Source organism: Brachycentrus maculatus, unplaced genomic scaffold, assembly GCF_059751285.1.
Source record: "Brachycentrus maculatus isolate JH-2025_06_01 unplaced genomic scaffold, ASM5975128v1 h1tg000303l, whole genome shotgun sequence".
Classification (NCBI taxonomy): Eukaryota; Metazoa; Arthropoda; class Insecta; order Trichoptera; family Brachycentridae; genus Brachycentrus; species Brachycentrus maculatus.
In genome coordinates this window covers 435343-579521 of record NW_028281053.1, presented here as the reverse complement: position 1 = coordinate 579521, position 144179 = coordinate 435343, and the positions used below count along the sequence as shown (strand labels likewise).

General features: G+C 34.0%; 5 protein-coding genes across 9 annotated transcripts in view; 4 read left to right on the top strand and 1 right to left on the bottom strand.

Annotated features, from left to right (window-relative positions):
• LOC148304798 (uncharacterized) overlaps window positions 1-54014 on the top strand; it is a gene marked incomplete at its 5' end in the record, with an annotated part of 152550 nt that extends 98536 nt beyond the window's left edge. The window contains 11 exons of the mRNA XM_088267691.1: window positions 26245-26460; window positions 31799-31935; window positions 34796-34973; window positions 36346-36488; window positions 36814-36914; window positions 38171-38342; window positions 39544-39670; window positions 40988-41161; window positions 42518-42600; window positions 49790-49817; window positions 53869-54014. Coding sequence (XP_088123817.1) covers window positions 26245-26460; window positions 31799-31935; window positions 34796-34973; window positions 36346-36488; window positions 36814-36914; window positions 38171-38342; window positions 39544-39670; window positions 40988-41161; window positions 42518-42600; window positions 49790-49817; window positions 53869-53880 — 1371 coding nt within the window. The remainder of the gene's footprint in view (window positions 1-26244; window positions 26461-31798; window positions 31936-34795; window positions 34974-36345; window positions 36489-36813; window positions 36915-38170; window positions 38343-39543; window positions 39671-40987; window positions 41162-42517; window positions 42601-49789; window positions 49818-53868) is intronic.
• Window positions 54015-65965: 11951 nt separating this feature from the next.
• On the top strand, window positions 65966-71034 carry rnh1 (ribonuclease H1). 2 transcript variants are annotated; one of them, XM_088267667.1, is made up of 3 exons: window positions 65966-66883; window positions 69393-69887; window positions 70641-71034. In XM_088267667.1, the coding sequence occupies exons 1-2, from the start codon at window positions 66007-66009 to the stop codon at window positions 69581-69583; spliced, it is 1068 nt and encodes a 355-aa protein (XP_088123793.1). In that variant the 5' UTR covers window positions 65966-66006; the 3' UTR covers window positions 69584-69887; window positions 70641-71034. The 2 variants fall into 2 exon arrangements, with proteins under 2 accessions (XP_088123793.1, XP_088123792.1); XM_088267666.1 differs by lacking the exon at window positions 70641-71034 and having other exon boundaries at window positions 65978-66902; window positions 69393-69528.
• A 7033-nt stretch (window positions 71035-78067) lies between these two features.
• LOC148304796 (MYND-type zinc finger-containing chromatin reader Zmynd8-like) lies at window positions 78068-116677 on the bottom strand. 4 transcript variants are annotated; one of them, XM_088267664.1, is made up of 19 exons: window positions 116429-116677; window positions 116018-116087; window positions 115321-115767; window positions 107713-107927; window positions 104404-104488; window positions 99444-99624; window positions 97547-97714; window positions 95546-95721; window positions 92711-92821; window positions 91997-92107; window positions 91178-91260; window positions 89454-91093; window positions 88440-88669; window positions 87480-87602; window positions 86102-86255; window positions 84793-84916; window positions 82644-82788; window positions 80061-80193; window positions 78068-79407 (listed from the first exon to the last, which is right to left on the bottom strand). In XM_088267664.1, exons 3-19 carry the CDS (start codon window positions 115759-115761, stop codon window positions 79238-79240), a joined length of 4290 nt encoding a protein of 1429 aa, XP_088123790.1. In that variant the 5' UTR covers window positions 115762-115767; window positions 116018-116087; window positions 116429-116677; the 3' UTR covers window positions 78068-79237. The 4 variants fall into 4 exon arrangements, with proteins under 4 accessions (XP_088123790.1, XP_088123789.1, XP_088123791.1 ...); XM_088267663.1 differs by lacking the exon at window positions 116429-116677 and having other exon boundaries at window positions 115321-115819; window positions 115952-116087; XM_088267665.1 differs by lacking the exon at window positions 116429-116677 and having other exon boundaries at window positions 115321-115819; window positions 116018-116076.
• Window positions 116678-116843: 166 nt separating this feature from the next.
• Window positions 116844-127930, top strand: LOC148304795 (uncharacterized). Its single transcript, XM_088267661.1, has 16 exons — window positions 116844-116892; window positions 118583-118765; window positions 119467-119630; window positions 120646-120848; window positions 121768-121913; window positions 122016-122122; window positions 122361-122535; window positions 123248-123313; window positions 123395-123532; window positions 123612-123775; window positions 125083-125308; window positions 125933-125992; window positions 126230-126460; window positions 126997-127113; window positions 127216-127296; window positions 127580-127930. The coding sequence occupies exons 1-16, from the start codon at window positions 116878-116880 to the stop codon at window positions 127670-127672; spliced, it is 2169 nt and encodes a 722-aa protein (XP_088123787.1). The 5' UTR covers window positions 116844-116877; the 3' UTR covers window positions 127673-127930.
• A 420-nt stretch (window positions 127931-128350) lies between these two features.
• Window positions 128351-143875, top strand: LOC148304794 (myotubularin-related protein 9). The gene is made up of 10 exons (XM_088267699.1): window positions 128351-128621; window positions 131241-131497; window positions 132291-132489; window positions 136206-136362; window positions 137486-137596; window positions 139866-139987; window positions 140402-140508; window positions 141158-141438; window positions 142752-142934; window positions 143390-143875. The coding sequence occupies exons 1-10, from the start codon at window positions 128475-128477 to the stop codon at window positions 143584-143586; spliced, it is 1761 nt and encodes a 586-aa protein (XP_088123825.1). The 5' UTR covers window positions 128351-128474; the 3' UTR covers window positions 143587-143875.
• Window positions 143876-144179: the final 304 nt, after the last annotated feature.

Genomic DNA, 144179 nt, shown 5'->3' with positions numbered 1-144179 from the left:
TAAAAACAGTATTTATGATTGTACTGAGTTTATTTATTTTTTAGGTAGTTGTTTCGCCTTTCGAGGGTATTATCAAACTAAAGAATCATACATTTTGTTTTGACACACATGCACATATCGCTCACTCCTTTCAAGAACGTCATAAATAAAAAATCGTAATTTTTCAGTTGTGCATGTTTTCGAAATGCCCAGAAAATGTACTTTATCCCAGCAAAAGAGGCAAATTTTTAACTTAATATTTACCCGCTACGTGAAAGTGTTGTTTTTGCATTTTGAAGAAAGGGTATTGTTTAATTATTTTTTTAAAAAAAACTAAATATTTTTCAAATGAAGAAAAATCCTTTAGGTTTTATCTAAAAAGGTATGTTGCACAGTAAAAAGTTCAATAAGTGGCTTGATATTTATTTTTAATACATTGTATTATATTTTTTAACTTAAAAAACGTTCTCCTGCAAAATCAAGTTTTTTTTATTATTTTGGATGTTCTTGAAAGAAGTGAGCGATATATACGCAATACAAGGATTAGTTTTATTCTTTAAGGAATGAATGTGAAACCAAATTTAGGAGTTTTGTTATTATTTATATTTAAGATAATAATAAACGTTCACATTTATGATTCTACTGGGCATAAAAATATCTTTTTGTAATTTTTTTGCCTTGTGAAGGTATTTTCAAACTAAAGAATCATGAATTGTATGTTGATATATAAATCAGCTTTTAAAAAGTCGAATTTGTTTGGTAAGTACCCATGAGAATTTTTTTTACTTTAAGTATTATTTCATTTTAGCGAGTGTGTAGGATTAATTTGGAAAATCCGCTAAAATCTGACAAGATGGAGATAGAACTAATCGATTTACAAAAAAATACCGTTCAGGGCATAAAAAAATTATAATATCGTCTTTTTTATAAAAATTTTAAAGTGTGCACCCGCCACTGGCGCAAGATATGATGGGCCCTTATTTGTCCCGCAGAGAGAATGGCCATTGTCCGACGTACTGCGTACTGCGTACTGCGTGCTATCCACACGAACACGTGAGATTCTTTGTATTCAACTGTGTCCTCTGTGGGTGCGACTGCATGCCACACAACGCTTCTCAAACTACTGTGTGCTCATTTTAAAATGATTTTCATTTGAAAAATGAAAAACCCTAAATAAAGTTCTTATATTCATCGTTAACAAAATTAATTAAGGCCCAAACAACTCGATTTTCTTTATCCCTGGTAATAGTTAACTTAATTGAATTTTTGCTTAAAATACTGTTTTTGTATTGAAAAAATAAGTTTTTGTTCGAATAAAATATAAGGTTTTGAAAAGAAAAGATTTATTGAAGGGTAAGGAGTTAAAAAAAAAATAAAAATAAAAAATTAAAACATTTTCTAAAAAAATATCTAATCCCAATACATATTCTTTAAAAAATGTGTGGTTGGAGACACGTCTGGCCCCTTTGAGTTTTTGAGCTTTGATCTTCCCCCTTTTCGCTTTTCATCCCTCCCGTCCCTCTTCCTGGTAATTTTACAAATTTACAAATGTGGAACTTTGTAATGGAACAGTACAAGTACTCATTTTGCTATACATATCGACGACTGTCGAAACTCAAAATACAGTAAGGGACATGTTTTTGTAGTACTTTTTTTTGCATTTTTGGACTAAGTAGATTTTACTAAAAAAACGTACTAAAAAAATGTCACTTACTGTGTTTTAAGTTTGGACAGCCGATATGTACTTGTTTATATAAATGAATTGATGTAACTATTCTGTAAAATACTAAAAAAATCCTTTCAATTAGTCGTAAATCGTTTAGTATTCTATAAATAGTGGCTTTGTGGATATGCATCCATTTAAAAATTGAACTTTTACATGGTAAATACCACTATCTCCTAAATCAAATAAAGCTTAGCGTGCGTCTAAGAGGTACTAGGCAAAAATCTGTATTCGCAGTATTTGTACATAATGCAAACTATGCCATGTTCTCTCCGATTCCGCCGCTTCACATGTTAGCCAATGATTTTGAAAGTATAGATTTATTCAATATATTGTTATCCTCCTTGAAATCTGTACTTTCTCAGCATTTCTTCTCCATGTTATAATGGATAAATTTAAACGTTGTGTTTCACTCTCTCTTGCTGCTCGCTGATAGTGTTTGAAGGAGACGTGTATTTACCAGTGCTTACTATTTGTTATTTTATTATGATTTTATGTTATAAGACTATTTGTTATAAGACTTTTTGATTCCCTATTAGTGTATTTTTATATTAGATACTGTATATATGTATTATGTTAAAGGCTTCAGCCGTTCAATAAATAAATAAACACATATTACTAGAATATTAGTATTTCCCAAGTAAAATTTAAATAGTACTCTTCCCAATAATCTTCCCCCTTTACTCTCCCTAACTGTCCCGGCTTATTTACAAAACTAAGGTAAAAATACTTATACTTTATATTTGAGGCACTAACTTTGCGATTTTCCATTTTATAATTAAAATGTAACTTTGTTTTAAAAACCACTATAAATATAGTGATTAATAGTGATTTTTAAAACAAAGTTACATTTTAATTCTAAAAATACTTAGAATTTGGTGGTTTCATGCAAAAATGCTGTAATTTATTTGAATCGGTTCAAGTTTGTGAACGTTTGAGATCTCGTAAAATGCAAATCACCGTCGCATTGTGCAGTGCGTCAAATGAAGCCAAGTACGCAGTTCGCATTCAGGCTAAAACAATGCTTATAGATCATTCCATCACGGTTCAACTTGCCATTATCATATCAACATCATAACTGTTCATTTTTTATTGTCTTTTTAGGCACCACGAGCTTTGTACTAATTATATTCAACAATACAAATATGATTGATAGTTGTTGTCAGTAATTATACTTTTTAATTCTCATATTTTCTGTTGTTTTTTTATGATTACATTTTATTACGTGTATTATTGTAAATATACAGCAAACCCCCCTATAACGCTGAGATAGGTATCGCGTTACTGGAGGGAACTTTATATGGGGTTAATGATTTAAATTGTATTTTTACATTTCAACCAGCGATAAAACTATAATGAGTCTTTTTAAATAAAAAAAAAAAATTCAAACACTAACCCCATACAATGATCCCTCCGATAACGCGGTACCTGTCTTAACGTTATAGAGGGGTTTACTGTACTGTGATTTGTATCACGTAATATTCCATAGAAATTAACGCAAAATTCCTTTTTAATAATCTAATTTAATTTCTTTCAAAATCTTCCTTCTTTGGATAATTTATATATCACCATTTTCATACAATATTATCTCAAAACCGCGACCGGCTGAGCGAGGGGCCACACGTGTGTGTCTCCGCGCATATTTTTTTTAGAATACATATTGAATTTTTTTTCTTTCTAGAATATATGTATATTTAAAAAAATATATCATTTTTAAACTCCTTGCCTTTCAATAATTGTTTACTTTTCAAAACCATAAAATAATAAACAAAACGAATAAAAACTTATTTTTCAATACAAAAACGGTGTTTTAAGAAAGAAAAAACAGTTTACTACCTGAGTTAAGTCGCAACTTAATTTTCTCGAAATTCGGGTTACATTTTACGTAATCGATTTTTTTTTTAAAATAAGTTTTATTCAGAAATAATTATATGGTTTTGAAAAGAAAAGAGTTTTTGAAGGAAAAAATGTATAAAAATATTTTTTCCATATATATTCTAAAAAACAAAAGGAAATCCAATATACGTTCTTTAAAAAAAATCGGGCGTGAGCAGCCAAGTGACCTCTCCGGTGGTCTCCGGTGGAATGAATGCGACTTTTTTTGAATTACCTAACGTCCAAGTGACTCTGAAATCTAGCTACGGCTTATGCAACACCGTTTATCATGTCCCTACTCAGGCTTCAACTTTATAAGTTTCATAGCCTATGCCTACTTGTGAGTGGATTTACTCTTTATGTTTAAAGTTACTATAATTTCATGTAATTCATGAGTGAAAATTCTAGGCAAAAACACTCGCTTGAATGCGACTTAACGAATGCTGTGCCTTAAATAAATAATAAAGTTGCGGGTTATCGAATATCCCGCCTTAAATTCTCATGAAGTTGGAATATAAATACATAATAACAATTTACGGAAAAGACAACTTAATATCCGATAGTCCCACGTTCAAATTGTCCCATTGTTGCGCTGGCGCTGCCTTGCTCCCAGGACCATTGTTATACAACACTTCCGGTCCGAGTCAAGGACGTGTCGAGAAAAGGACGAAATCATTATCTCCCGCGCGCCAGAAAGAGATCGGGAGATTTTTGACTGTCTCTTCTTCTACATATATGATTCGAACATAAAATTCGGCATTTATGACTTATTTTACGTGTTTTGTTCCCCTGAATCTAAATGTATGCGAGAGTGCGTCAGGATAATAGCGTTATACGTATCGCTCTTTTCACACAGTTTAACATACATTCGATCGGGAGTCTAAAGCCGCTTGTGCACTACACGGAATTTTACCGTCCGGTAGTCCGGTTTTGAAAAATAAAAGCGACTACGACAGTTTAGCGTGATCGAATTTACGCGCAACGTGTTTACGCACCGATCAAGGGCACCGATCCGAAGAAAGAAAGACAAAAGCACAAGCCAATCATCTGTTTAACATGCTAACTGAAGTGCCGGACGGTAAAATTCCGTGTAGTGCACAAACGCCCTAAGAGCGTTTGTGCACTACACGGAATTTTACCGTCCGGCAGTCCAGTTAGCATGAAAAAACGGATCGCCTTGTGCACTTGTCCGTCTTTCTACGGGTCGGTGCGCGATCACGGTGCGCGTAAACTCGATCTCGCTAAACTGTCGTAGTGGCTTTTATTTGATTAAACCGGACTGCCGGACAGTAAAATTCCGTGTAGTGCACAAGTGATCTAACTCGTTACAAGTGCATTTTCTTAATTTGTATTAACTCCGCGCGAAACAATGTCCTTATCGTAGAACGATTTGCACCAGGAAGTTCCACCGTAAACAGTTTGCCGTACCGGTTAATCTTGCTTCAGTCATTTCCAGTTACGCCGACAATCAGCTGATTGCGAAAACCGGTTCGAGTCCAGCCAGAGCGCAACAAACCGCTTATATTTAATAATAATAATAATAAACACAACTAACTTTGTAGTAAGGTCCTTACTGCAAAAAAATAATATCGATTTGTTCGGTAATATATCCAAAATTAAACAAGGTTTATTGGATTGAATTCTACATTTATATATGTATATGTTAATACGTGACACGTTTCGTCTTATTAAGACATTATCAAACACTGAGCAGTGTTTGATAATGTCTTAATAAGACGAAACGCGTCGCGTATTAACATATACATAAATAAATGTAGAATTCAATCCAATAAACCTTGTTTAAATTTGGATATATTACCCAACAATTCAATATGGAATTCTACCAACTGTCTGCAGATACAATAAATAATAATATCGATGTTGAGAAAGTGTCGGGTGTAGATAGTGTCGGGTTGTGGTCCTGTGGTTAGTGTCGCGGACTCTTGAGTCAGAGTTTCTGGGTTCGAATCCACTCTACCACAATTTGATGCCTATTTCTAATAATGTGTCTTCTAGGCTCACAGAAATAGTATGAAATTGAAGTATTTAAGTATGTAAATAATAAAAACACAAATAATTGTCTTTAAAAAACAAAAAGAAACGGCTCCTACCCCCTTACTCTAAAAATTTAGAATTAGTTTCACATACGGTGTTTGAAAATGATGCGGAATGCATCGAAACACGTGTCACAATAGATTTTAAGAAATAGTGGTAGATAATGAATACACAAATATTTCTCTTTTTATAAAATGGAAAAAGAGATATCAAAAATGTAAAAAATAGCTCCAAAGTGGAGAACTGTAACAGATTTGTGAACAAGTATTTGTGCACAAAATGTTGTGAATAACAAGAAGAAGTCAGAAAGAGCGAGATCAGGTGATTAGGTGGGTGGGAAGAACAGTGATCGAGTGTTTGGCCAAAAACTCACGAGTTCTGAATCCTAAATGGGCTGAAGCTGGTGATAACGTGACGTTTGTACGATATTAATATTACACATAGAATCTGCAAAGTAAATGCCGCTGAAATTAGCCGATTTCTTTCCATTTTTCTCCAATTTTACAAAGCAAACCTACGTTTTTACGATTCTTCATATTTTGTAATGGAATATTTAAATAAATTTATGATTCTATGCCGATTACCTTAATTTTTTCTCTAAATTTTCAATGCAAACTTACGTTTTTACGATTCTTCATACTTTGTTATGGAATATTCGAATACATTTATGATTCTATGCCGATTTCTTTCCATTTTTCTCAAAATTTCCAAATCAACTTACGCTTTTACCATTCTTTGATGGAATATTTCAATAAATTTATGATTCTATGCTGATTTCTATCCATTTTTCTAAAAATTTTCTAAGTAAATTTACGTTTTTACGATTCTTCATATTTTGTAATGGAATATTTAAATAAATTATGATTCTTTGCCGATTTCTTTCCATTTTTCTCAAAATTTCCAAATCAACTTACGCTTTTACCATTCTTTGATGGAATATTTCAATAAATTTATGATGCTATGCCGATTTCATTCCATTTTTCTCAAAATTGTCAAAGCAAACTTACGTTTTTACGATTCTTCATATGTTGTAACGGAATATTTAAATAAATTTATGATTGTAAGTAGGAAGCATAAATTTCGCAAATTCGCACACTTCCTCTATTTCGATAGTCAGTAATTACAAAAAGATCCATCATCTTTAATGCTGTCTATAAATCAATCTTGAGTAAATTATATCGCGAGCGTGGTACGTCACATATTGTAATACAGTAAAACCTCGATATAACGGACTAATTGGGATGAAGGGATTCCCGTTAAAGCCGAAAGTCCGTTATATAAAAATAGGTTTAAAATCAATCAAAAAACTTTTTTTTTAAAAGATATAAACACTTTATTTAGATATTTTGTCCGCCTCCGTAGTGGGTCAGCACGCACGGCTACCGTATCGGGTCTGGAGGTCCTGGATTCGATTCCCAGGGGGGGTAAAATAATATAAGTATTTTTTACTCTAATACTTATTCAATATTACACTGGACTGGTGTCACCTTTCACTATCACCTTTCATTCAACGATGTTAACGATCAAACACTCCGCTTATATGATGCAGTACCCTATGCACCATTTGGGTGCGGATAAGGGTTTGAAAAAGTATTTAGATAAAAATAAACAATACAAAACACAATCAAAATTCTATTCATTGTCTTCGGACACTCGTCGTAAAGTGACGTTGCTGTTTGATATCGACGCGCTTGCTTTCGGTGATCCTGCTTAGAAAAAGGAACCAAGTTTTGTTTGCACTTTTGAAATTTGCTTTTTTTTTATAATCAATTTTGTAAAATTACGAAAATGCGTATACATATAGTTGAACGTTGTTATCTGATGAATAGTCAAAAAATATTATTAAACCGTTTGATAACTTCATTTTTGGCAATGTTGTTGTTGCTACAGGCAGGACGGCATTATGTCCCAAATTCTGGTGTTAAACGTATGACATGATTATCATAGCCGCTAAAAATTTTTACATGCGGCGACACTAACTTGAATTTAAGCATGTAAAATATTATTTATTGATTTGACGTTTAATGTGTAGAACTCCATTTTAATTTATGTATTAATTTTAAATCAAACACAGATTTTTTGATTCTACTAAAGTTTTTAACTTAATAGACTTAAAAAATCTGTGTTTGATTTAAAATTAATACGTAAATGTAAAACATTAACCAGACGTTTTTATTTTATTTTTACTTTTGACCGGATTTTTTGTCCGTTTTATTATATATTATAATATTTTTTTGTACGTTTTTTAAGTCCGTTAAATAGAGATCCGTTATATCTAGGTTTCACTGTTTTACGATGGCTAACAACTCCGTGGCTTGTAGTCTTCCTTGCCTTGCCTTTTGCGTCGCTGTTTCCCAATAAATCTTATGATTATTAAATTATAATATTAAGCGCCATAACTTATCTTTATTGCACATTAAAATTATTTCAATTTGTTAAGGATGCATCTATTTTCCGTGTTCGTGATATATTGTATTACCCAAACATTTCATTTTTGACCTCGTTTTAATATATGATATGCTCTTGTAGACGTAATTATATCTGCAACTTCGTGAAATAATGATTTGAAATGTTTCATATTTTACATTATATTCGGTAAAATCAACCGAGAGATGCGAATTATTGTAATTTTTTTACAATTATTTACAGTTAACAATTATTACTAAGAGATGTAATTGTTACCTTCTATATAAAAATTTAAAAAAGATAAATATTTGCATTAAATTGACTGAATAAAAAGAAAAAGAAATTCTTGATTAGATATGTTATAAAAATGAACATTGTTCGTGAACAATGTGTGTTTTTTTATTATTTCTTTTCACACATATTTTTGTACTTAAATATATCTAAATTAATCATCAGTCTGTCAGCCTCCGTAGTGTAATGGTCAGCACGCTCGGCTACCGTTCTGGAGGTCCCTGTTCGATTCCCAGGGGGGGGTCAAATAAATATAAGTGATTTTTTCACTCTAATATTTATTTAATATTACCCTGGACTGGTACCTGAAGCGGAGGGCTGATCACCTTTCCTTCATATGTAAAACGATCAAGATAACACTGCGTTTATATGAAGCAGTGCCCTATGCACCATTGGGGTGCGGATAAGGGTTTATTATTATTATTATTATATTAATCATTGTTTCGGCATACACTTTGTGATAAGACGTGATTAAAATACACGTTTTTTTTACCCCGTCAGTATTATATGTACATATTGCTACGATTAGTTTCAGAAGCTACAGTTTTTTATTCAAGTATAGAAATTGAAACTCAAGTCTAAAAAACTACTCGTTTATAGTAAAACGGCATAGAAAATGAGAATTTTAAAATAAAAAATAAAAATGCGATTAAGCCCAGTTCAGTAGATAAAAATCATTCAAATAGGTTTAAAAATTCAAATGATGTAAACATGATGAAACCAATGATATGTTCAATGAAATGGTTTATAAATAGGATATATAAATAATAACAAATTATTTATTTATATAATCTATTTATAATATTTATTTAGACATTGGATTTAGGGTTCGTTAACACTGTTCGTTTCTAAAATTCGGCGCGTCATCATCCGGCGCAATCCGTCGCACGCTGAAGGTCGCGTGTCCGTACAAACTATGCAATTATCTGCACCCAAATAGGAGTTGATCTGTCGGATCGTGTCGCGTCAGCTGGATTGGCGAGTTTCCGCATTGCACTACATGACTTGATCTGACATTGTTGTAATGCGAGTGATTTACCGAGCATTTTCGCTTCCGTTGTTCAGAATATGTTGTATTTTTTATAAACTAGTGTAATGATATGTTATTGTTGTTTGTACTGTTATATATGTACGCGTATGTATTCAGAAATACCGTTAAAACTTGACCTTGTAACGAAATCTCCATATAATAAAGGGTTAGCCCGATCTTCATAGTCAATTGCCATTTGTCCTACAGTCTGTTCACAGTTATTTTATTATTAAACCATATCCGCTCCCTAGGTGTAGCATATGGAGTCCACAAACTGTCTCCAGGCTTTTCTGCCGGCTGCCAGCTCCCTTGCATCCTCCCAAGTCAGATCCGCGTCCCGAAGTTCTGACGAGAACTGCCGACGAATTGTCAGCAGTGGTCGTCCTGAGCGGCGCGAACCTGATGCCTTGTAAAAGAGGCAAGCTTGATTAAGGCTCTCAGAAGGCATGCGGAGTACATGGCCAAGCCAACTATTTTACCTCTAGTTTTTTTTTAATTATTAAAATTATTTATACTGCCAAATAAAAAAAATAAAAAACTAGAGGTAAAATAACTGTGAACAGACTTGTAATTACCACCATTTTGTATCCCGTGTGCTCAAAATCATGTAAACGCAACCCAGTTTCGTTACTTTTAACGAAATTTCCGACGCCAACAAGTAGTCAAACAATTAGTATTTTTTTTTCGATATCTGATGTTTTATGTGTTCGATGTGAAATTAGCTGTCAGTAAATCGGTCACGTTTTCACCTAAATTTAAAAGTGTGTAGGGTTTATAATTTATATTTGAAGTACTTACTTTATGATTTTTTAACGTAAAAAGTAATTTTGTTATAAAAACGTAAATTAGGCGTTTATTTTTCCAGTATAATTTTCCAGTATAAGCGAAGTTGACGACAGTCAACACAGACGGCCTCTCTTGAGGAGTTTTACGGGTTTCCTCAATGAGCAAATGCTGACAAGTTCCTGATTGGCGCACACTAGATTATCCCTCCTGTTCCCAACACAGATTAAAATAAAACACGTTTTTTTAGCTGGAAGAAACAAAAATCCACTAATTGATCTAACAACCTTGTACATAATAAACAACGTTAACAATAAATGCAACTTTTATAAAAAAAAAATTTAAAAACTATGGCAGATAAAAATCTGTTTTTTAACCAAAGCACTCCATTAATCACGATATTTCTTGAATGTTTTTCGCAGATACTTTGTAGCACATTTTATAAACTTTATAAAATTAAACAACTTTGTTTCAACCAATTTAAAAAAAATTATAATGTTTAATCATGATATTTTTTACTTATCTTTATAAATTCAACATAAACCAATGATTTCATAGAAAAGTCTTGTATTATCGCACAAACAAACTTGCTGTTATATTGGTGTTTCTACGACTAGTTAACCTCAGAACTTACGTCATATTGAACTACACAGATACATACGTACTATGTATGTTTTCAGTTTTCAGTTTTCAATCAACGTATGCTTCCAATCAAATTATTTCGGTTCAATTCCCAAGTATTCAATATCCAAACGAACCCCGCTAGAAGTAATTTCTATTATAAATTCCAATATTTATTTTGCGAACAGCTTCAGAACTTGTCCCGTATTTTGGATGTTTAAACCTTTCTATAGTAATCCTGTTTTACAATTAGATTTTGACGAATTATAAACAAAATTCAAATTAACTGTATATTTTTACTGCTTAATCGTAAACATGAGTTTGTGCACAAGTTTTAGAATCACAATAAATCAATAATCTATCTACAGATATAAAAAATTGAAGACATTGATATTCTAAAAAACAAATTAAATGCCTGATCACTCTCCTTATCATTCATCGTTCACTTTGTGTAACATCACTTTAAAATCACTAAATCGTGACTACCGGTTTCGGAATAATCATTCCATCACCTATTAAACATTTATCGAAATTACGGTCTTTAGACAAAGGTGATTAGCAAAATTTAAAAAAAATATTACTCAATGTAAAATCGTAATATGTAATTTTAATTAAATGACCTGATGATGGAATAATTTTCCGTAACCGGTAGTCACAAATAAGTGTATATAAAAGTGGTATTACACAATGTAAACAATGGATGATCGGGAGAGTGTTTTAATTTTAAGATTGTCCGTGTATGTCGGTGAGCTATTTTTAAACGCCAGTATTGATTTCGTCTACTACGTAAAGTACTTATTTATACAGTAGAATCGAGTAGAAAATGTGAAAATAAATAGTACCATTAAATTTCGGCTAAGGCGGCGTTACCAAAAAAAGTTAAATGTTCGCTTAGAGCTTAGAGCTTAGAGAATAATAACGGCCAACTTTAAACGCTAACACCCGACATTACCAGCTTTCGTTCAACTTCTTGTTCCAATATTCATAGAAAATTGGTTATTTAGTTGAAATTTAACATTTTTAACAAAATACACATTTTTCTATATAAAAATAGTTTTTATTATGATTGTCTTGGAATAAATTTGTCATACAACCAAATATAAAAGCTCGAAGCGTCAGTTATTTTAATTTTTAACCATTTTTCCTGCTGTAGTTGATGGAATTATCTAACGGCTTGTGCAACACCTCTTATTGTTCTATATTTTCCAAAAGAAAATGATGAATAGAAATATTATTTTTTGACATCTCATCAAAGATGAAGAAGAATATGGAAGTCTGGGCATTTACGGGGCTGACGACCGTCATAGGCTGGTTTAAGTGATCACTTTACACACGTGTAACATTCACCAATTCTACCCATTATTGACAACCACACCACTCAAATTCTTGCAAGTTCTGTATATATGAACTAATTTAGAAACCTTGTTCTTGAATCACTAGAACTTCACTAGAGACATCTATTGGTGAGATGTAAAGAAGCTTTTTAGTAAGCAGAAACTCTTATATTAGTATGTGAGGTCCGAATCCTGGATTATAATCACACACATGAGAAACGCCAGAAAATATCATTTTCATTTTTATTGTTTAAGCTTATAATTTGACCAGACAATTTATTTACAACATTTTAAAATGTTGTAAATAGAAATATTAATTATATCGGCTGTTATAAATACTGCACGAGTCTAATACAATCCTTTATAGGTTGAGTATGTTCAATTAGATATTCCTCCCGTCTGACAAAGATCCTCTACCTTATTATTATTATCAGTTACACTCAGGCTTCCACGAATGCAAAACAATCCGTTATACGGCTCAAAAAACATCAGTCCGCATTATGACGGATAAGTCTCATATGGCCATATGGGCATACACACGCTAAGGGAATATAAATGAAGACGTTCCTAACTGTGATGCCTCAAAAATCCAGCCATGTGAGTTGCTCAGGATACCGGCGGTATGTGGATAAAGCTATCTCGCTGTGGCAGTTTAGGTTCGATTTTGACGAATCTAGGTGCAACCACGCTATTGCATTCGCATTGAGAATGTGCATTCAACCGCATCTGAGATTAGAGACACTACCATGTTACAAATACAAGTATATTACATTTTGACATCTCAACGTAGATGAAGAAGAATATGGAGGTCTGGATATTTAAAGGGCCTACTTTAAACACGTGTAACATTCTCCATTTTGCCCATAATTGACAACCACGCTACTCAATTACTACCTACTACTTAATTTTTAAACTTTTACATATCGCTCACTCCTTTCAAGAACGTCATATATCAAAAATCGTCAATTTTTACTTGTGCATGTTTTTGGAATGCCCTGAAAGTGTACTATATCCCATAAAGTGGCATATTTTTAACGTAATATTTACCCGCTACAGGGCAGAAAGTGTTGTTTTTGCATTTTGAAAAAAAAATGTATTGTTTAATTATTTTTTTAAATGAACTAAATATTTTTCAAATGCAGAAAAAAACATTCAGGTTTTACCTAAAAAGATCGTTGCACAGTAAAAAGTTTAATAAGAGGCTTGGTATTTTTTTTACTGTAGATATCAACTTTAAATATGTCGCTCACTCCTTTCAACAACGTCACATATAAAAAATCGTCAATTTTCATTTGAGCATGTTTTCTGAATGCTCAGAAAATGTACTATATCCCAGCAAAAGCGGCATATTTTTAACTTAATATTTACCCGCTACAGGGCAGAGAGTGTTGTTTTTGAATTTTGAAGAAAAGGTATTGTTTAATTATTTTTTTTTAAATATACTTAATATTTTTCAAATGGAGAAAAAACATTCAGGTTTTACTTAAAAAGATCTGTTGCACAGTAAAAAGTTCAATATTTAAACATAAAAACGATCTCCTGAAAAATCAAGTTTGTTGATACATGACGTTGTTGAAAGGAGTGAGCGATATGTGATAAATCTCATGACGACATCAGTTCATTTTTAAAAAAATTACACGACAATATGATGGATTGTATATTTAAAACAAATTTTCAATTAATTTGCGAGCCGATCGATACCAACTAACAGAAACACTATATATTTTAACATTTTTTTGACATCTCAACATAGATGAAGAAGAATATGGAGATCTGGTAAAGTGATCACCTTACCAGCCTGTAACAGGTTATAAACCCTATCAATATCCAGACTTCCATAGTAATGTTTTGAATATTGAAAGCATTCACTTTGTGGATCATATTGATATATTATTTCGAGAAATAAAAATACTTTGTGTTTTGATTAACATTTTTATTAACCAACTAGTTTCGGCAACAAGCAGTTGCCCTCTTCAGGGTTTAATTTATGACTTAATTTTATTATGTCTTATTAGTAATTTTATTATGTCCAATTATCATATTTTTTTCTTTAAACCCTTATCCGCACCCCAATGGTGCATAGGGCACTGCGTTATATAAACGCAGTGTTATCATGATCTTTTACACATGAAGGAAAGGTGATCAGCCCTCCGCTTCAGGTACCAGTCCAGGGTAAAATTGAATAAATATTACAGTGAAAAAATTACTTCTTTTTATTTTACCCCCCTTGGGAATCGAACCCGGGACCTCCAGAACGGTAGCCGAGCGCGCTGACCATTACACTACGGAGGCGGACAGATTCCTATTATAGCATAGGATTCTTATTATAGCATATATTAAAGTCTTAATTTTATTATGTCTTATTATTAGTATAATTAATTTATGGTTTAATTTATGACTAGTCATAAATTAAACCCTGAAGAGGGCAACAGGTTGTTGCCGAAACTAGTTAGTTAATAAAAATGTGAGTGGATCAAAACACAAAGTATTTTTATTTCTCGAAATAATATTCCATAGTAATCTATATCTATATTGAGATGTCAAAATGTAAAAAAATATATATAAACAAAAAAATAACTCTCAAGTGGATTTGTGAACAAGGATTTGGACACACTCAAAATATTGTGAGCAAATATTTAAGTTTTTATCGAATTTCGTGTATTTTCATATTTGTTATTGTTGTTTTTAATATTTAGGACAAACTATGAGGAATTGAACGATTCTTGGAGCAGTTCCAGCTTTGCATTATTTCAATGGGTCGCTCTCCCTCTCTGTATTTAGATCAGCCTAGTTTACGCTTTACACATCCTGTCGTCGACATGTTAATGACACAGAATGTTACGCACGCTTGCCAAAAAAAAGCGCAATTAATTTTCCTTTTAATAAAGCTTTTATCAGAAAATATAAATTGTATAATAATTGGTTAAAATCTGGCTACGTCAATATTGATGCTCACCTCCATAGTGTAGTGGTTTGCACAATTAAGTCGCGGTTCGATTCTCGGAGGAGTCAAAATAAATATGAGTTTTTTTTCACTCTAATATTTCAGTATCATACAAGCCAACCTTTCGCCTTAATTTTGCTTTTCAAAATTAATAATATACAAGTTCTGAAAAAAAAATACATCTAGTAATTTTGTGAATTTCTGAGTCTACTTTTGTTAATACATACACGATTTATTATCCTAAAATACTATGACGCAACCATTTTTTTTACAATATTTGGTACAAATTCACTGCATAATTTTGTCACAGTTTCTATCCAAAATTTGGTACTATTCACTAGAAAAATTGGAACGAATTCCCTACAGAGTTTGATAGATACGAATTCAATAAGAAACTTGGTACAAATTCACTCAAAATTTGGTACGAATTAACTTCAAAATTTGATACAAATTGCAAACCACACTCGTACTCAAATTTTGCGTATAACGTATTACGTGTAATTTTTGTTTTTGTTTTGGGTGTAACGTTAACTCCCTTGTAAAAAAAATTATTGCGTTTACTGACACACATTTTTAATCGATATACGACACTGGGTCAGGCGGTAAGTAACTTTAATTTGATATAATATTTTAAATTAAATTAAAAAAAAACTCGATTTAAATTTGTCAAATTAAAAATGTTTGGCCTTTTTATCTTTGATTTATTATTTTTATTGTTTCAGCATTCATTTTGTGGTAAGACATGAATAAATCATAAATAAAACACTTGTTTTTTTTTATCACGCGAGTGGTTACTAAAGTAGTAAAAACACAAGTGTTTTATTTTAATTTGATGTAACATACTTGTGTTTTTATTACTATATCTTAGCCAGAATAACACTTCTTTACTTTTTGTATATTTAATAAAAAAAATGTTTTTTTTTTACCTAGCTAGTGTATTTTCCAAAAAAAAATATTTCTTAATGTAAATTAATAAAATAAAATGCTTCGAATTAAAATTTTGTATCTGTCACTAATGCTTTTACTCTAATTCTAAGAATCAAAAGTGACCATCTGGATTTTTTTCCTAGATAAATGCGTGGAAAAAGTGACCAACTGCTTTAAGTAATTTTAAAAACTTTAGGATGAAAAATTTCTAAAATATTATTTCCTCATTTCAATATTAATAAACATCTCTTTTCACATAAAAATAAACAAAATCGAGAATACATTATTTTTTTGTTTTTAATTGATGACAAAATAGTAAAAACGGTTAAATGGACCTCCTGAACATTTTACGTTTTGGTAGTTGGTCACTTTCTCCTGTACGACTACGATATTCTCATTCCATTTTTTACAACAACAAAACTTTGTATCATAAGAATGATATGTTCTGCTAAGGGTATCCAACTGCTATACTGTGTTTTTATTTTTACTCTGCACTTGTATTGAAAATCTTTGTTGGTCGACACAGATAAATTTTGTTTTGAATAATTTAAAAGCTGCGTAAAGCTACCGCCGATAGTTACCTCGAAAAAAACTAAGAAAGGGAGATATATCGTTTATCTGGAAGAAAAGTTTATCTGGAAAATTGGCAGAAAAAACCGGTCACCTTCGTGTGATTTATAGGCTTAGGGACTTGGTCCTTTTTTCTTCGAGATTTATTTTTTACTACGAAAAACAAAAGGTTCAAAGTTAAAAATAGAATTACGTGACTGAAGTAAAAAGTAAAAGTTTTCGCGTTACAGTTTAGGAGCTTTAAGCACGTTTTAACCTTTTTTTTTCGTGTAAAACGTAATAACACCGTATGACATAATATGGTCTGAAATTAGGAAAAGCCACAAAGTAATGATAAAGTGACATTTTTAAACTCATATCACATAACACTAAAATAAATGACTTTTAATTTTAATATAACGACTAACGTCTTTTCCGGGAATGATGATAAAAGTTTATATGTATCCATAAACCTAATACCGTTTAATTTTATTGAAGTAGGTTGTTAACTAATTTTAGATGGCTTATTATTTTTTGACATCTCATCAAAGATGAAGAAGAATATGGAAGTCTGGGCATTTACGGGGCTGACGACCGTCATAGGCTGGTTTAAGTGTAACATTCACCAATTCTACCCATTATTGACAACCACACTACTCAAATTCTTGGAAGTTCTATATATATATGAACCAATTTAGAAACCTTGTTCTTGAATCACTAGAACTTCACTAGAGACATCTATTGGTGAGATGTAAAGAAGCTTTTTATTAAGCAGAAACTCTTATACTACTGACCGTTTGTTATGGGCAATTACTAATTATGTATATTAAATTGTCCTACCAAAATACCGAATTCGCACCGCGTAAATGTAAGGCCTTCACTGAATCTACCTCTTAATGCGGCCATTGCCGCAGGAATTTTTAAAATTGAAATATCGTTACATTACGAATGTCGGCATACCTACCAGGAGAACAGAACGGGGTAACAGGTTGTCTCGTACCTACACGGGTTCACACGGAGGAATGCTGGATTGGTAGGGCGGTCACGATTTCAGATATCCCAACGAGCGCGTATGCGAGTACATAGTTAATACGGCAACCCTTTGCGTCCTTCTGCGACCCGGATTACAACTCCTACTAAATTTTCACTTACGAGGAATACGAGTTTATCGCACGTTTTATTTGGGATTATTTTTTATATGTTGCGTACTTCTTTAGGTAGGTTAAAGAAACAATAAAACGCTCTTCTTATCAGCCATTGTTCACTTTGTGTAATATCACTTTTATAAACAAACACTTATTCATGACTGCCGGTTTCGGAAAATCATTCCATCGTCATTTAAATAAAATTATTACGATTTGACATTTGCATAAAAATAAAATTTTAGCAGAAGGCAAATGAATCATAATTGGAATATTTTCAAAACTGAACTCGAAGTTAAATTTAGTTGGTTTTTTATCGTGGGTTAGTCTTTATTGATTGCTTTATTTATTTCTTATTTTTATAGATTATCTAAACAAACCGTTTTATTTATATGTAAAATTTCTATACCCGTTGATTTATTAAAATTATGGGTCTTATAGATATAAGTGATTAGCAAATTCAGAAAAAATATTATTAAGGCGCCTTAGATGTTCTTTTACTCTGATATTGAATTTACGCGATGTTTTTCCTATGTTAAAGGCTGGACAAATGGAAAGTGTTTTATTACCATACCACAAATTTATCAATGCTTTTAATATAATAATAATAAAACCCCAATGGTGCATAGGTCACTGTGTCATATAAACGCAGTGTTATCTTGATCGTTTACACATGAAGGAAAGGTGATCAGCCCTCCGCTTCAGGTACCAGTCCATGGTAATATTGAATAAATATTACATTGAAAAAATCACTTATATTTTTTTTACCCCCCTTAGGAATTGAACCCGGGACCTCCAGAATGGTAGACGAGCGTGCTGACCATTACACTACGGAGGCGGACGAAATAAAAAAAAATTAACATACAAAATACAAAGAAACATTGTTTTTTTTTATTCATTGTTTGTAGCATGTTTTTAAATTGCTTATCGTATAAAGCAGTTTTATTTTGTTGGTGAGGTTTTTGCTCACTCTCGCATTAATAAACATATAGAAAGTCAGTAGGTAAGTCTTCTAGCTAGTAGGGAAAAGTCAGAATCTCGTAGCGGCTTAGGAGTTAGCCCGTTCTACCCTCCCAGACCTAACTTTCTACATACCAGTGGTTCTCAACTTTATTTGTGACATTGTGTCCCACTACACTTCGAAAATCTCAACAATTGTGATATTGTTTTTAAAAAAATTGGTTTCTTAATAGTTCACATTGTGTGATCTGGTTTTATTTGATTTTTGTTAGTGTATATTTATGTATATTACGGTATATATATATGCTATTCTCTATTTTGAAAAACACTATTATATACGTAAAGAATCTATAAATGGGATACGTTCAATAATCCTACATTTACTTTACGATTTGTCTCAAGTTTTTTTTATCGAAATAAATATATGGTTTTGAAAAGAAGAGTTATTGAATGATAAGGAGTTAAAAAAATATTAAAAAATATTTGCCAATTTTAAATATAAAAAAGTGTACGCAGACAATACGTGTGGCTTCTCGCGCAGCCGGTCGCATACTAACTGAGAGTATACACTTGAATTACGATTTTTCGATAAGGTACTTTTTTTATTTTCATTAGTTTGGTGAGTTTGATGTTTAAAACTAACTCACATAAGCTCGACATGAATTCAATTTATTTTTAATTTAAGATTTCCTTAGTAATTACCACTATTTCTTCAAATCTATTGTAACACGTGTTTCGAGTCCGCATCATTTGCAAACACCGTATGTGAAACTAATTCTATTTTTTTAAAGTAAAGGGGGTACTAGCTGTTTCTTCTTTTTTTTTAAGAGAAATATTTGTGTTTTTATTATTTACACAAATACTTCAATTTCATACTATTTCTGTGAGCCTAAGCGGCTCATTATAAAAAATAGGTATCAAATTGTGGTAGAGTGGTTTCGAACCGAGAAACTCTGACTTAAGGGTCCGCGACACTAACCACGGGACCACAACCCGACACTTTATTATATAAAAATGGATGTTCCGTATATGTACGTGGAACGTGAATACACCCGGATCCTTCACGCAGCGTTTTGTGGGATACCATGGATATAATTTTACATAATTTGATCGAATACGCGTTCAACAATGGTCCTTTGTTTTGGGATATCACCGCCATCCGCCTTACCGGCGCTATACTGGCGCGGGCGATGCACAGTGTGAGAAACAGCCAATCTAGCTGTACTAAAGTCCTAAAATGAATATCTTCATTTAGTATTAATTGTATGTCTAATATGATTTTGAAAGGTTAATCTATATAAAACTTAAAAATTTTGATTTGTAAAAATCTATGTGTTAGTTTGGCAGCGTCGTAAACTATGTTATGGTGGAACTGCTGTGAGTTTTCAGTTATCAGTCAGATTTTATTAGTGCGTTCGGATGATTGTTTTATGCGTTGTGGTGATTATTTTTACAAAAACTGTCATGGAGTCTACAAAACAAGGTATATTCTCTATTATTTATATTAAAAAATGGCAAATATATAATCGATCCATTTTAAATAAAATTATAACAAAATTACAAAATCAAATTCTTTTTTAGAAACTTTTGTCAAATTGAATAGACTTTAGAAAAAAAACTTCTTTGAACACCACTCTAAAAGTATCACTATATTATATTTTCATTCTTTATCTATTTAGGCCCGTAGATTTTTGCTGCCAAAAGGTGCAAACCTTAATTTTTTTCCCCTTTTTCAGTGAGCGGGCGAACTTTTATTCGGAGTGAATTGTTTAAGCTTTGGCGTGATATCGATGTAGCATCGCGAAAAAAAATATTTGCACTTACATAATGAACTTCTATGGTTTTTCTTTGTGGAATAAAACTACTTAAATATATTTAAATAATTTTGTGAGTGCTTTATGTTGCAAATTTTATGTTCGTTGGCAAAAAAGTAAGAGAAATATGAGTGCATTCTTGAAATACAATTCTAAATGGCTCAATGTATCAGTTACTTTGCCAAAGCATATTCTTAGTACTATGCCGTCTGTTAGTCAACCGTATCATAACACTCGCACTAGGATTGGACGACCACTGAAAAATTTCGAAGAAACATGTGAGAGGGTAAAAAAATTCAACTGAAATTAAGGTGAATGAAAATCACAAAATGTTATTTACGATGGTAGATGGACAAATTTTTAGCACTCTTTTATCATAAAAATCTTCAAACAAATGCTATATTTGTGGTGCAACTCCTCGAGAGATGAACAATGACAATTTTATCACCAAAATTCCAGATCAAAATATGAATTCATTTGGAATATCTCTCCTCCATGCGTGGATTCGATTTTTCGCATGTCTTCTGCAGGAGATGCATATTGCATATCGTTTGAATATTAAAAAATGGCAAATTAGAGATAAGAGTGATGAAGAAAACCTTCAATTAAGAAAAATGGTTTTACAAGAAAATTTCAGGGAAGAAATGGGTGTTTTAGTGGACATACCTAAACACGGTACTGGCAATACAAATGACGGCAATCCTGCAAGTAAATTTCTAAAAATTCCTCAAAAACAGCAGCTATTACAGGGTTAAATGAAGAATTGATCCAACGATTTAAAACTGTTTTAGAGGTTTTATCTTGTGGATATGACATAAATATTAATGCTTTTGATAAGTTTGCGTGAGAAACAAGACTAATTTTTTAAAAACATTATTCTTGGTTTTACATGCCTGCAAGTGTCCATAAAATTTTAGTACATGGTAAAGAAATTGTAGACTCTTGTATTCTACCTATCGGTAAACTTTCGGAAGAAGCACAAGAAGCTAGACATAAAGATATTAAAAGATTTAGAAGGGACAATACGAGTAAAATATCAAGAATGGATACAAAAAAAGATTTGCTGCACATCCTTTTTATATCGTCTGACCGTTTCATAACAAGTTTGAGGAATCTTTCACAAAAAAAGCTGTAAATTATCTTCTGATTTTCTACGTTTCTTAAAAACTCCCAAAGTACCATATTCCGGTTCATCTGATAGTGAAAATAGCGAAAGTGACTGAATCACAGTGATTTATAAACATTTTTTTAAATATATCCTATTTGAGTTCAAATTTTTTGGCTTTATTTTTGTTAGAGCTTTTATTGTATTTCTGTTTTCAATTACTTATATTAAAAACGTGATAAATTTAATATATTATTTTATTTAGTCAAACAATAATTTATTTTTAAAACGATTATGTACAATGGAAGGTTCATCGAATAATATCTCGACCTTTGAATGACATACTTTTACCGTGTACTAACACATTTTAGTAAAACTATTTCTTATCTCTATTCCTGGTTTCATTACCTTTAAAATGATGTATCACACATAGTATACATAACTAAGGTTAGGGAGTTATTAATTTAGTACAGCTAGATTAGCTGATTCTCACACTGTGCGATGGGTGATCTCACCGCATCCTAAACCCAGCCTCTCGTCCTAAAATACATTGTAATACGGACACACTATCTGCGTGTTCTTTTCATGGACAATTTGACGAGTTCAATCATCATCTATGTACATATCTACCTTGCAGTGTTATTTAGTATCTAGACTCTAGCCGCTTTGTCGCTCTGATCCATGTTGGTCGATACGATTGAAAACGTAAGTTGAATTAATATAGATTATTATTGACCTATTCCTTTTATGAGGGGCTGTTGAGTTCTTCTCCTTACATCGTCATTCCTGACGAAGTCATACCACTTTATACCCAGTATTTGCCTCAGGCACCTATTTTCAAAACTTGCTAGTTTCTTGCTTTGAGCATTGGTGAGGTGTCACGACTCACATCCGTACAGCAACACTGTTAGGATGCAGGCGTTAAAGTGAAGTCCTGAAGGGGAGAAGGTGGACATGGTTGGGACATGTCCTTAGAATACCACCTATGAGCATCAACCCCTCGTGTCTCTTCTTCCAACCCCGAGGATTCCGGCGCCCCGGAAGGCCGCTGACCACCATTCACCGACTATACTCAGCGGAACTTCGAGACGCTGGACTGACCTGGGAGGAAGCCAAGGAGATGGCGCGTGACAGAGTGACTTGGAGACGTCTCGTGTTGGTCATATGCTCCACCTAGGGAGCGAACATGGGAAAAGAAGAAGAAGAAGAATTCCTTTTAGGGACACGTTTCCTTCGAACCCTTGGCAAGATCCCCATTACACAAAAATCGCTTCTGAATATAAGTTTTTTTGGCTTATAAATAAATACGATAATCTTTTGAAATCGGAAATACATATAATAAAGTGTGCGAAGACAATACGTGTGGTTTCTCGCGCAGCCGGTCGCTTACTGACCGAGAGTATACCCTTAAATTACGATTATTCGATAAGGTATTTTTTTCAATAATTTGATGAGGTTGATATTTAAAACTAACTCACATAAGTTCGAATATTTATTTTTAATTTAAGTTTTATTTTATGTTTTTCCGATTTTCATAGATTATTTTATTTATTTATAATATTTATTTATAAGCCAAAAAAAAAACTAAAATTCAGAAGTTTTTTAAAATCGCAAATATACCATATTATGGTAGATATGCGATTTAAAAAAAAAACGCATGTCTACTATAAAAAGATTCAAAATTAAGTAAATTCAGCCATTTTACAAGACATCCGAAGATTCTACAAGACACTATCGACATTAAACTGATTGTTTTTTCTGCACCTTTATTGAAGTGGACCATAGGTTTCGGATAAGAGGAAAAAAACAATCAATTTTGATTTAAATGAAAAAAAATGATTTAAACGAAATTCTCTCTCCGTTTTAAAATCCGATTTACGAAAATGGAAGATAAAACCGTTATTACATTTGTTTCTTGAACGTTTTTTTTTATCTTTAAACCTTTCTGCCGAATTTACATACAAAAGGAAGATAAATGATGTCTTCAATTCCCTTAAATTGCCGGAATTACCGTAATCCTTTCGTCTCCTTTCATTAATTGCTCAATTTGGACAATTATACTTCGGGTTCTTTCTTTTCCCTGCCCGTCTTTTTAATTTCTTCTTAAACTATCTCCCAATAGGGTTATATACTCCGTTTAAAGCAAGTTTGGGTTTGAATTACTGTAAATATAAAAGAGTTTCTTTTTCTTTTTTTTTTTTTAGAAAAATTCGAAAAATTTATTAGTTTGCAAAATTCGATTTAAAACACTTCAGTAAATGTGCACAACTTATGTTGTGCGCACTTTACTAAAATGTTGTTTAGATTTTTTTTGTTTATTTATAAAAATCGGAAAAATTCATCATTTTCGTTTGCAAAATTCGCTCACCTAAATTGGAAAGTAAATTACATTATTAATTAATTAGATTTCAGTAAGTGCGTACAACCAATGCTGGGATACTTACTTAAATATTGTTTTGTTCTTTAAACATTCTGTTTTTATTCATGAAATTCCGAAAAAATTATCATTTTCGTTTGCAAAATTCGCTCACCGAAATACAACATTTTATTAAGTGCGGACAACTAATGTTTTGTACATTGACTAAAATGTTGTTTTGTTCTTTTAGTATTCTCTTTTTATTTATAAAAATCCGGCAAATTCGTCATTTTCGTTTGCAAAATTCGCTCACCGAAAAACAATATTTTAGTAAGTGCGCACAACTAATGCTGTGACACTTACTGAAATGTTGTTTAATAATTATTATACAGACCTGAATGATGGAAGTTTAACTTCTGAAACATGTAGTCTATAATAAAACTCAAGTGGTAAAAAACAGGTGTTTTCTTTAATCATTGTAACATGTCTTACCACAAAGTTAATGCCGAAACAATAAATAAAATATTTTAGTAAGTGCGCACAACTAATGCTGTGACACTTACTGAAATGTTGCTTTGTACTTTTAAAATTTTCTTTTTATCTATAAAAATCCGGAAAATTCATCATTTACGTTTGCGAAATTCGCTCACCGAAAAACAATATTTTAGTCAGTGCGCACAACTAATGCTGTGATACTTACTGAAATTATGTTTTGTCCTTTTATTTTTTTTTATCTTTAAAAATCCGAAAAATTCATCAATTATCGTTTGCAAAATTACCGAAAAACAACATTTCAGTAAGTGCGCACAAATAATGTTAATATTTTGCGATGACATCAAAAACCCTTTCAGTTTTCTTTACGCAGTGCCAGCAAAACAATCATGCGTCGCTGCTATATATAATACATCGACGGAAAGATTTACGATGGAAAATCGGAGACACTTTTTTTAACGAACTTGATGACGCCACAGTTTGTCTGATTTCCCTCCATTCGCAATGCATAAAGATTAATCTTTATTTTTTACATATTTCAATAAAATGGTGCCTTGTCTTGGTAATATGAAATTGTCTTGTGATTTTGTTGTATTATTTTTTGTTCATAAAAAATGCGTGATTATCCTCGGCTACGTTTGGATCTGTATTAAGAAGAATAATGTTCAACAATTTTTCGTAAAAGGAAACGCCCACTATTATGTATTTTCTATTGTTTGGAGGAAATCAAATTTCACGGTGTATAATGACTCTAAAACAAATATTTTTTGTTTTTATTATTTATTCACATACCTACTTGGTTTTTCATCTTACGGATTATAGGTATTAAGATTATTATTATTATTAAGATGTTATTAAGATATTATCTAGGCCACCATGCTGGAAGTCCCGGGTTCGATTCCCAAGAGGGTCAAAATAAATATTATTGATTTTTCAGTCAAATATTTATTTAATATGACCCTGGACTGGTACCTGAAGCGAAAGGCTGATCACCTTTCCTTCGTGTATTTAACGATCAAGATAACACAGCTTCTATACGATGCAGTGCCCTATGCACCTTTGGGGTGCGGATAAGGGTTCGGAGATTAAGATATTATAGGTGTCTTACAAAAAAATATAAAATATAAATACAAAAAAAAGACCCCACAAAGACATGGCCTGTGTGTGGGTATACAATATATTTTAGGTTATAGTAAAGGGCACCGGCAAGAATACAAAATATATTATCGGAAATAAAATAAGATTAAACGTGCTTATATAAACTACAAATATTTGATTTTAACAGAAAACAAAACAATCAAACAGATGAAAATGAAAAAAAATTAGCAAATATGTAGGTACTATATGAGTTATACGTTTAAAAGAAGGTTTTTTTTAAACGGGAATTGCATTTATTGTTTAACTTGCTTATTATGTACAAGGTTTATATATCATTAAGTGGATTTTTGTTTCTTCTAACTAATTCAATATGTTTTTATTTGAATCTGTATTGGGAACAGGAGGGATAACCTAGTGTGGGCCAATCAGGAACTTCTCAGCATTTGCTCATAGCTGGGAGGAAACCACGTAAAACTCCTCAGGAGAAGGCGGACTGTTGACTGTCATCAGCAGACCTTCCGTTCCACTAGAAGAGGGTTCGGCATTTTGTATCCTAGCTTGGTTAATGGTACCAATGTCGTTCACTAGTTTTATCACGTGTACCACCTCTCGTGAGAATATCCTTACGAACTATCACGGATCCGGTGTCGAATATGTCCTCACCCAGGCTCTTGCAATGCAATGTCCCTTACTATTTTTATCATGAAAAGAAGAAGGTACTTGGATCTTTATACTGAGTGTGTGTTGTTTTTTCTTTCAGACGTACGGTCACGGCCGCTGCACGAGCGCGCCGCCGAGCGGGGGCCCGGGCGCGCCCCGCACGCCGCGCGCGTCGCCCGGGCCCGCGCTGGCCGGCGGGCGGCGCGCCCCCGTGCCGCGCTTCCACTTCCCGCGGGGCCGCCCGCCCGCGCAGGCCGCCATCGACCAGGCCGTGCAGCGGGTGCAGTCGGCCTTCAACACCTTCCCCAACAGCCAGGTAGGTGTACCAATAGTCGAGTCAATCTGGTGCGAAGCTCTGTGCGGTCGGGGGATAGGATGCTCCGGCCCAAACGAGGCAATTTCTGTGCGTCTGTCTTCCCTACAAGAAGGTGGAATGCCGGTTGCTTCATAACGCATTGAGTTTCATATTTTGTGTCCTTATTCGGTTAGATTCGACTGGTTTCTGAAGCAAATAACTTATTTCTCAAGACTTGCGATTAGGATAGGATGGATAGATGCTGCTGCCTTATCAAGGCAGATGGATGCTGTTTAACAAGGCAGTTTCTGCGCGTCTATCATCCCTAGTGGAATGCCGGTTGCGTCAAAACGCATTCAGTTTAAAGGTGGAGACTGATCGGAGCATTTCGTCGTAACGTACCACGCTACGATGCGAGCATTCAGGCAGTCAGTACAGCGAGCCGAGAGCTCCATCCATAGTTTCGGATGCTCGCTGATGCTCGCCGCGAGCGATGTTACGACGGAACGCTCTGGTCAGTCTCCACCTTAATACATACACAACTTTCAAAATGATCACAGTATGGATTAAATCAATAATGGGCAGATTGGTGAGTGTATACAGTGTATAAAGTGATGACTTAAAGCAGCCAATGACAGGTTATAGGCCCTGTAAATACCCAGACCTTGATATTATTTTTCATCATTGTTTTCGATATCACTAAAAAAATACTTGAAAATCCCTGAATTCTGAGTCTTTTTGTTGTAATAATTCCTTCCTCGACCGAATTGAAAAGAATTTTGCCTCTATTTTCCAAATAAAGTGTATTTTCACCACCCGACCGACTCTCAAGTCCCCGTTGCTAAGCAACCCTAATTGCTGTGATCTCCGAAGGACGTTTTTTCTTTCGAGAATCTTTTAATTGTCGTCGTAATGGACTCAATTTCCCTGTCTGGTGGACGTATTCACAAAACAAGTTGAACCTTTGTCAGTTTTATGAAATGTCCATTAATAAGAGATGCAAACCTTCATACTCGTTTCGCAGGCTCTTATATTTATTTTTATAAAATAACTTACTATCGCGCCACTTCCCCCGCAGGGGTTGGCAGAGAGAAATGAACCCCCACACCAGTCTGTCTTTGCAAAGATTCTTGGCTTCTTCCACATTCACGCATCTCCTCATACACATACCCGCCGATTATTCCGACTCCTGACCCTTTCAAGTATTTGAAACACTTGATCAAGCCGAGTTTTCCCGGATATCTCTGCTTCTATTTCCAACTACATTCGCCTCATTTGTTTTATGGTTCTTTTTCACTCATTCGTCTTGGTGCCCAAACCATCTCAACTCACCTTTCTTAATTGTATCGATAATGCTTATTAATGATATAAGGAAAGAATACAACGCTGAGAGCATCACCATTCGAACATCTATCATACATCATTTTATCATACATTAAACTTCTTGTACAGAATATATGTACCTACTTTTTCGGGCTTATAGGTAGTTACGAAAATATATCTTCCAACCAAACAAAATTTAAAAAATTGTAAAAAAAATAAACAGAAAAAATTCCGCTACTTGTTTCATCATTCCTTCTTTTTCTTTTTCTAACCCTTATCGGCACCCATTGAAGCATAGTGCACTGCATCGTATAGAAGCAGTGTTATCTTGATTGTTGAATACATCATAGACAGGCGATCAGACCTGCGCTTCAGTTACCACTCCAGTTTAATATCAAATGTATTTTAGAATGAAAAATCACAGATGACTTTCAGAATAGTCTACCCCTGTTCCTAGAGTATTATTTGGAAATTTAATTACCTTTCACACTTCAAACCCTTTTTTCTCTACTTTCAAAGATAATTTATGTCAGTAGAGAATTCGAGGAAACAGTCTTTTTTCGACCTTTTTCGATTAAAAATAATTGAAAAATTTCATGCCTTTTAACCTTGAAGTTTTCTTACAAACTCTGAAATTGATCTTATGAAATAGTTCGTGTAACGTTTAACTAAAATTTCGGCACGCGAATTTTATATATTAAGGGGATCGCTAGGTAGTATATTTTTTTTATACTATGAACTCATAACTAAGGTAGGATATTATGTAAAAAAAGTTTTTTTTTAATGAGTAAACAATAAATTTCTGTGAATCAAATTTCATTAACGTTTTAGTATTATTATATTTTTGACATCTCAACACAGATGAAGAAGAATATGGATGTCTGGGTTTTTACAGGGTTTATGACTTGTCATAGGCTAGTTTATCACCTATTTTTTGCTGGTTGGGTTAGGTTAGAATCATATTTCATTAACGTTTTAGTATTATTGCATTTTGGACATCTCAACATAGATGAAGAAGAATATGGATGTCTGGGTTTTTACAGGGTTTATGACTTGTCATAGGCTGATTTATCACCTAATTTTTTGCTGGTTAGGTAAGGTTAGGTTATGTTAGAATCAAATTTCATTAATTTTTTAGTATTTTTACATTTTTGAAATCCCAACATAGATGGAGAAAAATATGGATGTCTGGGTTTTTACAGGGTTTATGACCTGTCATAGGCTAGTTTATCAGCTAATCTTAGGATGGTTAGGCCTGTCAATACTTTTTTGTTAATTATTAATATTTTATGTAAGGTTAACGGTAAAATATATATTTAAATAAACAGTTTTTTATTTATTGTTTCGGCATTTACTTTGTGGTAAGACATGATGAAATTATTAAACAAAACACTTGTTTTTTTTACCTATTGAGTTTATTTTATTACGACTAGTTTCGGAAGCTAAGCTTCCATCTTCAGGTCTAAATGTAAACTGTTTCATTTACAATAGTTAACATTAAGATCCAAGATGGAGGCCTAGCTTCCGAAACTAGTCGTCATGAAATAAACTCAAGATAAAAACCAAGTTTTTTCTTTAATAATTTAAACACTGTGTTGGGATTTCCCTTAACTTTTTTTGTTCTACGATTTTGTTTATATCTCCTCTTTTGTTTGTATTTTATGCGATCTTGATTGTGGAGTTATTGTTTTCAATTTGAAGGAAATTAATGCGACAGGCTATACGATTTATTGAAATGCGCACGCGATACCTCTATCAGCGAACAGACTATAATGCTGTCTATCGTTTTATGCTATATTAAAAGCTTCTACATAATAGTAATAATTGTAATAAAAACAGTGATTCACAACATTTTCAAACGAAAAAATACTAATAGGTAGTATTTCGTATGTTTCGTGTGCCGGGTTGTGGTCCTGTGGTTAGCGTCGCGGACTCTTAAGCCAGAGTTTCTCGGTTCGAACCCACTCTACCACAATTTGATACCTATTTCTAATAATGAGCCGCTTAGGCTCACATAAATAGTATGAAATTGAAAAAACTAACTAACTAACCATCACGCCGCTTCCCCGCAGGGATAGAGGACGACCGAGGAAAACTTGGCACAATCAGGTATGTCAAATACTTGAAGCGGCCGGGTCAGGAGTCGTAATAATCGTCGGGTATGTATGAGGAGATGCATGAATGTAGAAGAGGCAAAGAATGTTTGCAAAGACAGAGTGGTGTGGCGTTCGATTCTCTCTGCCTACTCCTGCGGGGAAGCGGCGTGATGGTTAGTTAGTTAGTTAGACAAGCTTGAGATCTATATATAACTTTAAATAGTTGAAGAATTGCTGTTTTTTTACTACTTTTGGGACTTGGAATGTTGAAAATTTGTTGGACATATTTTTTTTTTTGTCGAGTTTTTCCACGTACCTACCTGCCTGTACTTTTTTAATCGCCCGCCACAGGTTGGGCACCCCTGTAATGTGGGTATCCCGTTACACACGTAGGAACTAATTAATATTCCGAAGAGCCTCTCTGGGATATTGGGATTGACGTTGCCCACGTTATTTTTTTTTCGTGTACATGCCCGCATATGCGTGGGACCTTTTGTAAGTGCTGTGTAACAAAACGAATTGGCGAATAGGAAATTAACGATTCCAGGAAAATCCTAACTACATTATGGAGTTTTTTTTACCTCTCTTCTTCTACGTGTCCCTTGTTAGGCCCCCCCCCTTAACGTTGGCGACCACTATGGCAAAGGCTTCAATTTTTTTTTCTACATGTTTTTATTATTTTACATACATTATGTACAGTAGCGAGCAGTGAAATATTTCCAGACTGAAAATATCAATTTTTAAAAAAAAAAAAAATTTGTATAAAAATAATAATTTAAGGAATAATTGAAAAGATTAGGAAGAGTTCTTTGCGGTGGTATGGACATGTGGAGCGAATGGATGACGAGAGAATGACTAAGAAAATATACATGGCGAATGTGAGAGGGAAAACAGAACGTGGACGACCGAAAAAGACTTGGCACGACCAGATCAATCAGAACCTAAAATCTGGCGGTGTCAAAAGTCTGCGTAATCGGAGGGCATGTATGACTAGATGTATGGATGTGAAGGAGGCGAGGAGTGTATGTCAGGACAGAAGAGTGTGGCGTTCCATCCTCTCTGCCTAGCCCTGCGGGGAAACGGCGTGATGGTAGTAGTAGTAGTAGTATAATAATTTTGTTGTGATTTCTTGATAGCTTTTCGGTCCAAATACCTGAAGCGGAGGGCTGATCACCTTTTCTTCATGTGTTAACGATCAATTTAACACTGCGTTTATATGACGCAGTGCCTTATGCGCCATTGGGGTGCGGATAAGGGTTTGAAGATTGAAGATTGAAGATGATGTACCACAAAAAGTGCCAATTTAGTGACCAAAATTTTTTCTTCAAAATTTTATAGTTAATTTGTAGATTTTTTATTTTTTCGCACAAAAATTAAAAATTCGTCTATAAATTCGAAAAACCACATATCACTCACTCCTTTCAAGAACGTCATTAATCAAAAAACTTGATTTTTCAGGGGAACGTTTTTAAAGTTTATAAATATTATGCAATGTATAAAAAATAAATATCAAGCCACTTCTTGAACTTTTTACTGTACAACAGATCTTTTTAGGTAAAACCTGTAGGTTTTTTCTGCATTTGAAAAATATTCAGAATATTTAAAAAAATAATTAAACAATACTTTTTCTTCAAAATGCAAAAACAACACTTTCTGCCCTGTAGCGGGTAAATATTAAGTTAAAAATATGTCTCTTTTGCTGGGATATAGTACATTTTCTGGGCATTCCGAAAACATGCACAACTGAAAATTGACGATTTTTGATTTATGACGTTCTTGAAAGGAGTGAGCGATATGTATTTATTTAAAATAAAATTACATAGGCACACAATACTAATAATTATCAAAAACTAATATAATCAGTACTTTGTTATTCCTCCTTTTTTTGTTATTACTCTTTTATATATATATATAAATATATACTCATTGTATGTTTGAAGGTCCCTCGGGAGAGCTTCCAGCACATCGTGAAGGCGTGCGAGTGCCCGCTGTACTGGAAGGCGCCCCTGTTCCTGGCCACGCAGCGGAGCCTCCACGCCCCCGTCGACGGACACAAGTTCATCGACTTCTGGAGACAGTAAGCCACATAACAATAGATATTTTTACTATCAACCACCCTACGTTTGAGTTATTATCTAAAAAGTAGGTGAAAAATCATTGGTTGATTACCGGACAATTTTTTAAACAAACTTCATGTACAGAAAATAAATAAGTACATTGGCGGGCTTATTGCTAAAAAGCAATATCTTCTAATCAACCAAAAACAGACTAGTGATATTGATCAAAATGTTTGATACCATAAACAGCTGTTTGCAATCAGAGGGTAGATAGTACTTGAACATTAAAAAAAATACACAGAGTACAAATTAACATATTAAAAAAACAAAAATAACAAAAGATGATACTAAGGAGGGCAAAGGAAAAAGGGAGTTACAGGAAGGAGGTAGAGGGAAAAACTAAGGGAGGAGGTTTGATGGACAGTTAGGATTTTAATGATAAATTGTAATTTCTCAGACTTTTCTTAAAAGTTATTAGAGAAGGTGCATTCTTTACAAGGAGAGGTAATTCAATTCATAGTCTGGCTGCTTGGACAGATAAAGAATTACTGAAGAATGATGTGTTATGGCGAGGAATGGAAAGTGTTCTCTTTTGGGAAGACTTATGACTCTTTGCAAGTCAAAGGTTCTCAGCATAAGATGTCGCCGGAATTAATTTTTTTGTTGTGACATTCTATTGAATATTTTTACAAATATATTTTGTATTGAATATAATATAACAAGCATAATCTCGATGTATTCTGCAAACATTTCAAAAATAGGTGGCCAGTGATATTGACCTCGAAATGCCAAATGTGCCGTATGACGTATGACATATTTTTATGTGTAGGGCGAGTAGGAACAATTTGACATATCACGAAAGTTTCTGTGGTTGCGGGTATACTTTTTTTGTATCTGAAGGTACGCGATACGGCTTATTGCATTTGGGCGATAATATAGTGGATGTATTTCGTACATTCGTATGGGTAGGGCGGTCAATACATTTTTTAGATTTTTTGAGATTTAGTGATCGGTGAATCTGTACCGAAATTCGCATATTATTTTCATGATAAATTTTTTAGCAAAGTAACTATATCATGACATATGGGATCGAAAGCAAAGCGGACACCGTAGTCACAAAAAACGCACTAAGAGTGTCAGAAATGAAGATATGTGACAAGAGTCTACGAGACAGAATAAGGAACACCAGGATAAGGGAAATATACAAGATCGAAGATGTCATTAGGTGGGGAAGGCAACGAAGGAGAGAATGGTAGGAGAATGGAACCATCCAGGCTCCCCCACGTTGCACTGTACGTCCATCCCCAAGATGGCTCGACAGCTAGGAATCGACATCGCAGGAGGCTAATCCCTCTTGAAAACAGGCCACAAGGCCTACACCAAGAAGAAGAAGAACCATATTTAAAAGTGCATCCTGTAATGCATATTTACGGATGTAATATAAGTTTAACTGATTCATGTAGAAGAATAATATTTAAAAACCTTTTGCCCAAGTTTTTTGTTTTTATTCTTCATTGAAGGTGACAGACGCCGTGGCGTAGTTGGGTAGACGCCGTGGGTAGACGCTCGACTGCGAAACTGGCATCGCGGGTTCGATTCCCGACAGTTGCAAAATGAATTCTAGAAAGATTTATTTTCAATTGGTCTGGGTGTTTGTGATGTATTTTTCACATTTACTTTCCCTATCCTTACTATCCTACCTGCAGACAAGCATCTAAAATAGACGCTTTGCAAATTATTCCTTAAAAAATAGTAATAATTATAATTACAAGCTTTTAATTGTTAATATATCAGCATTTAACGAAATATTAGTTCTTTACAAAAACTCAATAGTATATTCATGTTTTAAAATAAACTTTTGTTATCTTATCAATAATAATATTTGCGAGCTGAAATTTTGAATAATTTATACGTCTGTTATTCAAATATTGTTTTAGCTTGGTACTATTTTTCTGTTTGCACAAACTTATGATAATTAATCTGAGGACACATTTACACATGTATGAAGGTATGTTTGCGTTCTCAAATGTGTGCGCATGATTTTAAATTTTAATTAGTTCTACCAACTAATATCAACCGTCATAAGAGACATCAATTAATATTTATGAGAATTCATAAAGTGCAGTTTCGTAAGAACAAATTTCTCCATTTTAATTAAATTATATGTAGAGTCCTGAAAACTTGACACTCTATAACACGGCAGTCCGAATAACTCGGCCATACCAAGTAGATAACTTTTGCAAAGTCAGCCAGTTAGTTTTCATTATAGACTATATCTACATACATTTTTTGAATTTGTCTATTAGGCAAATTGCTGTACCTTAATTACTGTACTGTTTATTAATTTCTATTTTAGTAAAGTCTAATAAGTAAAATGTACTAAATGAAGTACGAGTACATACTTTTCCTTTGTGTAAGGGTATTTGGGCAATTTATTCTTTGTGGAATTCTCAGGCAAACAATACATATGAGTACAGTATTGTATTTTCTGAGGAAACGCTCATTCATACTCATTATTTTTTAACTACTTTCCCGATAACTTGGTATTCTCACGAACTCGGCCACCCGAGGTCCATATTGGGCCGAGTTTTCAGGATTTTACTGTATTTAGAAATGTCACCTTCCTTAAACTGAAAAGCAATGGGGCTTTTAATTAGAATCCTTGCTGGGAATTTCTGAAATAACAAGATGCAGGGTCTACATTGAGGATGATGTGTGTCACTCTGTCGTACACAAGTAGCCAAGTACTACAACCAACAGGTTGTTGCCGAAACTAGTTGCTTTTAATAATAAAAGTGAATGGATCAAAAAACGAAGTTATTTTATTTCTCCAAATAATATAATAGGTGTATCCTCTTTCACGGTGTATTTCTCTTGCAGGCTTATAACCCAATGCCACGATCCGGCGTCCAGGTTCGTGTACGTACTGACGAGGGGCACAGCGGACTGCTTGGGCCCCGAGGAGCTGGCCCCCCTAGTGCAGGACGTGGTGGACACCCACCCCGGCCTGTCCTTCCTCAAGGAAGCCACCGAGTTCCACTCCAGATATGTTCACACGGTAACTTTTGATTCAGTGTAATAAATCATTAAGATCAGCACTATGAACCGATAAGACGCATTCCAAATGTAACTACATTGTAGAATGCTACACATTCCATGGATCGATATGTTCAGGTACTTTATTGTAACTGCAGACAGTTGGTAGAATTCCATTTTAAATTTTTGACTAATATATCCAAAATTAAACAAGGTTATTGGATTGAATTCTACTTTTATTTACATATATATGATAATATGTGACGCCTTTTGTTTTATTAAGACATCAAACACCTATGAGTGTTTGATAATGTTTTGATAAATGAAACGCGTCACATATTACCATATACATATATGCAAATGTGTTCCAAAGAACAACAGCGGGGAGACAGTTGCTGACTGATATCAGCGTAATAAATCATCAAAATCAACACTGTGAACCAATGCAAGCTTTCAAAATGTGACTACATCATAGAATGCTACTCATTCCATGGACCGATATGGTCAGCAACGCAAATGTGCCCCAAAGAGCAAGAGCAGGGAGACAGTTGCTGACTGATATCAAGGTCCGAAAGGTGTCATATCTGGGGCATGTGCTGAGAGGAGACAATTACGAGCTATTGCACCTAATCATGATAAGGTACGGGCGGAAGCCAGATCTCCTGGCTCTGGAATATACGAGATTGGACGGGGATCAGGACTGTAGAGACGCTGTATTGCCCAAGACAAGGATAATTACTCTCAAATGATGGAGATTTGCATACATATTTGACATGTCGCTCACTCCTTTAAAAAAAAACTTGATTTTTCAGGAGATCGTATTTAAAGTTTAAAAATATTATAAAATGTATTAAAAATAAATAAGAAGCCTCTTTTTGAAATTTTTATTGTGCAACAAATCTTTTGAGGTAAAACCTGAATGGTTTTTCTCCATTTGAAAAATATTTAATTTATTTAAAAAAATAATTAAACAACACATTTTCTTCAAAATGCAAAAATAAAACTTGCTGCCCTGTAGCCAGTAAATATTAAGTTAAAAATATGCTGCTTTTGCAGGGATATAGTACATTTTCTGGGCATTCCGAAAAATGCACAACTGAAAATTGACAATTTGTGATATATGAAGTTGTTGAAAGGAGTGAGCGATATATATAATTAATTTATACTAGTGGAAGATAATCTGGAAAACATTGCAAGTTCTTTGACTTTGGTTTATTATAAACACAAGTTACTAGGCACCTCTACTTGAGTGACTGCTTTCTAGTAGAGACAAATCTAGGAAGACGGTCAATGTGGGTATCTCCACGATTGCGGCTATATTGTTGTCAACACTGTGTCACCAACATACCCTCATCCTTACAATTTCTAATATTGATGTATCTATCTATATGCAGGTAATAGCCAGAATATTCTACTGCGTAAACCGCTCCTGGTCAGGAAGGATTACTGTGCAGGAGCTTCGCAGGTCAGACTTACTACAGGTACTCCAACTCCTGGAGGAAGAAGAAGACATCAACCAAGTAACCGCCTATTTCAGGTAACATTTATTTGAAATCTACCAAAATATGAATTCCAATGCTTAAACGGCTGTTTTTTTATATCAATATAGTTCACCTATATTTGGTATATTGTTGAAACAATTACAAGTGTATTTTATCAAATTTTTAACCAGAAAATAGTCATAGTTTTATATTATGAACATCCTTATCATTTAAACAAAATTCGTCCCAAAGCATATTACTGCATTCTTGCGTATAATTAAAAATCTTTTAAATTTATCCAAATAATAGGACTTGTAGTGACATCTGTGGATGTCTTTGCATAGTTTCATGTGTTAAATGATGTTTTTTTATGATTCCCAGCTACGAGCACTTCTATGTGATCTACTGCAAGTTCTGGGAGCTGGATAGGGACCATGATTTGTTCATTGACAAACAAGACCTGGCTCGCCATAATGACCATGGTAATTATTTTTAAAATTTTACTTACATTATTAAATTTTAGTTGGGTTCCAAGTCTGACAACCATCGGTGGATAACAACTTACAATCAAATAAACCAAAAACAATGCTAAGATGCACTACCCTGTCTGGCAGCGAGGGTGATTCTTCTCTCAATGATCCGGAGACTGGCAATGTGTCAGAGCCAGCTTGCGGGATTCCAGGGTTAGCATTGTGAAGCAGAAGAAACAAGTTCTTCCAAGGAAAGGGTCCGAAGTTGGCATGGCCTAGGTGACGTCCATGATAAAAGGACCCGAGGAGGAGAGTTGACTCCAACAGTCTACAGAGACGATAAGTTGGAATGGAGCCAGGAAGAAGAAATACTCTGCATTGTCAAATGGTTACAACACTCTTGAGAGGTGAATAATCATTTAACCAGATGAAGAAAATGGATCATTGGAAAAAAAAACAGATCCATGGTAGATCTATTTTGCCAGCTACCTATCTTCTATTGAAGCCACAATTCTATTTCTTCTATTGGACAATTACAATCCAACCCGGATATATTCTTCTTCTTTTTGTGCAATGTTAGGTCCCCCGACATCGACCATCACTTTAGAGTAATGGTCCTTGTTTTGGACACCTATAATACAACCTGGAAAAGCCTGAATATAAGAGAGCCTAAAGAACCAAGACATTTTTATCTTATAAAGGGGTCTCTCTCTTATATCCATTACGGTAGTGCGACCATACATGGTCATCCAAACAAAACTTTCCTCACAGGAGTATGGGCGTACATGAATATATACCGTGCTTATAACTAAAGCCCGGTGACATTTATTTATAAAATGCCACATTTACTGCCATCTGTGGTTGTATTTCAACACTAAAACTACACAGATATTTTTTTTTCAAGACATTTTACTTAAAATAAAGTTTGTGCGATTTCATCGTAATGAAACTGTCAAAAAAAACGCATGAAATAAAACATGGATAATTTTTATATAAAACATGTTTACTAATGTAAATATATTTTTTTTTATTCAAGAAAATATGTTGCTCATAGCATTGGCTATGAAAAAAAAAAAAAATAATAATAAAATAGCTTGATACAGTTTTGTCCACAGAAACTCACTCTTAGACAGGTGAAACCACGTCTCTTTTAAAGAGGTTTCACTTATATCCAAGTTGGACTGTATTTGATGTATTTTTGGACTCTCAACTTGTGGTTCTATGAACGTTTTCACGTAGTGGGTGATAATCCTTGATTTTGCTTCTAGCCCTGTCCAGCCGCATGATAGAGCGCGTGGTGTCGGGTTGCGTAACTCGGGGCAGTCGCCGGACCAACCAACGGGAAGGGGACGACCCTCGCATGTCCTACACCGAGTTTGTGTGGTTCCTTCTAGCCGAGGAGGATAAACAACATCCCACTGCCATCGAGTACTGGTTTAGGTGAGACAGTTTTACAAAATGCTATGGGTAATGATTCTCCATATCTTCTTATTGAAGCGTTGCTTCAGCCTTCCTGTGCTGTGCTGTGCAGAAAAGCTCGTTGACTCCTCTGATCTATGTGATGTACATTTGCAAGACAAGACTGCTGTCTTCTCCTGATGCCACGACTTCCTTCTACCTTACCCCCTAAGAATCAACCAAAGTACTCTGTACTTAACAAATGGAAACAAAGAGTTTCTTTACCGAACCTGGGAATGTGGCGAACTTTCAGAGTGTACTTGACAAAGATATGCCATCTGGAGGCATTTTACTGCAATCAGTAATACCCTACTGCAGCCATCCTAAGAGAGAACTTAGGATCGGTTATCATTCGAAGCCTCCTTCTCAATATCCATTTTTTTAAACGTTCTGGACAATCTTCTTCTTCTGTGGTCTTGATCCTGTGGATTGGTCTGCAACAACAAACGATACTTCCTTCGCCATTCTGGTCTACTATGCGAAACCCTCTTCATCTCCCCATATCGCTCACTCCTTTCAAGAGCGTCATAAATCAAAATTGTTAATATTCAGTTGTGCATGTTTTCGGAATGCCCAGAAAATGTACTATATCCCAGAAAAAGCTGCATATTTTTAACTTAATATTTACCGGCTTCAGGGCAGAAAGTGTACTATATCCCAGAAAAAGCTGCATATTTTTAACTTAATATTTACCGGCTTCAGGGCAGAAAGTGTACTATATCCCAGAAAAAGCTGCATATTTTTAACTTAATATTTACCGGCTTCAGGGCAGAAAGTGATTTTTAAGAAAAGTTTCTGCATTTTGAAGAAAAGGTATTGTTTAATTATTTTTTTAAGTATACTAAATATTTTTCAAATGGAGAAAAAACCTTCAGGTTTTACCTAAAATGATCTGTTGCACAGTAAAAAGTTATACATTGTATTATATTTTTAAACTTTAAAAACGTTCTCCTGAAAAATCAAGTTTTTTAATTTATGACGTTCTTGAAAGGAGTTAGCGATATGTTGAACAGCCCATATCCTCGTATAAGTCGCGGCGTGGGCGCTCTCTGAACAATATTGTATTAAATAGAAATAATACTGTGTAGAAATCTTAAGGGTTTGACACCATATACATAATTAGACCATGTGTAACATTTACTTGTATACGTTGTTATGTTACATTATTTTGTTCATCCGCCAGATGCATGGACCTTGATGGGGACGGCTACCTGTCCATGTACGAGCTGGAGTACTTCTACGAGGAGCAGATGCACCGCATGGAAGCTATCGGCATAGAGACTCTGCCCTTCCAAGACTGCTTGTGCCAGGTATAGTTATTTTCTTAACTAAGCGTGAACCACCAAAGAACTCGTCACTACAGATGCAAGATGTATCCCCACAGTCTTATGTTGATAAATCAGTTAAATTAAGGCTTGCGTAAACTTTAGTGTGAATGTGTGTGCTCTATGCCAGGCACGTATACTGCCTTATTATCGGCTATGCTCCGTGACATAGGATCGTTAGGCAGTTGAGAAATATGTTAGATTTTATTTTTACGTGTTATGTACCGTAGAACGGGGCTACTTGAACTTTGATGTGTTACTTGAGCCCAGTACAAAAAAAAAATAAAAAATCTGTATTTGATCTACAATAATGAACTTATCGACATGATTCATTGTTTCCCTGACAGGTCACACTTATTGTCACGATACTTCGATCGATACCACGATCTAAATATTTTTTTTTGTACTGGGCTCAAGTAACACATCAAAGTTCAAGTAGCCCCGTTCCTAGGTACCTCACTAGGTAAGAAATGCTAGTGGTACATAACACGATAATCCACAAAAAAACATTTGGATGTTTGAATCAAATAAATTTAAGTTATACACTGACATTTCTTGGGAAATTTCTAGGAAAGGTTTGGCATAGCGGAATTGTGAATTATAGAAACTTTTTTCAGCAAATTTTTATTTTTTTATTTCATTACTTTTAATTGTTATTACCCTTTTTTTACAACCAAATTTCTATTCTTTATATATGTATTTAACTTGCACTTTTATTGTTTCTGTAAGCTTGTTATGTTCTCATCTAATTAATGAAAAACATTCAAACAATTTGTATTGCACTGTATTTCATTTATTGTATAATATTTTTCACTGTTTGTGAACCATAAATAAATAATAAATAAAATTTTAAAAAAGAGTCATATTTATACTAACATGTTATGTTTAAATGGAAAATAGTCAATAATTATATTATAAAACAAGTTGCCTTTGTTTTACCATCACAAGTTTGCAATTTTTTTATCATTATTAAGATTATACTCACTTTATTTTTCGTAAGCTCTTGATTTTTCTTCACCCATGTAGGTTGTGTCTTACAGAATTAAGATTCTCGGCTCAAGTCTCGTCAGCCAATCCATCGCCTCCGGGGTCGCCTCATGGATATTCCGAAGGTCACCACCAAACCTTTTGCGTCTGCAGTCCTACACTATGTGCCTTATGGTCTGCTCAGCTCCACGCTGACAATCAGGGTTATTTTTTTCTTCTGAGATTATCGTCTGCGAATATGCAAGTTAAATAAATTCCCGAATTCTCAGTTGGTGTTTTACATAATCTTTCACCATTTTGTTGTAATGTCCCCAGATGCTGGACATGGTGCAGCCCGCAGAGCGCGACAAGGTGTCCCTGAGTGACTTGAAGCGCTGCAAGATGACTCCCATATTCTTCGACACATTCTTCAACCTAGAGAAGTATCTGGACCATGAACAGAGGGATCCGTTCGCTTCGCAGAGGGACCACGATTCCGAAGGAAGAGAGGTAATGCATTATATTCTGTTGCAAATCTAACTACAAATAACATAAATAAAACATGGCTTATCCCGAAAAAGGTAGATAACCTTTATTTGCAACTAATGAGGAATGAAACATACGTTGTGTGCTTCAGGAACAGTGGCTCATTGATATTTTATTTCATCTACATGATTACATTCATTATTTTATTGTATTGTCGTTAATTAAATGGCAGGAAGAAAATTGAAATTAGATTCCAAATTTTTAATTAGCAAATCAAAAATTCCAAATTTTTTTATATTTTTATATATAAACTGATGGGCGTATGGTTTCTAGTTGAATACCACTTTAATTTATCAGAAGGGAAGCAAGATGAAAGCGGATTACTTTTAACACAAATTTATTTAGTTCTATTAAATTACAATCAAGCAAATACTTAAGGATAATCGCGTGACTCTAATATGAGAACAGTTGAAGTACGTGTCGATCTGTGGACGGGTGGCGACGAAGTGTGGCGAGGTCGCTCGTTTCGTTCTTTTCTGGTCTCGTGAAGGTAGCTCGCTACGTTGAGCTTGAGTTGCCATATTCGATGTACATTATGTGTGAAGGTTGCCACAGGCGCATGGGTGTTTTGAAAAAAAGTTTATTGATAAAAAAAAATGGTGAGTGAAATCTGAATCATGAATCAGCTTAAAAAAATTATCAATAATTTGTATTCTTTTCTTCTCTTATCTCGTAATTTTGTTTTGAAATTTTTGTAAATTAAACCTGTAAAAGAGTTATAATTTCGCGATGTGTTTATAATCATGGTGAAATTCAAATTTAAGTTATTCAAATTAATTCATAATTAACAAATATTCTATTAAATTAAATTCCAGTAGTGATCATGTCTTTAAGAACAGTGTCCGTCGATGGTTGCTTCCCGTTGGAAGGGACAAGGTAGAAAGTGAATTAATTAAAGTCCAGGTGCAATTATTTTATTGTAAAACCTTTATGCTGTAAATTGTTATTGTATCTATTGTATGTAATATATATAATCTAATAATAATTTTTAAAAATGTATTAACACCTGTGTTGAGCCAAAATACTTACATAAGTATTTCGGCTCGACACAGGCCATGCCTAAAGAGCCATAATACATATCGTAAAAAAAAATAAAAATGTATATATCTATGAAATAAATAAATAAAATAAAAAAAAATAAAAATACAAGTGTGTTGAAACTCCTATTTGGCTACGTTTCAGCCATCATCGTCAGAGCGATGTCCTAAAGAATTTTGAGATGTTTTAATTTGTCACATTTGTAAGTCAGTCCTCAATATGTAGTTGTCACTTTTGATAGAAGATATTCCGGGCAGTCAGTGATTGAATATTTACTTACAGTTGTCTGAGTGGGACCGATTCGCTGCTGAAGAATATGAGCTCCTGGTAGCGGAGGAAGGCGGCAGCGATGCTCAGGAACAAGTGTAAGTATACTCCACCAAATCATTCAACCTTCTATATACATACTCATCAACCATACAGGCTGAATTATAGCGATCTATATACATATATGGTCACCTCCATTCAGACAAATATTTCTAACTGACAAAACTGCTACCTGATTCACAGCACAGCTATGGCTTTTTGACTCTAGATACTGAATTTATTATAGGTTTATGTTTTGAATAATATGTACTATGAATAGAAAATCAATAGTCACATGGCAAAAGGTTATACATATTTAATAAAAATGTCATTTTACAGATGAGCAAATAGAACATTTAAAAATTAAATAAGCAGGTTATTTAATTTATTTTTAAATTTTATTTTTTCCAATTAAGCTCTTTTACTTACTCTCATTATCTATGAAATCATTAAATAATGGAATTTTTTTATAATAGAGCTATTAATCATTTCATTAATTGATTCGGCAGTCACTTTGTTTTAATATCTATCCATTTTATTGCACAGTATTTATGTCCGCCTCCGTGGTGTAATGGTCAGCGTGTTTAGCTACCGTGCTGGAGGTCCCAGGTTCGATTCTCAGGGGGGGGTGAAAATAAATATTAGTGATTTTACACTGTAATATTTACTTAATATTACCCTGGACTGGATCCTGAAGCGCAAGAGTGATCATCTTGCCTTCATGTAACTAATGATCAAGATAACACTGCGTCAATTCGATGCAGTGCCCTATGCACCATCGGGTGCGGATAAGGGTTCTAATAATAATAAAAATTTATATACGGTGTTTGAAATTGATGCAGAATGCATCGAAACACGTGTCAGGATAGATTTTGAGAAAGAGTGGTATTTAACAAGTAAAACCAAATCCAAATGATGCCAAATCAATAAATAATGGAAATATCCAGTTACACCTTTTTGACATATCGCTCACTCCTTTCAACAACGTCAAATATCAAAAAACTTGATCATTTTTAAAGTTTTAAAATATAATAAAATGTATTAAAAATAAAATCAAGCCACTTATTAAACTTTTCCTATGCAACAGATCTTTTAAGGTAAAACCTGAAGGTTTTTTCTCCATTTGAAAAATTTTAGTAGATTTAAAAAAATAATTAAACAATACCTTTTCTTCAAAATGCAAAAACAACACTTTCTGCCCTGTAGCGGGTAAATATTAAGTTCAAAATATGCCGCTATTGCTGGGATAAAGTACATTTTCTGGGCATTCCGAAAACATGTTCAACTGAAAATTGTCGATTTTTGACATATCGCTCACTCCTTTCAAGAATAAATAATAATAATAATAAATCGAAAATCATCAATTTTCAGTTGTGCATGTTTTCGGAATGCCCAGAAAATGTACTATATCCCAGCAAAAGAGGCATATTTTTAACTTAATATTTACCCGCTACGGGGAAGAAAGTGTTGTTTTTGCATTTTGAGGAAAATGTATTGTTTAGTTATTTTTTCAAAATATACTAAATATTTTTCAAATGGAGAAAAACCTTCAGGTTTTACTTAAAAAGATCTGTTGCACAGTAAAAAGTTCAATAAGTGGCTTGATATTTATTTTTAATACATTGCATTATATTTTTGAACTTTAAAAACGTTTTCCTGAAAAATCAAGTTTTTTTATTTATGACGTTCTTGAAAGGAGTGGGCGATATGACATTGTTGAAAGGAGTGAGTGACATATGTTTTTTACTACCCAATGGCTCTAGGCCAATTTTTATTTTAGTTTTTTTGCCATATTAGACGAAGTTTCAATAACAGTGCAAAGAAATATATTTTTACAACTCGGTAACTATATTGTAAGTAGCTATAATATGTATGTGTGTATATCTTTCTGCCAGATCTAAACAAATACGTTTTATACAATATGTTTAAATTAGATATAAAGATTAACTAATAAATATTGTCACATTTTGGCATGTGACTATTGAAATATTTCCATAGCATTATTTTTCATTAGTGATATGCCTGAATGGGGGTGATTCGTAAACCGCATTTCAATTTCACCCTCTGATAATTTTCAAGGCGAATTAGTTGCACAAATGCTTTTCAGTCACTTATCGCTTCTTACTGCGGTTTGATCTTCATTCATGAATCAGCCAATTTTTCTTTTAAATTAAATTACAGTTTTCAGTTGCAGTACACTCAGTACATTCAGTTTTTAACCAGGATAAAATAGATAAACTGAATTTATTTAACAAATATGAAGCCATATGATCATACAACTAGTCTGAATACATTTCTATTCAATTGAAATTGATTTAGTTTATTAAAATTTGCAAGTTTTGTATTTTTTAAATTTTGACCGATAAAGTTTTAATGTTTTTTATAATATTCAGTAATGATTTGATTTTTTTCTTTATATGTAATATTTTTTTTTGGCAAGTTCTGTTATTTTTACACTCTATGGGCGTTTGTCCACTACTCGGGATTTCACCGTCCGGCAGTCCGGTTTTGAAAAATGAAACCGACTACGACAGTTAAGCGTGATCGAATTTACTCGCAACATGTTCACGCACCGATCAAGAGCTCCAATCCGAAGAAAGATGGACAAAAGCGCAAGCCAATCCAAGCCAATCGTCGTTTTAAAATGCTAACTGACATGCCGGACGGTAAAATTCTATGTAATTCCGAGTAGTGGACAAGCGCCCTGTGTGATTGTTGTAAAATATTTTTATGGTTTTATTGTTTTTAATTGTTTTTTGAGGGCTTATTTCCACACATTTAAGTACTTAAAACTAAGTAAGTTTACACAAAAATGCTTAGAAATATTGTATTCACCACTGTTTACAAAATGTTTCCAAATTCTGCCATTTTTCATGCAATGGATAAAGAAAATTCCACCATTAATATATTGTATATTACTGAATGAAGTACTCATGTGTGGAAATAACAATTTAAAATAAAACCAGTTGCCATTTTGATTGAATAGGTCATTTCATCATTACTATTTGCTTCTATCAGTTTAGTTTTATTATTTTATTCAATAGTTGCCCTATTACATTCAACATGTTTCTGGTCACACGACTCATAGATTGAGTTTATGATTTTTTTATCAAAAATATGAAAAATTATAAGAATTTTGAATGCATTATCTCTTTTTAAAAATATTTCAGCACTAAAAACAATTAAATTATGGTTTATCTATTTAAGCTGATACTTTTAGTATTTAAAAATGTTCAATAAAAAAATATATAATAGTGATTTTACACTCTAATATTATTTAGTCTTACCCTGCACTGGTCCCTGAAGCGCAGGAGTGATTACCTTGCCTTCATGTAAGTAACGATCAAGATAACACTGCTTTAATACGATGCAGTGCCCTATGCGCAATTGGGTGCGGATAAGGGTTGGAGAGAGGAGAGAGAGAAAGCTATTCAATCATTAAATTGAGAAACAGTTAAATCCATCCTTAGTAGATTTTGAACTTTTTGGATTTTGATTTAGTCATCTGGAGATAGCTTTGATTCTATAAACTAAACCAGTGTTTCGCAAAGTGTGTGCCGCGGCACACTGGTGTACCGTGGTGATTAGTTAGTGTGCCACGGAAAAAAGTCTAGTTTTGTGAAAACAATTACAACGTACAAATTTTGATTGCCTGTGCTCGGTTAAGCAGGCTCACAATTGATTTGAACAGAAAAAGTTTACCGAAAAAGTTTGCGAAACACTGATCTAAGCTATCTGCCTTAAGACTTATCTTAAACTGTTGACCTGAACACGTAATAAAAGTTTATAAAATAAAATAAAACAACTTTATTTTAACCACTTTTTATTGGTACACTTTATCCAACCGGTTTCGACAAGAACCTTGTCAGAAACTTAATAAAAGCACTCTACCTATAAATTAGAGTTGAAAACTTTTTTTCATACAGTACGATGTGTCCACAAACATGTTGAATGCAAACCTTGTTCATGAGTAGTATATTATTTTAAAACCTCATTGGATCCTTTTGAAATTCATCCATCCATTTGATTCATCATTCACGAATTGACCCATGAAATTCTCATTTAAAATTGAGTATTTTTCCACTCCCAGTGAGCGACAGCTGTTTCGTGCCCACGAAACATCGAAGTGCAAATTGAAATTCTTGGATTTATGTCGAAGGAATTCCCTAAACTGATATGTACTATGAACAAGTTATGTTAATGCTAAGTTGAATTATACATTTGATAAATCCATGTGCTATATCCGAGTGTTTGTGTTGTGCTATCAGGGACTATGGATGTTTTTAAGAGAGTTTAAAGTAAGTGAGAGTTTTCTGTGATTGTTTTGCATCGTTTTGACGGTTTTCTGACTTGCAGTACCCAAATAGTTGGATGTTTGTTACGGCAATGATATAGTTTCACGTATTCATAGAGGACTGATTAGAGTAGTGCCCCATGCGAGCGTCTTGTGTGTTGTTCGATACCAAATGTCGTGAAAAATCATACTTTTCTCATTCATTTCTTTTAATTTTCCGATTTGAGTTCGCGTTTTGATAAACTAAGATTGTCTACTATCATTTCTTGGTGGATCTCCATTTTACTATAAATAAAAATACCAGGTATTAAGCTTGAACCATTTATTTCACACAACAGTAGTATGCCCGCTTCCGTGGTGTAATAGTCATTACCCTCGGCTGCCGTACTGGAGGTCTCGGGTTCAATTCCCAGGGGGGGGGGGGTGAAAATTAATATTAGTGATTTTACATTCTAATATTTATTTAATATTACCCTGGACTCATACCTGAAGTGGAAGGCTGATCACCTTTAATTCATGTTTTAACGATCAAGATATCACTGCATTTAAATGATGCAGTGCCCTATGCACCATTGGTTGCAGATAAGGATAGAAGTATACCCAATCCCATGTTAACTAGCCATTCTCTTGTTTCTCCTCCATTTTCTTTTTGACATAGCGGTAATGCCTTTCATCTTGGCTGCCTTCACTTACATCATCTATGTCTTATCAAAAATATTCCATTTGTGTATCCACGAACCTGGAATGCAGGATTAAATGTCTTTTCTACAAATAATAATCAGGCTGACACCGTGTTGATCCAATGCGATGCCCTATGCATCATTGGATATAGACAAGGGTTGGAATAACTTATTTTGCCAGTAACCGGGTTTCGTCATAAAATTGGTGACCAAACAGACCAGTTTTATGATGTCAATTACGATCAAATCAAATCTCTAATTTGTCCAAGCTAAATACCTGGTATTTTTTTATTTGTAATTCAAATTTTAATATAAAATTTCTCAATATAATACTATAAAATTTGCGATGCTCTTCCTTATATTTAATTTTCATTTAATAGTGCATGGTTAAAAATTTCTTCTTTTATGTTTTCTTAAGCCAGTAAAGATGATCCAACACGAGAATGTAATTAAAAGTCCAACATATCGGTTATAACTCCAGTCAATATTGATTAAAATAAATAAAGGATATAGTTTTTTCTTCGCCATTTTATGTTGAGTTTAAAACTATTTGCTGTAATTCCTTCTTATCCGCAAATTCGATTCATAAAACTACATTCAAGAAATTAAACAAAGCAAAACTACAAATTATGAAATTGTATGCATACAACTTCTACTGATACTATTTGATGTGTTTTGAAACCATGAGAAAAAATCTTTATAAACTTTGAAAGAAAAAGAAAACAAAGCTCAATAACTTGTAAGTTATACCGTGTTTAAACATAGCATAATTCGCTCACTCCTTTCAACAACGTCATATATAAAAAATTGTCAATTTTCAGTTGTGTATATTTTCGGAATGCCCAGAAAATGTACTTTATCCCAGCAAAAGCGGCATATTTTTAACTTAATATTTACCCGCTACAGGGCAGAAAGTGTTATATTTGCATTTTGAAGAAAAGGTATTGTTTAATAATTTTTTAAATATATTAAATATTTTTCAAATGGAAAAAAACCATTCAGGTTTTACCCGAAAAGATCTGTTGCACAGTAAAAAGTTCAATAAGTGGCTTGATATTTATTTTTAATAATTTTTATAATATTTTTAATTTTTAAAAACAACCTACTGAGTTTTTTGATGTATGACGCCGTTGAAAGGAGTGAGCAAATTATTCTTTAAATTATTTGGAACTATAATGAAATTTACTAAAACTTTAAACTTTTAACGTATGTTCTTATACCGTTTTAACAGAAAATTTCAATGCCATATATAGTTTTCCTGGATATAAGGGAACGCATGGAACGACATTTTCCTCTTATAAGTAAGTCTTTCCATTGTTTCTTGCACAAAGAGGTAAAATGACGGGACTTTACTTTATTTTAAAGAGGTTTCTCTTATGTCCGGATCTCTTATTCCAGGTTTGATTAACTATAGTCTATCACTTGGAAATTTGTTTGAGATAGTGAGTGATATGATATTATGCACGTGTTACACACATTCTATAAGTATATTTATACATTCATGCTGCAATCTAATAAGGATATTATCAAATTTTTAATATAATACATGGTATCACTCATATTTGAGCAAATGTGTTGCTTATTTAAAGTCTACTTCAACTAATATTATACTATAATAATTTTTAATATAATACATGGTATCACTCATATTTGAGCAAATGTGTTGCTTATTTAAAGTCTACTTCAACTAATATTATACTATAATAATTTTTAATATAATACATGGTATCACTCATATTTGAGCAAATGTGTTGCTTATTTAAAGTCTACTTCAACTAATATTATACTATAATAATTTTTAATATAATACATGGTATCACTCATATTTGAGCAAATGTGTTGCTTATTTAAAGTCTACTTCAACTAATATTATACTATAATAATTTTTAATATAATACATGGTATCACTCATATTTGAGCAAATGTGTTGCTTATTTAAAGTCTACTTCAACTAATATTATACTATAATAATTTTTTTTCCCTAATAAAACCACAGTAAAGCGCCCTTAAGGCGGTATTTTACAAAAATGGCATTATGTTAATTACTCAACATTATTTTTATTATACCGGACCTACGATTTTACATTGGTTTGAAGTCTAACCTTTGTTTTTTTTTCCATAGCATGTTGTGGGATGGAATCCCTGTGGATAATAAGGAATTACTGTTTGTTATTTATTTGATTATTTTATTTTATTTTCTTTACCCTGTCCATTGCACTTCAGTCCCTGATTGAATAGGCAGTAATTTATTTTTATTTTATTTTATCTCATTAGGAAGGAGGAGTCTACAGGCTTTGCCCGGGTAAGATTGTGACAAAGAGATCGCCTGCTAACATTCATACATATTCCATATCATTGTTAAAGTGAAACCCGTTCATCATGTTTTATATCATTGAAGTGAAACCCACTCATCATGTTTCAAAACGTTGTTGAAGTGAGACCCGCTCATCATATCTCATATCATTGAAGTAAAACCCACTCATAATGTTTCAAAACGTTGTTGAAGTGAGATCCGCTCATCACATTCCATATCATTGTTGAAGTGAAACCCACTTATCCTTTTTTGTCGCATTGTTGAAATCAAACCGGCTCAAACCCATTTCATTGTTAAAGTAAAACCAGCTAAAAACAACCCAACATAGATGAATACGAATATGGAAGTCTTGGCATTTACAAGGCTTACGACCGTCATAGGCTTGATTAAGTTATGCCTATGATAAGTTATTGGTTAAGGCCAAGCCTAAGACGGTTGTAGGACCTGTAAATGCCCAGACTTTCGCATTCTTCTTCATTTATGTTGAGATGTCAAAAATGTTTCAAATAATATATTTAAAAAATGTTCAAATAGTATTTGGACACTTTCAACATATTTTTTTTTTTAAAACGACCATTTTATTATTGAAAAAAATCAAACAAATAAAATGTAATAATTGATATTTTTTGCTTCATTTTTAGAAAAACAGTTGTGTCCAAATTGAATGGATAAAGACAGTTTTTTAAAAACTTTAATTCATAGATCTACATGATGCCCGGCAAAGAATTATAAATCTATATTTTACTATATTAAGTGGGTTTCACTCACATTGTCAAAAATCATGTCTATTATATCAACAACAACAAAAAACGCTTGTGTTAAAACGCCTTTATAAAATTAGTAAGGATCTGTGCAACTTTATAAATTCAGATAAAGGAATGAAAATATGGCATGACTGTATGTGCATGTCGATTTTAATTTAATATATGTATACTCGCAGCCAAAGTATTCTGCGGGCTTTTGTAGTATTTTTAAATATTTTAATTTTTATGAATGTTAATTATAGGATAATGAAAATACAATTTTATCAATTGTGTAATTAATTTGCGGAATATTAAATTTTTATATCAAGTCTAAAAATATTTCTGGCTTATAAGGTAATATATATATATATTTGTCCGCCTCCGTAGTGTAATGGTCAGCACGCTCGGCTACCGTTCTGGAGGTCCCGGGTTCGATCCCCAAGGAGGGTAAAATAAATAGCAGTGATTTTTTCACTGTCATATTTATTCAATATTATCCTGGACTGGTACCTGAAGCGGAGGGCTGATCACCTTTCCTTCATGTGTAAACGATCAAGATAACACTGCGTTTATATGACGCAGTGCCCTATGCACCATTGGGGTGCGGATAAGGGTTTTATTATTATTATAAGGTAATATTTCTAGCTTATGAAAAAAGGGTTAAATGATAATTTGCAATATTATTGATATTAAATTCCCGCCAATTGCAAAATAAATTCAAGTAAGATTTATTTTTAATTGGTCTTGGTGTTTGTGATGTGTTTTTCACATTTACATTCCCTGTACTTACTATCCTACCTGCAGACAAGCCTCTAACAGTAGAGGCGTTCCGGGTTATTCCTTAAAAAAAATCTTAAATTGCTAAAAAAAATATATAAACAGATTAAACACTTTGAATTTATAATAAATCATTAAGGATACCTTAACAAAATGAGGTGATATTATTTACAATGAAATTATTGAATAAACCCGTTAAATAATAATATCGTAAATAACTTGATATATTTATTTTATACCTGTTATTTTTACGACAGCTATTTATATTATGTATATTATTAGAGGAAGAGGTTCTGGAGGTCCCGGGTTCGATTCCCAGGGGGGTCAAATAAATATAAGTGATTTTTTCACTGTAATATTTATTCAATATTACCCTGGACTGGTACCTGAAGCGGAGGGCTGATCACCTTTCCTTCGTGTGTAAACGATCAAGATAACACTGTGTTCATATGAAGCAGTGCCCTATGCACCATTGGGGTGCGGATAAGGGTTTTATTATCATTATATTATTAGATTAAAACCAATATTTTTAGCTTTTCCACTTTATTTTTATTTGACCAGCGACCGGGTTTCGTCGTTACCGACATCATCAGACTGGTCCAGTCTGATGATGTCGGTAACGATGAAACCCGGTCGCTGGTCAAATAAAAATAAAGTGGAAAAGCTAAAAATATTGGTTTTAATCTAATAACATATTAAAATGCAATTCCATTAGGAAGTGTCAGTGGATAATATAAATCTATTTATATTATGAGCAGAACTATTTGAGGCAAGGAAAAATTCATTTTTAAATGTGATTATGATAAATTAGAGTTAAAACAATTTAATTGAAAAATTTCCATCACCTTTTCATTCATAAAAATTAAGATATTTACGACAAAAAAATCCCGGCAAATGGCTGCAAGTGTACCCATCAAATCTCTTCTTTAATGATGTTGTTGGGTAAAATATGTTAATAACCCAACATTTTAATTATTTGTAGATAATCCATACAAATTTACATACATATGCAACTGTCATGTTTCAACAATATTTTGAATGTTGCTTTAATGTGGAAATTTTATAAACGTTATTTTAATTGAATTAACTGGGATTTCAATCAGTGATGAAACGATTATTACTTTTATAATTATGATAAATATGCAATTCATTTTTACTGTTTTAATTGCTCTCATTGCATCATTTCAAACTACCGACCCCAAAAAACATTGGACAGATCAGAAAAGGGTTTGCGATTAGTATATGTCCCTAATTAATATACTAATTAGGGTCAGGGTTTATTGAAATAACCGCCCGATAACAATGTGCTATCATAAGACAAAAAATGCAATTGTGAAATGCAAATGCAAATTTAGTCATAGTACTATACTCCGCCTCCATAGTGTAGTGGTTAGCGCACTGGGCTACCATGCTGGTGGTCCCGGGTTCGACCCCCAAGAGGGTCAAAATAAATATTAGTGATTTTTCAGACTAATATTTATTTAATATTACCCTGGACTGGTGCCTGAAGCGGAAGGCTGATCACCTTTCCTTTGTGTATTTAACAATCAAGATAACACTGCTTCTATACGATGCAGTGCCCTATGCACCATTGAGGTACGGATAAGGGTTAGAAGAAGAAGGCTAGACTAAGTATCAAAACAAAAACAAAAAATAGTTGTTACAGGTTTTGAATTATGTGTCAGATTATACTGGCTACTGTATTGTCGTTTCATCACTATATTTTTGCTATAATTTTATCAAATTTCATTCATCTGGATTTAAAAAAAAGGGATCTTTACTAAACTACAACAGCTGTTATTCATTTTCATTTTTCTCTCATTACCTTTATATGTTTTCATCTCGGAAGGTAGATCTCACCTTCATACACGCAGAGTGCTTCTATGAATGATGTCTTAACTTTGTGATACATCTGTCCGTGTTTGCTCGAGTACTGTACTAAGCCTTGAGAAAGTTTGCATTTTGGAGCTTCCGTTTATAAACCTGCAGCTTGTGTTTGAATGAAACTTATTCGTAACCAATGGATCTATGTCAATTTTCACATGTCCCAATTTTCCATCCGTCAAAATATATTTGTAAAATTTGTCACTTACATATTTATTTGATCTTTTAAAACCTAATCCCACCAGTAAAAATTCTATATTATTAATTTCAATCAAGTAAATTTAGATTTTGTTAAATTGAATAATTGTTAATTTGGTATTTTAATCTCATTTTTGTTGGGCAATAACCGGTATTGTCACTCTCCCAACATTATCAGACTTGTAGAATTTATGAGATTGCTATGCCAAATAAAGTATCTTGTAAATCGTACCAGTTTGTTGATGTTACGAGAGAAATGCAATATGGTAATTGGCCACCAAAAGGTAAGCGAATGAATTTACCAATTTGTGAGTAGTTAAATATAATTAACAATGGAATTAATTCCCTTAAGTACTATAGCAAAATTGTGTTTGTTTTGGGCCATGTTCATCTGCTTTTTTTCTCTCGAGTTAACGATGAATGTTGAATTTTCGCAGCTCGTACGATGAGACAGACGATGACTGCCTGTCCCCGAATCTGGATGAAATCCTCTCTACGGAGGTAATCGAAGAGGCCAGCATCATGTGCGTCGGCTCCCCGCTGCGGAGAGGCGAGAAGGCCCTTCTATCTCCCAAGCAACTGGACTCCCATCAAGATGCGCCCGGCGGCTACGTCAACCTAACCTCACTCTACAAATCGTCTCCGCTGGAAAAAGCCATCCTGTCGAAGCCCGGCGATCCGTACTATAAGAACGGCTTCTTGGACCGACAACCGCAATCACCTCTGAGCCCCTCCAAATCCCTCAGCTTAAATTCCATGTCCAAAATGACAAACGACGGCAACAACAGCTTTTTATACAGCCATCTTCTTTCACCGCAGAAGAAACAGTCTCCGGAAACGGAAAACGGACGCAGCGACGCTCTGTACGCTAATCTATCGCGCGAACCGACTCCCGGGTCGAAGAGTCCGGTAGATTTTGGGAAAAAATACAACAGTCTCGGTGACAGCGCTCACAACCGCCTCGCCTTCACTAGCGGCATCAACAAGATATCCGACAATTACGAAAAGGCCGCCAGCGGCCACATACCTCAGAAGGAAATCTCCGCCATGAATCGTGTCGGAATTTTCAGCAAGGAATCTCTAAAATCACCAAAGAAACCGAAAGCTTCGAGTTACAAAGATGAGGATGACGAAGACTACGCGAGGGATAGCGACGAATGTTCTATATAAATTAAACGCAGCCATTTTTGGGTAAAACTTCCCGGCTTTCAAAACTTTGGACAAAGAAACAAAAATTGATTTGACACAATACAAAAATTTGGACAGTTAAAAATTGTATTTGACACGTAAAACTATTTTCGGCCTATAATTTTTAGACCTAAATTGTGAATCAACATTTGGAATGATAAATCAAGGCTTATGAGAGAACACCAGAAACTGATTAACTTTACTTGAAGAAGAGTGTTAATAAAACGTAGGCTTAGTGTATTTATAAAACTTTTCGAATTAACTAATAGTGATAGACCTCAGATCTTCTCATGCCATAGTAAAATGTTTAATAAAGTCTTTTGTAATCGCTTTTTGTAGGTAAGATTAAGATTAAAGTAAGAAGTTAGCGGGAGAGTGATATGTTACAAGCCATTTGTACAATGTCTTATCGGTTAGGTCTACATAGTGCCTAGTGTTTAGGAAAATCCCATTGGAACGATATTAGTAATGTGTTAAATAGTGAAGATGTGTTTCTATGCACTTAAATTACAGAAAACAAATGCTACATTTTGTTTTGTGAATCGTATTACCTCCTTGTTTCAAGTAGTATGAATTATAAACTTATTATCGGAGACTTTTTTAACCTTGAATCACTAAACTCTCATAAAAAATACAATCCACCTATTTTCGCCCATAAATGAAGTGCATTAAATACTTTTTAAACTAGCTATACTCTTCTGACTTATTTGATATGCCAACACACTACATTATGCGGATTGGTTTGTATGAAATCTTATTACTGAGATTTCCCGCTACTGTCGCCATACTTTATGTAAATACAAGTTTAGTGATCTTGGGTAAAGAGGTGTTGCACAATACGCCCAATGTGTAATCGATTTGTCTTATATTATGAAAAGTGCATAAATTAATATGAAGTTCTATAAAATAAACACCATCTCATCAGTATATGTGTTGTGAAGGACGTATTAAAAGATATGAAAACATTAAAAATAAAGTATTCCAGATTAGGTAAATCATTCAACAGGGTTGTACTTTTGCTTCAAGCGTTTTATATTCCTAATTTTACATAGCAAAAATAACATCAAATTGAATTAGTATCAAAAGCATCACTTTTACTTCAAACATAGTATTTCTTTTCAGTTTTTGCACAATTCTGCAAAAGAAAGAATTACTTTATCATTGCATATTACAATTACTACATGTAACATATTTTTATAGCCATTTTTCTCATAAAACAAGAATATTTGTGCGCATTTTAAAGAAAGTAAAATAGCTTAAAACAAGTGATAAATGTCTACTTTTGAAAATACAAAAAATGTCACACTTACAAAAGAATTAGCTTTAAATTAATGCAGCCTTAAGCGTTATTATTTCAAAGTCAGTTGAATTTCGTTCTTATTATACGTAAACAATAAGTAATTAAATAATGTCTAAGCAACTTTCTTCCCTTAATTAGATTTGACTTGAGTGTATACTTCACTTACACATACTAAAATAATAGGTGTCACTAAAACTAGCCGACTAATCACTAATTATGAATGTGGTGTTAGTATATTTTGAAACTGTCATCAGTTTAAATGAAGATGTTGAAATAAGTATATTTGTTTACTTAGCTTATGCTAAGTATACAAATATACTTATCATAATTAATTTGTTATCAAAATTCTGTAATTAACAAAGAAAAATTACTCAACGTTAATCTAATAGATAGATCACAATATTAACTTTGTAAAATATCAGAAGTCACAATTATTTGAAGACGTGTTTTGATTCCATCTTTGGAAATAATTTCTAGAAATATTTTCTCTGCGATTGCAGTTGAGAGTTTGAAACTTGCACATATAATAATGAGTTTTATTAACCTTTCCGGGAGTATGGATGTAAATGAACGTCGGTGCAAATTTTCCTCAAAGGAGTATCGACGTTAATGAACGTCGAAGTCTATCTGTCAGTTGGTATGATGTAATTTGTATAGTAATGACATCTGTGGATATTCGTATTTAACTTAATTATTCTTATTAGAATAATTGTTCTTCGTCTTTGATGAGATGAAATGTCATAAAATAAAACCAAGAGATGGTGAGCTTTATTTTTTATTTAAATAATTTTTACATAATTTCTATCTTCATAATACAAAGATTTTATTTAAAGAAATACATATTTAATGTAAAAAAACCTGCTCCCCAGAGAAAGTCAGACATCAATTATTGTACTCCTGGAAAGGTTAATATTTTAATGGAGCTAAAGAAGTTATTGAAGCGGGATTATGGTAGTTAGGGCATTTACAAGACTTTCAATCTAATTGTGCACTGTCCGATATTCAAATTGAATAACCATGAAAAAAAATATTGTCAGTTGAATGGCGAATATTGCAGTGTAAAAAGTAAACTAACTAATTTTTAACTAATGTTGCCATTGCAAAAATTTATTATAGCTCCGATTAATATCTTTTTAAAAACAAATTCTACATTTTTTTACATATATTCCTAACATATCATCTAGAATCTTCATTAAAAGTGTTTCTGGATGATCCCAGCTCAGATATCGAGACACGGATGAAAAAAATTGTGATTTGTCTTATTTTACAAATTTGATGTGATTATATGATTTAAAGTATAATCCGCTTTCCTCTATTGAATTAAGAATGAGAAAAGAAACATAATCCTAATGTAATGTACAATAATATAGCCATTACATTTCCTAACACTTATTGCCTAAATTGTAACAACAATTTTAATCGGTAATTATTAATGTTACTATTTAGCAGATGTCGGAGCGACAAACAAATATTTTTGTTAACAGAAGAAACATATATTTTTGGCAGTACATATTCACCAAATAAATGTAGAATTAGATATCGATAGCTTTCGTAAATAAACCTTTCATACATAATACTAGTCGCTGTAGATTTTGCAACAAACATAATGTCAATTCTAACAATTAATTCAACTAGGTATGGACATTTTGGTGGAGTTATTTTTTAGCCAGCTTCTTGAAGTCGGGTTAAGTTATAAGTTTGTCATTGTCGGGATTCTGGTGGCGTTCCTTTATGTAGCTTTGTAGAAGTTCACCGGAGCTTTACCAATTATGCCTAAATGAATCACCTTTGCCAATATTCACTGCCTTATGAGATATTTAAGAGAATATCGACCTATATATCTCTCAAACGCTTGTCATTGTTTAAGAGCAAGAGTGTTTTTGCTATTGTCGGGTAATAGAGAATTGTTTGTATGCGTACTCAATCGGATTTGATTCTAATTGTTTAGGATATAACTCGCAAATCAATTATGTATTTTTTTTTCATTGTATATTTTCTGGTTTAAATTACGTATTCAATAGTTCAAAGTGTATAATATCAATGTATTACATATTTGGATTATACATATGTTTGATATTTTATAAAAATTTTACCTTCCGGGATTTACAATATATGCAGCAAGTCTTCTACATATAAACCTTCGACTTTTTAAACATCTGATTGTCCCATTCAAATCATTTAAAGAACATGATATTCGAGAATTTAAAATTTGTTTCCTGTGTGTGTGTATAAGATTAATAAGTCTTTCCGCGTAAATAAGAAAAAAAAATACCTTTTTTCTAAATGGACAAATGAGCATTTAGGCGACAAAATTTAGCTACAGTTTGTGTACTCTGATACTAATTTTAATGCTGCATTTAAATTATATAGTGAATACTATATTTTACAGATTATAAGAGACACTTTTTTCTTCAAAAAAATTGCCTCCGATATTCAGGTGTGACTTATACTCGAAATTAATATAAAAATATCCACTGTGCGATTTTAAATTTCCACCAGTCTTAAAATGGCCATATATTCAATGGCGGGAAACCTATCCCTATCTGGCAACATTGTAGCGATGGAAATCATTTTTTTTAATCTGCCTTGCAATCTAATAATAAAAATGTTTTTAATTTTATTTTGAATGAGTAAAAAATTATGGTGCGTCTTATAGTCCGTACAATACAGAAATATCCAATTTACAAGAACAGCGTGATGGAGCTTACCGTATTAAGAAATGCTAAACTCGTGAAAAAAATAATCTCTCTAACTAGGTGGTTATCTGAATAGAACTAGTTCTTGTAGAGGATGTGTACTCGTACTTATATTTTTTCAGTGACACACTATCATTTCATAAGATATTAATAATCATTACAATATTGTATGTGTATGACACAATTTCAAATCACTTTTAATATCTTACATCTAGATGTTTTCATAATTTTCAAATTTAAAATTGTTTTGTACTATAGAGGTTAAGCTGACCTAACCTTAACATGCCTAACCTATGATAATGTTACTTTAAGTAACTCGAGTTGTGTTTTAGTGGAATGAAAGATCAATATTGAGCGTTCTATTGGTCTGTTTGTAGTGAAATAATATTAACCAAATGTTGAAATGTAAATACCGATTACGTTGGTCGATAAGGGTTACTGATTTAATGTTACGCAGTGAACTGTTGCCTACTGTTCACTTTATTAATGGTGCATTCCACCAATATTAACGATATTATAAATAACTTTTTGTGTTTTGTATTAATAAAAATGTAAAGCTAGAAGAAAAATATAGCTCCATGCATTTGTTTTGTGTGATCATTTAGATAGATTTTTATTCTGTCATGTCTTTAACCCTAGGTAACTAAACATTCATCCTCGCGACGACGCCCTTCTCCGAAAAAGTCAAGTGTACTTACTTCCCTGCACCCCGCTCCCGCCAGGCTTTGTTTACGGAATAGGGATTTATTATTGAATCTCTCTTACATTCATTCCCAATAAACCGAACTTATGTGTCATGTAACCAGTACTACATTTTGAGTGTGTCCAAATACTTGTTCACAAAATCTGGATTATCTCCAATTACAGGAGTTATTTTCATATTATTTTTGACATCTCATCAAAGATGAAGAAGAAAAAAATAAATTATCTGGTCAAATTATAAGCTTAATAATAAAAATGAAAATGGTATTTTCTGGCGTTTCTCATGTGTGTGATTTTATAATCCAGGGTTTGGACCTCACATACTAATATAAGAGTTTCTGCTTAATAAAAAGCTTCTTTGCATCTCACCAATAGATGTCTCTAGTGAAGTTCTAGTGTTTCAAGAACAAGGTTTCTAAATTGGTTCATGTACATATATATAGAACTTCCAAGAATTTGAGTGATGTGGTTGTCAATAATGGGTAGAATTGGTGAATGTTACACGTGTGTAAAGTGATCACTTAAACCAGCCTATGACGGTCGTCAGCCCCGTAAATGCCCAGACTTCCATATTCTTCTTCATCTTTGATGAGATGTCAAAAATAATAACCAGTACTATTTTTAATAAATACTTTTGATAATTTTCACGTGTTCAATTGCGTAGTCTGCCCGACAAATGTTTAGTTACTATGTATCTACAAATACAGTTAGTTACAGTAGTTATCGAGGGTTAATGCAATATTTTTGACTGGTCAGATTTCATATACCCACCCTCTTCAAATGGTATAATTTATTCTCAAATTTGTAATTCAACTTCTCTGAATTCTCTGACATTTATTAAAGTATATTTGGATTTAGATTGTAGAGAGATTTTGCAAGATCAGTTAAGAAATTACAGCTTATCAGATTTATTCACGGAAAAAAGTAAGTTTTATTATGGACTGTTATTACACAACATCCAAAAAAAATCCCAAAATGATAAGTAATGTGACTTTAGTGGCGGGTTATTGTTTATTGTGAAATATTAAAATAATAATCATAATTTACGATTCAAAATTTTTAAGAAAAAATGATCAGCTCCGCTAAGGAGTTGACAAATATGATTTAACCACATTGTAACAAATACGATTCCAGTGCTTGAATTCGTAATCTTGATTATATACACCATTATTTATATTACATGATGTACTACGTTATTATAAAATCAAATACATATTATAGTATAGTTTCTTTGTGAAGAAAATGTATTGTGTGGTTAGATTAGGTTAGTCTATGGCTGATATACAAATAGACTTGTTAGTCTATGGCAGTGTACAGATTAACCTAACTGGCTACCTGCGACTTGAGTAACTCCATCGATGGAGTGTTCGAACGTGATGTGCCCTTATAATATATGCCGTGTCTGTATACCATGTGAATGTAGCTATCGGTGTGTCAGTGTGTGTGTCTTTTATACAAGTAGTGTTTAGCTATCAATTAGTGTAATTAATCATTATGATAAAGGGTAAATGAGTTGATAACATTAAATCTACATTCAATTATTTGCACAAGATTGTAAAAATGCTTGAACACCTTAACATTAAAACAAAATTATTCTCAACTTAAGCATTTCAAAATGATGATATTAAATATGTTTTCTGATAAATTGTTCCGTTACTGGCAAAAATATTCACAAATTTATTATATAGAGCAAAAAAATTGTTTTCTGTGCTGTACCATTTGGAAATTTCTTATTTTACAGCACTTAGCTGGGATCTTTCAGAATATGTATAACAATATGTAAGAAACTTTTGGCAATAACCATAGGAATCGTTATAATATGGTGAAATATTTACAATTTCACTGTCCTTTAAGCAAAAAGCAACTAACATATTAGGTGGAAATTGATCAATTGTTTTAAGTCAAAAATGCCCAAGTCAAAAAATATAAAGTGACAATTTAAAAATTTTGGTAAGCCCATTTTACAGTTTTTAATAAGTGCTCAAGTAAGATTAATTAAAATTTCAAATGAAATTATGAAAAAATAAAATTAAGTTCATTTGTCACTTTACGCTCTCAGATTTGATTTTCATGTAGCTATATGCTATAAAATTGGAAAATCTTTTAATTTCGTTTTCAATATAACTTTAAAAGAACGGAATCTAAAAACAAATGTGTCTTACTTATTTTGCCAGTAGCGGGACTAAATAATTTTCACTTCATACATAAAATCCTTTGTGTATAGAGTATTGATTCTACACATTGGTGCATAAATTGAAAAGTAGCTGGTTCTATGTATCTTTTTCTCTGATTTCTTATATGTTATAATGCTAGGAAATTTTATAGTTTTAAACTAAGAAAATAACATAAGAAACATTGGCAACTTTTTTTGTTAAATAAAAGTTTCACATTATTTGTGACAATCTTTACCGATAGTTAAAAATTAAAATATTTACAAGTATTTTAAATATCACTCTATTAAAAAATGTAATCTTCGCAAATCTTATTACGTACTATAACTTCATTAGCTTTAAAATTACAGTTTTATCGTGAAAACTTACCGAACCTTAAATTGAAGTGATGTAGCTCAATTTATAAAAAATGTATGAAATTCTAATAAATTCATCATCGTTATTTGATAGCGTTATTTAAATGTAATATTTGAATGCAGTTATTAATTAGCATTTCTTAATATTTAAAAGTCATATAAAACATCATTTTTCCACAAATGTCACCAACCAAGTGATGCAATAGTGATCTTTCTCTATTAATAGCACAAAGCATTAAAATTTACAGCTCAAAAATATGAGCTTAATTGAAAAAAATGTAGCAGTATGGATATGAAAAAAAGAGAATAATAATGTCATTCGTATTGGTGTTTTACTATTTATGTCTTAGAAAATAGGTCACTGCAGCATTTTGGGATTTGGGACTTTTCTCTGATCAGACAAAATATGGTGGAAATTATGATGGAAGTGTATTATAATATTACTTATATACATTTAAATAAGGCTTCTTAAAAATATTTAAATTCAATTTAAAACTGTGGCAGCTCTTTAATTACCACGCGATATCTAAATAGGGTTTTTAAATAGCTATTAAGCTGTCCATTCAAGTTGTTGAGTATTTTAGATTAATTTTTAAATTGTCAAATCATACATTAGATGGATTTTTAATGTGAAGAATCTGTTTTTTTCTTCCAAACAGCATCTCTTTTATTTAAACATTTTAATTAAATCTCCGGAACTCTCAAAATGTAATTAAATTTTTATTTAATGATTTTAACATCTTGTTGAACATTATTCAATTGTATAATCAAAATGTAACTTTGTTTTAAAATAACTATAAATATTTTATTATAACTTAATTATAAGGTCTACCGGTTTCGAATTTAACAGTATTAATCAGTCTTGATAAAGAAGCGGTTAGCTTCTAAGCTATATTAAGTTATAATAAAATATTTACAAAGTTAGTACTTCAAATATAATTGAAATTATTCAATTGGTTTAAATTAACAAATCTAGGAATTGGAAACATACTAACCTAACTTATGAGTTTCTTTTTTATTTAAGATTTATTTTTTCAATATTTTTAAAAACTTAAACACTAGATTATGAACATTAGAACATTCTGGAATAGTGACTTTCTAATTTAAGTGTTTACTCTACTCGCTATACTTTCTCTTGATGTCTGGAAAATGGGCAAAATCCTGATTGATCAAATGACAAAATAGAATACTAACAATTTTCTCTCTTGTTAGTACAAACTATTGTACTAACAAGTCATTCTATTTATTAGCTCTGCTCCGTGCACATGTTACACTTAATCTTTAAAATGACTTTTTCGCATGAAATTGGTGGAATTTGCCGAACTTGAACTCTGACTAAATCATGGAAAGTGTCAGCCTGTTGCTGAATTCATAAATTACGTAAATTATCTGCCGAATCCGCAAATTGGTACATGCGTGTACTCTCACAAATTTTTATGGTTTTTATACCATCAACGATATCTACACAAGCTTGCATTTTTCATAAATTGATAAATTTTCACTCATTTTATGCAATCAGAAATTTTAATGTTTTGGTAATAGCACACAGTTATTTTATATCTGAATTTTTTTATGTGTCGGAGCTGAGATGGTGCAATTTTAAAAAAATCTCGAGGTGAGATTAAGACGTTATTTTTGGATTTAAAACTAGGCTTTTTCAGTATTTAATTTTAATTTATGATATTTTTTATTACTAATACCTCAATGATATCACTTAACCCTTTAGCAACTTGACTGCAGTGAAATGTTATCAACAAAATCTAGTCGAAGAGTGCTAATACTAATTTTTACCTTGACTCGAGTTAATCCGTTAAGTTTATTTTTTTGCAACTGCATGTATACAACCTGTATTAATACATAGGTAACTTTAATCAATTTGTTTATTGATATATCCAAACAAAATATTATTTATCTCTCTTTTTTCATGGCTATAACCAAAGACGTGTGGTATGGTTGAAATATAACCTTTTTTATGAGTTTATAAATTTATTATTATATATTTTAATCATCAAATTGTAATTTAAAAATGGCTTTATAGATTGTTTTATTTAGCATTATCTTTACTTATGATTGCAATGACCATGTTTTTGTTGTTGATAATAATAATAAGAAGAAATTAATCTGAATATCTTTGGCCTTTTAATATCTACACATCTGCTGTAGGAACATCATTGTCTCTGATTTTATGAAAAGCATTTTTTTAGCAAAAACTTGATTTTTAAGAAATGATTCATAATAAGGGACAGTATCGAAATAGCACGGTCACCGTAATTTTTATGAATTTTGTAAATATTATTTTGAGTCCAAGAAACTTATCTGAAGATTGAATAACTTGATTGACTTATTCCATGTCTGTTCCTTGGATTCTCCCAAAACAGACCCCCGTATTTCAGGCAAGAACTGCCAATGTATTGTCAGCAGTGCATGTCCCAATGCCTTGTAATAGAAGTGTACTTAAAAGTAATCTCTGAAGGCATGCAGAGTATGTGGCTCAGATAACCAAATCGCTTTTTGCCATATAATTATAATTTTTAATTATTAATTAAGACATAAATCAAAAATACTTCAAAATTTTCAATTTACTAACATAAATTACAATAAAACACTTAACTAGTGAACTAGTGTGATTTATTTAGAAATATATTTCAATAACCGTTTTCAATGTAAATAATAGTCTTCCCAATCCGTTTTAACAAAAATGGAGAATTATTACATCACAATGAAACTAACTTTTTTTCAAATAATTATTTTTGTATCAAGGTGTTTCATTGCATCCATTTTTTTATCAGTTTTTTTAATTATTATTTTGTGTGAAATAGTATTTCTTGGTATTTCATAGTTTTCTTGGAGTAATGCGTGGTAGGAATTGTGGATGTGTATTATATGAAATCTCTAGAGATTCGATCAGAAATGATTGTCATCTTAACAATATTGTAATAAAATACTCAGAGATTTAGATTTCAGAGATTCGGTGGGGTTTCTTAAAAGAGCGTAAAAATCTTGTAAAAGTTTTTATTTTAACTTGACGGATATGGTAGGTGAACTATATTTTGTCATTATATAGAATATCCAATGTGTTGTGTGAACCGATAATGTGTCATTTTGGTTTGAATAATTTGTAAGAAGTTTGAGCTTATTTTCAAAGTACATACTATCACACTCGTAGGAAATATTGAGTATTTTGTATTATTATCGAATATTAAGGTCTAGAGAGAAATGTTTTGTACAAATGTATGGTTATTTTTAAGTCTTTATAGTTCACATTGTTTATTACCATTTAGATTTTATAAACTAATTATATTTATTTGTAATATTTGTTATAATTATATAATATTACTTTTTACATAATTTATGTATATGATTATTTTCCTGTTTGTTTTGTATTGTACTATGGAAGGTATGTAAAATGGAAAATTACTAACCTGAATAATTTCACAGGTGAACTAAACAATTATGTTAATCTGGAAATATACCATTATTCCCAATCTGTTATTTTTTATTTTGATACCCGATATCTCAGTAGCCGTTTAAATAAGCAAAAGTTTCCTTACTAGTTTACATTTAGGTAGAAGAAACTTTAAAAAAAACTTTTTGACATATTGGAGAAGTCAGACCAGAAACAGATTAATGGAATATTCTCTTTCTTTATCCGTTTGTGGCCAGACTTAAACTTTTCCCATGAAGTAGTTCAGAGGAAAAGAGAATTTATGGTATACCCATCGCCATGCTCTTTAAATGACCTGTGGTGATTAATGATCATGCTTTTTTCTATCTCAGTATTTGGGTGCCATTTCCAAAGTATGTGAAATGTAATAATTTTATAACACTTATTTGTTGTATTTTTTGTTTCATTGAGCGGAAATAATGTAAAACAATAGCATACATCCGCTTATAATCATAATTTTTTAAAGAGTCAAGTGGAGTGGTGCGAGGGCAATTCATTACTATTATTTTGTGTTATCATCCACGAAAAATCTATGCATAATATTTATTTCCAATTTCGTGTAGGTGTTTGTTTTTCGTGTCTGCAGATTTTACAGCCTAAAATATATACTTAATCCAGTAGGTGCTTACATTTCTACGACTTTGTCTATGGAATGTGTGGCCATTTTTCTATATTTACGTTGATTGTCTATAAATTTTAAACAATGACAGTTGACAGATGTCGAGCTCAGTGTTTTGTTGGTTGAAATTTCTAATTAAGACCTGTACCACTACTAAAATTAAATCTCCACATTTGTTACTAAAAATGCCTTTCTATGCCGTGGCGAAAGGAAGAACGTGTGGAATTTACGATACATGGGCACGATGCGAATCAGAGGTTAAAGGTTTTACGGGAGCCAAATACAAAAAGTTTAACTCGAGGGAAGAAGCGTTACAATTTATTTCGGCAGGATCTCAAAATTCGCAAGCAAATAGTGTAACTTCCTTATCAAATACTAAATCGACTGTAAGGTCTTATTCTAAAAGTAAAACGCCCTCCAAACTCACAGCTAGCAATTCAAATGGCGATGTTCAGTTTGATAATATCGACGATATACACGACGCGCTTATGCGGAAAATGGATCAAATTGAAAACGACGTCGGCGATATCAAGAAAAAAGTTTTTAAAAGAGCCGGGATCTCGAAGACGGCGATTATGATCGACCCGATACCAGCGACGACATCAGGAGTCAAGCGGCCACATGACTCCGGACTCAGCTCTACCGGAGACAATAAGAAAAGGAAAATGGACTTCACACTCGCGGGACAGTCTTATAATTTTGATGTAGATGAGTCTGGTTACGTGATTGTGTACACAGATGGAGCATGCTCCAGTAACGGCACTAAAATAGCCAAGGCTGGTTTGGGCGTTTACTTTGGAGAAAACCATCCACTCAATGTTAGCGAACCTGTTTCGGGAAGGGCCACAAATAATTGTGGAGAGATACAGGCAACGACCAAAGCCATTTTAACAGCTCATTCTTTAGGCATTCGGAAACTTTCCATCAACACGGACTCACAGTTTGTGATCAACTCTATCACTAAATGGATAAATGGTAAGTTTAGTTAATTAAGGTAATTAAGTAAGGTTTAAGGTAATTAAGTAAGTTTAATTAATTAAGTAAGGTAAGTCTAAGAAAGGAGAGTGAATGCTGGGAACAAAGTGAATGGTGCACTGAAATCAGTTATAGCAAATAAAAACCTATCAGGGGAAGCTAAACTGGCAGTGCACAATGGAGTCCTGGTTCCAACTCTAATGTATGGAAGTGAAACATGGAGTTGGCAAAAGAAGGATGAAAGTAGACTGAATGCAGTCGAAATGCAATCTCTCAGAAGAATGTGCGACAAAACGATGTATGATAGATGTTCGAATAGTGAAATGTAAGGAATGCAAAGCTGAGATAAGCATTATCGATAAAATTAAGAAAGGCGTATTGAGATGGTTTGGACATGTAGAACGAATGAGTGAGTTAGGTATGGTAAAACAAATTTATGCGGCGAATGTAATTGGAAAAAGGAGCAGAGGAAGACCGAGAAAAACATGGCACAATCAGGTATGCCAAATACTTGAAAGTGGTCAGGTTAGGAGTCGTAACAATCGGCAGGTATGTATGAGGAGATGCATGGACGTGGAAGAGGCGAAGAATGTTTGCAAAGACAGAGTGGTATGGCGTTCTATTCTCTCTGCCTACCCCTGCGGCGTGATGGTTAGTTAGTAAGTTTAATTTTTTTTTCAACTATGATGCTGATGACACATTTCGGTAGTGTAAAGGCAAAGGGATATATCTGACTTATACCAAATTTTACAGGAGAGCAAAAACAAACTTTTGAAATTAAATATTGTTTTCGGACGGCATATGTACATCTTAAAAAAACTAAATAAGCATTGCAACTACAGCTATATCCTTCAGCCAGATTATGGAATACACTATTTTAGACATTTTGTGGAACAAACTTAGAAAATGAAAAATGTTACAGATATACCCCTTTGCCATTACACTAATGATTTGAGGAGCTGCCATGATTAAAACGAGGTTGATTTGTGGATATTTTGACACTATGCAATGGTGAATTTCTGGTGTCACAGATTCCCCGTGCATGGAAATATTTTGGCAGCTTCCAAAATGTCCCCGTCAGCAGCATCGTAGATATCATTTTTATTTCTAATCTATAATCTATGAAATACAAATTTTTAGAACTCAACAAAGCATTCAAATGCGAACTGCTATAAATACTAATTTGTTGGCCCGATCATTCACACGAGTTTCGCGGAGAAAAACTTTTCTTTCCTTGTGCCAACAATTTTCAACTTTAAATTTGTCTCAACTTGATATGAAACATGTTTCATTCTTCCCTTTTATTATTATTATTTTTTTATGAAAGAAGATGGAAGTCTAAGCATTTCAGGGGTTTGTATTTGACCTTGTATTTGCCAATTCTGCTCATTATTGAACATCCATATTGTATTAACTTTTGAAACCTGTAAAAATATGCAATGGTCTTAGATCATCCCACATACTGGTAAGGTTTTTTTCAATATATTTGTGAAGTAGGCCGATTGTTACGCCATCAGTTGAGGAATTTGTGAAGTATTAGCTTATTATTTTTTGACATCTCATCAAAGATGAAGAATATGGAAGTCTGGGCATTTGCGGGGCTGACGATAGTCATAGGCTGGTTTAAGTGATCACTTTACATACGTGTAACATTCACCAATTATACCCATTATTGACAACCACACTACTGACATTTTTAAGAGTTCTATATATATAAAAAATTTCGAAACATTGTTCTTGAATCACTAGAACTTCACTAAAGACATCTATTGGTGAGATGAAAAAAAGATTGATTGGAGATAATCCAGATTTGTGAACAAGTATTTGGACACACTCAAAATTTTGTAAGTATTAGCTTATTCCTTTTAAACATAGGCGAGATTCATTCCGAATTAGTTCACACATCGCTCACACCTTGCAACAACGTCTAATATAAAAAATCGTAAATTTTCAGTTGTGCATGTTTTTGGAATGCCCAGAAAATGTACTATATCCCAGCAAAAGCGGCATATTTTTAACATAATATTTATCCGCTATAGGGCAGAAAGTATTGTTTTATCATATTGAAGTAAAGGTATTGTTTAATTATTTTTTCAAATATTTTTGAAATGGAGAAAAAACATTTAGGTTTTACCTAAAAAGATCTGTTGCACAGTATAAAGTTCAATATGGCTTGATATTTATTTTTAAAACATTTTAATATATTTTTAAATTTTAAAAACAATCTCCTGAAAAATCAAGTTTTTTGATATATGACGTTGTTGAAAGGAGTGAGCGATATATGATACATGTTTCATATCAAGTTAAGACACCTTTAAAATTGGCATCTCCTCTGTAGGGTGAATAGTGCAGTATCTGATGTAGTAAATATTGTTAATTTTCAACTTGCCTTTCCCCATTAAAAATTCCAAAAGTGCGAATGTGTTTAAGAAAAGTGTTATTCATTGGTTGCTTTTTATTGGTAGACCTTTAAGTCAATCTTTTCTTAAAAGGAGTATATATTTTCTAGGTTGGAAGCGTAAGGGCTGGAAACTAGCATCTGGAGGGCCGGTAAAGAATGAAACAGACTTCAGAGAACTGGATGCTGCCGTTGGCTTGTTAGATGTTAAGTGGGTGTATGTAAATGCGCATAAGGGAATACTGGGGAACGAAAGAGCTGACGAGTTAGCTAAAGCAGGCGCTGCCAAGTATAAGATGTAGTTCTTCAGTTGATCATTACACTTGTGATTATATTTCGAATGATTTAGTTTCTCTGAGCCTTTTATTATGCAAAAAAACCTTTTTTTGTAAAACCCTAGAAGCCTTTATTTTAGAGAAATGTCAGGTAGGATAGTGAGGATTAGGAAGGCAAATATGAAAAATACATACACTTAATTAATTGAAAATAAATATTTCTTGAATTCATTTTGCAATTGGCAGGAATTGAATCCGCAATGTTGTTACGCGTCAAGTGGTTGGTAATTTTTTTTTTACATAATTGCCTCACTTTAAATTCTCTGGATCAGCTTTTTTTGTAATTTTTTAATCTATCAATATCAGGGCATAGCGTTTAGTCAGTTATGCCTATGTTGCGCATTTTAATAGTAAAATAATTTTGGATGATATATATATATATTTATATATATATATATATATATATATATTTATATATATATATATATATATATATATATATATATATATATATATATATATATATATATATATATATATATATATATATATATATATATATATATATATACATATACATATATATATATATATATATATATATATATATATATATACATATACATATATATATATATATATATATATATATATATATATATATATATATATATATATATATATATATATATATCTCGCCATTTTCATAAAATACTATCAAGCTGTCAGTGTCATATTTATGGAAGTATGTATCATTAATGATATTGATGACTCCCATGATGTACGAGTATGGGCTTAAGCCCATACTCGTACATCATGGGAGTCTTATTTATTTCCTGGAGGAATATTTACCATTTTGATTACATGGATGTAATCAGGAGGGTAAATAATGATACATTATTTCGAGAAATAAAAATACTTTGTGTTCTGATCCACTCACATTTTTATTAACCAACTAGTTTCGGCAACAACCTGTTGCCCTCTTCAGGGTTACATTTATTACTATATGTAATAAATGTAACCCTGAAGAGGGCAACAGGTTGTTGCCGAAACTAGTTGGTTAATAAAAGTGTGAGTGGATCAGAACACAAAGTATTTTTATTTCTCGAAATAATATATCAAGATGATCCACAAAGTTAATGCTTTCAATATTCAAAACAAATAATGATACTGTTGATTGATTTTGTGATATTTAGAGAGATTAAGATGTCAGTAGGGAATTAAATACAGTGTTTTGTATGAACAGGCGACAACGCCTCAGTTGTGTGTGAAAACAGCAGAGTTCTGGGAATTAATTGGTGAAAGTTTCTGGTACCTGCTGAAAAAAATGAATTCTCTAGCAGTATAACTAAATGTTTATCCAAATTATGCTTTTTGTTCATTGTTGTATTACATTAATTAGTATTATTATTGTTGAATTTAGTCATAATGAATATTTTTTTTACCATATAAAAGTTTACAATAAAATATTCCTTACACATGTTAGTTTTATTAAAATCTCTATTTTAATGGTTCCGCTATATACTTACAATGGTGGACCATCCGGTTTACCTGGTGATTTCTAGTTATGGTGAAATCCAATAGGTGTGGGTATTGTAAAGTATTGTTGTATATTATGGGTGTCTCGACAGAAACAAAGGATATATATTTTTTTAAACAAAGATTATATGAGACCCTGAGCATACCACCAGGCTTCTTCTTCTTCTTCAAACCCTTATCCGCACCCTATGGTGCATAGGGCACTGCATCATATAAACGCAGTGTTATCTTGATCGTTAACACATGAAGGAAAGGTGATCAGTCCTCTGCTTCAGGTCCAGGGTAATATTGAATAAATATTATAGTGAAAAAATCACTTGTATTTTTTTTGACCCCCCCTGGGAATCGAACCCGGGACCTCCAGTACGGTAGCCCAGCGTGCTGAACATTACATTACGGAGGTGGACCACCAGGCACCAGCTAGCTAAAATAATCACTTCATAAACGTTAAACTATTCATGCAAACAATCTTTTTCAAGCATGAACCTTATTAAAAGCAAACAGCGAAATCGTCTTGCCGACGAGGACCTGGAAACGTGCTAAAAATAACGACATACAAACCTGACTTGAGAACTTTCAAAGGAGATCCAAGGACATTATTCGCAATAAGTGGTGTTCTTTTGGATACCTTACTTTCAAAAATTATTTTTTAACAATAAATAAATCCTTATTAAGTATGAAGTCTAAAAAAAAACTAACTAACTAACCATCACGCCGCTTCACCGCAGGGGTAGGCAGAGAGAATCGAACGCCACACCACTCTGTCTTTGCAAACATTCTTTGCCTCTTCTACATTCATGCATCTCCTCATACATACCCGACGATTATTACGACTCCTGACCCGGCCGCTTTCAAGTATTTGACATACCTGATTGTGCCAAGTTTTCCTCGGTCGTCCTCTGCTTCTTTTTCCAACTACATTCGCTCCATAAATTTGTTTTATTAAGTGTATTCGTGATTCAATCAAGGTCTAAAATTATAATTGAGGTTTACTAGAATAGCAAATAATGACAGATTTGTCTCTTTAATTTTTTTTAACCGTTGCATTGTGCATATTTGGCTCTTTGGCTATTAACACATTAGCTACGGCAATGTTTTGATAAAACTGTATCTTGAGGCGGGCGACATTAGACAGCTGTCCGGAAATATAAAATATGTAAGTGAACTTCATATTTTGAACTTGAGGTTGAACTCGAAAACAATACAAAAACGGTTAAATGGTCTCTAACGTCTCAAAATAAAATCATGTTAGTCCACAAATCACAAAAGTAAAAAAAATGTTAAAAACACTAATAAAATATTAGAAAATAACAACACAGTTTAACAACCGCCGAAAACTCAAAATCTGCGAATAAAAAATGATTTATGGGCTTTCCCCACACGCGTTTATTGCTTTGTAAGTACCAACTGCCGACTTAGGTAAAGGACAATGATATTTAATTTTAGGACAAAGAAAAAAACGCACCGTCTGTATCCATTGTTTAAAGTTAATTTGTAACATTTCCTTCAAAACAGATTACGACCATTAGCTATGTTTTGAACCAGTAAATATCAGTATTATTTTTTATATTACAACGACATCTATCCACTACACAGCAAAAGCAAAAAGGCCAACACAGATTAGAAGTTTATGACGTGTTTTTTGTATACTAAATTGAAGGTAGCCGAAATGCACAAAAATGTGCACCCCGCCACCACACAAGGTTTCTGAAACGCACAAATATGTGCACACTGTACACAATGTGTTAAGTTTGTTAACCACTGTCCTAGAAGAAGCCCTTTCCCTCGGATATATAAAATTATTGGGGACATAATATTGAAGTCAGTTGTCTTTTGTGTATGTAAAAATAAAATAAAAACTACAGAGATACCATTTATTGGACATAATAAAATTTTAAATGCAATGTATTTAATCTCTAAATAAGATTACCTTAAAATAAAACGCTGTTTTACGGAGCTTTGTATTATCCCTAGTGTGGATAAATACTTTTCGTAATATAATTATGTACAATTAATAAAATAAATACATTTCAATTTCCCATTATAACAATGGATTCTGACCCCCCTTAAACTTATTTTATAGTTTTATTATTATTATTATTATAGTTTTCACAGATATATTTGTTGATTTTAAAAGTATGATTTGGAACTGTATTTATTCATAATTAACGTCAACATGGTGTTTATTAGCCATCTGGGCTTTTGGCACAGTGGTGTATTTCATTCATTTAATTTACATATAGTCATCCTGTCTAGGATGGGTTACCTAGATTTTTTTTTAAAACTACACCACTGTGAAAAAGAAGCACAAAAAACTGATTTCTTTGTACATGTATTTCTTTAAAATTCTCGTTGATTTGTCAATTGGGAATAAAGTTTCACAAAGCCGCTGTATTTAAATCTGTTTAATTTTAGTGCAGCAGTAGCGCAGTCTACTATGCATAAGGTGCTACTAGATATTACAAATTTCTCAAGAAAACAATAATGTTCTATAGATCTAAATAGCGTATTACGGACAACCATGTAGCGTAGGTACTGGAAGTTTTATAAATCTATAAAAAGATATATTTTTCTCTTCTGGTAACCCCCAATCAGTCTACCTAATGTAATTGTAATGTATACGAGTTTCATTATAATTTGATTTTAATTGGGCACTCACTAGTATGCAGGGGGAAGGAACCCTTTGATCGCTTCTTTTACTCATTATACTTTTACGAATAATATTAAAAGAAAGAATTGAAAACAGTAACTCACTATAGTTTGTAGCCACTTGAATTAAACATATTGAATAAATATATAAAAAAAAATTCTAAAAATAATTACTTTATATCGATTATGGGGTCATTGAGGCACAAACCAATTATTATTTTACAAGTTGTAAAAGTTACAATAGAAGTTATTACATAAATGTAATTAAACATAATTATACACGTGAACTTTTTGGAAGCAATATGATCACATCCTCGTGGGAACAATTATACAAACCGATCACCGCCACCATCTGCCACTAGTTGATACGTTTACCTACCGCGGTCCACCGACCAATTTGTTATGATATAGTCAAAAGGAAAACGTTTGGTCTCATATTCAATCGTTTTTATCAAAAATAAGCTGTCCGAAAAAGTAAAGCTTTTTGTAATAATTTTCTACCAAATAATACATTTAAATGTAAACAGCACTCATCACTAATTCATTTGGTATGTATTTGACCAATGTATACTACGATGTTTAACAAGATGTTTTGAATGTAAATGTTCATTGCACATTGTAAGCATACGGAGTGCGGGTATTCGCTACTGCAAGCACATTTCCCTTGCAAGAAATTGCATGTAAACATTGCACTATGAAGTGTGGTAGGTACTGTACTATTAAAAAATGTATGTATTATTTTTGTAATAAAAAAAAAAATATTTGAAAAAAAAACCCTAGCTTGGTAAAAACGCCGACTGTGACGCATCGTATGTATCGCTCATTCCTTTCCACAACGTCATATATCAAAAATTGTAAATTTTCAGTTTTGTTTTCGGAATGCCTAAAAAATGTACTATATCCCAGCAAAAGTGGCATAATTTTAACTTAATATTTACCCGCTACAGGGCAGAAAGTGTTGTTTTTTGCATTTTGAAGAAAGGGTATTGTTTAATTATTTTTTTAAATATACTAAATATTTTTCAAATGGAGAAAAAACATTTAGGTTTTACCTAAAAAGATCTGTGGCTTGATGTTAATTTTTAATACATTTTATTATATTTTTAAACTTTAAAAACGATCTCCTGAAAAATCAAGTTTTTTTGATATTTGACGTTGTTGAAAGGAGTGGGCGATATGTCAGGTTTGATGTAAAGCACTGGTGATCTGGTAAATTAAATTAGTAAATTACAAAAAACATTGAACATTAGAAATTACTGTAAAACAAATATGTATTTAGTTACAACATCAATATAATTTCTGGCTTGGTAAAGAACCTACAACTAAGTTTAACATACATTCACATCACCAGTCTTCAACTTGCATAAAATTCTAAGAACACTAGAAAAGCTCCCCATAATTTACGTAAACTCTCACCATAAAATGTAACAGAAAAATTAGTCAGAAATACAATACGTTAATGTTTATTATTAAAATTTACACAGTCCAAATCTTTTAAATTTATTTTAAAAGTTATCATGCCTTGTGTGTGGTTTGTTTTCAGTTCTCCATCGTTAAAAAATAAATTTAAATAAAAAATATCAGGCGTGACATTTCAAAACAAAAATAGATTCCAAAACATTGGAAACTAATAATCCTTAATAACATATTTACAAAACTTAAAGTAAATTGAGATATACATAGGAAGTAAAATAATCAATCTAATTTAAAAAAAAATTTATACAAAAGATAACTTTACAAGCGTTTTTGCCATTACATTTGATACAAAGACACGAATGATTACATATATAGTATATAATGTGACACATGACAATTTTAAGGTCAGTCTACTAACCTATACTAATGACAAAATCTGTTCAAAGATGTCACATTGACTTCACATTTGAAAGTGACGTTCGATGATATCAGTAATTTTTGCATCGATCATTGCAACAATCATAAAATATTTGATTTATGGCTTTCAGGTTGGTTTTGTTTGTCTACATGAGTAGGTATTTTTAATTTAATAATTTAATGTAAAGCTGATTTTTGTTTTGTACAGTTGGCAACACTGTTGTTGCTACCATAGAGCTCCAGCCGGTACCTACTTGAGACAACGCTGTTAACTGGGTAGGAATGTGTATTTACAACAGGCCGACAAAAAGTTCAATCCAGTATGCGAGTGGTGGGGGAAGCTACTAGTAGCAAAGCCTTCATAGAATGTTTTAGTGGACTGGCCTCGCAATTGTCCTATTAAGGTACTAAAATAATAATAATAAATAATAAAGCAAACTCCAGACAAATAAAATAGACATGTGGTTTTTGCTGAAAGTGTATTTTAAACACAATGTTTTCAAAAATAAAAATGATATTTACACAAAGAATTCCAAAAATTAACATTTTGGCACTTTTAAAATGATATTTTAGAGAGTAAATCAAAGTTAAAGTGTTTTTTACTCTGTAACTATTCAAACTATTCCTTTATTGATGTGGCTTCTTTTGAATTCTAATGTTGCAATATTCTTATACAAAGCAAAACATAGCTAAATAAAAATCATTATTGAAGAAAATTATCGTAGAATATATCAGTAACTGATAAATAATTAATATACACTAAAACCTCGATATAACAGACCTCTATTTAACAAACTTCTGATATAACGCATAAAAAATCCAGTCAAATTGAAAAAAAAATCTGTTAATATTTTACATACCTAAATTCAAGTGGCCATGATAATCACAAATTGTGTCTCAAAAGTGTAAACAAAATTTGATTACTTTTTCAAAGCAGGATTACCGAAAGCAAGCGCGTCGATATCAAACAGCAACGTCACTTCACGAGCGTCTGAAGACAACAAATAGAATTTGGTATTGTTTATTTATATCTAAATAGTAATCATATTTTCAACAAAAAGTTTTTTGATTTATTTTTAACTTTTTTTTTAATAACGGACTTTCGGCTTTTACAGACGCCCTCTCCCCCAGTTAGTAGGTAATATCAAATTTTATCATTATTATCTAAGTCATAAATTTTAAAAATGTTTTAAAATTAAATTTGGTAATTTATTTAAGGTTTATGTTCCGCGACTGTGTTGCCTGGCTCATCCTATACATACCCAACGGTGCATATGACACAATATCAGATCAATGCGATTAATTTGATTGTCAATCGTACAAAGGCAAAGTGAGCAATGCTGAAGAAGGATAGAGTGAAAGGCATTACTTTTATGTGAGAAAGGAAATAGGAGAGGAATAGCTGGTGGAAAAAGGGAAATAATAACAATGTCTAGGGGGCACTCGGAGTTGTATACCAGAACTAGTAAAAGCATGTACCACTGTAATAATAATAATAATAAACTTAATCATCGGATCAAGATATATGCGGGTCTATATTATTTTCACACTTAATATTTTGGCAGATCATTTGTTCCTTCATCTTCTCTTCTTCAAATCCTTATCTGCACTCGATGGTGCATAGGGCACTGCATCATATAAATGCAGTGTTATCTTGGTGGTTAACACACAAAGGAAAGGTGATTAGCGGAGGCGCTTTATGTATTAGTCTAGGGTAATATTGAATAAATATTGAAATCACTCATATTTATTTTTAACCCTCTGGAAGTTGATCCCGGAAGTTCCAGCACTGTAGCCAATAGGGGTGAATCAAAAGTTTATTTTAGAAAGCCATAAAAATTTAGCGGTGCAAGTTGTAATATTTTGAAAACGGTGAACGAAAATGTTACGACAAAAATGTACCCAAAACAAATCACAGCGCAGTTTCTAAATGTAAAAAAAATGGGATTTTGATAAATGATAATTAATCACAATTTTGTTAATTTACATATTCGTTTCCATTATTCGTCTTATATACATTATCGAGCCCGTATTTATGCACGATACCTTCCTTGGAAATCTGGCAAGTGAGATTCTTAATAATATAAGGCAAATAAATACACAAAAGCGGACCTAACGTGTTACAATTTAAACATATGATAAAAATATTTATATATAATAATAGTCCAATGAGAAAAACAGAAATTGTCGGTATTAAAAAAGGAAAATTTCAAAATCAAGAAAATTTCAAAGTCGGCTTAGAATTAGAACATTTTCTCAACACGAAAGGTACAATTTTTTTATTTTAATACATACACCAACACAACCGAACCTTCCATATCACCAAGTTGGTAAATTGTACCAAAATGTTTTGTTTGTGTAGAAATCAGTTAACACAGAATACATAGAAATTTATTATCAAATGGAATTATATACGAGTACATATATACGTAGTTAACATCAGGAAATTAATATTCTTAATTTTTTTAAATGTTTGATTCCTCTCTTCTATTTTTGATAGTCAAATAATGTGTGTACGGGTTACCATTACATACCTGGAATTAGAAATTTTGTTACATCATTAATACGCATTTCAGTGTAAAGATAAAGTTTTTGGGGTACTTTATTTTTTAACACACAAAATCTCAGAAGAAAAAACCTTGTAATAATAAATAACACCTTACTTAGTAAAGGAATAACTCGCAAAGCCTCTATTTCAGACACTTTTCTGCAGCTAGTAGTAGTAGCTAGTAGGTAGTAAGGATAGGGAAGGTAGATATGAAGTACATCACAAACACCCGAACCAATTAAAAAAGGTATTTATCGAATAATTTTTACGATGCATAAATAGAAAGTAGAATTTGATTCAGAACAGGATTTTCAAATTAAAGTTTCTCTGTATGATATTTTATAAGCATCGAACGTGTTAACACATTGTTGTTGGGCGATTTTTTCATCAACCCGACCCTAATTAGTATACTATTCACAAGTAACCACAAACCAAATTCCCATCTGTACAATGTTTTTTGGCGTCTCTTGCGCTCTACCAAAAGTAAGCAAATAGAACGCTTACAAGTGTCTCCCGCTCTCTACCAACAGCATGTAATAGATGCTTTTAAGCGTTTTCCGCAAACAATGAACACAAAACGCTAACAAATAGCATTCTTAAAAATTTCCATCAATATCACTTAAATAGAACAAACAAATTGTACTTCTTCTTGGTATAGGCCTTGTGGCCTGTTTTTAAGAGGGATTAGCCTCCTGCGATGCCGATTCCCAGCTGACGATCCATCTCTTTGGTGGTCTGCCTGGTAGTCGTCTACCTTGGAGTTGGCCGTACAGTGCAATGTGGGGGAGTCTGGATGGTTCCATTCTTTTTACATGCGCATACCATTGTCTCCTTTGATGCCTTACCCACCTACAACATCTTCCTTCTCGCATATTTCCTTTACCTTGTTGTTCCTTATTCTGTCTCGTAGGCTCCTGCCAGATATGCTTCTTAGAGTCTTAATTTCTGACACTCTAAGCGCGTTTTTGTGCCAACAGTACTCGACTTGAATTAAATTGTAAAAACAGGGTTCGGGTCGTATAGTCAACACTAAATAAAACATCACACTGACTTGACGAATGTCACTTGTTAGCACTGCGTATGGGGCGCGATAACATGAACATCAGGCGAGGCTATGTGCCGAGGATGAACTTGGTCCTGGGCGACGGGGCCCCCGCGGCCCCCTCGGCTTCGGGGGGCGGCCCGGCGGGCGCCGGTGGGGCGGGGGCGGCGGAGGTCGTGCTCGGAGTGGCCGCTACCATCTTGTACGCGTTGGATTTCATAGTCATCGTGTTGCCGGTGGCTGAAAGGAGATGAGATCAGACACGATTACACAAACGGTATACATGTTTTGTCCGCCTCCGTAGTGTAATGGTCAGCACGCTCGGCTACCGTACTGGAGGTCCCAGTTTCGATTCCTAGGGGGCGGTGAAAATAAGTATTAGTGATTTTTTCACTCTAAACATTCTAATGTATAATGTATTCAACATTACCCTGGACTGGTACCTGAAGCGGAGGGCTGATCACCTTTCCTTCATGTATTAACAATCAAGATAACACTGCGTTTATATGATTCAGTGCCCTATGCACCATTGGGGTGCGGATAAGGGTTTGAAGATTAGTAATATAATAACTGGAGAAGAGTCATTGCTTCCACAAGGGCCACAAACGAATGAGGAGTAAGACGGAGAAGAAGATTAATAATAATAATAATAATAAAACCCTTATCTGCACCCCAATGGTGCATAGGGCACTGGGTCATAAACGAGTGTTATTTTGATCGTTTACACATGAAGGAATCAGCCCCCCGCTTCAGGTACCAGCCCAAGGTAATATTCTTCTTCTTCTTCTTATTATAGGCCTTGCGGCCTGTTTTTAAGAGGGTAATATTGAACAAATATTTCAGTGAAAAAATCCCTTATATTTATTTGAAGAAGATTAGTAATGCATACTTACTTATGATGGTGGCAGGTATCACGCTCTCCAGGGAAGCTTGTTGTTGCGGCGTCATGTTGGGTGCGGAGGAGCGCGCGATGATGACTTGCTTCTTCCCGCGCAACAGCTGCCCCGCGTTCGTCGCTGGTCGGGTCTGCAACACAAGCCATACAATGCAGTAGCGTGTATCACACGAGCACATATGAGTACGGACGTGTGACATCCAGTGATGCTATTTTCCATTTTGTATTTCTCTCACATTGAACATGGTAAAAGCTTGTTAATTTGAAATTTACCATTCCGGGGTATGGACGTAAATGAACGTCAGCGTGAATTTTCCTCAAAGGAGTATCGACTTTAATGAACATCCAAGTCCGTTTTTGTCAGTTGGTATGATGTAACTTGTATAGCAATGACATCTGTGGATGTTTGTATGTAATTTTGTCATAAAATAAAACCTAGAGATGGTGAGTGTTATTATTTTTAGAACACAACTTCTATCTTCATTACACATAGATTTCATGAGAAAAAAAAATTATGTAAACAGAACCCACTTTCCATAAAAAGTCAGACATCAATTTTTGTACTCCCGGAAAGCTTGACCAAAATTCATATATCAAATTTGAATTCCTAATTAGCAAAATCAATTTTTTTTTCTTCATATAAGTTTGTTTTGATTGCGTAGCAAGCGGCAATGGGTAAGACATGTTTGCAAGACAAGACTCCACAAGATGGACTCATAAAATTTTAAGATGGACATCTTGAGAGAATCTAAGAAAAATAGAGCTATTGAACCTAATCATAATAATAATAATAAAACCCTTACCGCACCCCAATGGTGCATAGGGCACTGCTTCATATAAACGCAGTGTTATCTCGATCGATTACACATGAAGGAAAGGTGATCAGCCCTCCACTTCAGGTACCAGTCCAGTGTAATATTGAATAAATATTAGAGTGAAAAAATCACTATAAAACCTAAGACCTATAAAACCTATTCCTATAAACCTAATCATAAGAGGCAAAATACAGGATCTACGTGTGGGTCAGATCTCCTGGCTCTGTAATATACCAGATTGAACCGTCGAGGCGTCTCTAAGAGCTGCCTGAGACAAAGGACAATAACTCCTTGGTGCGAAGTAGACTCGAGAGTGGCTCGATGATTTGGGGGCCACACGAGCTTAAGTACTCTCTTATGGTAGAGAAAGTCCAAAAGAAGTTTTTGAGGTATCTCTACATGAGAGAGTACGGCTATTATCCTTGGCTCTACCCGACCCAGTTTCTCTAGGGTATGCTTGGCTACAATAGTTTAGAGACTAGAAGGAATGTGTATTTGATTACGCATTTTTATCGATTGTTGCGCGGTATGATCGATAATCCTGAAATTATCTAGAGCATTGGTCTGTATGTTCCCGATAGTTACCTAAGACAGCGTCGGCATAGATTGTTTCACATTCCTATACACAGGACCAACCTGCCGATGGTTATGCCTGTAGGAAGAGCTACCGCTATGTTAAACAATATCACATTGGATATTGATCTGTTCCATGTGTCCGAAGGAGTTTTCCGAAGCGAGATTCTTCTACACATTTAACAAGAGTCTTCTTGCGTAATTTTTAATTTGTTTTTTTAATGTATACGCCTTAAATGTTTGTTTGTAATGTATATATTAATTATTGAATAAATTGAATTGAAATTGAATTGAATACTCTTAAGTGATAGTTGACGTCAGGGGGACGTGACATGACACAAACAAAAGTAGAAGAAATTTTTTTTTAGATTACAAAAAGTATGGAGTGAGCAGCTATAATAATACTAAAGTTATCAAATTAAAATTCATATATGGGGATTTCGATTCACCTAGGCCAGAGGTCGGCAGGAGCGGCTCTTTGCCTAGACGTTTGTGGCTCTTCGCCCTTTTCGGACATAAACTCCAATTTCATTTTATCTCAAGCAACCTTATAACTTAAATAGACCCGCCGAATTGCCTCTATCTGCGAAAACAGTGCACGACAGAATTTCCAAAATGTTTTCGAATGTAACAGCTGCGAGTCGAAGATATTAAGCTAGTTTCCGCAATATTAATTGCAACTGATGATATTAGTGATACAGCACAAGTAAAAGGTTAAAAATCTACCTCTACATATACATATGTATATGACATATCGCTCACTCCTTTCAAGAACGTCATAAATCAAAAAACTTAATTTTTCAGGAGAACGTTTTTAAAGTTTAAAAATAAAACACAATGTATTAAATATAAATATCAAGCCACTAATTGAACTTTTTACTGTGCAACAGATCTTTTTAGGTAAAAGCTGAAGGTTTGTTTATCCATTTAAAAAATATTTAGTGTATAAAAATAATTAAACAATACCTTTTCTTCAAAATGCAAAAACAACATTTTCTGCCCTGTAGCAGGTAAAAATTAAGTAAAAATATGCCTCTTTTGCTGGGATATAGTTCATTTTCTGGGCATCCCGAAAACAAGCACAACTGAAAATTTATGATTTTTGATTTGACGTTCTTGAAAGGAGTGGGCGATATATGCGGCTCTCACGTGACAAACTGCCGACCCCTGCCCTAGGTTAACTCAAGACTCACCTGCGGAGTTTGTGTGCTGGTGTCCTGAGAGGGCTGCGTGCAGGTCTTCATGTGCACCGGCCAGTGCGCTTGCTGGCACGGATATCCGCAGTACGAGGTGTTCCAGCAGCAGTAGAATTGGGAGGCCATCTCGCAATACGAGCACCTGCAGTCGGTGAAAGGAGGCATCAGTGTATTTGATTACGCATTTTATAGATTGTTACGCCACAGGGCCTAAACGAAGCAGAAGAAGAAGATAGAAGAATAAAAGCCATTATTTCAATTCAATTTCAATTTCAATTTTCAATTTATTTATTTCAATTAATATTATAAACTAGAATTTTTTTAAATCATATACATTAAAATAAAATACATGCAAGAACTATTGCTAAAGGTGAAGAAGAATCCCGCTTCGAAAAACTCCTTCAGACACAACAGATCAATATCCAATGAGATATTGTTCAACATAGCGGTAGCTCTTCCTACAGGCATAACCATCGGCATTATAAACCTGCAAATAGCTGGAAACTACCGTATGTTTGACACACTTCATAATCCAGAGTGGCTCCATGATTTGGGGGCCACACAAGCTTAAGTACTCTCTTATGGTAGAGAAAAGTCCAAAAGAAATTTCTGAGGTATCTCTACATAAGAAAGTACAGCTATTATCCTTGGCTCTACCCGACTGAGTTTTTCCAGGGTATGCTTGGCTACAACAGTTTAGAGACTACAAGGAATATGTATTTGATTACATATTTTTATCAATTATTGCACGGTATGATTGATAATTCTGAAATTATCCGGATCATCGGTCTGTATGTTCCCGATAGTTACCCAAGACAGCGTCGGCATAGATTGTTTTACATTCCTATATACAGGACCAACCTGCCAATAGTTATGCCCGTAGGAAAAACTACCTCTATACTGTGCAGAACAGTATTGTAACGGACCAGCTGAGCACACAGCCCTAAAATGGACCATATTTATGGATTGAGTAAAGTATATGTATTAAATTAAATATATGTAAGCGTGTCATAGGGAAATCGACCAAGCGCACCGACATCCTCTCGCAACGGCAATCAAATATAGAATGCGCTAGGCGCGGCGCGCGCGGCGTCTTATACGTGGTGCGTAAGACGTTATTTACGTTATGAGCGGGGAAATCGGGCAAGCGCACCAACGTCCTCTCGCAACGACAATCAAATATAGAATGCGCTAGGCGCGGCGCGCGCGGCGTCTTATACGTGGTGCGTAAGACCGTATTTACGTTGTGAGCGGGGAAATCGGGCGAGCGCTACGAGAACTTCTCTCCATGACCACCGAATCCCGAATGCGCTAGACGCGGCACGCGCGGCGTTTTTTATGACCGTATTTACGTTATCACGTGTTATTTACGTTGCGAGCGGCCGGCCTAGCGCAGGTTAGGGTAAGGGGAGAAGATTTCTGTCGCTCGGTCGATTTCGACGGACCGCGCTGGTTATGAACATATAAATATCTGTGCCATTTTATGAATAAATCATTCCACTCACACCGAGCTCTGCGTTTCACTTTGATCCTCACCGACCCTGCGCCACTACTTCGATTTCGGAATCTTCTGGGACTTGACCATCGCTACACCCACTGGACTACGAATCGACTACACGGACCTACAGCTCATAACTTTCGGGATTTACGACCCCGAGAGCGACGGAGCGGAGAAGCCACATCCACACCTATACACAGTCTAGCGGTGTGTTGGACAGACGCTGTTTGTGCGACATACGTATCATGTTGTATAATGATTTGTTCCATGTGTCTGAAGGGGTATTCTGAAGTGGGATTCTTCTACATCTTTAACAAGAGTCTTCTTGCTTACTTTTTAATTTATGTTTTTAATATATACGCCTTAAATGTTAGTTTGTAATGTATATATTAATTATTGAATAAATTGAAGACATCTTTCTTAATTTTATCAATAATGCTTATCTCAGCTTTGCATTCCTTTCTTATTTCACTATTCAAACATCTATCATACAACGTTTTGTCGCACATTCTTCGGAGTCACATACTTAAATTAAAATTTTTAATGTATGTTAATTATAGAAAAATAAATTAAAATTGAAATTGAAAATCAGTCACGCCGGAAGCGCTTCAGCAGCGGCAGAGCGCGGGGACATGAGATCCGACTTACCATTGTCTCTTCTTAACCTCCGAAATGGCGGCTAACTTCTCTGCTTCGAGTAGTTGGCGCTGCTCATTCAGACAGCGGATTCTCTCTCCGTCCAGGCAGGCTCTTATTTCCTTGATATTCAACTCTGCAATGTTACAAGTTCATAAAATATTAACCTTCCCCTCCCGGTTATATGTGTGTACTACAACTCAACTTTTTAATTGAGAAAATCAATATGAAATATAGTAGTCGTACAGGAGAAAGTGACCAACTACCAAAACGTAAAATGTTCAGGAGGGCCATTTAAGTCACTTTTGCTTGGCAAGAAAATAAACATCAATGCAGTTAGTCATTTTTAACAAGTCAATATATTATACTTCCAAGTTTAAAATCCTTTGGGATTTTTTCAGGGCAATATTAAGCTAGTAAGATAGCAAATAGTTAATGATCACGTTTTTGTTAAACAATGCACTTGGTCACTTTCTCCTGTATGACTACGATATAATAGATACAGGCTTAAAATTTTTGTTTTCTTCCGTAGTATAATTATGTATTACATGAAATATAATTATGTATTATAAGTATTATAATATAAAGTTATTCATTTGCAGCGATGAGAATAAATAATTTGTGAAAAAATCGGGAATAAAACACCAATACTCGAACGTTTCTGTGTGTGCGCGCGTACTTGTGGCGTACTTTGTAAGTATACGCCACAATGTGTTTAGTGTTTACTCCGCCAGTAGTGCGCAGATCGTTTTACGCGGCGGTCGTGTCACTACGCTAGCTATTGTGGCTACTTGCGATGTATTTTTTTACATTACAAAAATTTTACATTTCAACCTCAACTATTTAAGAATATTCACATTTTTCCCGTTTTCAAACCACATTTTCATATGGTGCACAAAATACATATCACCGGTGCACGCGGTAGTTTTTAGCGCCGTAAGGGAAGGGTTAACAGGTCATTCTGATTTATCCTTCTAAGGCAGTGGTTCTTAACCTGGGTTTGATCAAACCCCAGGGGTTCGGTGAGTCAGTTTAATTTAATTTGTAGAACTCTATTTTAATTTATGCATTAAATGTTAAATCAAACACCGATTTTTTTTTAGTCTACTAAGTTGTATTTTATTGTTAAAAAAACAAATAAAAATTGTCTTAATTTTGTGACAATTGTTTCGCCTAGTTATGGCATTTTCATACAAATGTCATTAGTACATTATTCATGTCATTAATACAACTTAATAGACTCAAAAAATCAGTGTTTGATTTAATATTTATTACATAAACTACCGTATGTTTGACACAATTCATAATCCTAAATGGTTACCCGTGATGTGTTTAAGTTCCTTGAGTTTCTGCTCCGTCTGCCACTTGACCACCTCCAGCTGCAGCTGCAGGTTCCTGATCATGGCCTCGGGGGAGCCCTGCATGGCCAGTCCGTTCAGGCTGTCGGTCATCAGGCGACGGAAGAACTCCGAGAGCTGGAGGACACAAGATAAAACTGAACACAAGTTGTCAGGCAACTATGCCTAATTCCTAATAATTAGATATGTAGTAGGTAGATAGTAGGTAGAGAGAATAGAATGCCACACCAACCTCTTCTTCATTTGTGCATGTCCTCATACATACCCGCCGATTATTCTGACTCCGGACCTGGCCATGCCCAAGTATTTGAAATACTTGATCATGCCAAGTTTTCCTCGGTCTTCCTCTGCTCTTATTACCAACCACATTCGCCTCATAAATTTGTTTTACTGTTTTTTCTTCAATCATTCGATGTGGACTAATTTAAAATTATTATTAAAAGTGATAAGTCACAAAAGGGGTCGGTACGTACAACGTAGTATTTTGCCATTATTCAAATTGTCGTTTGACTGCAATCAACAACCATTCACGGTATCTTCAGTTGCTTTGTACATAAAGTCGCAAGTTTTGCACTTGACCCATCCGCTTATCAGTTAAAAAAATATGTGTACAAATACACTAATTGAATGTATCTCCGCAAGTAAAAATGTTACCCCACCCGGAGGAGAGGTGATATGGTTTGTCAAACAATGAGGCGTTAATATTTTGCACCTGATAAAATGAGAACAAACGTAGAAATAATCTTTAAATGCAGAAAAAGGTAGCACGCACTAAACAGATTGATTTTTGCGGTACAAATCATTCCGACAAATCATAACGCTCGCGTGTTTGAAGCGTCAAAGGCGTTCAAATTCAACCGAGTTATAAAAATAAACTATCTCATAAAATTATAACTTTTACTATTTTGCCAATAAATATGGTACATATAACTATTATGCACGTATTTTATCGTGTGTCTAGGATCAGAAATGTGATAAATTAACAAGAAATCCTGAAAAAATAACTCAATAAAACATTATACCTGGGATGTAATGTTTTGATTTCTTACTGATTTTAGTTGATATTTCAATCAAAAAGATAATTCTATCCTTACAGGGACATCTTTGGTCAAATGTCGTCAATAAATTTGTAAAAAAATATAAGAAATAATGCATTACAAAAAGCTTTCTTTACTGATTTGTAGATATTACACCTAGTATCTTTATACATAATATGAACCACCACGGACGGAGGCATAGTTTAAACCGCCACTGATATGCGAATGTAAAATTTTCTTAGCCGCCAATAAGTTAAGCGGTTGTTAGTATAAAATAAAGACTGGTGAATATTACGGGACCTACCCTGCTCGCACTCTCGTTGATCCATTTCTGTTGGGGCCCGACTGAACTCGGTAACACCATGGTCAGGGAATCCAGGGAGACTGGTTCGAAGGCATTCAAATTAGTCCGGACGAGCTGTGGTGCCTACAAAACAAACATTTCAAGCTTTAATTCTAAATACAGTAAACCTTGGTATAACGGACAAAGATGGATACCTTGGGAGGACAAAAATATATGAATAGCTACGTATCTGTTGCGTATGTTTTCTGTTTTATGTGTTTACTGTTTTTTTTTAATTATTACTTAGTACTTATTATTCCAACCCTGAGGTTTCCGGCGCCCCGGAAGGCCGCTGACGACCATTCACCAACTATACTCAGCGGAACTTCGAGACGCCGGACTGACCTGGGAGGAAGCCAAGGAGATGGCGCGTGACAGAGTGACTTGGGGACGACTCGTGTTGGCCATATGCTCCACCTAGGGAGCGAACATGGAAGAAGAAGAAGAAGACTTATTTTTACTTTATTGCTCTTCTTAACTTGTACATCTTATAACTGTTTATGTTTTTTTTATTATTACTTTTACTTTAGCTCTAAATTAAGTTGTGAAATGTTGTAATCGGAATGTTACAATCACCTGTTTTATTTGTTATTCACTATAATAATAATAATAATAATAAAACCCTTATCCGCACCCCAATGGTGCATAGAGCACTGCGTCATATAAACGCAGTGTTATCTTGATGGTTTACGCATGAAGGAAAGGTGATCAGCCCTCCGCTTCAGGTACCAGTCCAGGGTAATATTGAATAAATATGACAGTGAAAAATTCACAATTGTAAATGTATTTATGTTAATGTTCTGTTAAATTTCTAAATAAATAAAATAAAATCTCATCAAAGTTTAAGAAGAATATGGAAATGTGGGCATTCACCTTATGTGTCCTAGATTGAAGCTAGCAAGCTGGGAAGTATTTAATCACCTGGCTATTTTGATTGCTGCCGATGCTGTTCAGGGGAGGTATCTGCGATACGGGCGCGACGTTGATGCTCAGCGCGGGGCCGGCGCCGGTGTCCATGGGTGCGGGGCCGCCAGGGCTCGCGGCGCCGGCGGTGCCCGACTCCGCCTGGAGGAGGGGCACGGCCACCCGGCTCAGCAGCTGGCTGGAGGAGACGGGACCATTGCCCGACATCGCCAGCTGCGGCGGTTGGGCTGAAATTCAAGTTCAGCGATAATTAAACTATAAATATATTATATGTTAAAATCAAACACAATTTTTTTGAATCTATTAAATTGTATTTTATTTATGTTATTTTTTAACATCTCAGCAAAGATGAAAAAAAATAATCAAGCCTGGGCATTTACGGGGCTTACAACCGTCATTCGAACCCTCATCCGCACCCCAATGGTGCATAGGGCACTGCATCATATAAACGCAGTGTTATCTTGATCGTAAACACATGAGGAAAGGTGATCAGCCTTCCGCTTCAGGTACCAGTCCAGGGTAATATTGAATAAATATTAAAGTGAAAAAAATCACTTTTTATTTGACCCCCCCCAGGAATTGAACCCGGGACCTCCAGAACGGTAGCCGAGCGTGCTGACCATTACACTACGGAGGCGGACTCTCATACATATACGCCGATTATTCCGTCATAGGCTGGTTTAAGTGATCACTTCACACCAATCTATACATGATTGACAACCACACTACATACTCAAATTCTTGGAAGTTCTATATATATATATATGATCCAATTTCGAAACATTGGTCTTGAATCACTAGAATTTCACTAGAGACATCAGATGTCAATAGAGACAATAGATTCTATTGGTGATATGAAAACGCTTTTATTTTTACTAAGCAGAAACTCTTACATTTGTTTGTGAGATCTGAATCCTGGATTATAATCACATACATGAGAAACTATTTTAGCTTATATGTTATTTGAGCAGATAATTTGAGTGTGTGTGAGTGAATACTTTACAAACTCACCTTGTGGGGAGGCATTCGTAGTCGTGATCGAACTCCCGAGGATTGTGGACAGCTTCGAAGTGGGCCCGGCCTGATTGGTCTTATTCAACACAATGCTGGTTATGATCGGCCTACTCGGTTCACTGAGCATCGGGGCCGTTTGGTTGGTCTTCGCCATCTCAATGCAGGACTTGGAGGTATTCAGAGTGATATTCGCGCTGGTGACGGCACCCAGGGTGCCGTTGATCACTCTGCTCTCCGGACTGCCCCCCTCCAGGGTGATTCTCCCGCCGCTGACCTTCTGGATCTGGCACACTTTGGGGGGCGGTCTGGGGGCGATCTTTCGCATCTTGGAGGCCTCATTTGTCTTTACGATGGCCCCGAACGACTTGACTCTGACTCCGGTCAGGTTGCACAGAGGAGGCTTGTCTGCGGTCTTCGAGATCAAGTCCTCCCTGATCTCGGCTGGGCTTCTGTATTTTTTTATCAATGTCCTTCCCAATTTGGGTAGGGAGCTCGGTTTGTCGTTGCCGGGAGCGGCGGATTCGTTGGGTTTGAGCTGGAGAGAGTTCAGCAAGTGGTTCTTATCGCATTTGGATTGCTCACTTTGTATATCGTCTTCATCCATCGGTTCCTCTTTGACGACTATCTCTCCGAGTTCCTTGGTGGAATTGGCAGCAATGGATCTCAATTCGGTGTTGTTTTTCGGAACCGTGGATTTTTCGGCACCTCCGTTTACGGCGACACCGTTGTTTTGCTTTCTGGCAAATTGCCTTATCGTCAAGACGTCTGTGGCAGTTTTGGTCTGGTTCACGAATAAGGCGTTGGAATTTTTGTGCGAATTTAATAATTTTTCAGGGTTGACTCTGATACTGAAACCGGCGGGGGTCGTGGCCAGTAAGGTATCTTTAGAAGGGGGTGTAGTCTTGTTGGTCGAGACGGGGGTGGGGGTTTTGGGTCCGTTCGCTTTGGATTTCATATACCTGCTTTGCCTTTCGGATGGTTTGTTATCTGCATTTTTTATGGTGATAGCAGAAGCGGGGGATAAAGAACAGATGTTAGAAACTTTGACGGCGTCTAATCCGGTAGCTTCGGGAACGACCAGCGGAACCGTGGCATCCGGTATGACGAGTCCGGAGAATTGCGTCATTTCTGATTGGTTCTGGTCGACAATGTCGTCACCGTGTTCCGGGCTGTTGTTAGCGGCCTGAGATTCGACCGCATTGGAATTTTCTTTATCCGCCTCTAGAGATTCGTCCGAGGCGGATTTGGTGGGAGATTCGGGCGGAGTGCTCGTCTTGTAGCTGGTTTCGTTCTTGGCGACGGCGTTCATGTATTCCTTCATCATCCTCGAGTCCACGGATTTGCCTCTGCTTCTCAAGGGGGGAACTTTGGTCGAGGAGCTAACGGGTTCCGGGGAAGTTTTCCTTTTCTTATAATCGGCAGCTTCGAACGGCGAGTATTCCGAGAGAGTTCTCCTTTTTCTTTTTCCCGGAGTCTCCAGCTCGATTGGCTTCTCTCCGCTGGTGCAGAATATGGAAGCCGAACGAGAAATTCTCTTGAAAGATTTCTTATTTTTATCGCTTTTACTAGTGCTCGCATCTTCTTTGGAAGAATCTCCATCTTCCTCTATCACCAGATTGTCATTATCCGAGTCGTAGCTGCAAAACAATCCATCCAATTAAGAAAGCATCCTACGACCGAAACATGTTCAAATGCGACGGAAATAATACATTTCTACTTACTCTTCTAACGATTGACGAGCCGCACCGCTGACGTTGGCATACGATAATACCACTTTTGGTTGCATATTGAGTTTCATCGAACACTTGAGGAAAGAAGAAAAAAATTAACGAAATGAAACAAAGAAATGGGAGTTCTACAAAACAAAGATCAGTATGTTGTCACTTTAACCACTTAACAGTCGAATTTTGGCAAGAAAATTCGTCGGTGTAGGAAATCATCACCAAACAACTTGAAACAGGACTACCTGAACACTGCTCGGGTTGGATTCCAGTGCATTGTCCTCAGTTATGCTACATGTGGATAAGAATTATCGTATCTGTACATTTAAATCTACAAATTGACAAGGTTAGTTATGATGGAGTATGGATATTACCCATTGCAGTATCCGTCAGTCTTCCTTTTGGGTATGCTCGGTATAATTTATTTATTTAAACATATTACATAGATAAGTCACATACATAATATTCCCGGTGAATAATTTATATTACTCGTTTTTGGACAGGGATTAAGGTTAACAAGACTTGCCCGAGCAGCACTCGGACTCATCGATGCAACATTATCAAACATGGACATTATCATTGATAATATCTTAAGAAGATCAAACACACGTGTTTATTGGATTGAATTCTACATTTATTTATGTATATGTTAATACGTGACGCGTTTCGTCTTATTAAGACATTATCTAACACATTAACAATGTAGAATTCAATCCAATAAACGTTGTTTTATTTTGGATATATTACCCAACAAACTCCTTGCCCGAATCACGCTCAGGACAAACTGGCAACTGGTTAAAGTAAAAACGACCGACTTACCTTGTCACTAATTACAGAGCCGAACGGTGACGAAGAGTCGGGAGAACTAGTCATAGGGCTGGTAGTGAAGTTGGGATGCTTGTAGCCTTCGGGGGAGTTGTAGTATGGAATCTGCGCAAGTACGACAAGACAGTGAATTTATTGTAACTGCAGACAGTTGGTAGAGTTCCATATTGAATTGTTAGTAATGGGTAATATATCCAAAATGAAACAAGGTTTATTTGGTTGAATTCTACATCTATTTATGTACATGTTAATACGTGACACGTTTCGTCTTCTTAGGACATTATCAAACACTGCCTAAAAATATTTACAAAATATCCTTATATACTAACAATAATTGCTATTATTAGGCCTGGGAGTGCATATAATGGTGAGTATTTCGGTAGGTAATGTGGATTTCTGTGAATGTTAAGATAAGCAATGTAGTTAAATGTCAATTAGGGTATATGAATACAATTTGTATGGCTTTAAAATTAATATAATATTATTATTATTAATAGCAATTATTGTTAGTATATAAGGACATTTTGTAAATATTTTTAGTCAGTGTTAATGTCCTAAGAAGACGAAATGCGTCACGTATACATAAATAAATGTAGAATTCAACCAAATAAACCTTGTTTAATTTTGGATTTATTACCCAACAAGACAGTGAATGCCAGATGATGCCCTCCGATCGGTATAGTAAACGCAGAATGCATAGAAACTCACCAATATTTTCATTTGATTTTCTTCTTCGGCCGGTACGTACAGGGTCTTGAACGGAGCGTGATTGAAGGCCCCGAACTTCGCTTTAAGATTGTGGATGTATTGATGCACTTCCTACAATAAGTTAAGAAATTATTTTCTGTAAATGTCTTTGTACTGTTCCGTGTCTGTCTGCTGTGCTGGTCGGGGTTGTGGGCGTCTGTGTACCGGCCAAGGTCGAGTCGGAATCGGATCTAGCTGAGTAATTGAACTAAACACTAACCCCTTTCACTGCCTACACTGGGGTACTTCTACAAAATTTGGTGATGGACTTACAATCTTGTATTTATTTAGATTGGCAGTGACAGGTATATTGAAAGCTTTTAAATGTAAATTCACAGTAAAATCGGGATACAATTTTATATTGTTTCATTTTCAATAAATTTCTAAACTTAGTTAAAAAAAATAATTTGCTTTGCAAGAGCAGATCTGTCAGGAAGCCTAGATGCTTATCAGATTTGGGCATGCGGTAGGACAGCTTTCAATAAGTTAAGAAAGCGTTTGTTTTAAATATATATTCACGTTGGAAACGCAAAGCGGCACACGCGACAATTATTCTGTCTTTTAGATCATGGGTTGGCTGGCAACCTGTGGTGAGGTGTCTTGGTGCGGCCCGCAAGATTCAAGATGGCTGCTTAAAAAAAGGATCGTCGATGAAAGACGGATTTTTAACGAAGCATGGAAAATTTTATATATTTTTATTGAATTTAAATAAAAATTATTTAAAATTATTATTATTACTATATTACCTAATTTATCGCCAAATATGCGTTTCATAATCAATCGATTTGAATATAATTTATATTTGAAGCACTAACTTTGTGATTTTTCCATTTTATAATTAAAATGTAACTTTGTTTTGAGATCACTATAAACATTTAACCATAATTTAATTACAATGTCTACCGATTTCAAAGCTAACCTCTTCATTTTCAAGACTGATTGATAGTTTTACTTGAAAAAGTAACGGATAGCTTTGAAACCGGTAGACATTATAATAAAATAATTATAGTGATTTTAAAACAAAGTTATATTTTAATTATAAAATGGAAAATCAGTAAGTTATTGCTCCAAATATAAATTACAAAAACCGTTAATAGTCTGTCAAATAAGTATCTCCGTAATAAAGGAATATAACCTAAAGTGACATTATGATATTGAGCACAAAACTAAATTTGGGTGTCACAAAACTATGTTTGAAAAATCTAGAAAAAACAAAATTGTTAACTTGAAATCGTCACTTAAAAATCACCAGAACAAATTCAAAGTTGTGACAGACAAGAGCGAATCAGCTGTTCGTGCCAACTACAAAGTGACAGAGATAATAGCAAAGCAAAGTCGCCCATTTACCGACAGAGAACTACTAAATTTAGATGAAAGAGTAAAAAAAGTAAATTAAATTTTCATTGCGTAAGAACCCAGAAAACACTCAAACAGACAGCAAACAGATATTTGAAATATGGCTATCATTTGGTTGACCTTTAACCCGATACTGCGATGATGCTCACATACGTCCGATAGTACCTAAAGCAACAACACTGTGCGCTGCTTGCGGTAATTGTGAGCGGCCGGTATCCAAGATTCGAACCTCAATTTCTTATCTTAAAATTTCATGACCTAAAATATGGCTAACGACATCTGTCTAAATTATCGCAAAGATAAATATACTTAATATAGAAAATATGTTGAATTGTAAAATTTAGGAATAGTATTCTCAGCAGCCGTTGTAGTATATATATAAGTATCTATATCTCGCTTATCTCGAAATACAGACAAATGCCAGGTCGTAAGCCCTGGGATGCTCAGACTTCCATCTTCTTTCATAAAAAAGGAACAATTATACATGTTTCATATCAAGTTAAGACACTTTTAAAAATTGAAATGTAACATTTTGGTGAGGACCTCCATAATTGTTAAAAAAAATAGAAAAAAAGGTCTTCACGCGCTGTTTATATGCAAAAAATTTTCCGATATTCAGAAAATACTTCCGATGGACGCGATAAATTTAGTTTATTATTAATATTATTTTTTAAATCAATGCGTAAATATGTTATGGAGGAATACCTAGAATCTTAGCCTTGTATTCATTATATTTATAAAGATATTATGGTTATTAGAAACCATGTGTACAAGGTATACAACACCAGGAAGGGAAGGTTAAAAAAGTTTCCCCGACCGCTGCCATGGACGCTTGGTCAGAGTTGAGGTGTATATATTGAAAGCTGTCCCACCGCATGCCCAGATCTGATACAGAAGCATCTAGGCTTCCTGACAGATCTGCTAAGCAATTTTTTTCTTAACTAAGTTGCGAAATTTATTGAAAATGTGAAACAATATAAAATAAAATAAAACCGGGAAAGTTGAGGTGTATAAAGAGCAATAACCAAAGCTCAAAGCAAGAACTAGCAAGTTTTGAAAATAGGTGCCTGAGGCGAATACTGGGTATAAAGTGGTATGACTTCGTCAGGAATGACGATGTGAGGAGAATAACTCAACAGCCCCTCATACTGGAAGTCCCGAAGAGGAGAAGGTGGACATGGTTGGGACATGCCCTTAGAATGCCACCTGAGAGCATTAACCCCTCATGTCTCTTCTTTCAACCCCGAGGATTCCGGCGCCTCGGAAGGCCACTGACGACCATTCGCCGACTATACTCAGCGGAACTTCGAGACGCCGGACTGACCTGGGAGGAAGCCAAGGAGATGGCGGGTGACAGTGACTTGGAGACATCTCGTGTTGGCCATATGCTCCACCTAAGGAGCGAACATGGAAAGGAGGAGGAGGATAAAGAGCAATTACCAAAATGGCCAGCTGGATTTCGTTCTTCTTGCTCTTGTTATTGAGGTTGGGGTCCCGCTTGCTGTAGAGGTAGCAGTCCCGGATGGGCACAAAGGCGCGGTCGTGGGCCCCGAAGAACCTGACATCTACATTGGAGGATAAACAGCCCATGCCTTTGGCCGGCCAGTAAGGGAAACCTGAAATGTGACAATATTCTTATGTTACAAAGCAAAAGGAAGAGAAATGTAACAAGCTTCTCATGGTACAAAAAAAGAAGTGAAATATAACGAGCTTCAAATGTTACAAAGTTAAAGGAAGAGAAATATAACAAGCTTCTTATGTTACAAAGTAAAATGAAGAGAAATCTAACAAGCTTCTCGTGTTACAAACTAAAGAGAAGAGAATTGTAATAAGCTTCTTATGTTATAAAGTAAAAGGAAGAGAAATGTAACAAGCTTCAAATGTTACAAAGTAAAAGGAAGAGAAATGTAACAAGCTTCTCATGTTACAAAGTAAAAAGAAGAGAATTGTAATAAGCTTCTTATGTTACTAAGTAAAAGGAAGAGAAATCTAACAAGCTGGTCATGTTACAAAGTAAAATTTCTATTACAGTGAAACCTCTATCTATTGTTTCTCGAATAATCGTTTTCCCGGATGTATCGTTTATTTCTTCTACCCTGAAAACATTTCATACAAAAAAGATCACATTGATCGTTTTCTCCATTACAATTTTTAAACCAGATGGATTCTCCAGTTCTTTGGACACGTTGCGCGTGGCAACGAGGATAGCCTGGAACGACCGATCAAATTTGCTGACAGCGTGGAAAGAGTACCACACAAGTTCTTTAGATACATTAATTTTATATTATTTCGAGAAATAAAAATACTTTGTGTTTTGACCCACTCACATTTATGACCTAGGTCATAAATTAAACCCTGAAGAGGGTAACAGGTTGTTGCCGAAACTAGTTGGTTAATAAAAATGTGAGTGGATCAAAACACAAAGTATTTTTATTTCCCGAAATAATATATCAATATGATCCACAAAGTTAATGCTTTCAATATTCAAAACATTAATTTTAAACTACATATCTCCATTGATGAGTAAGATTATAACTGTTGGGTAATATATCCAAAATAAAACACTGTTTTTTTGGATTGAATTTTACATTTATTTATGTACATATATGTTAATACGTGACGCGTTTCGTCTTCTTAGGACATTATCAAACACTGACAGTGTCAGTGTTTGATAATGTCCTAAGAAGACGAAACGCGTCACGTATTAACAAATACATAAATAAATGAAGAATTCAATCCAAAAAACCGTGTTTTATTTTAGATATGTTACCCAACAATTCAATATGGAATTCTACCAACTGTCTGCAGTTACAATAAATAGATTATAATTGCATAATGAAGTGGGTAAAATTAATAAATCTTAGTGATAGAAGGGAAATTACTCATTTGGTCCTGTTATATAAAATTCTTAACAAGTTTTTGGACAGCCCTGATCTCCTAAATCAAATAAAGCTTAGCGTGCGTCGAAGAGGTACTAGGCAAAAATCTATATTCGCAGTATTTGTACATAATGCAAACTATCGAATAAGCCATATTCTCTCCGATTCCGCGACTTCACATGTTAGCCACTGCTTTTGAAAGTATAGATTTATTTAATATATTGTTATCCACCTCGAAGTCCTTTACACACACGTATAACATTCACCAATTCTACCCATTATTGACAACCACACTACTAAAATTCTTGGAAGTTCTATATATATGAACCAATTTAGAAACCTTGTTCTTGACTCACTAGAACTTCACTAGAGACATCTATTGAGAGTGAGATGTAAAGAAGCTTTTTATTAAGCAGAAACTCTTATATTAGTATGCGAGGTCCGAATCCTGGATTACAATCACACACGAGAAACGACAGAAAATACCATTTTCATTTTTATTATTTAAGCTTATAATTTGACCATTAAATTTATTCATTGAAATAAAATTTGGTGGACTCACTCTTGAGTTTAGCCCATAGCAGAATGTGGGGCCGCTCGCAGACGTTTGTAAACCAGTTCTCCTTTGAGTTGGCGTTCAGATAGCACTCGGGGCACATCTCTATGTCTCGCATCTCTCCCCTGCACACCTTCAGGATGGCCCGGGACACGGTCGTCAACTTGGAGTGCGCTATCAAACATGAAAAGAGCAGCGTTTAACTCTGAACCGTCAGACCTTGATTACAGCCAACAACTATACAGGATATATAATTAAAATGTAACTTTGTTTTAAAATCCCTATAAATATTTTTTTACAACTTAATTATAATGTCTACTGGTTTTGAAGCTAACCGCTTCTTTAAGTTATCAGTTTTAATAAAGAAGCGGTTGGCTTCGAAGCCGGTAGACATTATAATTAAGTTGTAAAAAAATATTTATAGTAATTTTTAATTAATGTTTTACTTAGTAAATACCACTATTTCTTAAAATCTACTGTGACACGTGTTTCGATGCATTCCGCATCATTTTGCGGTAGTCACAGTAGATTTGAATAAATAGTGGTATTTACTATGTAAAACATTAATTAAAAATGGATAGATTTCACCACAAAGTGACTGCCGAATCAATTAATGAAATTATTTGAAGCATTGTATTTGTAATCTCATAAGTTGTCATTTAATAACTTAGGTAATTAAACAACTATTTAATTCATCTATTTTATTACATAATACCATAAACAGATAATAATTTAAAAAGTTATACAGAAATGTGATAAACAAAATACACAGATGAATGTAAAATATCAACTATTATATACACATACTTACTACAATACAGTTTATAATTTAAAACATTTTTTATTATTATTAATTACGGAAAAATAGTATCTATAAGATAAGTGTGTAAAAAAAAAACAAGATAATGAAAATAAGAATCAATTTTGACTTTTGTCAATAATATTCTTAACTTAAAAAAAAAAAACAGAGTTGCCAGATCTACAAATACACACATAAGTAAGCACTTTTTTTTGGTGGTAGGTACTTTTTTTCTTTATTTGTATGAAAACTTATGATAGTGGAATTATTTATATACTGTAATTTATAGTTTATCTTTACTTGTGTATTTATAAGATATAAATTATTTTTAATATTTTAAAATAATCTAATTTAAGTCCTCTGTTGCATGTTTGTAATACATTTATTCCTTTATTTTTATCAAATGTGTTTACTTTCTATTAGGTGATTGACAAATTTTGAATAATTACTATTAAATTAGATTACTTAGAAATATTAGAAATGAATAATAATTTACAACTAACAAATAAACAAGTAAACGATTTTTCTAAAAGTTTGTTATTAAATATTTTCCCAACCACTCGACATCCCTGATCCCTTTTGACTGTGACTACTAATCAACACAAAAAATATAGCAACATAATATCTACTTAAGCTATTTTGCCTAACGGCCAAAATATTTGTAATTTCATTAAGTAGATAGTGTTTTAGTATTAATCAGTCTTGAAAAAGAAGCAGTTAGCTTCGAAACCGGTAATTAAGTTATAATAAAATATTTTAAGTGATTTTAAAACAAAGTTATATTTTAATTATATTATTCATTCAAACCCTTATCCGCAACCAAATGGTGCATAGGGCACTGCATCATATAAGCGCAGTGTTATCTTGATCATTAACACACAAAGGAAGTATGATAAGCCCTCCGCTTCGGGTACCAGTCCAGTGTAATGTTGAATAAATATTAGAGTGAAAAAATCAATTATATATATTTTACACCCCCCTGGGAATTGAACCCGGGACCTCCAGCACGGTAGCTGAGCGTGCTGACCATTACACTACGGAGGCGGACAAATACATTATTAATATATTATTTAATACATATATTATTAATTATATTATACTTACGGGAATTGAATATAATGCAGTTGTGGACAATCCATTTTGTATCACCTATAAAGGCTATCGCGCTGCCATATAGTTTCTTCTCGATATTTGCCCTCAGTTTGGACATGTCCATAGGATTAACAACATAGTTGGCATAGTCAGGAAACAATTCAGGGTCAACTGGAACTTGAAATGGCTCCGACTGAAAGAGTTGAAAAAAACTTAACATCAGATATAATTTATTATTAATTGAATTTGTGAATGTTACATGTGTGTAAAGTAATCACTTAAATCACCCTATGACAGTCGTCAGCCCCGTAAATACCCAGACTTCCATATTCTTCTTCATCTTTGATGAGATATCAAATAATAATATGAAAAATGACTTCTATAATTTGAGATGATCCAGATTTGTGAACAAGTGTTTGGACACACTCAAAATGTTGTAAAATATAATATAATGAAATAAATCTACTTAATAAATTCCGTTACATTTTAAAATATTTAAATTGAGGACTTGAATACTAAATCGGAACATCAAAATGGCCATGATTGAAAAAACAAACAATCACAAGGTTAGATGTGAAGACTCTGCATACAGATCAGTAGTTCACCAATACAATGGAGAACACTATAGTCACAATGTATACATCATAGAAAGTCTGCTGATAGCAAGCAGTGCGAGCAGGACAGATTATAGTGTCTGCATCAGTGATTAGTGCAGGAGCGAGGAGATGAGCTGCCAGCGTCTCAGCTACGCTCTGTTGGGTACAGGGAAAGGGTGACATAATACAGCGTTGCCAAATCTGAAGAACAGTGAGCATAATAATAAGAAAACATTGGAATAAATTTCTATGGAGTTCTAGAATAATGGAAATAATTTTAATGTGTGGGAAAATTTCATGTGAAAGAGTATCAAATTAAAACAAAAAGACAAGGGATTATATTTATGATTGTTTTATTAATGTTAAACGAGGGTCTTGAATTTCTTCAGGTTAGAAATATGGGATGAAGAAATGCATATTGAAAGAATGTTAAAAATAGTTACACATAGTTATATTATTTATTATAATTAATATTTGAAGCACTAACTTTGTGATTTTCCATTTTATAATTAAAATGTTACTTTGTTTTAAAATATTTTATTTATTGTTTCGGCATTAACTTTGTGGTAAGACATGTTACAATGATTAAAGAAAACACTTCGTTTTTTACCACTTGAGTTTTATTATAGACTACATGTTTCAGAAGTTAAACTTCCATCATTCAGGTCTGTATAGTAACTAAAATATAAAATATAAAATTGTTCTATAAATAAGGAGAGGGGAAAGTAAAGGGAAGGGGTTAGTCAAGGTTAATAATAATTTATTAAATAATATATTGTTTCAAAATTCTTCGCCATTGCTTTCCATTTTTCCTTTGTTTTCAAACTCCGTTCCTTGACTAACCCCTTTCCCTTACTTTCCCCTCTCCTTATTTATAGAACAATTTTATATTTTATTTTTTAGTTATTATACAGACCTGAATGATGGAAGTTTAACTTCTGAAACATGTAGTCTATAATAAAACTCAAGTGGTAAAAAACGAAGTGTTTTCTTTAATCATTGTTTTAAAATCACTGTAAATATTTTATTTTAACTTGATTATAATGTCGATAAATATAATAAGTCAGGAATTTATTCCTTACAGTGCTCGTGTCCCAGCCTATATATAGGAAAAACATCTAGAAATTTTAAAATCTGATGTAAAGAGCATACAAGATGCCTAAATGATAATAATTATTCTTAATTTGCCAATCACTTAATAGAAAATAATCACTCATTTGATAAAAATAAAGGTCTAGTAAAATATTACACACATGCAATAGAAGACTCAAATTAGATTACTTTTTTTAAATGGAATATTAAAACTTACATACCACACACTCCACAAAAAACCAAAATGTTATTTTTAAAAATAACATTTAGGATTTTTATGGAGTGTGTGAATGTTTTTGGTGAGAGTATTTTAATGTTTTTGATTTAAAATAAACCCCGATGATTACAAGGTATTGTCCAAACCGGTAGGTTTAATTGTATTCATAAAAAAGTGGTGAAAACAAAGATTAATTTTATAAAGATATTTAAAAATCCAGTAGAACTGAGATTTTAATATGATCGAGATTACTTTAACAAGTGTATAAAGTAATCACGAAAATCACCCTATGAAAGCCGTAAGCCCTGTATATATTAACACTCTTATAGACTTCTTTTCATACTCGACTTCCATTTTCCTTCTTCTTCATATGTGTTGAAATGTCCAAATCTAATACAATTTTTTTTTTATAATTAAAATTTTGTTTTAAAATGACTTTAAATATTTTATTATAACTTAATTTTAACCTCTACCGGTTTCGAAGCTAGCCGCTTTTTTACCAAGACTGATTAATACTAAAACCGTATCTACTAAACAATATTCAAAATATTTTGACGGTTATGGAACGAAGCTTAGGTAGATCTCAAGTGGCTTTATTTTTGTTGACTTAAATTAGATTACTTAGAAATATTAGAAATTAAAAAGGCAATTAATAATAATTTACAACTAATAAATACACAAGTAAATGATTTTGCTAAAAGTCTGTTATTAAATATGTTTCCAATCACTCATCATCCCTGATCCCTTTTGACTGTGACTGCCAATCAAGACGAAAAAATAAAGCCACTTGAGATCTACCTAAGCTTCTTTCCCTAACCGTCAAAATATTTTGAATACTGCTTAGTAGATAGTGTTTTAGTATTAATCAGTCTTGATAAAGAAGCGGTTAGCTTCGAAACCGGTAGACATTATAATTAAGTTATAATAAAATATTTATAGTGATTTTAAAACAAAGTTAGATTTTAATTATAAAATGGAAAATCACAAAGTTAGTGCTTCAAATATAAATTATATTCGAATCTATTGATTATGAAACAGAAATTTGACGATAAATTAGGTAATATCCATAATAATAATAATAAAACCCTTAACGCACCCCAGTGGTGCATAGGGCACTGCTTCATATAAACGCAGTGTTATCTCGATCGTTTATACATGAAGGAAAGGTGATCAGCCCTCCACTTCAGGTACCAGTCCAGTGCAATATTGAATAAATATTAGAGTGAAAAAATCACTTATATTTATTAAACCCCCCTGGGAATCAAACGCGGGACCTCCAGAACGGTAGCCGAGCATGCTGACCATTACACTACGGAGGCGGACATACATAGTTATAATAATAATTTTAAATAATTTATATGCCGTTAATATGGACCAAAGGGTGGCCGAGTTTAAGTTAATCCTCAGAAAATACAGTACTGTACTTGTATGTATTGCGCACGTGAGAATTCAACAGATAGTAAATTGCCCTTACACAAACAAAAAGTACATAATTAATTTATTACATTTACTTACTAGCCTTTATTACATTAAAATGAAAATGAATGAAGTGGAGACAGTAACACTCTTCTTATCAACTTTATAAAATAAAACAACTTTGTTTTAACCATTTTTTATTGGAACACTTTATCCAACCGGTTTCGACAAGAACCTTGTCTTGGTTTATGTACTAAATTCTAAAACATTGAAATACTCATGGTTAATTACCCTTCCCTTACCAAAAACTTCCACGCACTGCGTACACCATATGCAAATACGATTTAAAAAATATGATTTAAAAAACTCCTAAATGTTGTTATAATTGTGCATTGCGTACCGAATACGTTAACTCCAAATGACAACTTATGAGCTACCATATTTACCGGTTAGAAAAAGTGTACCAATAAAAAGTGGTTAAAACAAAGTTGTTCTATTTTATAAAGTTTATAAAATGTGCCACAAAGTATCTGCGAAAAACATTCAAGAAACTATTATTATCATTCATCATTCACTTTGTGTAATTCAAATGCTAATTCGTGAGTACCGGTTTGAGAATAATCATTCCATCATCAGGTCATTAAAATAAAATTACTACGGTCTGACGTTTATGCAAAATAAAAATTTAAAAGAGATGAAGACAGAGTTTACACTCTACCCTTTCGGGAAAGCGTAACCAGTGCAGTTGGTGAAGTAGTGGGGTGATGTGACTGAATTTAGAAATTTTGAAAATCAGTCTTGCTGCAGCTTTTAACACTGATTGCAGTCGAGTCATTTTCTTGTTTGGTAGATCCGTGTGTAAACTGTTACAGTAATTGACTCCAGATATCTCATCAAATGAATGCAATTCTCTCACTCCTTTCAAGAACGTCATAAATAAATAAAAAATCAGGAGAACGTTTTATAAAATTTAAAAATATAACACTATGTATTAAAAATAAATATCAAGCCGCTTCTTGAATATTTTACTGTGCAACAGATCTTTTTTGGTAAAACCTGAAGGTTTTTTCTCCATTTGAAAAATATTTGGTACATTTAAAAAAATTATTAAACAATACCTTTCCTTCAAAATGCAAAAACAACATTTTTTGCCCTGTAGCAGGTAAATATAAAGTTAAAAATATGCCTCTTTTGCTGGGATATAGTACATTTTCTGGGCATTCCAAAAACATGCACAACTGAAAATTGACGATTTTTGATTTATGACATTCTTGAAAGTAGTGAGCGAATTATCAATTGATGGGCAGCATCAACTGGCAGATTCTTGGGAATGCTCTTATTTTGCCTTAACTTGCAAACATGTACTTGTTGTTTCGCTGATTTGAGTCTAAAGGGAGGGATCAAAATCCAAGGGTGGTGACTGACCGGAGCATTTCATCGTAGCGTAACGTCGTAATATCGCCTGCGGCGAGCATCTGAAACTATGGATGGAGCACTCAGCTCGCTGTACTGACTATAAGAATGCTCGCATCGTAACATGTTACGTTACGACGAAATGGCTCCAGTCAGTCACCACCCTAAGAATACTGAATTGGTACTCCTCGCGTTGGGTGGTGTCGTGTTATCAACCAACTCACAGTCAGGTACTTACCCCTTTGCAATCCATCATCCGTTGAAGGGCAAGTCTGAGCATATCGCAAAACGTGGTGATGGATATATTCTTCATGGATGGAGGCCTGTAATCAATAAAATATAATAATTTCTTCAAGGGATTCATACATATTCTTCTTTTTCTAAACCTTATCCGCACCCCAATGGTGCAAAGGGCACTGCATCGTATAGAAGCAGTGTTATCTTAATCGTTAAATACATGAAGGAAAGGTGATCAGCCTTCCGCTTCAGGTACCAGTCCAGGGTCATATTAAATAAATATAAGACTGAAAAATCACTAATATTTATTTTGACCCTTTTGGGTATCGAACCCAGGACCTCCAGCATGGCAGCCTAGCGCGCTAACTACTACACTATGGAGGCGGACATATTATCAGTGCACAATTTACACAGGCTAGTGAGAATACGTCAGTAGTGTCCTCCACCCTGAATTGCTTTACTCCTGCATCCCATCAAACATATTTCTACTCCTATATCCATGAATCTTATCAAACATATTTCCCCTCCTATATCCATGAATCTCACAAAACATATTCCGCCTCCTATATCCATGAATCCCATCAAACATATTAATAATATAATAATATAATAAAGCCCCTATCCGCACCCCAATGGTGCATAGGGAACTGTGTCATATTAACGCAGTGTTATCTTGATCATTTACACATGAAGGAAAGGTGATCAGCCCTCCGCTTCAGGTACCAGTCCAAGGTAATATTGAATAAATATTACAGTGAAAAAATCACTAATATTTATTTTACCCTCTTTGGGAATCGAACCCAGGACCTCCAGAACGGTAGCCGAGCGTGCTGACCATTACACTACGGAGGCGGACATATTTCCCCACCTATATCCATGAATCCCATCAAACATGTTTCCTCCCCAATATCCGTGAATCTTAAACATATATTCCTTCCTATATCTATAAATTCCATTCAGCACTGTAGCTTTTTATAATCCTGATCAAGTATGCACCACGTCAATTTGACGTAGTGCCCTATTCACCAATTAAATTTATTTGGAATTACCAAACTATGAAGTTACTCAAAAATCCAGCTATGGCTTTCGCACCACCGCTTATCTTATTCCTACTTTATTAAAAACACATTACGCCTTGTCGTATGTAGTTTGAAAATGCCGTAACAAGGCGAAACAAAATTTATTTTTATTTATCTTTAATGATTTTTTTTTCACTCAAACCCTTATCCGCACCTAATGGTGCATAGGGCACACCATTTTATAAACGCAGTGTCATCTTGATCGTTAACACATGAAGGAAAGGTGATTAGCTCTCCGCTTCAGGTACCCATCCAGGGTAATATTGAATAAATATTACAGTGAAAAATCATTTACATTTATTTGATCCCCCCCTGGGAATCGAACCCGGGACCTCCTGAATGGTAGCCGAGTCTGCTGACCATTACACTATGGAGGCGGACAATGATTAATGCTTAATTTAATTTAGTAAACTCTAAAAATCAGTGTTTGATTTTAACATTTAATATATAAAATAAAAATTAAACGCCAAATCTATAAATATACTAGCATATTTTATTGAATAAACATAATATTATTTGTGTCCATAGTGCAGTGGAAATATCAGCTAGAGAAAGTAACTGTATGAAATTGGCAATGTTGCAAGTTAGGTGTGTGTGTGACCCCCCCACACACACACACACGCTGACAGCAAACTAGTTTTACACAAAACAATGGAGTGTCTGTGACATCGCCCTGTTGCCAAATCGAATGCTCAGCCAGTCAAATAAAGCAGTGAGAATTAATTTTAGCTTCTCTTTCGAACATAAGAAAATGGCGATGCTCTTTTGTTAGTAATAAGATGAATAATTTAAAAGGTCTGAACAGCAAACAATCTAAAAAAAATCTTTAATTAATTCGGCAGTCACTTTGTGGTGAAATCTATCCATTTTTACTTGGTAAATATCACTTTTTCTTCAAATCTATTGTGACACATGTTTCGATGCGTTCTGCATCATTTTCAAACACCGTATACGTTTGTACGGTGTTTCAAAATGATGCGGAATGCATCGAAACACGAGTCACAGTAAATTTCAAGAAATAGTGGTATTTAAGTAAAAGTAAAAGTGAAATCTATCCATTTTTAATTAAAGTAAAACATTTAAATGGATAGATTTTACCACAAAGTGTCTGCCGAATCAATTAATGAAATTATCAAGACAATACTGAATCGCTACGATGCAGTGCCCTATGCACCGTATTAGGTACGGATAAGAGTTTAAAGAAAGCCTAGAATTTAGTGTTTTTGCCTAGAATTTTCCCTCATGAATTGAGTAAATCCACTCACGAGTAGGCATAGGCTATGAAACTTACAAAGTTGAAGCCTGATTAGGGACATGATAAACGGTGGTGCATAAGCCGTAGTTAGATTTCAGAGTCACTTAGACGTAAGGTAATTTAAAAAAAAAGAGTTAAAAGAAGAAAAAAACATACCCACACTAGCTCGAGTTTCTTGAAAATCTTTGACCTGTTGACGCATAAATACGTCCAACGCAAACAATATCGGGCACGGGAAGGACATATGAATACGTCCTTGAAATATATGATTTTTTGACATCTTATCAAAGATGAAGAAGAATGTGGAAGTCTGGGCATTTACGGGGCTGACGACCATCATAGGCTGGTTTAAGTGATCACTTTACACACGTCTAACATTCACCAATTCTACCCATTATTGACAATCACACTACTCAAACTCTTGGAAGTTCTATTTATATATAAACCAATTTAGAAACCTAGTTCTTGAATCACTAGAACTTCACTAGAGAAATCAATTGGTGAGATGTAGAGAAGCTTTTTATTAAGCAGAAACTCTTATATTAGTATGTTAGGTCCAAATCCTGGATTATAATCACACGCATGAGAAACGCCAGAAAATACCATTTTTATTATTTAAGCCTGAAACATATGTTTATTATATTATATATATGGACGTATATTTTTCCAACAACAAAGGTATTAGTCATCCATACATGTCTCGACATGAATTTAAGACACGGAGTGAATCAGTATTCACGCCCGTTACAAGTTGCGTAATTGGACAGCGGACCGCCCGGTTAACAGGTTAAACAGATATGAGGAATTCGAGAAGTTATCTTCTATTTAATACAATTTTAATTATTATTAAAGAAAAGAATTGTTTTTGTACCACTTGAGTTTATTTAAGACAACTAGTTTCGGAAGGTAAGCTTAACAACGTAAGGTTAACAGGTTAACAGAAGGTAAAAGGAATGCATGATCGCGGGAAACCCACCTTTGACTCGTGTCGGAAGAGTTCATGGCGAGGACGCACTCTTGGCAGGCCCACGGCGCGTCGGAGCTGTGTCCCTTCAGGCACTTTGTGTGGAAGGAGCGCGGGCAGTTGGAGCAGTGCAGGTCCACGCCCTCGCGGTGGCAGTGCCAGCAGAAGGGGTCCAGCCGGGCCCCGAAGCGGTCCAGAGAAGTCCTGACGGAGGAGAACATCATCGCCTGTAAACAAGCAAAACAATCATATAAGGAATATTTCCGACCGTGCTGACAATTGACAAATGATATCCATTTTGAATATCGAGGCAATCGAAATGCGTTGTTATGTATGCATTAATTGTTAAATCAACACATATTTTTGTGTCTAATAAGTTGTATTTTAATGTAAAAAAAAAGCACATCACACGAATCAGTTGAAAATCGAACGTGAAGATTAAATGGACTGACGGTCCTTAATCTTCAATTTAATCTTTACATTTGTTTGAAAATGACTTTGAATTTGCAAAGCCGAAAATATACTATTGACTTACGAAAATAAAACAGTTAAAAAACAAATTTTGATCAATAAACTTAAGTATTTTTTTAAATTCTATTCAGGTTTATATTTTTTTTTACATAAATTCATTTGCATCTGAAACATGTATTCTTCTAAGAATTTTAGCCTACGAATGGTTATGCAGATTGGGAGGACGGTATCTTTACTCGGTCGTATCTACTTGCGTTTTGACCTCTTAATCCCGCATTCATTGTTTTCCCGCATTCATAGTTTATTTTAATAGGTCCCTTTAAAAACGATAGATAGAGGTTTCACTGTACATTTTTTAACGATAAATTACCCAAAAATTTAAAGGATAAAATAGTTTTAAACAAAATTTTCATTAACAGTACTAAAAATAAGGATAAAATAAGAGCGTTAATTTTGAAAAAAAAAAACAGACTCGAAAAATTGTTTAATGTACAAGGGTTTGAAAATGTATGTTGAGATGCCTGAATGTATGAAGAATGAAAATATTCTGAAAGAATTTAAAAATAAATGTTTTGTTTCCTGTAAGAAGATGTAAATATATACATGTGATGTAGAAGAAGATGTAAATATCATAATATATCATATAATAGTAAGACGATGTAAATATATACATATGATATAAATTAAGTGTTAAAAAAAGTTTGTATTATATGTAATATTAACTAACTAAAGAAGAAAAAAAAGCCTACGCCGGATTACTCGCGTTCCATTTAGAAACACGACCAGCGCCTACTATACCTTATCCTCACCCAACCCTTCTGCCTACCCTGTTAAAAAGCTCTGTGCACGCCACTGATAACATACACATGTCATTACATACTTACCATGGAAAACCACAGCTTAATTACTGAAAAAATAATAAGGCTTTCAATCACAAAGAAGGCGAAATCCGTAAATTTTCTAATATAGAGGTTATATTGTTTAAAATATCAATGTTTAAAAAAAAAATGTGTTTGTTGATAACATTGTATGAGAGTTTGTTCTGATTCTGATAAAAGCTGCTCTTTTATACAAATTTCACAAAAAAATAATAAGGCTTTCAATCACAAAGAAGGCGAAATCCGTAAATTTTCTAATATAGAGGTTATATTGTTTAAAATATCAATGTTTAAAAAAAAAATGTGTTTGTTGATAACATTGTATGAGAGTTTGTTCTGATTCTGATAAAAGCTGCTCTTTTATACAAATTTCACAAAAGGTCAATTTCGTCTGTGCTCATATGAAAAATTACAGGGCACACAGAATGTAACATAAATTAGACAATATCTATTGGACACAAATCCAACATTGAACATCCCCATTTTTGCATGATGGTCCCTTTTAGTATTTGCAGATTTATACATTTGCAGACGTTATCATTCAATATTGTTTGAATGATAATGGAAAGCACAGAAACGCACCAAACAAAACCTAACACATACTTCTTTTGGTCAAAGGAAATTTGATTACTATTCAATAAAGTTGTACAACCTACTTCCACTATCCATAAAGTCATCAAAAAACTAAACTAAGTACAAAAGAGCTATACATATCGCTTACTCCTTTCAAGAACGTCATAAATCAAAAATTGTCAATTTTCAGTTGTGCATGTTTTCGGAATGCCCAGAAAATGTACTATATCCCAGCAAAAGAGGCATATTTTTAACTTAATATTTACCCACTACAGGGCAGAAAGTGTTGTTTTTGCATTTTGACGAAAAGGTACTGTTTAATTATTTTTTTTTAAATACTAAATATTTTTCAAATGAAGAAAAAACCTTCAGGTTTTACTTAAAAAGATCTGTTGCACAGTAAAAAGTTCAGTAAGTGGCTTGATATTTATTTTTAATACATTGGATTATATTTTTAAACTATAAAAACGTTCTCCTGAAAAATCAAGTTTTTTGATTTGTGACGTTCTTGAAAGGAGTGAGCGATATATAGATAATGGAAGTGGGTAGATCTGAAACAGATCGCATCATTCAGCGATGTTGTATTTGACTGCATGTCATTAACAAATTTTATTCATTTTTTGATATCTCAATATAGATGAAAAAGAATACGGAAGTCTGGCCATTTACAGGGCTTACAACCGTCATAGGCTGATTTAAATGGCAAGAATAAACACCATTTACATATCGCTCACTCCTTTCAACAGCGTCATATATAAAAAATCATCAATTTTCAGTTTTGCATGTTTTCGGAATGCCCAGAAAATGTAATATATCCCAGCAAAAGAGGCATATTTTTAACCTAATATTTACCAGCCACAGGGCAGAAAGTGTTGCTTTTGTATTTTGAAGAAAAGGTATTGTTTAATTATTTTTTTTAATATGCTAAATATTTTTCAAATTGAGAAAAAACTTCAGGTTCTACCTAAAAAGATCTGTTGCACAGTAAAAAGGTCAATAAGTGGCTTGATATTTATTTTTAATATATTCACAACATTTTGAGTGTGTCCAAATACTTGTTCACAAAATCTGGATTATCTCCAATTAATAATAAAAAGAGTTTCTGCTTAATAAAAAGCTTCTTTACATCTCACCAATAGATGTCTCTAGTGAAGTTCTAGTGATTCAAGAACAAGGTTTCTAAATTGGTTCATATAAAAAGAACTTCCAAGAATTTGAGTAGTGTGGTTGTCAATAATGGGTAGAATTGGTGAATGTTACACGTGTGTAAAGTGATCACTTAAACCAGCCGATGACGGTCGTCAGCCCCGTAAATGCCCAGACTTCCATATTCTTCTTCATCTTTGATGAGATGTCAAAAAATAATATTTAATATATTCTATTATAATTTTAACCTTTAAAAATGATCTGAAAAATCAAGTTTTTTGATATATGACGTTGTTGAAAGGAGTGAGCGATATGTAACTTTTTACACAACTTAACTGTTTTTTTTTGCGCATGTGTTTCTCATTAATTTTAGGATATCTATATATGTATACATTGTATTTTTATATTGTGTAATTAATTTGAATAATTCCAATCGCATATTTTCTTATCAGGCAGTTTAATAACAAGCCAGTTGTTAAGTGAAAAATACCTGCATATACATGGCCCAGAGGCGAATGATAAATTTTGAAAATAAAATTAGTCAATGCGGGAAAAAAATTTAATCATGATTATTAACATACATAATTATTAGTAAAAATTTTTTTTTACTAATCATAGTACATCATAGTGCACTAATATAGTTAGGTTTAATATTTCCTAGTGTGTTCCTAGTATATCAGTCACAGGTACAAATACTATGATACTTCAAGAGATCATTATATCATACTTGTATGGAGCTGTAATACGTACAATATACTAGCCACTAGTCACTAGTCAAATCTCACAAATCTATTTCAAACCGATATAACCAGCGATAACATTGTCACGCATAAAACATAAAACTAATTTTAGCTTATCAACGCTTGCCATTCAGACGTTTTGCATTGTATGATGTAAAGCTATATCTTTCTTAGTCCATTGGATTATTAGATACGAATGATGAAAAGAGACAAATATACATGTCGATGTCAGTCATGGCGTGTTAAATAGCGCTCGGCTCAGGACTCACCGGGTTCGGAAATACGCGGAGATACAAAGTATTACAGATATTCCGATATGAAATAATTTGCGTACCGCGGCGGCGCATAGTACGATATGCGAGGAACATGAACCAGAGTCTGGTTAGCAGACTAGTATCTGGTAACAGGTAGCCTATCCTAGTATCCTGAGATGATGATATCGGTAATAGCGATATCGCTAAGTAGCAGTCTAAACACACTACTAAATATTTCTAAAAATCTATACATTTTGCAATTATAGAAGGGTGACTGATTCGTTGAGAGCGGAGTCTTGATATTCGCAGTTTGGTATTGGTGATCAGATCAATTTCAGGAATATAACCCCCATGAATACTGAGGGATGACTGAAGTTAGTTTGTTAGTTTTGATCATTATGTTCTGGAGGTCCCGGGTTCGATTCCCAGGGGGGGGGGTCAAATTAATATAAGTAATTTTTTCACTCAAATATTTATTTAATATAACCCTGGACTGGTACCTGAAGCGGAGGGCTGATCACCTTTTTTTCATACGTCAACGATCAAGATGTCACTATGCACTGTGTTTATATGATGCAGTGCCCTATGCACCATTGACGACAAAAAGACAGTCTCTTTTTGCTCGCCATAGCCGAGAAGTTGCTCGTTATAACCGTGAATAAATGTATGGAGAAAATCCGAAACCAAAATGTCAACGAATGTTTCTTCGTTATATCCGAAATCTCGCTATAACCGTGCTCATAATAACCGAGTTCGACTGTAGGTATCAAATTGTGAGTTCGAACCGAAAAACTCTGACTCAGAGTCTGCGACACTAACACGGGACCGCGACTCGATTATGTGAAGAAGAATATAAAAATCTACGCATTACGCACTTAAAAAAGGACGACTCATTGGGAGCGGAGTCTTGATATTCGCAGTTTAGTATTAGCGGTCAATATTAGTCATATAACCCCCATGAATATGGAAGGATGATTAAACTCAGATGAATAATATCATATTTCATATCAAGGATAATAATATTATCCAGTTTATATGGTATGTCTGATGAATTGTTTTATGTGTAACGTAAATATTGCACGTGCCTTTTATTCAATTTCTTGAGTTTGTTCAATGCCCCTGCTTTGAAGCCTGTCCTTGTCTTATTTTTGATACATATAGCTGGTTTTGATTATTATTTATATTTATTACCTCCAATTGGTCATCCGTGAGTTTTGCTGTAGTTAGCTTAAGTATAAATTAGAAATAATTCACATTATTATTTTGTAGCGAGTGTTTTTGCCTAGAATTTTCACTCATGAATTACATGAAATTATAGTAACTTTAAACATAAAGAGTAAATCCACTCACAAGTAGGCAAAGGCTATGAAACTTATAAAGTTGAAGCCTGAGTAGGGACATGATAAACGGTGTTGCATAAGCCGTAGCTAGATTTCAGAGTCACTTGGACGTTAGGTAATTCAAAAAATTATTATTTTGTCCGCCTCCGTAGTGTAATGGTCAGCACGCTTGGCTACCATTCTGGAGGTCCCGGGTTCGATTCCCAGGGGGGGTCAAATAAATATAAGTGATTTTTTCACTCTAATATTTATTCCATATTACCCTGTACTGGTACCTGAAACGGGGGGCTGATCACCTTTCCTTCATGTGTTAACGATCAAGATAACACTGCGTTTGTATGATGCAGTGTCCTATGCACCATTGGGGTGCGGATAAGGGTTTTATTATTATTATTATTTTATTATTATTTGGTAATTTTTTCCCTCCAATTTGGAATTTTTTTGATCACCTTCAAATCCTGTCCTCGGATAACCATTCATGTCCTAGTGCTGAAATTTTTCCTGAAATGTATGCTAAAATTGCTGAAGACTTTTATTGCAAAAATGGTCCATTTCAAATTTAGCGGATATTGCCATGGTAAAAAAAATTGGTTTTTACAAAAAATACATTTCAATTTTTTTTTACATTATTTTTGACATCTCAACAAAGATGAAGAAGAATATGAAACTGTGGGCATTTACAGGGCTCACGACCGTAATAGGCTGGTTTAAGTAATCACTTTACACAAGTGTAACATTCAACAATTCTTCCCATGATTGACAACCGCACTCCTCAAATTCTTGAAACTTCTAGATATATTGAACAAACTCAGAAACATAGTGTGCGAATTGTCATTGCGTAGTGCAATTTTTCCAAAAATATTGCTGAAGGTAATCTGTATGTTAACTGTCAATATTCAGAGCTTCAAAGCGTACAATAGAGATTTATATTTAAAAATTAATATCGGTAGATAGATCATTGCAAAAAATATATACAAGACAAATCGGTACTATTCTTATTGAAATCTGTAAAGAAATAATGGAGATGTAAAAGATTCAACTGTCTACATTTGAAATGGCAGGAATGTAGACAAACAGTGATGCCATCAGGTGTGACATCATATCTAAAAAAGATTTCCTGAATTTCCTATCATGAACCTTGCAGCGTATTTCATTCGTTAAATTCGCACACGGATAATTTTTCAAAATTCAAGTTATGATGCAATAAATTTATAATATATATTATTATATTAAATTTATAATATATTATATTATATAAAGTTTTACTTGGTAAATACCACTATTTCTTAAAATCTACCGCCACGTGTTTCCATGGATTCCACATCATTTTCAAACACCGTATGCGGAATGCATCGAAATACGTATCACAGTACATTTTAAGAAATAGTGGTATTTACTAAGTAAATCTTAAATTGAAAATGGATAGATTTTACCACAATGTGACTGCTAAATCAATTAATGAAAAGATGCAAAATGTCTACTTAGTAAAATTGTACTTTTTTGCAATGGAATTATGAAAATGAAAACGAATACCGAAATGATATATTTTCATAAATAAAAAGAGAATTTTGAAAAATACTTTTGTGTGTAGATAGAGTATGTAAAATCCGATATTTCTCCCAAGTGAAAATATCCTACGCTAAAACTCAAACGATGAACCTTTTCGATAAGCGTTGTGTAGTTAGGTAGATGCTCTACCTCTCTTCCATACCGTCACCATCCTACCTGCAGACAAGCCTTTAAAATATAGGCTTTTGTTGTATTTTACGATCCGTAAGTCGAAATGGTTAAAATATCATATTGGCCGATCTAGCATTTCAGCAAATTTTCATATTGCAAATAAATCAAATATATTTATTATACTACTACCTACATTAATTCAATGAATAATAAAGAATTATAAATATATGGATTAAGTATTCAAACCTGATTAAAATGTGCAAAGAAATACATTCCGCTATTTTGTGTAATGACTAATTGCTGTAGAAGCGGTGATTTTTCATGTAAATATTATGTCATTAATGGTGAAGACATAGTAAGAAACGAAAAAAAAAGAATATAGATCTATTTTCAAATTTCGAAAGCTGCGACAATCACATATAAAATGGCAGGTTTTCTTCTTCAAGCATTTAGTTAGAGGTGTTATGTAACAATTCTAGATTTGTGTCGTTAGTTGAAAACATAAACCCATAACCGCTAATGTTGGTTGGTGACTCACCCTTTCCTGTCGAGTAGGGGTATCAATTTTAGCAGTCGAAGTATCGTCGACTTCCATGTCCACGTTGTCTTCAGGCCAATCGGGCTTTCCGGAAACAGCTTTGAGGAACTTCTTTTGCTTGATAACGAAATCGTAGTTCTGCGAGCGCATCGATCGTTTACCATCCTTCTGTAGGGACAGATCGCTGGAGTTGGAGTTCGCACTGCTCGCCCTGCTTTGGTCCACTTTCTCCGAGGGGCCATCGACAAGAGAGGAATCGAATAGATCCTTCCGGGACTTCCTAATCTTATGAGAGATCTGAGTCGATTCGTTGATAATCTTAGACTCTTTGGCTGAGTCTATGAGAGACTTCAGTTCTCTACTCATCACCTTAGAGGTGTCATGAGGACTGTTACATTCATCACTCAGAACTGATTTATCTCCCTGTTGATCATCCTCCATATCTTCCTGTAATTAAATTGTTCACATTCCGGAGTAATCGGATCACAACTGGAATTCTCTGTAAAGCAGTATCATGCATACATATATTTTACAATATAACTTTATAAAAGTATGGCACAGGTGGCTGGTTCTAGGTTTATACGCATTATTACAACGCGAATACGGTAATAAGTTAAAAGGATAAGCAAACCTGCGATCAGTAGAGTCGGATATGTGATATGAGATCTGTGTACACAATAAAAATTTTGCTAAGTACCTTTACAACGCGTTTTCGCACAGGCTTGCCGGACTTCTCGTTATAAAATACACATATGAAGAGCAAACGTCTGAAAAATACAATCGGTTACGGAATTACGAACATATCGTCATCTCTTTTTAACTAATGTATTTTGAATGATAATTTTAACCGGAGACGTTTGCCATCTCGATGATAAAACAGATCGCTGTTATACCTACTTGATGCTGTCCGAGAAATGTCAATTTTTACACGGTTTGAATCTTGGCTAAAATATTCATGGATGGAAAAAGTAACAAGCATATTTTTATGAGAAATAATATTGCACACATATAATTTAGAACGTAATTGGGCACTATATAACTATATCGGCTTATAACATCATAGAAATGTGTATAATATGTGTCAATAGAATAATGAAAATAATAGTACCTAGGTTTCAGAGGCCACGATCATAGATTATGACCACGATTCGCTGTATTTTTCAATATATTGAATGGATAATCACATAAAAAATATTTTTTGACATTTGTTAGTTTTCTATATACATGTAATATCCATATTTGCGAATTGTGCAGACTGCGCAAATAACTTTCTGCGCGAAAGAAAAACAATACCAATAGATGGCGGAAGAAATATTATTTTATATAAAACTGTTTTGAAATAGGTCTTCATTTCTACAAAAATAATTGCAATTTTATACAACTCTTCCTTTAGAAAATATTTAATAGGTAGATACTAAATCATTTGACAGACTTCAAAGTAAGAACTGCAAATAATTTTTTTTGAAAATAGAATAAATTTTTGTTTTTTCCAAAAAAAATTATTTATTATTTTTCAGTGGGAAGATTTTTTCATATTTTTTTTATAGTTTAGAAGAAATGGAAGATTCTCAGGTAAAAAACAATACTATTTTTTAGCCTTATTGCTTTAAAAATTATCTAGAAACTTGGCTAGTTGATATTTTATTGTTTATAGGGAGTTTTGACTATTCTTATTTCGTATAAACCACTTTTTCATGTATATATTTCTCTCACCACATCTCTTGCAAATTTTGGCATTATAAGTTCATAAACCTTAAATATTTCTTTCATTCTTCCTGTCATTTCATCAATGCAGATAATGTAGTTTAGTTTTAGATAAAATAAAAGAGTATTTTTGTGTCAATACATTTTATTCAAATTTTTTGAACCAACTGCTTTTGGTCCAAACTTATTTTATTTTTTGGAAGCTTTGAAAGGGCAACAATAAATGAATAAATACATTAGTAAATACTTTATACATTTGTTTGCATATATCAGTAGCGGCAATTAACACCAGGTAGTGAATCCATAAGCACGGGTATGAAACTCTGGGTGCCCTAACCATTCCTGCTATTTTCCTTTTTTCTCTTCTTCAGTACCTACTATTCTTCCTCCATTTTATTTCCCATAGCAGTAACATCCTTCATCCCGAGCTGCTTCACTTACATCATTTGCATCCCATCAAACTTATTATATTGCACTCTTATATCCATGAATCTGGAGCGTGGGACACCCTTTACACAATATCTGATTCACACGTGAGGGGCCAAAAGGAGACATAATCAGTGGCGTGCACAGATAATTAATTAAGATAGGAAGCAGAGGTATGTTGTAAGGTAAGCTAGGTACTACTTAGTAAGGTAGGGTGGGTACTGGTTGCGTTTTTACATGTCATATGAGTAAGTTAGGATAGGTACTGCTTTAATGCCTATATGGAAGGCATGCCCCTGAACATAAGTATGTTGTTGGTATGTATGCAACAGCACTTCCTCGTTATAGCTGTAATCCGTTGCAGTATCTATCGTTGTCGCTTTAAGGTACGCTCAGCATTATAAATTTTAGGGTCAGAAGGAACATTGCCTTGCTCTTGATGGCCTTCAAGCTTCTGTTAGATTTAGTTTATGACCTTGATAAATATTTGTACCGGTTGATCGATTAAGAGCCTGGCAACTAAACCATTTGTTTTTCATGGTGAAGAACATATTTACAGTTGGAAATGCTTGCGCTGAGGATGATTGATCTGTTGAATAGCCAAGAGAGATGGATGTTTTATATTTTAAGGTTTCTAAATTTATTTGTAAAGTGATGCCACCCACAACATACTTAATTTGTTCCAGAAGCAATTTTGTTATGCGAAAAGTTTTGAAAAACCTTTCTAAACATTGTCTGTTTCTAACTAACTAACTAACCATCATGCCACTTCCCAGCAGGTGTAGGCAGAGAGAATCGAATGCCGCACCACTCTATCTTTGCAATCATTCTTCGCCTCTTTTCATTCATGCATCTCCTCATACATACCCGACGATTATTACAACTCCTGACCCGGCCGCTTTCAAGTATTTGACATACTTGATTGTGCCAAGTTTTCTCAGTCTTCCTTTGCTTTTTTTCCAACTACAACTTTTGTCTGTTTCTTCCTCTTTATAATTTTTCGTCTACTATACAAAATATCTTTTGTTGTTTTGTTTTGTGTATTTATTTCATTTTAAGCTGGGTTGTATATTGTAATCAGTTTTTTCTTAAATGAGCGTGGAAATTTAAAATAAACAAAACTCTTTCACAGGTCATGAATAAATCCCAGCAAGGGATGGTCAGCATGGTGCACGATAGGGAGAGAGAGATCAGCGCAGCTCGGGTAGAGGAACAGCTGAATTCCGGAATACGGAAGAGGCAATTGCCCGCCGACAATACCCACTCTTTGGAGGTCAAATTTGCCAGGGAGGCTGAAAAAATCATCAAACTCCGGGTATATTTAAGAACATTGAATTGTATAAAGTTGTTTTTTAAAATTCCATCCTAACAATTAACAATATTTCAATTTATTTATGTTGTCCACCTCTGTTGTGTAGTGGTTAGGGCGTTTGGCTATCATGCATGAGTTTTCGGGTATAACTCAAAATGTGATTTTTTCACCGTTATATAAATAAATTTAATACAAGCTGTTCCCGGCCACGCAATGCTGTGGGTCAGTTTGGTCAAATGGAAAAGAAAGGTAATATAATGTACACGTTTACAATATGTATAGTTTAACAATGCTTATGAAGCAATGAAAATACTATAATTCTATGTAAGAATTTATTATATTATATTAAAACCATATCCGCTCCCTATGTGGATCATAGGGAGTCCACAAACTGTCTCCAGGTTTTTCTGACGGCCACCAGCTACCTTGCATCTTCCCAAGTCAGGTCCGCGTCCCAAAGTTCAGTCGAGAACTGCCGACGAATTGTCAGCAGTGGTCGTCTTGGGCGGCGCGAACCTGATGCCTTGTAAAAGCAGCAAGCTTGATTAAGGCTCTCGGGAGGCATGCGGAGTACATGGCCTAGTCAACTGAATCGCCTAAACAATAATTCAATAAAAAATAATCAGAATGGTAAATGATAGCTGCTGTCAAGAAGCACGCTGTCTGCCATGAGCAATGTTTAATATTGAGTATTTTGCAATCAGGTTTCTTCAGATGCAGAGCGTTGGGAGCTGAAGGAACGAGTCAAGGATTTGGAAGCCATTAAAGAGAGGCAGTCACAGAATCTAACTAAACATCAGATGCAGTATGAAGCTCTGGATATGAAATTCCAAAATGAGCTTAGGCTGAGAGAAGACATAGTGAATAAGTAAGAAAATCTTAAGCCCTCTCATTCTCAAAAGTAATAATTTTTATGAATCGTTCTGTCTTGCACTATTTGGAATAGTTCTTTAACTCCTCCAATACTAGCCTAGTCTTTAGATTAAGATTGTAGCCAGTCACATAGCCTTGTTGCTCCTTGTATAATTTTAATACTTTCTATCCAAAACTTATTTGAAAAAAAAAATGCTTGTTGTGTTGGCATATGATCATTAACATTTTACCATATATCTACTAGTTTCGATGTGTCTGACTCTTTGTCAAGACAACCATTCCACCCGCATGCAAACACTCCACACCATAACTATAGTACTCTCTGTACACCTACACATTAGCCAAGCATTAAATCACATGCATTGTTCGACTGTCTAATACTAACAGACAAATGTCTACCAGAAAGGGAGGTGGGAAATGTGGGAGGGATACAAAATGAATTGATAAATAATTTACCTAATGGTGCATCAAATAACGTACTATCTGAAAACTCATTTGATTGTTAATTACAGCATGTTATAATTGTTGATTCCAAAAATATTTTGAATGATGTGTACTAATAAAAAAAATGTGCTAGAAAGCTCCATAAAGACAAAGGTCTACTTAGGTATTTACTTAATCCACATCTAGTCACTATTTTGAGCAAATGGAGTCCACAAATTGACTCTGAGCATTTCTATCGGCTATCAGAAAGGTTGATGTCGGCTTGTTACCCAACTAATTGCAATCATAGGTTGCTGCATCCTACGTCTTATTTCAACCTTCCTCACAAAGTCAAGAACTACTAAGGACTATTAAACATCGCAAGACATATATCAAGAGGCCCAGACCATCAGAGGGAAGTTGGAGGTTAAAAGGTGATTCTGATGGCGGCGACGTGGCTAAGAAACATCAAAAAATTGGACTGGCCTTGGAGATACAGTGCTATTACACTGCAACAGAATAGGCAGTCGCCTACGCTCGAAAGTTTTCAGTAGAAGATGTTTAGTTTATGAATGTTTGTCTTACAGGGTTGTTAATACCCGCTCAATCTGCGCTTTTGTCGAGGAGCACTTCTCGGAGGCCATCAAAACCCTGGGGCAGTGCAAGCAGGACCGGCAGACTCTGTGCGACGCGTACGAGAAAGCAGCTCTGGCCATCAACGACATACAGAAGAAGAGTATGCAGTTCCAGGAAACTCAGCACCTCAAACTCAAGGCTCTCCAAGACAAATGTTTGTGCTCTACTTATAACTTTTTGTTTAAGAAACTTGTCTACATTCTTTCTTTTTCGTCATTTCATAAAATAAATATTGGATTGAAAATCTCTCATATTTATTTAAATCTTTCTGGGAATTCAACCTGGGATCACAAGAGATCTAATTACTATATTCACATTACTTCTTTTTCTACTTACTATTTTTTTCCATTTTCTTTCTCATATGGCAGTATGCTCTTCACTCTGATTTCTTTTATGTCATTTGTGTCCCATTAAATATGTTCTACACCTGTATCCAAGGATTTGCTGGAGCACAGGACAGAATTTCAGGCATTTGGTGTACGATTCTCTTCTTTTTCTTAAAATTTTAGGGATATCATTCAATGAGGACTCCATTAATTCCCCTAATTTCTACTAGCTTACTGAGAATTTTTGTTGCTTCTGGCAATATATACAAAGAAGGAAAGAATCTTTTTTCCATGAGTAGTTCCTGAAAGATAGAGACATTGCATGTATCAAATGCATGCATGGCAGGCGTCATGGCGCAGTTGGGTAGACGCTCGACTGTGAAACTGGCATCGCGGGTTTGATTCCCGCAAAGCACAAAATAAATTCAACAAAGATTTTTTTTCAATTGGTCTAGGTGTTTGTGATGTATTTTTCAAAATTATCTTCTCTATCCTTACTATCCTACCTGCAGACAAGCCTTTAAGTAGAGGTTTTGCGGGTTATTCCTTTGAAAAAAATCGTCTTATTTTGGGCATTATGGAACAGATTAGACCAATTAAATCATCAAAATTAGTTCATGAATAATAATAATGTGCAGTCTATAAAAAATCCGTTACCAAACACACTTATCGACAGGATTAGGTTTCAAAACTGTTCAATTATATTTTTATCACTATCAATTCTCAAAAATCATTGTCTGTGTAAAGATGATGGCGAAGTACGCGTAAACGAACAGACCAGGCAGATGTGTGACTATTTAAAAAGACAGGTCGGACAACTCACTGTCCAACTTCAACATCAGAAAGATGAAGCGACTTCAGAAAAGTGTGAACTGGAAAAAAAAATTGCCCAGGTAAACTTAATACTCTTAATTTTGGGTGTCGATTTCACAATGAATGATATCGTCATTGTTCATCTATTGGTCCCAGAATTCTCACACTACTCATAATTTTAGATCAATATGGAACTTGAACAAGGAATATTGGAATTTGTAGCTCATAAAGAAAAGTCTGTAAACGAAATTGCAGATTTGAAAACAACATTAAAGGAAAAAGATTTACTGTAAGTAATCCATAATCCTTCCTTTCCTCAAGGGACTTCTAATGGGTCGTATCTGACATCCTTGTCCTCCATTTTATTACCAATGTCCTTCGCCCAGACCACTTCACGGATGTCATCTAATAATACCTATATCTCAATAATTTTTATTATCATTTTTATTTATTCAAAGTTAATTGTAAAGAAGGACGCATTGCCAACGGTTTGAGTGGTATTTTATGTCCATGTGTTTTAATTTCAGATACATTGCACAGAATAAGCAAATTGAAACATTGAATCAAGAGTTGAATGAATTAAAGAATGTAATATTTGAATTAGAAACAGGTAAGAGGATCACTGAGCAAAAAGTGGAAGAGAAAATGCAAGAATTGGAGGATTTTGGGAATTTGCATAACCAGCTAATATCGGAGAAAATGGTATGATACTAAATGACAATTTATTTATTTATTTTTATGGTAATGTATAAATGAACGTCAATATCACCTCCTCACATTCCTAAGATTCAAAATCAAGATTACCATTAGGATCAGAGACAAAAAGATATAAAATACAATAGAACTTAGATTATCTGGACTGATTGCGGAAATGTGCAGTTTGGATAAAGAAAAATATGGATTATCGAAAAAATCATACTTGACAAGGAAAGACATATACATTCAGTATTAATCATTTTCATTAGTCCAGCTTTACAAGTAGATAAAATATTTAATTTAAAAAAAAACAATTATGTATTTCCGCTTTTAGTCGGCAGATCTTTTTAAAGCTGCCAAATCAGAAATACTGGGAGTGTTGCGCATGATGACTCATATTTTCCAAGACGTCATTGGGAAAAATGCATAAAGCAACAATCAAAATGTTTTGATATTAATAAAAAAATCATGCTTATATTTAGTTATGCAGTTTTTATTGTTTATCCATGAAAATCTTGGAAATTTAAGACATATTGGTTCCAAGAAGCAAGATTGGTTATAATCATCTACAGACTGCACTATCCACTAGCATATTAGAAGTTGAAGTATAAGTGTGTTTTATTTTATCAAGCGCTACACCAAACGAGTTAAGACAGTGCTGATGTGTATCGAAGTGATTAGTGTGCGACAACCATGACTGATTTTAATTTACTTTTAGGAACAAGAACAAATATTCAAATTGGAATTAGAATCCAAAAATCAAAAAATTAATGATCTTACAAAGGTAACAAATATCTATATTAGTAATTTTATTAAATTTTACAAAATATACATATTTTTTTTTTTAAATATGTTTTTTTTTTAGAATTATAATGAAATTTTGTCTGCAATGGATTCTTTGAAGGCGCAGAATAATCAATTGAATCAAGATTTTCAGGAACAAGACCATATCTTCAAATTGGAATTGGAATCCAAAAATCAAAAAATTAATGATCTTACAAAGGTAATAAATGTCTTTATTGGTAATATTATAATATGTATATAGAAGCGTTTTTTTAGTGCATATATGTTTTTTGTTTCAGAATCATAATGAAATGTTGTCTGCAATGGATTCTTTGAAGGTGATGAATAATGAATTGAATCAAGATTTTGTTGAGTTACAAGTATCGTACGGGAATCAAGAACAAGCCAACAAGCAAAATTATCTTAACTTGCAAAACCAGTATAATTTGATGCAAGAACAGTTGTATGTACTCTCTTCTCTCTCTCTCTCTCTCTCTCTCTCTCTCTCTCTCTCTCTCTCTCTCTCTCTCTCTCTCTCTCTCTCTGGTGAAAGTCTCCTTTACTGTGTGCCACTCTACTTCTTGGTTTCCTCAACAACTCCTTTTTGGCAATATCGGCCTATGACCATCCACATTTCTGCGTCCAGTCCTTAATCGCTACCCACCCATGTCTATTATCTCCGACCAACTACGTGGACCATTCTGTAACACCATTGGTTCTTTTCCCAATTTCCCTATTTTCAATTCAGTCTCGGAGAGAAATACCTTCCATCAATCTCTAAGCTATTTGTAGTTGCACCTTACCTCTAGTAATTCTTCTCTATCTTATTTCTTATTACTGAGGATTGTGATACTTGTAGAAGCAATGACTCTTCTCCAGTTATCCCTTGTCTGTGCTGCACGTAGCGCTCCAACCACCAAGATACCTCTAGTAATTCTTCCCCGTCTTATTCCTCATTACTGAGGGTTGTGATACTTGTGGAAGCAATGACTCTTCTCCAGCTATCCCTTGCCTGTGTTGCACGTGGCGGTCCAACCACCGAGGTACCTGCTGCTGCCTTAACTTGATCGGTTCCTTGTGTGGGGATCTTCCTCTCCCTCTCTTCCCCTCCAGGCAACCAATCATAACCAGTCATTCCAGGCTATCTTCATTGCCACGCGCAAAGCGTCCAGAGAACTGAAGAATCCATTGTGTACCTCTAGTAATAATGTACGTTTGATTTACAATATACAATACATCCCTACTTATCACAATTAAAAAAGGGATTATGAGCGTTTGATCCTCCTCGTAACTTTTACAATTTGTGTTAATATTTGGATGAAATGCAACTAAAAGTACAGTAGGACCTTTCTCATATGACCTATGTCTAATTTAACCATTCATAGATGTGTCATCGAATGTATTTTTTTTTGTACAGGTGATATTTTATCTAAAGGTTTCAAATTAGTTAAATTACTGTTTGATTAATCAAATAGTCATTAGATGTTTTACCCCTTCATACCAATTGGGATTTTTTTAAATGTTAATTTATAAATGCTGATCAACAAATTTCAGCCCTAAACCATTACTGTGAGAGCATCAGGGTTGGGGCTCGAATTTAATGGATACTTTAATGTGCACTTAGTCAGTAGGGGTTAAAATCATTAGGGTTTAACTATTCCATGAAAATGAAAGGAATATCCAGAATAATTATTTTCAATTACCTAACTCAGACCTAAGACAACTCTCCTGAATGGGTATTGAAATTAATTATTTACATGATTTTTCTAGTAATCTCGCAAATGAAAGTTTGTCTCATTTGAAAGAAGAAAAGAAGACGCTTGAGGGCAGGGTGGCTTCCATTAATGACACCATAACGAACCTAATGTCCCAACTGAAGTCCAGCACCGACTACAGGGCGAGGCAAGACATGCTCATTGACCAGATGAAGGCCGAAGGAGAAGCTTTAAAGGCCATTCAACTTGAGAATGAGAAAGCCAATGTAAAAGAGAAACAGGTTAGTATAAATGCTTGCTTTCTTTCTTTCCTATTTCCTTTCTCATATAGCGGTATTATCCTTCACTCTACCCTTGTCCTTTTAAACGTACGTCACTACTAGATCCAAGAATTCCGAGCACAGGAATGGTCACATTGCCTTCATATAATTAACGATTCAATTAATACCGTGTTGAGCTGATGCGATGCCCTATGCACCTTAAGTAGGGTAGGGTTGTGGTTATTTATTGTGGGAGTTTACCTTGTTTTGTTGTTACACAATTCATTTAAGTACATTTTTAATAGCTCTTAAACGCATGCCTTTCCAAAGCACGCCACAAGGGTTGAAGGAGGGGTGCTTGTTGCACATTAACTGCGATCTCCATATACTAGTAAATACCTCCATCAACCTCAATTCAAGCTGTTTACATAAAAAAAAATCACACTTAGTATTTTGAATTATATCACAATTTATTGTTATAGAAAAAAAAAACAAGAAACCATTGCAATTTTTTAACAATAAATAATTATACTTGGATTTTTCCAATGAATTATTTAAATTAATTTTTTATTTTTAAATATTGAAAACATTTATTTTGTGGTCAAATTGTAACTAATAAAGTGGTACTTAATTTCTTTTTTGCAGCTCCAAGAGGATCAATTGGGGACATTAAAATTAATGTTAGAGAGCAAGATAAATGAGTGTGTAAGTTTATCTAGAAAATAATAATATTTGCACGATAAATATATTAAAAATATATACTTTGATTACTATGTATACTTTAAAATTATCACTATGTGTACTTTCAAAAAATTAAGCCAAATAATATTTGTATTACATATCACTATTTACATTTACGTAATTTAATATATCTATACTATTTACTTTATATTTAATTGTATATACACACCCATGAGAAAATATTGCTCCCTTCATTTTCAGGCGAGTCTCAAAGAATCAAACATTTCTCTACAGAAACAATTGACGGCGGATAAAAGCTTCAGGTTTGATGAAAACAATGTTCCCAAAAGTTTGAACTGTGAAAAAAACAGTAAGGGGAATACTGCTCCTGTTATTTCCGGTAATACTTCCAAGGAAAATGTCAGAAAGATATACGATAATTCCACGACGAAGACAGTAATTAGGAATAAAAACTTGAATGAAAAAAAGAAGGTAGGACAGTGTATAAATTCTTATCGTGATGGTAGACTACCCAAAAGATAATGTTTTGACTTTTTTCCAATTTTGTTTCGGTATATGTAAATGAAAAATACATATACTAAAATCTGTTTTATTTAAAAAAAAAAGACAAAACATCTGGAGTAATATAATATGTCTTATTTAGAATCACCCCTTAAATGATGGGTTTTTAAATAAAAAACAAAATATTATAAATGTAAATTCAATACCGCATATGAGCTAATAGTTTTTAAATGTGTCATCTTTATAGTTCTGAGAAGAGATGGAGAATGTATCGGTCACAGTTAATTGAATTAAACCCACCAGAATTTTTAATGGTTTTCTGTTATTTTTAATTAGTTAATATATTTGCAATATGAATTCTGCTTCGTTTTGGTGTTTCATATTATTTATGTGAATGATTGAAGCAAACAAACACATCTCCCACATGTTTTCCCTTGTTCCAATTCCTCAGAAATACATAACGTTGGTGTTCACAATATTTATAACATGCATATTTATATATTTAGGATGACCCTCAACCATGGACTATACCGTTTAACCCCAAACAACTATTACAAGGGAAAAAAGCTTCTGAAATTGATCCTTTTCTTAGTGATAGCAGCTTTGATGGTTTCGTTTATAATGCAAGTATTTATTTACATAATAGTGTTTTTTATATGAAAAAACAGTTGGACTTTGTTGCTGCTCTTTTCGTTTTGTCTTATCATAAATTTTTATGTCTACAGGCGGATTTAATTAAACGACAGTACAATGAAATGATGCACGGAGTTAACCAAAAAGCTTCTACTGCTTCAGGGATAGACCAGGTCTGATATATAACTTTTTATCATTAGAAAATCATTTTTAAAGATATTAGGAACTAACTATACATAATATTTCCAAGAAGCAAATAATAATAAAATATATAAGTTGAAATTGATTGAAATTAAAAGGATATTATATTCAATGAAAAGTGTAGTGTAGCACTTTCAGCTCTACTTTTCAACTTGTTTCCATGTTTTATTACAGTTTTTAATACTTTCTTGCAGAAATTATTAAAAACTATTAAATATAAACGTGTAAATGTGTAAAAATATCTTTTTTTAATAGGGTAATTTGGAAACAGCAAAGAAAAGGAGAAAACACACAAAAAAAGATTTGAAGCGAAAAACTATCCAGGAAGAAGATGATTTTTTAAATTAGTTTATTTTATAAAATATGATTATAAAAATATTAAGCATAATTTTTTCTTCTTTAATATTAACAAACTGAATATATACCCTTATCAATAAATGCTCTGACTTACTTTAAAAAATAGTAATAAGCATAATGTGTTAGACATAAGTGTCAACTTTTTATTATTTAAATGATAAATTATTGGTATTTTTCTTAGTAAGTAAGCAAAATATTTATAAAAGTCATACCTATTTTTCAATGTATCAATAATATCATAATAAAAATAATACACAATTCTTGTAGTTTTTATTAAAAATTAATCTGAATTTATTTTCCCTCAGTTTGAGTCCGATTGTTAATATTTATGAACTTGATCAATTTATCAATTAGACAAATGTTTAAAATTTCGTCCAAGTGTATGATATTTTTTGCCTAATTCTCGGTGTAAAAATTTAATTTTCTCGGTGTAATTTAAGTTCATAGCACTCGTTGAACTAAGATGAGTCAGGAATTCATTATAACCTTTAAGCTTTAAGGAACATCCTGAGGTTGTGAGTAATTACGAAAATAGTAATAACTATCCCCTTAAGGGAGTCCAGAAAAATATTGCAAAAACATTCGCAATTTTTATTTCATGGGAAGGGTGCCTACTTATATTATTATGTTTTTTTTTATTCACTTGGCAATACTAAGAAAATAAATATTGAAAATGACAGTTGGTGTGAATGTGAAGGATGTGAAAAAATAATCTGCGAAAAAAACATCTGTCATCAGCGCCGCTGGTATCGTTTCTCTAATATCTGCTAATAAATAGAAAAAAAACTTAATAATGGAATTCGCCGAGTTAATACGGATCCCAAAATTGGACGGAGTCACGTTGAAAAGCCCTCATCACGACGACATGAACGGGACGTTGTGTATTACTGGACACCATCTGATCCTGAGTTCTCGGCAAGAAGGAGTCCAGGAATTAATGGTAATAATTTAATAAAACGCGATATGAAAAATCAGAATCCATAACGCTTCAAAAATAGATCGTTTGAGGTCATATGAGCCTTAGCATTAAATATTTCTTAAAAAATTGAAACATAATGAAGATTTACTAAAAACGAATCCTTTTTTAGCATTATTTTTATGTTTTATTTTAGTTGTTATATGGAATTTAATATGCCTAAACCGTATTTTCGATCTTTTGAATATGAGAAAACCAAAGTAATTTATTGAATTTGTTATTAAAAATATTAATATAATATCTTTATTCTTCAAATAATTAATGTTTTATTATTTGATGTAGTGAATAATCAATGTGTTAATACAATAAGTGTAATAATATGTCAAGTTTTAATCATTTCATCTATGTTATGCAAATGTCAAACTAGCATATGTTTTCTTTCTACTGTGTTTATTTATTGTTTTTAAGGCCCAATATGCGATAAATCGCAACTTAACTTTTTTTAAACCCTGGTAACATTTGACGTAATTGTTTTTTTTAAACACTATTTTTATATTGAAAAAATAAGTTTTACTTCAAATGGTTTTGAAAAGAAAAGAGTTATTGAAAGGTAAGGTTTTCTTAAAAAAATAGTCACATATTTTTTTTTTAATCGTGCGCGGAAATGACGACTTACTTATAACACTTCCGATCGCATGCTGATTACGAGTTCCCCCTTACAACAATTTTTTCTATAGAATGGCTGGAATTTGGAAACAGGATTATCTCTGTTTAGGAGTTATTTTTTACATTTTTGATATCTCAACATAGATGAAGAAGAATATGGAAGTCTGGGTCTACCCATGATTGATACCACATGATGACCACACTACTCAATTTTTCGGAACTCGTAGATATATTTATCAATCTCATGACTCATATGTACAGAGGTACGTATGAGTTCACAACAGCCATATGTGATGGATTGAGATTGTTTTACAACATTTTGAGTGTGTCCAAATACTTCACAAACCTAGATTATCTCCAATTAGGAGTTATTTTTTACATGAATTTCGGACCTCACATACAATTGAAAGAGTCTTTGCTTAATAAAAGCTTTTCTCATCCCACCACAGATGTCCCTAGTGAACTCTCGCATACTATGTTTTGAGTTTGATCAATAAATCTAGAAGTTTCAAGAATTTGAGTAGTGTGGTTGTCAATCATGGGTAGAATCAGTGAATGTCTATGAGGGTTGTAAGCCCTGTAAATGCCATATTTATTTATTTAAAAAAAAAACAAAGAGAAATATTTGCGTTCTTATTATTTACAAAAATTCTTCAATTTCATACTATTTCTGTGAGCCTAAGCGGCTCATTATTAGAAATAGGTATGGGACCACAACCCAATTCTCTTTTTTTATTTATTTTATTTTTTTATTTTTATTTATTGGAAAACCAACAGAATATTTCGACAAAAATAACATAATATGATAAAAAAAAAAATAAATAACAATTCCAATTATAGGTTTCCACCTAAGTAATCTAAAAATAAAAAAAATTAAATAAACTGTCCTAAAAGTATAACTATATAGAAAATTTCTTTATCAACTGGTCAAATAGACAGCAAATATATTTCTTTTAAACGTATTAAAAGAAACATTATTGATGTCTATTTCATCAAGCATTACATTGCACATATCGCAGGCTCGATTTGAAAATGAATTTTGGTAGTACTTGGTGTGTATTTTAGGGATTTTAAATAAGTTTTTGTTTCTGGTCTGTGCTCCCGGGACTCTAAAATTGATGAGGGATAAAAGCTCTGGGCAATCTACATAATTATTTAAAATTTTATACATGAAAATAAGGTCAGCATTGTTCCTGCGTGTTACAAGCTTGAGTAAATTCTTAAAATCTTCTTCGATATTCTTCTTCATCTATGTTGAGATGATAAATGCAGTGAAACCTCTATCTATCGTTTTTAAAGGGACCTGTTAAAATAAACTATGAATGCGGGAAAACAATGAATGCGGGATTAAGAGGTCAATATGCAAATACATACGACCGAGTAAAGATACCGTCCTCCCAATCTGCATAACTATTCGTAGGCTAAAATTCTAATAAGAATACATGTTTCAGATGCAAATGTATTTATTTAAAAAAAATACAAACCTGAATAGAATTTAAAAAAATACTTTTTTTTTAAAACTTTTTTATTTTCTGAAGTCAAAAGTATATTTTCGGCTTTGCAAATAGTATGTTTTTCAGCATCGGTTATTGAATGTGCGTTGTAGAAAGTTTTCTTTTAAAGAGTGTGATCACTTCTGGAAATGCAGGTACAGGCAGCGGCTCCTTTTCGACCTCTCTGCTATCGGTTACACAAGCTTTCGATAGTTTCTATCCCATACGTTGCCGTTGAATGTAAGAAAATTGGAAATAATGTAAAAAAACACACAAAATGTATCAAATATTCAGCTTAATTCGAACGATAAATGCGGTAAATGGTGATAGAGAAACGATCGATGCGGTTTAGTTTAGTATGAAATTAAGTCGGGATAGAAGAAATAAACGACACATCCGGGAAAACGATTATTCGAGGAACGATAGATAGAGGTTTCACTGTATAATGTGATTGTTTTGTTTACATTTTCCCATTTGTTTGTAGATACTTCACCGCAACATTGACTTGGTGGAGCGCAAGGACAATAAGCCCGGTCCCAATGGGGTGGCTCAGGGGGGCTCCCTCGTGCTAAAGTGCAAGGACCTGAGGATAATCCAGCTGGACATAGCGTCCACGTCGGACCTCACCAAGGTGGCGCAGTCCCTGGAGAGCCTCTGCAACATCTCTGACCCGCGGCTCCTCTACCCCTTCTTCTACAAGCCCATGTTCACCATACTCGAAGATGGGTACAAAATATTCCGGTATGAAACATTATTCCAGCTAATTAACTATCCAACTCCGTAGTGTAGTGGTCAGCAGGTTTGGCTACCGTGCTGGGGGTCTCGGGTTCCATTCCCAGGGGGGTCAATACGGGTGATTTTTCACTCTCATATTTATTTAATATCACCCTGGACTGATACAAGAAACGGAAGGCTGATGACCTTTCCTTCATGTGTTAAAAATCAAGATAACTTCTCTTTTTCGTGTGCCTTGTTAGGTACCCCCAACGTTAGCAATCACTATGGCAAAGGCTACGCGATCCTGCGCCGTCCGGAACAACTCCTTTACTCCTCTCATCCCGGTCCAGTTGCAAATGTTGCGAAGCCATGATTCCTTTCTGATAACACTATTTTTATATGATCCAGTGCCCTATGCACCACTGGGTGCGAATGAGGGTTTGAATGAATGAATATCTCGATATGTCCTTAGAATGCCACCTGAGAGCATTAACCACTCATGTCTCTTCTTCCAACCCCGAGGATTTCAGCGCCCCGGAAAGCCGCTGACGACCATTCACCGACTATACTCACCGGAACTACTTTGGGATACCAGACTGACCCGGGAGGAAGCCAAGAAGATGGCACGGGACAGAGTACGTTGGGGATATCTTGTATTAGCCATGTGCTCCACCTAGGGAGCGAACATGGAAAAAGGAGAAGAATATCTCCATGAAAAATTTAAATTAAAAATGAATACCATCCTAACAGTTATCCGTTAGTCACATCTCTAATATGCCCAGTGTAGGATTACGGTATAGTTCCTCTTCTTCATCAGGCCAGAGTCGGAGTACAGCAAGCTTCTGAGTAGCGAGGAGTGGCGGCTGTCGTGGGTGAATCGAGACTATGCGCTGTGTCCAACCTACCCTGCGTGTCTGCTGGTGCCGCGGGGTGCCGACGATGAGAGTATTGTCGCCAGCGCCGCCTTCCGTAAAGGGGGCAGGTTCCCCGTTCTGTCGTACAAACACGACAACGGAGTGAGTACATGTCTAATTTTATTGTTTTTTTTTTTGTACTTTGTACAATACGCTCACTCCTTTCAACAAGGTCCTAAATCAAAAAACTTGATTTTTCAGGATTTAAAAATATAATGAATCTTATTAAAAATAAATATCAAGCACTTTTTACTGTGCAACAGATCTTTTATCATTTAAAAAATATTTAGTACATTGAAAAAATAATTAAACAATACCTTTTGTTCAAAATGCAAAAACAATACTTTCTGCCCTGTAGCAGGTAAATATTAGGTTAAAAATATGTCGCTTTTGCTAGGATATAGTAGATTTTCTGGGCATTCCGGAAACATGCACAACTGAAAATTGACAATTTTTGATATATGACGTTGTTGAAAAGAGTGTGCGAATACTGTAATATATTTTTTTACAATATTATATATTTTTGATGAACACCTCACTAAGCATAGCCCATGACAAGATCTTAATTTACATTATTTAAAAAAATTTAAGAGAATATATATCTAGATAATACAAGCAATACAACACAAAACAAAGTAATTGAATATAAACAAAATTATAAAAATTTGTATGAACAAAATACACATTGCAACAATAACTGTCTGCTGTTGGCTGTCTCGGTGGGGTGACCAAACATTTTATTTTATTTCCGCAAATGAAAGCGATGATTGAGAAGTATTAATTTTCAAGGTATTGGAGACTGTCAGCAATTTACATTTGAATTATTTTGGGGTAGTTAAAATAGGCATCTCAACATAGCTCAAGAAGAATCTGGCATTTCATTGATTGATTCGGCAGTCACTTTATGGTAAAATCTATCCATGTTTAATTTAAGTTTTGCACTTGAAAAAATATAACAAAAACATTTGAGGAAGTACATATTAGTAATTATTTTTTAAAAAGATTTAATTTACAGCATTTACCACTATTTCGTAAAATTTATTGACACATGTTTTGATGCATTTTGCATTATTTTCAAACACCATACCGATAGGGCGTGACTGATAGTGAAAGCCATTGGCTTCAAAACGAAATTCTAATGCATTGGACTGTCTTGAAAAATTTACTCAATAACATTTTATTACCTTGGAGCATTGCAGCCTCAGAACGTAAGAAGGAAACCTGGAGGATTTCCTGCTCCTTAACACATCAGCGACTGAATATTAAAAAAAAAAAATACTTTTAAATTTTGACCTATATTATTTTGACCTGTATTTGTGCTTTTGTTATAATTTGCATTAAAAATGTCGATGTGACAACTTATGACCATACAATAAATAAATAAATATTAGCTCGCAATACCTATTTACATGAGGTCATTGGAATGGCTTAGCGCAGTGTTTCGCAAACTTTTTCTATTCAAGGGTACACCTGCCAAATTAAGAAATTTCAAAGGTGCATGTTTACCATATTATGGTAACATATTTAACATATCGTAGTCATACAGGAGAAAGTGACCAAGTGCGTTTCTTACAAAAACGTGATCATTGACTATTTGATATCTTACTGGCTTAATATTGCCCTGAAAAAAATCCCAAAGGATTTTAAACTTGGAAGTATATATTTACTTGTTAAAAATGACTGCATTGATTTTTGTTTTGCCAAGCAAAAGTGACTTAACCCGATGGTTGCCACAGACGAGATATCTCGACAAATGGCGGAGTGCCCGTATTGCCAGAGACGAGATATCTCGTAAGTACTTTTGATTACGTATTACTCCGCAGTTTTAACTCATATTGACAATCTGTCAAAAACGGAACATACATTGCCATCTGTTGAAGTTCTCACAAAATATTTACAAAGTTTTTAAATACTTTTAAGTGATTTATCGGTATCACTTTCAGCTGACAGTTCACATATCGCTCACTCCTTTCAAGAACGTCATAAATCAAAAAACTTGATTTTTCAGGAAAACGTTTTTAAAGTTTAAGAATATAATACAATATATTAAAAATAAATATCCAGCCACTTATTGAACTTTTTACTGTGCAACACATCTTTTTAAGTAAAACCTGAAGGTTTTATCTCCATTTGAAAAATATCAAGTATATTTAAAAAAATAATTAAAAAACACCTTTTCTTCAAAATGCAAAAACAACACTTTCTGCCCTGTAGCGGGTAAATATTAAGTTTAAAACATGCCTCTTTTGCTGGGATATAGTACATTTTCTGGGCATTCCGAAAACATGCACAACTGAAAATTGACGATTTTTGATTTATGACGTTCTTGAAAGGAGTGAGCGATATGTCATTAGGGCTACCACTCAAACCACTTGAAATATTGATTATTTTAATCGATTGTTTTGAACGCCAGGGGTTTTTATTTTCCTCAATTTTTTTGTGTTTTTCTTATTATTTTAAAATATTATTATGAAAATATTTGTTATTACCTTTCGCGTTATATTTACTCCGATTTTATCAGTGTTTTGCTAGTGATATGATTATAGTAAACATTTCGAGGGGAGGAGGTTATAAAACCACAATCTGTACAGGATTACAATAGAAATATGGGGGCTGTAGATAAATGTCATATGGTATTATCATCTGTCCATTCTTCAAGGAAGACTTTGAGGTGGTACATAAAATTATTTATGCACCTTATGGACCTATCTCTGCTCAACGCACATATCCTGTACACGGAAAAAACCAGGAAAACGGTTCCTCTTGCCACCTTTCAATTACAAGTCATAAAGCAGTTAGTGTATACTCATAAAAAAGAACAACCCGGTACTTCTCATGGCAGAAAACGGAAGGCAGAATTTCCATCGCGACTTACAGAAAGACATTTTTTGGAAAAACTACCACGGACCGAAAAAAAATCATCCCCGACTGCGAAGTGTATTGTGTGTACTAGCAAAAAACTAAGAAAAGAGTCTAGTTATAGGTGTAAACAATGCAAGATGGCTCTTTGTGTTATACCGTGCTTTGAGAAGTACCACACAATGGAAAATTACTAATTTATCACATTTCTAACTATACTTCAATTAAGATACCTTATAAATAATAGTTAGGTGTTAATATTAAATTTACTATTTTTTTACATTTCAAACTATATTCCATTGATAAATAATAGTTTTGTGTTAATATTAAATTTAATAAAAACTTGCGTGTGCGACTCAGTGTGACAACCCTGTCTGAGATGAAAATTTGAAACTGGTTTAACTTCAAGAATAAAACTCTAACAATCGATGCGGGATATAATATTTGGTAAGTTAATTATAATTTAATAAAAACAACAAAAAAAATTTCTTTAGACAACTTTTCTTTTTCAAAAAAATACTTGGCCTGATAAGCACTGCGGCGTAATTTATTTGCGGCTATGAAAAGGTTAAATGGCTCTCCGGAACATTTTACATTTGTTAGTTAGTCACTTTCTCCTGTACGACTACGATATTATGTTTGATGCAAAATGTGAGCCTACTTAACTGAGCAACGGCAATCAAAATTTGGAGCAATTGTGTTATTTTCACAAAACTAGACTTTTTTTCCGCGGCACACCAACTAATCACCACGGTACAGCAGTGTGCCGCGGCACACACTTTGCAGCAACAATGTCTTAGCAGACTGGCCTTGCAATTGTCCTTGTTAATGACACATAAAAAATGAAATACGTATTGTGTACTTGGCTATTGTATTACATGAAGCACTATCTCCTTCAATTTACTGTTTAATTTTTATTGTACAAGCGTTTTATTATTTTTTTCTTCAAATAATTACAGGCTGTTTTGTTGAGGAGCTCTCAACCCTTAGTGGGTCCACAAAACAAGAGATCCAAGCCCGATGAGAGATTGCTGAACGCATTCGTGGGCCAAAACAAGAGGGGGTTTATATTCGATCTGAGGTCACCCACGCTCATAGCTCAGCACAAAACCAAAGGTACTTTGCGTTTCTTAATATTTTTTACCATTTTTATTTTATTTGCTAATTTGTAATGCTTTTTAAACTTAGTAATTAATATTCTCAGTATTATTAATATTTAAAGCATTTACTTTGTGGTTAGTCATTTTTACTTATTTATTTTTTTACAAAAATGTTAATAAAACCAGTATAAAACCACTCACCGAGATTTTTATGTCTACCGGTTTTGAGACGTACCCGTCTCTTCGTCAGGACAATCACTACCACAGCATGCAAACAATACCACCCTTCACCACCATAGCACCATTTACATACTTAAAACTACACAAAATGTTTAACACATAGTCATAGTTTAGTAATTAAAATTAGATTATAATTTATACTTGAAGCACTAATTTGTGATTTTCCATTTTGTAATTTAAATGTTACTTTGTTTTAAAATCACTGTAAATATTTTATTATAACTTAATTACAATGTCTACCGGTTTCCAACCTAACCGCTTCTTTATCAAGACATTTCGCTTCGAAACCGGTAGACATTATAATTAAGTTATAATAAAAATTTATTGTGATTTTAAAATAAAGTTACGTTTTAATTATAAAATTAGATTAGACACGCGGCGTGGTGTAGTTAGGTTGATGCTCGACTACGAAAATGGCGTCGCGGGTTCGATTCCCGCCAATTGCAAAATAAATTCAAGAAAGATTTATTTTCAATTGGTTTGGGTGTTTGTAATGTATTTTCCACATTTACCTTCCCTGTCCTTACTTTCCTACCTGCAGACAAGACTCTAATAGAGGCTTTGCGGGAAGATTTGTAATTTAATTAAATTTAGTCCCCTTCTATACCCGTAGTGTAGTGGTTAGCGTGTTTAGCTGCCGTGCTGGAGGTCCCGGGTTCGATTCCCAAGGGGAGGGGGGTGAAAATAAATATGAGTTATTTTACACTCTAATATTTATTTAATATGTATTACCTTGGACTGGTTCCTAAGCGCAGGAGTGATCACCTTGCCTTCATGCGAGTAACAATCAAGGTGACACTGTGTCAATACAATGCAGTGCCCTATGCACCATCGGGTGCGGATAAGGGTTAGAAGAAGAAAGAAGATGTTGAGATATCAAAATTAACTACTGCTTTCAGGTGGAGGAACTGAATCTGATTCGAATTACCCGCAGTGGAGAAAAGTGAACCGGCCGATGGACAAGGTGTCCAACTTGCAGCTCTTGGAATCGTTTGCCAAATTGGTTGACGGTAATCATTATGTTTTATCCTCTGAAAATTTTTCTTTAAAAATATTCTTATAATATACGCCATTCAGTATTTATGTAGGTTCTGTACATAGAAAAGGTTGCAAATATGCAACTCTCGGCCAATGAGTCCTATAAACATAATACACTAAGGGTGGAGACTGACCGGAGCATTTCGTCATAACATAACCTTGTAACATCGCTCGCGGCGAGCATCACCGAGCATCCGAAACTATGGATGGAGCACTTGGCTCGCTGTACTGACTGCCTGAATGCTCGCATCGTAACGTGTTACGTTACGACGAAATGCTCCGGTCAGTCTCCACCTTAAGACCTCACTTTGCATCGTAGATACGTTCCAAAATATCGCGATGCAAATTGAAACAACGCAAAGTGAATTGTTTTTTTTCCATTGAAAATCATATAAACATCAAAGATAGGTTACCGTATTTTTCATTGAGTCCTTAAATGTTAAAAAAAGAAGAATATTTACATAACAAAACAAAAGTAAAACATATTATATTTTGACATCTCATCAAAGATGAAGGAGAATATGGAAGTCCGGGCATTTACGGGGCTGACGACAGTCATAGGCTGGTTTAAGTGATCACTTTACACACGTGTAACATTCACCAATTCTACCCATTATTGACAACCACACTACTCAAATTCTTGGAAGTTCTATATACATTAACCAATTTTGAAACATTGTTCTTGAACCATTAGAACTTCACTAGAGACATCTATTCGTGAGATGAAAAGAAGCTTTTTAAATTTTTTTAAAAAAATTGTCAGCCCCGTAAATGCCCAGACTTCCATATTCTTCTGCATCTTTGATGAGATGTCAAAATATAATATGAAAAATAACTTCTGTAATTGGAGATAATCCAGATTTGTGAACAAGTATTTGTACACACTCAAAATGTTGCAAAAGTAAAACGTAGAAACGACGCAAAGAAATTATAGAATTATCTATAAAGAATTATCTATAAAATTAAAATAAAGAGTTCTCGCATTCGTGGAAGCCTAGGCGTAACAGTCATAAATAGGAAGGTAGAGAAAAGACAATTGAGATGGTATAGGCATATAGGACGCAGAGAACCCGAGCATGTCATAAACCACCCAATAGCAATGGATCTTCCTCGAAAGATATCTAGAGGAAGACCAAAAAATTCATAGATGCTGCAAAGAGAGAACATGGTTCGAAGACATGGCCTGGTGACGTTGTCCATGACAGAGGGACCTACAACCTGAGGACGAGGAGAGCTGGCCCCAGCAGTCTACAAAGACGATATGTTGGGATGTAGCCAGGAAAAAGATAGAATTATCTAAATGAATAAAAATATACATTTACATCATTCATAATTTTAAATCTTCTGATGTTTTTAGCCAATTCCTTTAAAATTTTATCACATTGTTGTATTTGTGCATTTACATACAGCAAAAGGTGTTTTTATCACTCAATTTTTGGTGCTTTATCTAAAAAAATGGTGTTTTACCTGTGATAGGTAGAAACTTGTTCTTTGACCGTAATAACAGTGCCGTAATAGTATCCGGAGCATTCAGCATCAATGGCACATTTAAAATGCGTCATAAAATGCAATATATTTATAGATTTGGCGTTTGATTCGTAGAACTCCATTTTAAATTATGTACACTAAGACCTCACTTTGCGTCGTATGACTCTCTGAATAATATTTTTTAAAAAAACAACGCAATTCAAAAAAACAATGACGCACTCCAAAAATGAGTCTTAATTCAGTAACGACACAAAGCGAGGTCTGAATGTTATATATGTTAGATTCAAATACTAATTTTTAAAGTCCACTTAATATAAAAGGACCCTCAGTCCATTTAATCTTCACAGTAGTTTGAAAATGCCATAACAAGGCGACAAAATTATCACAAATTAGATTTTTATCTGTTTTAATAATAAATACAATTTAGTAGACTCTAATAATCAGTGTTTTATTTTAATATTTAATATATCGTAGTCGTACAGGAGAAAGTGACCAACTACCAAAACGTAAAATGCTCAGGAGGGCCATTTAAGTCACTTTTGCTTGGCAAGAAAATAAACACCAATGCAATTAGTCATTTTTAACAAGTCAATATATTATACTTCCAAGTTTAAAATCCCCTGGGATTTTTCAGGGCAATATTAAGCTAGTAAGATATCAAATGGTCAATGATTACGTTACTGTAAAACAATGCACTTGGTCACTTTCTCCTGTATGACTACGATATAAACATTTATTGATGTTTATTTCCAGTTTGCAATGACAAGGATGTGTCCTGTGACAAGTGGCTCTCCAAGCTGGACAGTTGCGGCTGGTTGAGTCACGTCCTCAACGCCCTCAATACGGCCTGTACCGTTGCACAGTGCCTGGAACATGTGAGTTCTTTATTGAAAAAAATGCATTTTCGAGTCAATTCTTTGCTATCTAAAATTGCATACAAAACAAAAATAGTTTTTTTTTTGCGCTTGATAAAAATTAGACATAAATGTACTAATTAAATCTATAAACCTTTTTTTTTGACATCTCATCAAAGATGAAGAAGAATATGGAAGTCTGGGCATTTACGGGGCTGATGACCGTCAAAGGCTGGTTTAAGTGATCACTTTACACACGTGTAACATTCACCAATTCTACCCATTATTATATTATTATATTCTTCTTCATTTTTTATGACATGTCAAAAAATAATATGAAAATAACTCCTGTAGTTGGATATAATCCAGATTTTGTGAACAAGTGTTTGGACACACTTAAAACGATGTAATGATAATATGGTTTTGTGTTTGCAGGAAGCTAGTCCCGTGTTGGTACACGGTTCTAAAGGAATGGACGCCACTTTGGTGGTATGTTCCTTGGTGCAGATAATCATCAACCCGGACTGCCGGACAGTCAGAGGGTAAATCACATATACCAAATTTTTAATAAAAATTGTTAATTATTGATAAGAGTTGCATGTATTATTTACCCTGCTTATATCGTGGTCATACAGGAGAAAGTGACCAAGTGCATTGTTTTACAAAAACGTGATTATTGACTATTTGATATCTTGCTAGCTTAATATTGCCCTGAAAAAATCCCAAAGAATTTTAAACTTGGAAGTATAATATATTGACTAGTTAAAAATGACTAACTGCATTGGTGTTTATTTTCTTGCCTAGCAAAAGTGACTTAAATGGCCCTCCTGAACATTTTACGTTTTGGTAGTTAGTCACTTTCTCCTGTACGACTACGATATGTAATGTACAAGGTTTGTAGATCAATTACTGGATTTTTGTTTCTTCTAGCTAGAAACATGTTTCACTTTGATCTGTTTTCGGAACGGAGGATAAACTAGTGTGGGCTAATCGGGAACTTCTTGGCATTTGCTCATTGCTGGGAGAAAAACACGTAAAACTCTCAGGAGAAGCCGAACTATTGACTGTCATCTCTGGTGACCCCGAATAAAACCCCTCAAAGTTAACATCGCGTCTATCCGATGCGGTGCTCTTTGCATCAAATGAGGAAGAAAAAAAACATGAAGTAGTGATTTTTGTTGTTGTTGTCAGGTTGCAAGCCCTGATAGAGCGCGAGTGGCTGCAGGCCGGGCACCCGTTCGGCACACGCGTGGCGCGCTCGTGCTACGCGGGCGCGCCGCCGCCCTCCGCCGGCGGGCTGCGCAAGGCCTCCTTCGCGCCAGCGCCCGCGCCGCCGCCGCCCGGCTCCGCGCCCAGCTTCCTGCTGCTGCTGGACTGCATCCACCAGCTGCAGGACCAGTTCCCCTGCAGCTTCGAGTTCACGCAGGACCTGCTCGTCGCCCTCTTTGAGCACTCCTACTGCAGCCAGTTTGGTGAGCCCGCAACGCCCGTATTTTCAATTTCAATTTCAATTTATTTATTTCAATTAATATATACATTTAGTCCGCCTCTGTAGTGTAATAGTCAGCACACTCGACTACCGTTCTGGAGGTCCCGGGTTCGATTCCCAGGGGGGTCAAATAAATATAAGTGATTTTTTCACTCTAATATTTATTCCATATTAATAATAATAATAATAAATTTGGATAACTTATATAGCGCCATTTTCGTAAAAAAATACCTCAGGGGCGCTTCACTGTGAATGAATTGGGGAAAATATTAGGGTGGAAATGATTTAGCAAACAAATGTGTTTTTAGCCTGGACTGGTACCTGAAGCGGAGGGCTGATCACCTTTCCTTCATGTGTTAACGATCAAGATAACACTGCGTTTATATGATGCAGTGCCCTATGCATCATTGGGGTGCGGATAAGGGTTTGAAAAATGAATGAATATATACATTACACACTATAAAAAATTTAAATCATATACATTAAAAATACATTAAAATAAAATATATGTAAGAACTATTGCTAAAGGTGTAGAAGAATCCCGCTTCGGAAAACTCCTTCAGATGCATGGAACAGATCAATATCCAATGAGATATTGTTCAACATAGCGGTAGCTCTTCGTACAGGCATAACCATCGGCAGGTTCGTCCTGTGTATAGGAATGTGAAACAATCTATGTCGACGCTGTCTTAGGTAACTATCGGGAACATACAGACCAATGTTCCGGATAGTTTCAGGATTATCGATCATACCGCGCAACAATTGATAAAAATGCCTAATCAAATACACATTCTTTCTAGTCTCTAAACTATTGTAGCCAAGCATACCCTGGAGAAACTCGGTCGGGTAGAGCCAAGGATAATAGCCGCATTGTGTGAAGAGAGAGATAGAGAGTGTTATATGGCAAGTTAGGATACAAATTGGCATCAGGGCCATTATGGAACTGAATTGGGACAAGGCACCTTATCCCTTCTTCTCTTCTCTTTGTGATCTTTCTATAGATCCTGGGGATCTGTCTGTGACCAAGCTGAATACAAACATCGCGGCTGTGCAACATTTGTGTATGGACCGGGATAAGAGGGGTAGAGGAGTTGTTCCGGATGACATAGGACCACAAAGCCTTTGACAGAGTGATCGCCAATGTTGCACCAAAGTAAATTACAACATTTTATAGAAGTATACTTTACAGCAAAGCATACTCCATCGTAGCTCTGCTACGCAGTTGATCCCTAAAGGAAGACTTAAAATCTAACCAAACTTTTGTTCCTGATGTGATTTTTGATTTTGTGATTTCAGGAACGTTCCTGGGTGACTGCGAGAAGCAGCGCGAGGAGATAGGGCTGTACGAGAACACCACGAGCCTGTGGTCGCACCTCAACACGCCGGCGGCCATCGGGGCCATGCTCAGCCCCCTGTACGAGCCCAACCAGGGCATCATCTGGCCCTCCGTGGCCCCCATGAGCCTCGCCCTGTGGGAAGGTCAGCATCCTCTATTGAGGCTTGATTTTTTTCAAGAGTTTCGGCTCAATGTAAATCCAAATTATCATCAATAATAATAATTTTTGATAATTTATGTAACGCCATTTTCGTAAAATACTACCCCAAGGTTGCTTCGCTGCGATTATATGTATTGGGGCAAATAAGATTGTGGAAATGATTCAGTAAACAAATTCTACCCATAATTGACAACCAGACTACTCAAATTTTTTGGAACTCCTTGATATATTGATCAATCTCGTGACCCAGTACATTTGAGTTTGTGATCATTTAACTAGGCTACTACAGATTGTAAGCCCTGTAGACTTCCATATTTATCCTGATGTATGTTGAGATGTCAAAAATGTAAAAAACAACTTCTATGTGGAGATAATCCAGATTTGCAAACAAGTATTTGGATATTCAAAATGCTGTATTTATTTATGTTCCCATTTCAGAGCTGTATCTGCGTTGGGTGATTGACTTTGCGGAGCAGCGGATGGCGCTGGAGCAGATCTCCCGCATCCGCGAGAAGGACAAGGAGCTCCGCAGCAAGGCCGTCAAGCTGAGGAGGCAGCTCTCCGACCTCATCCGCGAGGTCAGCCAGCTCGAGAGCTCCGAGCGCGGCGACCCGGAGCCCCCGGAGAAGGAGTAGCCCGCCAACTGGCCGGGAGAGCAACCACAGTCAGTTCCCGACTTACCAACATGCTAGAGTCATCACTCTGCTATTAATCATATGAATTAGTTGTCTAGTCCGCCTCCGTAGTATAGCGGTTAGCGCGCTAGGCTACCATGTTGGAGGTCCCGGGTTCGATTCCCAGGAGGGTCAAAATAAACATTAGTGATTTTTCAGTCTCATATTTATTTAATATGACCCTGGACTGGTACCTGAAGCGGAAGGCTGATCACCTTTCCTTCGTGTATTTAACAATCAAGATAACACTGCTTCTATACGATGCAGTGCCCTATGCACCATTGGAGTACGGATAAGGGTTGGAAGAAGAAGTTATCTCGAGTCATTACTTTGCTGTTGCAAATCATATGAATTAGTTGTAACAAAAATCTGCAACGTGGTAAAGTTTTTTTATGTTCCTGGTTTACCTTCAATGACTTCTAACGTTTTCACCCGATAACAGGCATCTTCAGAACAACTTCTTCTAACCCTTGTCCGCACCCAATGGTGCATAGGGCACTGCATCATATTGACACAGGGACACCTTGATTGTTACTAACATGAAGGCAAGATGA

Bases quoted from the DNA above. Each gene is read 5' to 3' on its own strand.
- rnh1 (XM_088267667.1), top strand. From the start codon at position 66,007: ATGTCGAGCTCAGTGTTTTGTTGGTTGAAATTTCTAATTAAGACCTGT. The intron at 66,884-69,392 runs GTAAGTTTAGTT...TATATTTTCTAG, and splicing joins TATCACTAAATGGATAAATG to GTTGGAAGCGTAAGGGCTGG.
- LOC148304795 (XM_088267661.1), top strand. The intron at 119,631-120,645 runs GTAAGAAAATCT...TTTGTCTTACAG, and splicing joins AGAGAAGACATAGTGAATAA to GGTTGTTAATACCCGCTCAA. The intron at 123,314-123,394 runs GTAACAAATATC...TTTTTTTTTTAG, and splicing joins AAATTAATGATCTTACAAAG to AATTATAATGAAATTTTGTC.
- LOC148304796 (XM_088267664.1), bottom strand. From the start codon at position 115,761: ATGGAGGATGATCAACAGGGAGATAAATCAGTTCTGAGTGATGAATGT. The intron at 97,715-99,443 runs GTAAGTATAATA...CATGTTTGATAG, and splicing joins CTGCATTATATTCAATTCCC to CGCACTCCAAGTTGACGACC. The intron at 80,194-82,643 runs GTGAGTCTTGAG...CTTGTGTTGCAG, and splicing joins CCAGCACACAAACTCCGCAG to ACCCGACCAGCGACGAACGC.
- LOC148304794 (XM_088267699.1), top strand. From the start codon at position 128,475: ATGGAATTCGCCGAGTTAATACGGATCCCAAAATTGGACGGAGTCACG. The intron at 136,363-137,485 runs GTACTTTGCGTT...TACTGCTTTCAG, and splicing joins AGCTCAGCACAAAACCAAAG to GTGGAGGAACTGAATCTGAT. The intron at 141,439-142,751 runs GTGAGCCCGCAA...TTGTGATTTCAG, and splicing joins CTCCTACTGCAGCCAGTTTG to GAACGTTCCTGGGTGACTGC.